The sequence below is a fragment of the Oryzias latipes genome, chromosome 12 (genome assembly GCF_002234675.1).
Source record: "Oryzias latipes chromosome 12, ASM223467v1".
Lineage (NCBI taxonomy): Eukaryota > Metazoa > Chordata > Actinopteri > Beloniformes > Adrianichthyidae > Oryzias > Oryzias latipes.
Window position 1 is genome coordinate 25,710,265 of NC_019870.2, and position 118,789 is coordinate 25,829,053.

General features: G+C 40.2%; 3 protein-coding genes across 5 annotated transcripts; 1 reads left to right on the plus strand and 2 right to left on the minus strand.

The window, feature by feature from the left end:
• The first annotated feature begins 6,587 nt into the window (after positions 1–6,587).
• Positions 6,588–17,197, plus strand: spag8 (sperm associated antigen 8). 3 transcript variants are annotated; one of them, XM_011482055.3, is made up of 7 exons: positions 6,588–6,853; positions 9,793–9,873; positions 11,000–11,162; positions 11,284–11,329; positions 14,708–14,822; positions 15,016–15,078; positions 16,694–17,197. In XM_011482055.3, the coding sequence occupies exons 2-7, from the start codon at positions 9,805–9,807 to the stop codon at positions 16,799–16,801; spliced, it is 564 nt and encodes a 187-aa protein (XP_011480357.1). In that variant the 5' UTR covers positions 6,588–6,853; positions 9,793–9,804; the 3' UTR covers positions 16,802–17,197. The 3 variants fall into 3 exon arrangements, with proteins under 3 accessions (XP_011480357.1, XP_020563518.1, XP_004075132.1); XM_020707859.2 differs by lacking the exon at positions 6,588–6,853 and having other exon boundaries at positions 9,697–9,873; positions 14,708–14,818; XM_004075084.4 differs by lacking the exon at positions 6,588–6,853 and having other exon boundaries at positions 9,697–9,873; positions 11,000–11,156.
• Positions 17,198–20,546: 3,349 nt separating this feature from the next.
• On the minus strand, positions 20,547–101,995 carry npr2 (natriuretic peptide receptor 2). The gene is given in 22 exon segments (NM_001104658.1): positions 20,547–21,103; positions 22,701–22,792; positions 23,095–23,193; positions 24,814–24,988; positions 25,065–25,133; positions 27,746–27,869; positions 28,341–28,487; positions 38,335–38,503; positions 42,339–42,494; positions 42,580–42,739; positions 43,260–43,331; positions 46,840–46,944; positions 49,387–49,464; positions 49,987–50,061; positions 51,222–51,342; positions 61,720–61,801; positions 66,882–67,017; positions 72,377–72,471; positions 73,138–73,273; positions 73,641–73,754; positions 83,547–83,728; positions 101,095–101,995. Coding segments are annotated over 22 exon segments (3,168 nt in total). The 5' UTR covers positions 101,813–101,995; the 3' UTR covers positions 20,547–21,040.
• Positions 101,996–105,120: 3,125 nt separating this feature from the next.
• alad (aminolevulinate dehydratase) lies at positions 105,121–112,326 on the minus strand. The gene is made up of 12 exons (XM_023960909.1): positions 112,241–112,326; positions 111,398–111,523; positions 111,203–111,253; positions 110,785–110,881; positions 109,539–109,674; positions 109,357–109,440; positions 108,012–108,100; positions 107,854–107,909; positions 107,687–107,774; positions 107,531–107,617; positions 107,329–107,458; positions 105,121–105,451 (listed from the first exon to the last, which is right to left on the minus strand). Exons 1-12 carry the CDS (start codon positions 112,324–112,326, stop codon positions 105,390–105,392), a joined length of 1,092 nt encoding a protein of 363 aa, XP_023816677.1. The 3' UTR covers positions 105,121–105,389.
• Between the last annotated feature and the right edge of the window lie 6,463 nt (positions 112,327–118,789).

The following is a 118,789-nucleotide window of genomic DNA, read 5'->3' on the forward strand; positions in this document are numbered from 1 at the left end:
GGTGATATCCAGTCATAGAGCCAGATTCCTGCTCTGATGAGGAAAACAAAGACGTACATGGATCTATTTGTCTGCAAGTGAATACATCAGAACTGGAGTGGAGCATAGAGACTTTGGTGTGCCAATGGCTGTTGCTGCATCACAAACCTGAGCTTTTTCCAACCACATGCTTTTATCTGCTCCTGATCATCAACATTTTAATAAAGAAATACTCAGAAACACAGGTTTTATCTTAAATTCTTTTGCATATGTCCTCCATCATGAGAAACAAGCTACAGGAACTTGTTAAAAAGTGAGTCTTAAAGGACGGGTCCCATGGTGTCGTGAATTGCTTGTTTTATACTTTTCTTTTGTTCTCCATTGTCTTGTCCTTCAGGTTTCTACAGTCTGGAGCTGCCTGCACTTTGCTGATTAGCCACACTGTATTTAAAGAACACTTTCTGCGTCTGTTGTTGACTTGACTTATATATGCTCAAGTTCGCTGTGCCTCAATGCTTTGTCAGTTTTCGTTTTATGGGCTTTTCCCCATAATGTATGGCAATTTTTTTAATTTTATAAATTCTCAAGACTGTTTCATCTTCGCTTCCCTACATCAGGGTTGTCACGTGTTTTCCTGACCATGACACATGGAGCTGAATTATTTGGATGTGCTGGAAAATAATGTAATAAACAAATAAATGGTCTTTCAAAAATATAAACTGGAACTTACTGTGTTTTTCGCACTAGGCATGCTTGAAAACCTCATTTTTTCCAAATTATCTATAGCGTGCCTTATACTCCAGATTGCCTTATATATGTATTAATTCTGGTTGTGTTTACTGATGTTGCAGCAATTTTGAGAGGTACACGTCACTCGATCAAAATGTTTGTTTGAGTGTCGTCGTGAACATGCTAGTGTGGCTAAAGTGTAGCAGGGTTTTTACATGATACTAGCGTAGTCGCAGTAACGTTTGTTGTAGCGACATCAGTCTGTTGCAAACAAAGTTGTGAGTTACAGGTATTGTGAATACACTAACACGGCTAACATGTAACGTGTCATGAATAAGTTCTAGAGTTACTCTGAATAAAGTCAGACTGACAAACTTCTCTTTTGCCTTGCTTAATGAAGTCTATAGTCTGGTGCACCTTATGGCAAAACATTTGGACACAGAGCAATGACTGTGCGCCTTATAATCCGTTGCAGCCTGCAGTGCAGAAAATACAGTAAGTAAACTCAAACCTCTATCCAACAACATTGGCTATAGAACAAAAATAACAGCAATCTAGGCCCTGAAAGCAAAATACATTTATTTATAATTTGTTTGCTCAAAAATACAAATTGTGGAGAGTAAACTGAATGCAGTCACACTTGCCCAGGTTGATGAGTTTTCCAAATCTGGAATTTTGAAGGTTCCAAAACTGTGGCACATTTAGTCAGGAACTGGTGCTGTAGGACATAAAATGCAGGAGACCAGGCAAAACAGTGCATCGATGCTCACCAGATTAGTAAATTTAGAGCACAATGCACTGTGTTTGAATGAGTTGTCATTTAAAAAAATGTATGTACAACACAGACTGCAGATGGTAACCGGACTGACCGACCCCCCCCTCATGTTTCAAACAGGAAGTAATCCCATAGACCTCTATTGTGAAAAAAAAACAGCTATTACTCAGTAATTCTATTGGTCAGAATAACCGTTCTTGCTCTGATACTTTAAACATGTTCTGAATAATACTCGACTCTTTTTTGTTGTTGCCAGTTTTTCAGTTATAAACCGACCAATCAGAGGCATCAAAAATGATGTGTAATGCCCACTGGTCCCGATGTCAAACGTTCAAAACGATTGATTGGCAGGTTTTGTGTGGCCCGCTTTCAGTGGTAGGGGGTGTGGACCTCCGACAAGCTCACTCCTGTTTGTCGAGAGTGGGTGCCAAGTAAACAATGACTTTGCCTTAAAATCCAGGGTTCTAAATGGTCCAAGACTAGTCTTTTAGGGGTTAGGGAGTATTGAGGGAATTTGGACACAACCTAAATTGCCTGTAAATATTTAAAGCTGAAAGAGCAGATCAAGAAGATTTCCTGATACATGAAATTCTGCTGTTGGTGAACTTGTAGCTTCAATAAAGTCGTTTGTCTTTTGAGGAACCAGGGACAGAACGCACCTTCCACCACCAGCCAAGGAGGCCCGACGTGCTGTATACATGGAAAACAAAACATTGTACAATCATACAACATGAAATAATCAAAAGTTTAAAACCCCATTTAAAACATTTTGTCCCTGTAAACAGGCAGAAAAATGCTTTTAAACCACTTTGCTCCCTGCATGTGCATAAAAAAAGCCAATCACATTCAAAACATTCCTGTAGAAGCCAAAGACGGGAACATTTTCCATGTTTTCCATGAAGGTGTGAAGGAGCAGCTGTGGGTTGTTAGCAGACAGTGTCAAACTTCAGGGAGACAAAGAAGAAAAACAGGGTTCAGAAGATGTGCCGAGATGACTGCCCTGCTGGGTGCCAGCCAGACCGCAGGGCCTCACCTCCGAGCTGAGATGGGGAGTAACACGAACCTTGGCGAGGAGGGGGGCAATGAGTCTCACAGAAAAGTCCTACTTCAGGGAGGTGCTGCTCCTCTGGGACTTTCTCGCTGCAGATAAACACAGGGCCCAGATGCACTGGGCAAAGGTGCAGATTAAGTGGTGCAGAGGGAACAACTGAGTCCAATCTTTCTGCAGCTCTGAGGTTTCATTAATCTGAGGTTCTGTTGGGCCAGAGAGAAGCACATTCACCAGCTACAGAGGAAACGGTTAGCTTCAAACATTAAGAAGATGAGGATCTGTTAGGTGTCCTGATGTCTGGCTGTTGATCAGATTTGTCTAGGTTTGAGAGGAGGCTCTGAAATGGATGACTCTCAGGAAAACAAGAATCTTTCAACAAACCTATTCCGATGTGTTTGGCCTCAAATGGAAGTGTGTCTTCCACATGAATGTGACTCTTCAGTAACACCACTGTAAGTAAATCTCACACCATCATTGATTTTGAGGCACAGACTGGAGATGCAGGAGTCAGTGGAGACGTGGAGAGTTGTTTTCTGCTGCGCCGCAGTGTTGGGGGGCAAAAGATTACTGCAGCTTTCACAACCTGATAGGTTTAATGTGAAGGTACTCTGAAAATAGTTCTGCTAACATGAGTATGAGGACAGCAGGAAAGCACATTCTTGAAGTGAAAAGGTTTTTTTTCTTTTTGACACAGAAATATCCCCACATTATAAAAGAACACACTGAACGCGTACCCACTCCACTTCATTGGAGACCCACTCCAATGAAAATTTGTTTTTGGTGTTTTTAACATGTTCTTTTTGAATTTGCTGATGATGGAGGACATAAATAAAGAAAATTTTGATTAAAATTGCACTTCTCAATATTACTTCAGTAAACTCATTGTGAATCAGGAGCAGACAAAAATGCAGTTGGAAAAATCTTGTAGTTGTTACTTACAAACTATAATCAGAGGGCCACAAGCTCTATCTATTCTGATGCATCCATTTGTAGACAAATAGATCCATGTATGTCTATGTTTTCCTTGTCTGAGCTGACATCTGGTTTAAAACTCTACAACTAGATACCTCCAATGTTTCTTGCCTTTTTTGTTGCACAGCTAATGTTATCTTGGGGTTGTGAGGGTCTGTAGTAAAGCTAGAGCAGAGTGTAAACAAAGGGATCATGGGAAATCAGTGTTCCTTGCCAACAGTCCCATCCACAAAACTATGGCATAGAACAGTGTTTTTCGACCGGTGTGCCGTGGCAGATGGTCAGGTGTGCCGCGGGAAATTACCCATTCACTGATCTATAAAAATGTTCCATCTCCAGAATATCAGCTCTGTGTTCATCCAAACAGGCCCTAATAAAACACTGAGTAGTTAGGAATATGAAAGATCATAAAATACTTTATCTTTGTTTTTATTTGATTCTATACTTCCTTGTTCCGATTTAGCTCATAAAGTCCCTCAGTTCCAACAAAAATACCAGCTAAAGCTCGTCTTTAGCGGTGTATCTTTCCACAGAATCTGGTATCAGACCATGGAACAAGTGAACAAAACCATGAAGCTCAGAGAAGCTAGTCTGTCTGCCCTCGACGGCAGACAGACTTTAACCCAATGCATCTCCCATGATGCATTGGGTTAAAGTGACAGCATCTCAGCGTACAATAAGTCATCTTGAAACCACTACGAACACACATCAAACAGTTTTCAAATCTTCTTGATGAAATCAGAGGTCAACAGTTTAGTTCTCCTTCAAGGTTTGTGTTTATTAACAGCGAAACATCCCAGTTTGGTCCAAGTCATCTTTCTACCTGAAATACTTTTCTAATAACGTCTGGATTATTTTATATATTAAATTTAAGAAGAAATAAGAACAACATTTAAAAACAGGATTAAGGTGAAGTGACCAAGAGACACAATTAAACTAAATTCAAACAATTTAATCATCTAAAAAGAAATAAAACATTTCTGTTAAAGTTTTCAAAGACTGCATCTTTGATTAAGATAATAGAAAAACTAAGAAAACTTCAACAAGTTCACTTTTTGTGTAGCTACAGAAAACATAAATATGTTAGTCTTTTTGTGTAAAATTTATCAAACATATTATGATCATATTACTGTTCAAGAAATTACAGTTGCCTTTGCACCAACATTGAAATAAATATAAAAAAGACAAATCACTATTTAGAAAGAATATGTTTGGTTTTTGGTGAGGTTACATAAAATTGCACGTTAATAAACTGGAGGAAAAAACAACTACCAGGGTAAAATTTAAAATAATTATAGTTAAAAATTATTACGGAAAACCAACCTAACTTTTGTTACATCTTTTAGAAAAAACAGCTGCAACTTCTAGCTTTTTCTGCCACAATTATCACAAAAATGAATGTGAGGAGATGGTCAGACTATGAGTTTTTCCTTTTTAAATTTCTGGATGCTGGTGTGCTGCAGGATTTTTGTCAAGGATAAAGTGTGCCTTGGCTCAAAAAAGGTTGAAAAACACTTGCCTAAAAAATGAAGCGTTTTTCCTAATTTTAGCTCAAAATAGCATAACTATAACAAAAAGACCACTGATAACGCAATGGATCGAAAAGTTATTGGAGTGGGACTTTAAGGGACAAAGGCTGGTTCACATCTGGTATATAGATATTTCTTTGATCTTGCAGCAAGAATAGGAATGTCCGGTCCTCACAGCGCAGGGCACGTCACGTGCACAGATCCTTTAAAGTACAAAGCAGCTAAAAATCAACAGCATGGCAGCACTTGCACAAACGGCCGGTCTATGGGTTGAACGAAGAAGAAGTCTGAGGTAAAGGAGGAAGAACACGTGCTCATTTTAGAAGATTGAATGATGTCACCACTTTGCTTTTTAGAAGAACAGCAGCTCGAAAGTACTTGACAAATCACATTAAAGTTTTCAGTCAACAGACAGAAACGGCTGGAGGAGATGACATCGGAACCATTGACTGTATATGAAAACTGGACTGGGTGACCCCCGGCTTGTAGATGTCCATCGTATTGTCTGCATCACAACTACAATGTTTTTAAAATGGCAATTTTTCATCTGCTTCTGAATCACTGTGACTTAAAGAAAGAAAGAAATACAATTTTAAACTTAAATGTCTCATTATATGTCATCCACCATAGAAAAAATGCCAGAAGAACATGTTAAAAACATCAAAAATTTCATCGGAGTAAGTTTTTAATGTAATAACATGTAAATTGTAAAATCCATTTTCAAAATGAATAATCAAACTGCATATTGAACTGACAGTTGCAAAGTACATTTTCCTTTTAATTGTTCTACAAAAAAAACATTGGGAAAGTAATAACCGTTTTTTTTAAGTAAAAAGATTTAAAATTGTGATGTTTTTCATATTCAGTTCCAAACAGCAATAGAAATTTTTAAATTGCATGATCAATTGCAAACTGAATTGTGATCAGAGATTAAAATATCACTTTGAAATATGGGTAAGAACAATTCCATGAGGCTTGTTTTTATTTTAGAAGAAAATAAAAAAAAGCTTTTGGAAAATGTAAATACACTTTTAACTAGAGATTTTAGAAAATACGTTTGATATCTGCTGTTCTTAATCTTTACATTTACAGATGTTCTGTAAATATAAAAAATTATTCATTTTTCCGTATAATTTAGGAAACATTCCCAATCAGGAAAGGTGAGTTTTGCTTGACCCTGAGAAAAAGACGCCATTAGGTGACAGCCTTTCCCTTCGTGGTGTTTCCCTGCAGACGTCCACAGGCAGCTGGTTTCATGATAAAGTGAACAAACTCTGCACGGGGTGTCTGACAAAACGATCCAAATTTCAATAAATGATTTGAGTTGGGGGAGTTGAGATGCAGATGAAACTCAAAGCTGATGTGTCGCCATGTCTCCCAATGATCTGGCTCAATAAAAAGTATGAAATTTCCACAGCCCAGGCTGTGTGCTCACTGCAGGAGAAAAACACATTCATGCCTCAGCAGTATGGCTGCAGGAAATGCTGGTAGCCATGGAGATGGTCAGTCAACAAGTAATCACAAAGTGGTACAAGAATAGCAACAGTGTGAAGCTGGGATTGAAAAGACTTCATCACAGCATGTTTCTCCATGGATGGATGATGGGCTAAGGGGATTAGGAGAATTTGATCCGGATGCTGCTTTTCTCACTGACCGAACATAAACCACTGTCTTAATGCAGAGCCTTAGAAAGTCTGGATTCCTGCCTGTTCTACTGAAAAACCAACATCAGTCATGGATTTAGCAGATCTTTGTCTCACTTTGAATACTCGATGAGAGGCTACGCACCTACAGGGACGGCTCAGACACTGTCTAAAGGTTTGTACTCTTTCCGCCAGAACAAATTCCACTCTTTCCGTGAGGTTTTCCATAAAACCCTGAATATTTGTGTTCCTGCTTTCTATCTACTGAACGAGAGGTGTTCAGTGGAGCCAGGATCTAATCCCGCTTCAGTGCTTCCATGAAACCCACAACCAGGATGTGTTGGAGTTGAGCCATAGAATAGCTGTAGAAGCAATGGACAAACCATGTGGTCACGTGACCCCCAAAGGGTCACGTGTTGGATTCCGTTAAAACCAGTTTTTCAGCTCTGTGGTCATTACAGTTTTGACAGGAAGTGATGCCATCAAACACCTTAATTTCCAGAACTTTGCAAATTTGCTGTGCTTTGTCAGCTGGTAGACACGCCCATTGCAGCTCACAGTTGGATGTTAACTTGTCAGCTATGCTGCCATTTTGTCACAGTTTAAAACCAGCCTCAGGGAGAAAGTGGGTGTGGCCTGATCCACTCCCAGAGGTTTGCTGAGCTCCCAAAATCTGTTTTCATGTCAGACCAGTGGCGGACTGTGGATTACACACCTGGCCTTCAGTAGTGCTACATCTGAATCACTCAACCCCCCCAATAACCATTTTACGATGCTGAAATGAGCTTTGCATTGCATTTGGAAAATTCCTGTAGCCACAATAAATGCCTCTAAATAAACTGAATAAACCAAACAGTAAACAAATTTCATTTTGCAAACACAGCCAGCAAAAAAACATTGAAAGTAACCACATAAATTTGGAATATTATTTATTATGATATTTATCCTTTCACCCCTTAAAAAATCGGATAATTTGAAGACGAAATTCATCCTCGTCTCTCTCTCTCCTCAAAAACAGTTAGATCACCGTGTCTTGTAGATTATGGCTCTTCAGTTCCATCCAGAAGTCCTTTCTATTCCATCCAGGCCAGTGCTGAGAGCCCAGTCTGTCCAGTTGTGTTTCTGCTGGGATTTGAATTCCCTCTAGGGCCGAAAATGTCCCCTGGACAGACGCAGTGGACACGGGATGGTCAACGCCAAACACTCAAATCTGTGCGGCTGCTTCCTGTTTCACTCAGTTTTTTCTGATGAAGGAAGTCAAGGAGATCAGTGGGAGATTTTCCCGCAAAATCCTCCATGGCGTACATTACAGACAGCTCTGTTTTTAACCGAGACAGATCAAAAAGGGCTCAGCGGTTATGTGTCAAACTGGACAAGGCTGCATGTGACTTCCTGAAACGTCTGTCCAATCAGAAGGTCTGAATACTGTGGCGGTGCCTTAAGGCCCGCACACACCGGGACGAATATTCGCCAGGCGTTATTTGCCAGCGTTTTTCGCCACGTTTTTTGTGTTCACACCCAGGCGATTTTCGCTGACGATGAGCCGAGTGAACATGCAATTTCATTCCCTGACATTAGATGGCGCTTAATGTGAAACAGAAATACTCCTGTACACAAGGTGGCGCTGCGCAACTTTACGCCTTTTAAAGTCGCTTTTCACTCAGAAGAAGAGAGCAAGTATTTACGCGCTTGTCAGAATCAAACAAAGAAAACATGAATATTTCAAGCACCAGTAGATCCAACTGGTGCTTGGTTCGGGGATATTTTAGAATGTCCGTCATTATTTCTTCGCGGCTGTGTAGATGCAACTCGGCGTCTATCTTCTTCGCTGGTATGTGTGCTCAGCAAGGCAGTTTTGTGTTTGAGCGCCCCCAAGTTGTGTTTTACTGTAACTTCAGAGGCTCCAGACACGTGTGCAAAAGCGCCGTTCTCATTGGTCGAATAGATTTCGACGCAACGCGTCAAAAAAAAAAACGAACCCGAGGCGTTTTTTTTTTGACGCTTTGATGCGTGGCGTTTTTTCGCGTCGGTGTGCACACTGTCATTGGTGCCCTTTGTTTAGTCACGAGGCGTTAAACGTCGGCGAAAATCGCCGGCGAAATTCGTCCCAGTGTGAACGGGCCTTAAGTCTGCTAGAAGGCCCTGCTCACACTAACTCAGAATCTGATTGGTTGAAGGAAATTAATGACAGACATTGGTTTTGCATTACGGGACCTTCAGAACTCATGGTATTTAACTCTGACACTGCCATGCAACAAAGGACAGCTGAAATGTGATTGGTTAAATGCTCCAATATAAAAATATGTCTGTCTGGAAGCAACATAACCATCATCAACACAATAAAAGGGGATGGACAGACCATTTGGACTGAATTAATGCGTATGCATTGACAAAATCTAATTAACACATGATTCAGATATTTTTTTGGCCTTCAGAGAAGATTCATGTTTTCTCTTTTTTTTGGTGTCGTCTTTGAAACATGGAAATATGAAGCATCAGAGTTTAGCTTTATTATTTATTATTTTTCTATTTTAAATTTATACAAATGTGGATTTGTATTTGGGTTACCAGAGTGAACACACACAAAACACAAACAAGCATATCAACAGACACACAAGAAAAACCTAAACACAATCACAGACACATGTGCAGATGATTAATTTTGATTGGTTTTAATGCAATGACATGACCAGATGATTAATTTTGATTGGTTTTAATGCAATGACATGACAATCAAAGATATAATATAATATAATATAATATAATATAATATAATATAATATAATATAATATAATATAATATATTATAATATAATATAATATAATATAATATAATATAATATAATATAATATAATATAATATAATATATTATATTATAATATAATATAATATAATATAATATAATATAATATAATATAATATAATATAATATAATATAGTGTCAAGTCTTAAGAAATGAAAATTTCAAATGTTTAGATTTTCTGCATGCGTGATCTTCAGGGGGAGGGGCTCTCGTTGTCATAGCGACACTTCCGTCAACTAAAGTCTGTTGCGTACTGTAGATTGCCACGGAGATGCAGTAGCCTTTGATTCCCTTCATTTTTGGCCGTCAGATCGTGGTCATTATGAACGCAGAGTCCTCCCCTCTGACAGGAAGACAAGTGGAAGACCCTCAGCGCGGCTGGACTGAACAGGTGAGCGAAGTCAGCCTCACAAATGAAGGCTGACGTCAGCGGTTTTTGAACGGCTGCACTGACACACATTCACTGGAAAACGTCTGAGGCTTTCCTCAAGGCTGATTCTTTGATCAAGTTTGAAGAAATCGCTAACAAGAATGACAGTTCATTTGGTTTTATTTTGGTCTCTAACAAGGAAGCGGCTTTAGGAAACATTCTTAAATATTTTAATTTAATCTAAAATAAATATTTAAAAACTCGAAAGGAATCCCAGTTTTGCTCCTTTTTTTGGTCTTAAGTAATAAATAAATGATCAAATAAATAAAACACACGTTTTTGGGAGTTAAAAATATTTGTGAAAACTTTTCCCTAATTTCTTTTTAAATTTAAAATAAAGTTTCAAAAAATATCCACGACTTTCACTTTAATTAAACTCAATTGTGTCGTCATATTTTCTGCTATAACGACTATGTGAGACAGATTCAGTTTATTTATCCGGGCAAACAGACGAGACAAAGCGTGTTTCCAAAGGCTGAAAAGCATATTATTCAGTGGCTCTGAAAGCTCGCGTGCTGCAGTAAATGTTTGACCCCTGAAGCTGCAACAGACAGTGAGCATCCTTCTTTTCAAGCACCTGTAAAGGTGGATGCTTTCAAGCTTCCATTAAGTGAGGAAGAAAAAACAAGATTTTAGAAAACCGAAAAATCTAAATGTTTTGTCAGTTTGCCTTGAACCTCTTGACACCTGATTTTTTTTTCCAGCTATGAAAAGAAATCCATTTTTGCTTTCAGGTAAATGCTAAATTAAGGTAATTTTGAAGTCAAAGTGATTTGATGCATATTTGCATCAATAGGTATGAAGGGGTTAAGAAACTTCAGCAGCAGCATCAACCTTTTTGTTCACAAAAGAACATTTGATAGCCAGTTTTTTTTTAAATTTCATTCATCTTTTGTCTGTTGTGTCTAATTTTAGGTAACATTTTTGAATAGAAAAAATGGAAACATAAAAATAGTATAAGAGAAATCTGAAATTGGCAGTAAATTCTCTTTATTAACTTAGAGAACGTTCTAAAACAAATCTTTGAATTGCTTTTTAGTTAACTCTTATTTATTTTATTTATTTATTTGGCCCTTTTTTCCTTCAGACAGCCGCTGCTCGCAGCACAAAGGACTCAAGGCAGCGCACAGAGAAAGACTCACACAAAGGCGTCTTCGCTGTAGACCCAGAGGCCAAAATGGAGACTACCACCACTTCCAAAGCTAACTATGTGGCTCCAGAGGGTCCTGGAGGGAGGCTGCGGGGTAAAGGTCACATCAGACAAAACAAAAAAAACTCTTTCATTCTTTTTTAAAAGAAACAAAATCACAGACCATGGAGTGAATGTGTACACAACACGAATCAGTTCATCCTCCACTGTCTATGTTTCAGGCACCAGAAGAGAGCTTTTGGAAAAACAAATCGTCCAGATGATAAGGTAATAACACGTCTTTAGTGAAGCCTGAACTCGTCCTGGTGAGGTCTTGAGAGGGACACTGACATACGGACATGTCCGGGTTGGTTTGGTTCAGTCCAGCAGCATCACCTTAACTTACTGAGGACCAGTCACAGGAGTGGGGGTTCATGTCCCCACAAATGTGGAAATCCCACACTCAAACGAAGACAAACCTACCGTTTGATGAAGCTTATATCTGTTTGGAGACATGCCTTTATAATAACCCCTCAATTCTGCCAAATTGACAGCAGCTCACACACGTCTACAATCCTCCCACTTTCTGAACTCATTCCAGTTCTGTTGAACACAAAAGTCTGTGTTTTAGCCAGATGTGGGACTGACAGAGAACAACCCTCCTTTTGCTGGTTATCTGGGCAGGCACTGTAGATGGTGCTTTCATATTTACTGAAAACCGTCTACAGACTTTATACATTAATTACCAAGCCTGTTCTGAAATCATGCAATATATCACCTAAACACTTGCTTATCCATACATGAACTTGTTTTACTAAAAAGTTGAACCTCAAAGGATTTACTGCATTCTCAGGTCGTGTTTTTCTTCATGGTTTCAATTTCTACCAACCTGAGACAATGTTTGCTCATCTGTTAGAATGTTGTTGGTTCAAGAACATTAGGTTCTGTAAGTTGAGTACATTTCACTCTGGTTTGATTTTATTTCATTTATTTATTTTATTTCGTTGTACAAAAATTTGAGTTGCTAGTGCCTCAGTCACATGCACCCATAGAGGAGCGGGTGCATGTGAGACACACCTGTGAGGCACAGGTGCGTCTCAAAGTTCCCTTGAGGCTTGTGCAGCCACTTTAAGTGACGTCCTAATAATGGAACGTACCATCGTTGAGTGTGTGGTTGTCAGGAGCTGGTGTTGCAGGACCCAAAATGCAGGAGACCTGGCTTGGTGACAGAAACTAAACATTTAATAAGCAAACTTAAACATGACAAACCCCAGGGATCAATAAAAGAGGGAACAAAGCAGAGCAGAACAGAGCCGATGAACTGACAGGGATGAAAACCAGACCCTTTTAGGCTGAAGGCAATTAACTGAAATGAAGACAGTTGTGGATCATGATTAACCTGAAACTGCAGTGATTGACAAAGGGCAACTAAGAACATGACCAAAACATAAAAAACTAAACCACAGAATCCTTAGACTGGTATCATGAAGTAATTGTGGAGATAATGCAAGTTAAACCCACTTATGACATATGGGTGATGCTGTCATATGGTTCCCTTATGCTACTCTCTAGTGCAGTGTTTTTCAACCAGTGTGCCGCGGCACACTAGTGTGCCGTGGGAGATGGCCAAGTGTGCCGTGGGAAATTGCCCTCATTAACTGATCTAAAAACATTTCCCATCTCCAGGATTTTAGCTCTCTGTTCATCCAAACAGGCCCTGATAAAACACTGAGGAGTTAGGAATATAAAAGATCGTAAAATACCTTTTCTTTGCGTTTATTTTATTTTATTAAAGACATTTTGATAAGAATGACGTACCGCGATTCAGCTGCACCTTCGGCTGTATTTTGGAAAAGTCCCGTGTTGGGGGGGTTAATCACATGTCATCGGTCTGACCAATCAGAAGTGCTTAAAGTCTTCACTTCATGTCCCGATTTAGCTCGTAAAGTCGCTCATTTCTAACAGAAATACCAGCTAAAGCTCGTCTTTATCGGTGTAGCTTTCCACAGAATCCGGTATCAGACCGTGGAACAAGTGAACAAAACAATGAAGCTCCGAAAACCGATCTTCGGCCGTTTTATGCACTACATTTCCCATGATGCATTGGGTTGTGAGAGTGACAGCGCAAAAGGAGATCTGTTGTTAAACGTCTTGAAACTAACGAACACACAAACTGTTTTTAAATCTTCTAACTTAACTTTTATTGCATCTTTTAGAAAAAAACAGCTGCAGTTTCCAGCTTTTTCTGCAACAATTATCTCAAAACTGCATGTGAGATTGTGGAGGGGCTGTAGATCAATACAGACTATGAGTTTCTCCTTTTTTTTTAATTTTTGGATGCTGGTGTGCCGCGGGATTTTTTTTAAGGTTAAAGTGTGCCGTGGCTCAGAAAAGGTTGAAAAACACTGCTCTAGTGGACCCTTTCTGAAGCCGTTAGACGTGATCGAACCCACAACCTGCTGCGATTAAAGGCAGTGTTCATAAATTCATTGTTTCTAGTTCAACATGCTGCAAAAAGGCAGATAGGAAGGGACCCAATGCCCATTTTTGGCTCCCTCTTACCAAAATGATCCATGGAGGACACAAAGATAGAGGAAGGCTCTTCCCCTTAAACCAAAGAAAATAAAATCAGGCATTTTTTTGGGTTTGGCCAGAATGAACGAACACAAACCTTCTTTGGACTACAAAATCCTTTGACTGTTGTCAGATCGTGGGACTGCACAATGTTCCGGTGTTGGTTGGCATTATCAACCTACAGCAAGAAGGCCCCCTCTCATTGGTTGATTACTGATTCTAAATGAGTGTTGTTTTTATTCGAATGGTCCTGTTAAGGCCTGGCAAGCTGTCCAGTGTGTACCCCACTTTCACCTTTTAGTACTGACATAGGCTCCAGCATCCACAGGACGAAGAAGAGATAGAAGATGTAAGGAAGGATGTGGTCAATATCTTGAATCAGTTTTTTGGCAGCTTTTTTTGTTTTACCATTCTACTAGAGAAGCATGTGGAAAATACACAAAGGTTCTCAAGCAACTAGTTTTATCATATTTTAGATTATGAAAGATTCACTCCAATGAAAATGTTCTTTTTGGTGTTTTTAACATCTTCTTGTGGCATTTTTCTGAAGATGAAGGGTATGTATGAAGAAAATTAAATTTCATGTAATCATGTAAAGAGCAGAAGCAGACGAGAAAAGCTTGTAGTTGTGACGTAGAACCTACAATGGCAAGCCACAAGTTTCCTGCCCCGCCTCATTCCGATGCATCCACTTGCTAACTAACAGATCCGTGTACGTCTTTGTTTTTTCTCATTTGAGCTGGACTTTGACTCTAAACTATACGGCAATATAGCTCCAATATTGCTCACCATTTTTATGCACTTGTAATGTTAGGTTGTAAGCTAGTGGGCGAGCATATAACAAACATGATAGGGGCAGGCCTAATCCATGCCACTGGCCTCGACCACAACTGTGAGGCAGAACTCCTGCAGAAACTATGTCTTAGAAAACAACATAGGTTTTTGATTTAGGCTAAAACCCGCAAAATCCTAATTAAAAGACCACTGGGAATGCTTTGAAAATAGATCAAAAGATGATTGGAGTGTGATTGAATATGAACCAGCACCTTTGGTCTTTTGGTCGATCAACACGCTAACATCCTGCTTTTACAGAGAGGAGATGCAAGCTGAGATGAACACACCAACACCAGAAACAGAATTCTGCTCCACAACCCACAGGGACTTCTGCATCCCTGGATATGAGCCCTCCAGACCAAAAGCAGCGCAAGTCTGTCTGCAAAACACACACGCCAAATGCCTACACCCACACGTCCACACACACTCATGCACACACAGTCCGTCAGCGTTCAAGACGTAAAGACACAAACCAACAAAAACACAAGAACCCTTTTAAAAACATGCACACCTTTGACGATAGCCTCTGTTATAATTTAAACACTGTAAATCTGTCTCTTTTACAGATACATGATTACAAAACTGAGCAAGCCATTACATTTTGGAGCGAAAACTACCAACAGGTTCAGGTATGTGAGGTTATATTTGAGTTTTTAAGCAAAATTATTAGGTATGCAATGATTCACTTTTCCCAAGAATCGGTTCAAACTTTGATTTTTGGGTCAGAGTTTAGTTTTGGTTCGATATTTGATTTCTGTATTACAAAACAACAACAGAAAAATTAAAACTTCAGAAAAAAACTTTTTTAAATTTGTTAAGAAGACAGCAACAACGAAGAAAACCATTTCATTTGGCTCATACTTAGCCTGATAAAACAATAAATGCCAAATCCTTCTTGCACATGCGTTTGACACTTTCATAGTAAACATACTGGTATGCAGTGGGGGTGCACACTTTTAGCAACCCAAGTAATTAGTGTTTTCCATGGAGAGGTTTTTTGTTTGTTACAAAACTTAATTTCTAAACTTAGTTTAGAAACGGGTCAACAAATGGAATGAGTGGGCCACCCAGGACATGCCCTAACCCTAACCCTGTTCTGATCTTGGAAGTTTGGGAAGTTGCAGTAGGTTCTGGTCAATCCTTGGATGGGAGACCAGCTAGGACTAAAGCTGCAATCACATCACCCTCGGAAGCGTGTGTTCAATCGACCACTTTCAATGAAAGATTTATGTAAACACATATGTGCATTTCGGGCTTCTGGATGTAACCCTTGTGCTGTCCTAGGCACTTTAACATTGGGAGTTGGGTCATCTGGACCCACTAGACAGTGCGCTGAACCTTTTTTCTTCAATGATTTGTGATCTTCACTGGTGTCCATGGATGACATGAATTCTTTCCACCTTTGTCCACCTTTGTCATGGAATAACACGTCAATGCAGGGGTGGGGTATCTAAGATAGCACAAGGGTTAAAACTCGTGTTCACATGTAGCTACCCAGGTTTCTATGACAGTTTTTGAGCTCTACGTACAAAATGCAAAGCCATTGAATGTGCTTTGAAAGTCAAACCAGATCGTACTTTGACCAATCATGGACTCAGATTTGGTGGTGACGTGTCCATGGGATCCCTTTCAATTCACGGTAGTGCCAACTGTTTGATCATGCAGGAAAAATCCATAATTGTGGTTCATGCTTGGCCGGAATTATACAACACCAAGTCTGTCATGTATCATAACAGATCTAAGAAGGAAAAAGCCTGGAGTGAGATTTACACCACGTCGACATTTCACACCAAGCTTCATCCAACTGTCGGTGGTGCACATGTGGTAGTAACTGGTAGTGACAGTCCAGAAGTCAGGAATAGTAATAATACATTTTATTTGTATAGTGCTTTAATTGGCACACAAAGAATCTTTACAACACATGAGTACAAAAACAGTAAATAAAAACAAGAGCTACTACAATAAATGTAAAAACATAAAAACGACAGATTAAAGATTCAAAGCAATTTGAAAAAGATTACATCTCTCTTTGAAAGTAATATACATCCATAAAAGAATGCCTTTATATTGTATAAGTGGGGAATGTGTTGTTAGGAGCAGTGATGATAGCTTGTTCAGAGCCACTGATCCATCATCTCCTGCTTATGTGAAATCATTTGCATGCTAAAGGAAGAATGTTTTGGTCCATGAAGTTTGTGCTGTGACGACCAAACCACAAACGTTTGAATCTGTGTTGTGTGACAGGGCGTGACCCCGGTGCAGAATCAAAAAGCCCCATTCAGGAGGTCAGCCCTGTTCAGCACCCCCCTCAGTGAACGACTGGATGAAATCGAACCCCCGCCTGAAGACTGAGCACTGTTCTTTTCAGACCACTTTTCCTGAAAACCTGTGACCCACCTGATCTGTGGGATGCAGGAATTGTAAAGGGCAGGAGAGGTTTGACACCGAAAAGTTTGTTGAACAGCAGAAATACATTTGAAGCTGTAAACTTAGAGCAATGAACTTCTTCACAACTTCATTTTTCAGGTTTCTGATAATAATGTGAATCTGGAGTATGTCACCTGTGTCATGTCATTGCCGTGTGCGGCTGTTGGCAGCACAGAATCAGCTTTGCTACCATTTTTATGCTGTATTGGATCTTTTTTTTTTTTTTTAGAAATAATTAATTGCTCATAAATTCTGTTATGAAAGCTTTTCCTTGAGTCTGATTTCAGCTCTTTCAAATAAAATCCAAATCATTTACAGTCACCACAAACTAGTTTTCATTTAATTGGCTGATGTCAGACACATTTTTTCAGAAAACTCCTCTTTGTGCTCATATTTACTGTCAGATTTGTGGGAAAATGATTTGCATTTTAAAGTATCTATGAGTTTGAGTGACAGCAGATATTAACCTGAGACGCCTAAGCTGGCAGTGTCAAATGCTCGGCCTGCAGTGTCCAGAACCGGCCCACAATGTCCAGAACTGGCTGGCTATGGGGTGAACACAACATGCAGATCTGCAGTTCTTATGTGGCTTGCTTAAGGTGTGCTTACTGACTCAGAGTAGACAAGATGACCCAATACTGCCACAGAAACAACAGCAATGTGGCATCTGGGTCTCTAAGTACCATGTTGTTTATTTGCCATTGGAGTTTTCCCTGCCATTAGTTTGACCCCGACACTTCCATCCACTAATTGTTCTCATCAAATTTAAGTTTCTATTTAGAAACAGCTGCTACTTAACCCTCTAGTCTACGGCAGGTTTTTTATTTGATGAGGAAAAAAAATATTTAACCCTAGTAGAGGTACTTGGGGGCTTCCCTATAGTACATCAATCAGCACAAATCCGCTTGTGAGGATAAAAAAGGGTTTTTTGCCAGAGGGCAACTCAGAGGTCAAAGGTTTTCTAGACCATATAACTGTGACTGAACACTGACTGCTGTAAATGCACGATGCACTCAAACAACTGTTAAACTGTGCGGTAGTTTTAAATTAACTCAATTTGCACAATTTTCTCAAGAATTCTAAAATGTTCCCTGCATTTTTAACAAAAGAGCAATTCATTAGATATAAAATTGTTGTAACATATTTGTCATCTTTGCACTAAAACAAAGAAAACATTTGAATTTGTCATTACCTTTACGTAATTATGCTGAGTTTACTGGTCTCGTCCCTTTAAAATCAGATAAGGCCGTATACGGCCCCCCAGACCAGAATCAGTTAAACATCCCAGTTTCAGCACTCTAACAATGACACGACCTCCAAGTTTTGTTTTATCTCCGTTGTCAGGAAAGTCAACCCGAAGGTTTTCCGCCTGACGTATGTTGCTGTAGTTTTGCATGTTCAGAGACACTCTGTGAACGAGGGAAAATGTCTTGCAGCTGCAGAAACGGTGACGTGCACCAGGCTGGAAACCGGACGATGATATCTGAAGCAAGTGTTTCTGCTGCTGCTTCTGTGCAGGAACACAGTGTGTTGGTCGGTGTTCACACAGCACCAGAGGAATCAGCCTCAGGTTCCTGACTCGAAGAAGGGCGTTGATTTGCTCAGTCCGAACAACTTAGTTTGGATCATACTGCAGCTGCACAAATTAGGCCTGTTGGAAAACAATTTAAACCTGGTTTGTTACTGCAAAACATTTTTACATTAGCTGAACTCGATTCCAAAGTTACAGCTTTGAAACTGCTCCAACTTGTTCTGCATGTTTCAAACTTCACTAAGTCAGGACAGGTATCTGACAAACACCTTTGATATGACTATATCTCCTGCGCTTCTTCTCCGTTAACTAGGATGCTGCCTCCGGGTGGCACTGCAAAGATAAAATCCTGATACTTCAATTAGTTTCTGGTGTTCCTCAACAGAAAGCTTTATAATTTGTTTTTCTGCAAGCTTTTTGTAGTTTTTAATTATAACTATCAGTCATCAACAAAAAAGATAAGGGAACAATACTTTATCCTTCTCAAAGAACTAACTAGAAAATTATCTAAAAAGTGTCTCTCCCATTTCCTCACAGGCGTGCACGTAGGAAAAGAGACTTTCTTGGGATCCCACCGCATGTGCTACAGGCTCATTTGTGTTCTGTCAATCACAGCACAATTCCAGATGTACTGATCCTTTCCGAGCCTTCAGCTGGGATTACTTGGCGGTAGCCATGGCAACAAATAATTTCAGCTTCTATTTATGCAGCAGATCCTCTCCAAACATTTCATTATCTCACAGGATGACACTGGAAAAGCAATTTGCTCATGAAATACAGGTCTCCGGAGCAAACTTCGGCATTCCTAATGAAACGAGGCTCAACAGTTTAAAGTTTAGTATTTCAGTTCAGCCGCTCTGTTTGTGTCTGCAGTGATGCTGCTGCAGGCCTCTGAATATTTGGAGGGGAGCAACGATAACTGAAAAGCTAGAAATGTGTAAAGAAGAACATCTAATGACTAAATGTGTTAAAAAATTTCAGGTATAGAACATTATGGAATTATACATAAAGAAGAGTAGTTACCAATACATTAAAGTGATATTGAAATATTTTAAAAACATTATTCTTAAATGTTTAACTGTAAAGACGTTTGATAATCTCATATTTTACACAGCAGAACATCATCAGAAGATTCAGAGAACTTATGGAAATATCTGTGTGGAACCAAATCTAACACAGAAGCTCCATGGTCGCCACTGTAGTAACCGTGGCAACCATCCTCTTGTCCAAAACTTGTAAGACCTGGAATTGCATCACCTTGTAAAGACTCCCTCCAATGAAGATGGTGTTGTTTTTAACACGTTTATGTGGCATTTCTGTGATGATGGAGGTCATTTACAGAGAACATAAAGGTCAAAATTGCATTTCTGAGTATTTATTCATTCAAATGTGAATCAGGAGCAGAATTAAAACTGGAAAAAAAGATTGTATATATGATGTATAAAGTACGCTGGGCTCCCTGTTTCGCTCCATTTCGATGCATCCATTCATACGCAAATAGATCCAGGTACGTCTTCATTTTTCTCGTCGAGCCTGGATTCTGGCTTAAAACTGTACAGCTGGTTAGCTCCAATGTAGCTTGTCATTTTATGTTGCACCACTAATTCTAGGTTGGGCGTGTGAGGGGCTTGTAACCCTTGTGCTATCTTAGGCACTTTAACATTGGGAGTTGGGTCATATAGACCCACTAGACAGTGCGCTGAACCTTTTTTCTTCAATGATTTGTGATCTTCACTGGTGTCCATGGATTACATGAAATCTTTCCACCTTTATCATGGTAGGGAGAACATGTCAATGTATGGGCAGGGTCATCTAAGATAACAGAAGGGTTAACCACGAAGTAAAACTGTACAGCTGTTCTGAAGTTTAATGGGAGCCTACAACAGGAACATGAATTAACAGGCTGCAGGTAAACTGGAATCTGGATTCCTCAAAGGTTGCAGAACCTGCTGCATCAATGCGAGGAACCTTCGCCTTCATTTCTGCAAGGATGGCTCATATTTGTAGATTTCTTTCAGTGCTAAAATGGCATGAAAACATCTGGGTGAGAGTCGTTGAGGCAAAATGGCCAGATCTGTTCCAAAGTCATGTGTTGTGCTTAAAGCTGAGAAAGGAAGTAGTTCAGAAAAAGAAGTCCATAAATGTAAAAGGAGTGTTTAACTCCGTTTATTCAACAAAATATTTTACAGTGGGATATACATATACATGTATATATAAATATATATTCGTGTGTGTGTGTGTATTGTATATATAGAGAGTGCTTTGCTCAAGTTACACAATGAACCGCTGCAGTGACAGTGATTTCATTTCTATGCCATCAATCTTTAACGGATCTTTCAAGGAAATACTACTAAATCATCAACTTTCAAACACATTATACAAATTTTAACGTAGAAAGCACAAAAATAGGATTTTCTCCATGAAAAACAGACACTTTTACCACATCAAAATCTTCATATAAAAGCACTCATCCTTAATAGTCATGTCTTTCAGTGACAGCCAGCAGGTAATAAATATACCTGGAGCTCCCTCAGCTTTTGTCGAAGGCTCCTATTGGCCTTTGCGGGGAAGTCACTGTTATGGACTTATTCTAGAACAAATAAAGTCACGGCTCGGCCGAAAGAGCGGGCGGCTCAGATAACGTACACATCGGTCTTCTCCCCAAGAAGCCAATATGTTCTCATTTTACCTTTGCCCTGCAAAACAGAAAAAGGAGATATCAATATCTTCATCAATGCACTGTGGGGTTTGAGTTGCAGGAGGACTGATATCCCTGGTTACAGCGCCCTTTGTTCACCAGCGAGCGATACGCTCCTACTAGAAGTGGCACTTGCTTCACTTTTCCCAATCTAAGGTTAGAGCTCTGAATCTTTGAAACTTTATGGTCTTTGAAGGAGAGGAACTGAGAAATATTCCACTGCTCTTCCACTTTTTTTAGCCTTCAGAAAGTGCCTATGGTTTTTTTTAGCCACTGACCCTAACGATTAAGACTGGAGTATTTCTTTGTAGCTTCTTATAAATAAGTTTGTAAGGAATATGTGATTTTTGGGGTTTTATTTACTTTCAAAAATTATGCCTAGTTTGCCCTTTTTCCAACTCAGTGGCCTTGTTGAAGAGAGCCGGCACTAAGAGTGGAAGATCGGACTAGTGCAACAACAGGCCGAGAAATATGTCAAATGTTCTTAAAATCTGAAAATGTTCTTTAAATAAGCAAAAATCTGCCAATGGGGTGAGAAAAATAGCCTTACCAAGAATTTTCATTTTAACAAAAAATTTTAATCACTTAAACACAAACTAAGATCATTTTTCCATTGAAAAACTTTCTTGATGAGATTATTTTCCAGCAAAACTGAAAATAAGACTATCTTTCTTGAAAAAAGGGTCTCTTTACCTCCTTATGATTCAGTTTTTGCCGTGTTTAAAAGCCTCCCTGCTTGACTTTCAGAATTAAGGGGTTGGATTGGGGGGTCAAACTACCAAATGGTGTCTTCAGCTCACGGCACCTCCATGGAATGGGTCAAATGCGGAGAACAAATTTCACAGACCTAGTAGTGTGACAACTAATGGGAATTTTTAAAGCATTACTGTAAATATTGTGTGGCATAACAAATGAACATTTTTTTTTTTAGCTAATTCTTAAAACAAACAAGTAGTTAAGCAGTTAATATCCAAATTTAGTTTCAACTTGATTTCTTCAGATATTTTCCAGTTAATTTAGCATCAAGTAGATGACTTAATAGGTTTATTATTTTAGCTTTTTCAGACACGTTTGCAGACACGTTCAGCATTTCATTTTCATTGTTTATTTTAGTAAGTTCTAAGAAATTTAATTGTGGTTTAATGAAAGTCTGTTAATTGATACATCTGTTGTGTTTGATGTTGTTTCCTGAGCTACACAGTGAGCCTCACAGTGGAAGGGCTCAGGCTTGAATCACCATTGAGTTTGTGTGTTCTCCTCATGCATGTGTGGGTTTTCTCTCGGGACTCCAGAGTCCTCCCACAGTCCACAAACATGCTTCACAGTTTAACTGGTATCTCTTAATTGTCCCTGAGGTGTGCATGTGAGTGGGCGTGGCCCTGTGTGGAACTAACAAAGTCCTCAGGGTGTGCACTGGGATAGGCTCCAGCAACCCCGTGACCTTGACCACGACAAAGCAGGCTTGGAATATAGATTAATTTTATTTTTCTACTCATGTTTCTATTTCTATATGTCTGATCATATAATTTGATTCCGTAAAGTTACTTTTCAAGAAACAATGACAACTTATCTGTAAGTGAGTTCAAGAGTCTCACCTTCATTTCTACGTCCCCTCGTAACTCAAGGTTAAAGTAACAAAACTCATCCAGCACTTCTTTGGTGGCTGAAGATACGTGGATCTTTAAGGCTGCAAAACAGACACAAATGTGAGCACAAAAACACAAGGCTGAATTCAAGCACAAACATTTATCCCTTTCTCACAGAGCCGTCCCCCACAGGCAGACATCAATACATCTGATCAGTGCCTGACTAAACATGTGGCGTGGTTTCATAGTGCTGATCATCTCTGTTCAGCACCAACGCAGCCAAACACCTCTGGACCCGACAGCCTTCACTGTCCTGAGCTTCAGAGGGGAGGGGTTCTGCATCACCAGTTCACAGTTGTGAATGAAAATGAGGAGGAAAATAAACCACACATCGTGTGCTCACCTTCTCCGTTTGACTCCATGCGGGAGGCGGTGTTGACAGTATCTCCGAACAGACAATATCTTGGCATTTTCAGACCAACCACACCGGCGCACACTGGACCTGCAAAACACACACATTTCCAGCACGGTCACCATAATTAGAGTAGAGCAGGTGCATGCTCCCTGGGTTTACTCAGCTTTATGATCCTTTTGAAGCCTTGCGCTGAAGCCAGAACATTCTTAGCTTTAGCTGTCAGTACTCAATGAGTAGAATATAAAAAAACGTATAACTGTTTTCATTTTTATTAAGTAATTGCCCTCAACTTTTTTTTATTGAAATTAGAATCACATAGACGCAATTAACATATACCAAATTTTTCTGACTACAAGTCAGAGCAGCCAAAAAATTCATCGTAAAGAAGAAAACCATGTAGCCGCACTGGAGTGTGAGTCGCACGTGTGGGATAGATGTATTCAACAATAAGAACTGACATTTCATCTCGAAAGGCAAATCATAGTAGTGGAATAGATGACAATTATAGAATGAGCATTTGCTTCACTAACATAACCGTAGCTTCATGAGACAGAGGAGGAATCCAGTGTATTAACGCAAAATATGAACAATTATTCAAATAACATAGCATAAAGAACATGCTAACAATCTGCTAAACTCTTTATACCACTTTAAATCACTAAGTTTGTTGAATTCTTTGATCATCTGTGAGACTTTGGCACAATTCTGCAAGGGTGGCACAAGACTGAGCAATGCTTCTTCTGAATTGCTGTTGGTAGCAAATACTGTTACAGGGACGTCTATTGCAATTTGTCGCACCTTAGCATAAGTCGCATCCCTGGACTAACTATGCAAAAAAAAAAAAAACATGACTTGTAATCTGAAAAACACGGTAAAAATATGGTTTAAAAATCTATTTCAATCAAGTCTTTAAGGTCAAAAGAAATCTGAACCCACGAAAATGCAAAAGAAAATGTTTCATACGTAAAACAGCTGAGTTACTTCCATGAAATCCTATTTGACACAGAGATCAGCTGATGGTTGCAGCAGGAAACTGAGAAACTGAACTCACTGCAATTAGCTTACTGTGTTTTCTAGAAAGGGATTCTGAAACTGAGCTGTCAGAGGGGGAAGATGTCCTGTGTGATGATGAGTGATGATCATTAAGAGTTTTTAGAAACATTCCAGCCATGAAAGGATGCGTTCTCATTAATGAACCACAGAGATGCTGCTCCACTCACAACATTCACAAAGAAAAAGACGAAGGAATTTTAGGAATAACATAGATTCTTAATGAATTACAGATGAAAAAAATGGTTTGATTTGGCATCGAGGGACAGAACGGAAGCGACTTAATATAAAAAATTAATAAACTCGCATTCATTGGTTGATTGGGCCATAAGCTCACAAGCTATGGACACTTAGGCTGCAGAACAGTTTCTATCTGACTGCCATCAAACTCTTAAGCTCATGCCATTTTCTTGTATTCTTGTGAATCTTGTATTTACTGTAAGTATGTACTGTAAGTACAGTATTTACTGTAAGTATTGTTTTTAATTTAATAAGCATCAACCAGTTCTTGACCTGCCAATGTGCTCCATCCATCACTATGATGTCTAAACACTGTTTTGTTGTGACCGGTCATTTCGTGCGATTCTGCATCTCTGATGTGGTACAGGATTCCCAAATAAGGATTCAGAATCTGTACGAGGCAGCCGGCAGACTCACCTGTGTGGATACCAATCCTGAGCCTCAGCTGGTCGTTGGGTCTGTGGCGGATCTTGAAGGTTTTGACCTGCTCCAACAAAGCCAGCGACATACTGGCGATCTCTCTAGCGTGAAGTTTGCCGTTTCGCACCGGCAGCCCTGACACAACCATGTAGGCATCGCCAATGGTCTCCACCTGAGAGAGAAACCAAAAGAGGACTGAAGAACTCTGACCATCAGCCACTGGTCTGACAGCGAAGTGTGTCACTCACCTTATAAACATCAAAATTATCGATGATGGCATCAAAGCACGTGTACAGATCGTTGAGCAGCGTAACGACCTGACGAGAGAAGGAGAAGAGTCAGAAACTCAGACTCTAACTAGCAAGGAGTAAAAAAAAATCATCATGAAGATGCAGAAAAACATTCAGACAGTGGCCATTATTCAATCACTTTACAATAAGAAACAAATGAAAAACATTAATGATAATGACAAATTTCAGGTGATAAAAGCAAGACAACCCCTGCATTAAGAAGAAACAAAATACACAAGTGCAGACTTCTTATTATTTATTTTACTTGTCCTTTCCAACAGCTGGGCTAACAGATGAGAGGTGAACCAACGCGGGACCCCGCCCCAGACGAGCACCTCATCACCACCCAGGAGTTCTTGGCATCCCCCCCGCCAACCCCAGGTATGAGCCAGGACCCAGGGAACACGGCCGCCGTTGCTAAGGGCCCAGTACCCCCTACCAGGGATGGGGTGGGGGAGAGATGGTCTGAGGTCCCACCTTCCTTGTGAAATGCATGTGTGTGTGTTTTTGAGGGTGTGTGTGTGCATGTATGACAAGTGCAGACTTCTTCTATTTAAAGACCCCCTCTGATTTGTGTTTTTGGTGTTTTAACATGTTCCTGTGGCATTTTTCTAATGATGGAGGACGCATATAAAGAATATTAAGCTTCAAACTGCATTTCTGAGTATTTCTTTATTCAAATCGTTTTGAATTGGGACCAGACAAGAAGATGCCGTTTGAAAAAGAGATTATTTGTGATGTAGAAAATACGCAGGATGGGACACAAGCTCCCTGCTCGGCTCCATTCTGACGACCAGATCCATATATGTCTCTGTTTTCATCATTTGAGCTGGAATCTGGCTCAAAACTGTAAGGCTGGATAGCTCCAATAATGCTTATTTAATGTAAGTTAGGAGTGTGAGGGGCTGTAAGCTAGCAGGAAGGAGAACATCTAAACACATACACTGTAGCTCAGTTATGGGTGACGGGTAGGGGTTGTCATGTTGCTTTGTGCTAACAGCCCTGCCTACAACTCAAAGGTGAATTTCTAATGCCGCTCTGCAGAAACTATGTCTTAGAAAAAGTGTATTTATTCATTTTTTTGGCTAGAAACGGCATAATCCTTATTAAAAGACCAGTGATAAGACTTTTACACTAAATCAAAAGATGATCGGAGTGGGGCTTTAAGGAATATATGTTGGCAGAGTGGCTGTTCAATAAAGTGCTGATCATCGTTTAAGTGGTTTTTTTTTTAAGTTTGCTGATAAAAATCACAGCAAAGCTTTACTTTTTAAAGAATTCTCCAGATTCATTCAAAATAACAGCATTGCTTAAAAAAAATCCAGAGTTTTCAACCAAAACTGAGCTGAAACGAAAAAGGAAAACTTGAGCAGCACAGGTTCTGTTTGTTGCTTTAGCTCATAAACCTGCTGCTGTGTTTTCACTGGAACGACGAGCTGGCCATTCCAAGAGCCAGATTAGTTGAAATTTCATGTAAGATTAGCTTCTGTGCTTCAGCTCCTTTCCCTGCAGCAGGTTTGACTCGTGTTCTAAAACAAACATCTGCTCCTTGATCCAACAAAATGCTTCTTCCAAACTAAACTGGAATCTCATTGAGCTGCTGACGCAGAAATGTAACAAAGATTCAGCCTGGAAGTGTTCCTCAAATTCACATAATTGTTGAGCAGCTGTTTCAGGGTCAGATTTTTGTTTTTGCATCGTTCAGTCAAACTGAAGTTTCTCTGTAATCTAGTTTTCCCGTGGATATTCCAGCCAAACTGTATCTTTGTCTTCTGAAGGGGAATCTCAGCCTGAACGGCGCTGGTGCTGCAGCTTTCCTCGCTTATGGACGTTTGCATGCTGGTGTCCTCACATCAGTGCAGGTCACATGCAGATCCTTGCAATACATTACAATGAAAGTTATTAATGAAATCCAATGTAAATTCAAGGTCAGAGGAGGAAAACAAAGACTTACAGTACAGACCAAAGGTTTCGACAAACCTTCTCGTTCAAATGAATGAGAAGGTGTGTCCAAACTTTTCGTCTGTACTGTATGTCAATTTATTTGTCTGCAAGTGGATGCATCAGAATGGAGTGGAGCAGGAAGCTTGTGGCCTGCTGCAGTAGCATCTACATCATATCTACAAGCTTTTTCCAACTGCATTTTGACAGTTGAATAAAAAAATTACTCAGAAATGCCATTTCAATCATCATTTTCTCCTCCATCATCATTAAAATGCAGCAAGAACATGTTAAAATGCTATTTTACTTGGAGTGAGTCTTGTAAGTCTGACATCCCAGGACGTGATTGTATACACCTTGGCTATTCAGCCCATCCTAAGAGGAAAGCCTGCGTTTGTTTTACTGATGGTTTAACCTCATCTGGAGCTGGGAGGCTAACCCCCACCCGTCAGACCTCATCTAAAGTTAGGAGACCTTGCTTGGATTTTTCGAGTGCCAAGGAGTTGACGTGACTCAACTCTGCGTCAACACGCTTTCATCTGCCAACGGTGCTATTCTGAGTTACCGCCGTGTGTGGGAGAAACGGGTCAAGTGAAGATCTGACACTGAGGCTGAAACGGGAAGCGCAGCTTTTCAGAAGATCCGCTCAGGTCTCGGTGAGGAAACCGGGAGAGGGGATGTCTGGTTTTGGAGCGTACCTGCAGTGGCGTGCTCTCTGCAGACATGGATGTGAAGCCCACAATGTCGCTGAAGTAAATGGTGACGCTGTCAAACGCCTCGGCCTGCACCGTCTCCCCTCTTTTCAGCTGCTCTGCTACGGAGCTGAGGAAGACAGAGAGGTCAAGCTGTTCATACCAAGAACAAGACGTTCAGAGCAAAGAAGCAGGATCAGGAAAAGGGATTCAAATAAAAGATGTCCTTAGAGTCAGCACATGTCATGGTGAGAAACAGAATGAGCTCTTCCTCTCAGGCCCGTCATTCTGTGATGAGGAGCAGCAGAGAAAGGCTGCATTCTCCACACTGTCTCTCTTAATGAGCCCTTATCATGTCAGCTCTGTCTGCTCCTTTTATCTGCAGACAGATCATCCCCCCCCCCCCGCAGAAGTGCTTCTGTTAACAAGGCACACTGTTGGGAGGAAGTTTCACTCTTTAATTAATATAGCGATTCGACTCGACAATTAAGCGTCACTGGGATTTGATGTTAATTTTCCCAATTTGCTCGGTTTAAGTTAATTGGACCTTCCAGCTTCCACTTGTCAGAACAAAGCAGGGATGGAGGGAGGGCTCTCTTACTGAGGCAGAATCTGATAGAGCAGGTTTTCTGCCTTCCGCTTCTCCTCCAGGTACGCCTGCGTGCGCTCCTCCACCAGGTTCTCCAGGTTGTTGGCATACTGCTCCATCCTGGACAGCAGGTTGTTGAGGATACTGGTGCTGCCCTCCCTGCAACACATGCAGATGTGTTCCGGATGTAACTTCAAGGTCAAATAACAGTCACGGCGAATTTATGAAAACATGATGTAAACATTAGAGATGAAAGAAACACAAACAAAGATCACATCTCCATATTCAGCCCAAGTTTGATGCCTCTTTGTTTTGATCAATTCAAAGGTTGAAATAAAATATCAGCTTCTTTCCTTAAACTAGAGGAACAAAGTGTTTGAGCCCTTCCACTCTGTCATCCTAATGGTATGTTCAGTGAGAGAGTGAGAGATAGAAAATCAAGAAATTCACTTTACAGAATGTATTTTCTTTTATTTGCATTTAATTGAGGAAAATAAGTATTAAAACCCTCTAGCCGGAAAAACGTAGTACTTTGTTGCCAAACCCTTATTAGCAGCACAGATGTCAGACATTTCTTGTAGTTGATTAGCAGGTTTCTGCACATTTCAGGAGGAATTTCTTTTTAAATGACTTCCAAATCATTCAGATTCGGTGGCTGTTGCTTAGCAACTCTGAACTTCAGCTCTCTCCATAGGTTTCTATAGGATTGAGGTCCGGAGACTAACTGGACCAATCCATGACCTTGTTATGCTTCTTCTTCTTCAGCATTTTGTTGTCTTGCCTGATTGTTTTGGGTCATGATCCTGTTGGAAGAACCATCCACCACCCATTTTAAGTCTCCTGGTGGAGGGAAGAAGGTTCTCACTTAAGGTTTGACGGTATCTGGTTCCGTCCATCCTCTCATCCACACGGTGAGGTAGTCCTGTGCAGAAAAACACCCCCAAGCCATAATACTTCCAACTCCATGCTCGACCGTTAGGATGGTGTTCTTGGGATCATCTGCAGCATTTCTCTCTCATTTTGTATTCTCTTGTATATTGGCACAATTGGACCAACAAGGGAGATTTCCAAAAAGCAGGTTATGTGAGTTACCACGGTAAGTTTGAGGCTAAGGAAGCGGATGACCTCAGCCATTCCAAAAATAGAGGTATGTTTCAGGATATGTCAAGTTGCCATGGCAACTCATGCTCTGAACATAACCTGGTCTGGATCAGGTTTAGTTGAAGGTTAGTTTGTTGTCAGAGAGGTGAAGCAGCATGGCGTGTCCATTTGAAGATGATTTAGTGGATGAAGAAGCTCAGATAAGACTTTTTCCACCATGAGAGGGTGATAAGACCACATATGGATGTTGGAAAGATAAACTTTTTTACTTTGATCTAACTTAATTATTTGCTTCAGTTAAGATAAATCAATTTTTTGAGTTCAGTCAACTTAAAAATAACACGTAGTTATCAGACATTTATTTTACATTCATTCAAATTAATTCAATTAAGTGGGTGTAACTTTGGTGCTGCTGTTAGATTGTCACTGCAAGGAATTGTGGGATACCATTCCCTTTGCCTGTCTGGATGGATTTGGGTTTAAGTTTGGGTTTTTGACCAAATGTGTTCAGTTGTTTAGCTGTTTTACTGTGTTGTGCCAAGTTATTTTGTCCTGTTATGTTTAATTCTTTCTGCACCATGAGTGAGAGGGACGGAGAGGATGATGAGGTTATTTAGCACCACTAGTGCCACATAAGGTCACAAGAACTTTAGTTAAGGTCAGAATCATAATAAATGAATAAATTTGTCATATAATAAATCCTTATTAAATAATTTATTTCAATGTTATAAAATGAGAATATAGACATTTGAGAGTTCAAGAAGTACAATAAATTAAGATGGAAAAACATTTAATTGAATTGGAGTAATATGACATTTAGTTAGATTAATATGTAAATTTGAGATGTATAAACAACTATTGAGTTGGATAGACATAAGAAATAAGGTTGAATGCATTTAACTCAATTACTTGTTACCAATTGAATCAGTTCATTTAAGTTGGATATGTTTTTCCTCCAGGCGTTTCCATGGTGACTCTGGAAATTAGACAACCATTGAGAATGTCTCTATGTACTTGACATACACGTGCATAAACCCAGGGTTACCAAGTGGAGCGTAATTACGCTAACTCATATCCGGTCTTTTGGAACCAATATACACAGAGTTAGCAAGTTCAGGCGGACTTCAGCCACAGTTCAGGGTTAAAGTCAGGGTAGTTTAAACTTGCTTCCTGGAATACCCCCCAGGTGTCACCTTAACCCTTGTGTTATCCTATGACCCCACCCTTACATTGACGTGTTCTCCCTACCATGACAAAGGTGGATAAAGGTGGAAAGATTTCATGTAATCCATGGACACCAGTGAAGATCACAAATCATTGAAGAAAAAAGGTTCAGAGCACTGTCTAGTGGGTCTAGATGACCCAACTCCCAATGTTAAAGTGCCTAGGATAGCACAAGGGTTAACCCCTAGCTTCTTCCTGGTGGTTTTGTTGTCCAGAACTCTTAATGGTTACTTGGGGATCAAATACCTTTTTCTCTCAATGACATGCAAATCAAAGTAAATAAATTCTTTAAAGTAAATTTCTTGGTTTCCGTTAGGCTTTTCTATCTCTCACTGTTCAAATGAATCTATCATTGGCATGACAGGCTGTCTGTTTTTTTTAAATCAGCAAAACTAAAAAAAACGTAAAGGATCAAATACTTATGTCCTCCACTCTATCTTCCTGGTCAAATTCTCTTTTTAGTAACACATTTCCTGGTGTCAAAGCAGAAGATGATTCACAGTGAGGAAGACTTTGTGGAAATTTTTGTGTTTTTCTGTAAAAATGCCATTAAAGAACTTTGAAAACTTTCTGCCTCTTTTGTTTCTCGCTCCGGGTAGATGTTAAAGTCCTGGGATGCTCAGCAGATTTTCTTGGGTCTAATGAAAGAGGCAGGCTGGCAGAGGAGGTGAGATAACATGAAGATATTTCCCCCAACAAAGCCTCAACTTCCATTTTATAATGGAGGGCCGATTTTTCTGTGACAAGAACATTTTGATCTGGAGACTTTAGCTGACGACAGACACCTGAGATCATCACTTTCACCGAGTTCTGACTCACAGCTGAAGGACAGACATCCAAATCTGTCAGTAGTGTTGCTAATAGGCTTTCCACAACTTCATAAAAAATCTCAGGACTGCAGAGTTCTACACATGCAGCCGAGCAAAAAGAAGAAACAGACGTGTGACTTTATTTTTGCTTCCCGGATCATTTTTGGAAACAGGTATCTTATTATAAAACAGATGTCTTCAAAAACAAACACGTCTCTGTCAGGTGAAAGCATCAGCATCAGTTTGTGATGGGTCACACATCCTGCAAACTATTTGATACTTTCAGGTTTTGAGTTGTTTTGACTTTTAACTTTATTCTATTTATTTTTCAAATTTTTTGTCCTTTTTAATTTACCCTGACATGAGAGATGCCAAAGAAAAATTCTGATGTACCGCATGTGCAAACGGCATTAAAACCTTGAATCTTGAATCTTTTTTTTCTCAAAAAAATCAGCAGAGCATCTAGAAATAATGAAATTGTTATTAAAATGAATCTAAATCTTTTTAGTTCAAACTCTTGACAATAGAAAATTTTGATTTAAGACTCAAAAACTCAAAGTAATTTCAAAGTTTAATGTTTACTAGCCAGACTGGAAATTTTTGTATTTTTCTTTAATAGCAAAAATTTAGTTTTATGTTCTAAGAATAAGTCGATTTTTTTAGGATTTATTAAGATGTGCCAACTTGTACTAATATCATATTCTTATTTTGTTCAGTTTTTGTCATAAAAAAAGTAATTTCCAAGTAATTTTTGTCACTGTAATCAAAATGAACAACAATTTGTGACATAAAAAATCCAAAATTAAAAACCATTTTCTTAGGACTAGCAAGAAATACTTATTGTGATGAAAAACATTCAATTCAAGTCATTCCATTTTAGAAATTACCTTTTTTTTTAATCATATTTCTCCCTTTTTGAATGCTTTTATAGAATACCTCGTTTCTACATTATGATTTACTGACTTGCTGCATGGAAAGATTTTTTTCCCACTTTTTCAGTGATTTTGCCGTTAATATTAGTGTTCATGTCCTATTTTTAGGTCACCTCTTTTTGCAGCGTTCATCCTCCCTCATGTTTGTGTTACAGACAAAGGTCACAGGGGGGGATCAAGACATCTGACTATCAGCCTTCGCTGAGCATCACAAACTTTTTTCTTCCAGGAATTTGACTGAATGAAAAACAGCTGAAAGGCTCAGAAAGACGTCGTCTATGTGAAACAGCTTTTTAACAAGCAGAGTTTCTCTTTCATCATTAAATGTGAGTTCAGGCTGGATTCACAGAACCTTTATTGAAAGGAAATCTTTGAAATGCCTGCAGTTTTCAGCATTTCTGGACATTTGATAGTTAAACATTCTACTTGAAATTGAAACGTTTTAGAGAAATTCAGAGATAAAAACACAAAAAATATACATATTTTGAAAACTATACGCCTTTTTTACATTTTTTTTTAAAATTGTGTTCTCTTCTTTCCAAACTGCCTTCTACAGGATCACAAGTGGGGCACACATTTTTGAACACAGAAGGAATTTTATGTTAACTGTAAAAGTTAGTAGATATTCCCCTAAATGTTTATGTATCCAAACGGATTGCCACAAAGTGGGACCTCCTGTTTTCGCCCAGGCGTGTTCGGACATGAGCCATCTGCTGTGAATGGAGCTGCCTCCCCAGATCCGACTCTCATACTTACTGTCCGCCCTGCTGTTGCTTTCTAAACAAATTTAGTGACACCTAGCTGCAAACCAAGACACTGCAGACAGAAACTACCTTCTGATACCAAGATAAAACTCCCTCAGTGGCTCAGATTTGTCATGACAAAGAGATATCCTGGATGATTGCAGGCATTATTGTTTAAGCGAGTGACAAACTCGCTTTCAGCCAAATCACACAAATATTGGCGGCTGGTGAGCCGACTGAGCACATCTCATTGCTTCCACTCATTTGCTCAAATAATTTTTGGAACATTTTGGTCAGACGGTCAGGTTGGGGGTTGACAAATCTAAACAAACACAAATCCCGCTTTGAAGGGGTGTGTTGTTCACAGAGAAGAAGTAGTTTGTGAGGTACCACGACTTCATGTGGGTGACAAATGTGAGAACGTCCTTCTTTATTTATTACACTTTTTCCTCCCTTATTTTGTCGATTGGCACAGAAGAAGTTGAGAGCTAAAACGAGATTTAAAAATGGGATATTTAGAGCAAGCGGTGGGGAGAAGCCGTGATGGTGAAGAGTGAGAGACACCCATTCATGGCAGTAAGGAGAGCCCCGCCCACTTACTGCTGAACGCCCTTCTTGTTGCAGCCCCCCTTCAGGCCCAAACCAGAGCTCCCACTGAAAATAACAGGCCATCCATCACGTCACGTCAACAACCTGCATTTACTGATGAAGAGGCGCAGTGCATTAACACGCATGTGAGGCGGGGCTTTGCTCCCAGCTGTCAGGAGCATCCTTGAGTGCTTCTCAGGTTATCGATCATATGGCGCTTTCTTCTGCAAGCCGTTTAGATTTCGACCCCCCTTCCTCGATTGCCCTGGTTGTGTTACAGAGCCAGCGGAGGAGAGGAAAAGGCACAGCAGGACTCTATTTTCAGCACATACGTGCTCACAGCTTTCAACAGATGCTAATTGCTATAGTCCAACCACATGTTCCTAGATGTTTCTGCAAAGAAACGACACGTTTCGGCAGATCAGGATTTAATGTCTCCCAGATATGGGTAACAGGCTGATCAGAGGGTTAACAAGGGTGTCAGAAGTCAATACCTGATTTAAAAAATAAGAAAAATGAATGATGCTTTAATAATAAACGTGCTCCATATTAATCTGTGCTGTCGATAGTCTATGATTTAAACATGTTTAAAAAAATGTGTTAAAAACAGCTTCTTATGGTCATGTACCAATATTTGTTTATGAATTCATGAAGCAAAAATGATTATATAGGGCCTATATCATGCTTGTCTTTAGCCTTTCAGAGTAAACTATATCCATGAACCATAACAGCCCTGCGTGTGTTTTTGGAGAACATGACACAATCAGAAGACAGTGTTAACCTCTTGAATGCTCTCACTTTCTTCTCAAAGATGATAGAAAACTACTCAAGGTTTCATTTTAAACATAAAACAGAGCAGAGCTGGAATGGCTGTGATGTTTTTCATTTCTGTTACTTTATCAGGATTAAACAGCTCACCAAGACATCTGCCTGCATGGTTGGCAAATGAACGACTTGTGCAAAGAAAGACTTGCAGACCTTTGTAGGAATCCTTCGCTCAAACATTCAGCTGTAGATCTGTTCTTTCTCAAAACCAAAGTCCAGTGCTGTGCAGAAAAACTCCAAGAATTCCTTCCTATGTTGTTTTTCCTTTAAGTTTCTAGTAATTTCAGAGGATAAAGGAGGAAACTTCTACTGGTCAGTTGTGGGCTTTTCTTTTGAGTCATTTCTTTCTGTTCAAAAATACTTTTGAAAGGTTTTGGAAGCTTGATGCTTTGTCGCTGCAGCCTGGTGCCGTAGGAAGGCCCCTAATCCAAATCTCACGCTGTCCTCACACATCTTCTCCCCATGCCTGTGAAGGTGTTTCTTTCCTAATGCTGAGCTTCCTCACCTGTTCTAAATTGTTTCTCCTGAATGTGTGGTTGCCTCTATTTTTTATTTGTTGCCTCCACACCCCAGTTGCACATAGCTGCAGGGTTTAGGGGAGTGGCCTAATTTGCCATGAGAAAGACTTGTTGAAGTCTGGTCACAGTAGACATGCACTGACAAATTGGTCAGGTGATGCCGTCCTGCATGCGGTACTCTCAGAGATGGAGGAAACACACGAGAATTCCATGAATTTAACCAAGCCCTCTTGACCATTAACTATTCCTCTTGAAGGACGCGCCACACAGCCATGACGAACTTTTGTGATAAATGCCTAATGTTGAAAAGTGTTTCACATTCATTGATGTGCGTTGAGGGTTTCGGCCGATGGGTCTTTACGTGAATTGGGCTTTGAGCTGTTCAGAGTTTTTGGTCGGTTGAGAATTATGCCCCTTGTATTTGATGTAGTCTATCAAGAAATTATCATGTAAATCCTATGCAATTGTTTGGATTTTTTGCAAGATGCATTCGCAAATTTGTGGCTTTCCACGACAGTTACACCATGTATAACCTTTATATTGTGTATACGGCGCGTATATCACAGTTAATTGATTAACAAATTACTAATGAATTGCATATGCAGCGCAATAATTACGCATGGTTCATGTTCTACGTTGATTTTTTGTTCATTGTGTGGTTTATTTGAACTTCTACCAGGGCTTTAATGTGATTCATTCATGAGAATTTAATGTATGAAGCACAACGTTTGTAACTATTCACGTATGACCAATTTTCATCCATGCAATATCCACAAAGTGTACGTTGTGGCTGTGTGACATGGCCTTGAGGAACACAATGGTTTATCTTGCAGCTCTGCTTATGAAACAAATGTCTGACTTTTTGCAATGTACGACCCAGACTTTAGGTCCAGGCAGAGCTTTGTGAGTCAAACATTAAATGACCCTGCAGATGCTTTCGTGCAGTTCTGGTAACACAAAACTGCAGCTCAGATTTAATTTCATTACATCTCCATCACAGCTGCTGTTTCATGCTGACCTGCCACTGTTCCAGACCCTACAGGGGTGAGCATGCTGACACTTAAGGTCTGCCATGAAGGTCAGGAAAACTAGAAGACAAACTTTCAAACTGGATCAGACTGGCTTTATGTCTACATGCTGCGCTGCAGAAAAAAACGTATTTTTATTCTCCGTGATGTCCCTGACCATGCAGCAGACACATGCACACATGCAGGGAAACAGAACACTTTCCTCTTAACGGTTTGAAATATTGATTTTCTAAAGGAATTTATGAGTTCTGTTAAAATCAACATTAAAGAAGATCTTCTGTTCAATGCCTGTTTTCCTTTGTAAAAAGCCCTCCATGCAGCAGAAGATCAAACATATGTAAGAAATATTTAAACATTAACATTAAAGATGGTGGCAGCATCATCTCTCTGCAGCATCACTCAGATATTACACCCGCTCCTTCTCTGGTTCTTCTCTCAAACTTCACCAGGGAGAAACATTTGCAGAACCGGACCTTTCGGGGAGCACAGAAGAGTTAAAAAGGTGCCTTAGAGGCAGAAAGAAAAAGCCTGTGGTTTCATCCCGCCACCTTTCACATGTTTGCAGGGGAAGCTGAAGTCACAACACTGCCGCATTTCAGCTATAACATACTGTAACAACTGTGGAAAATAATTATTATGATTTGAGAGGATAATACCAGGGCTTGCTGTCAGAGGGACAGCCTCTGACTCTTCTGACTTGTACAGAGAAATAAAAATGGAGTTAGATTTTGTTTTTCATCCAAAAGGTTTCCTGGTTGAGCCTTGAACTAAGTGACTCATTCAAGATGGTTTCAGTCAATCCGAAAACAATGCGAAGGTTCAAAAACGTTTCTGTCGCCTGTGAAAAAAACCTGACATGTTTAAGGAGCCATGCTACAGGTTAACATTTATGGGATGGATTGGCTGGTGTTTTAGATAGACAGACCTCTATTTATCACTGTCACAGGTAGAATAAAATAAAAAATTTCTTCCTGGTCAACGCAACACTCATACCTTAAAAATAACCCAGGGTGAAAACTCACTACTAAAAATAATAAATCATTCATAAAAAAGGTGCTTATCTGGTAACTAAAATGGGAAATTAAATCAATTTCTTGCGACATATGGACTACCATTAAATGTGTTTTGTGCTGCAGCTCTGCTGTGACTCAAAATGCTGCCTTTTAGCGTGACAAACTTGATGTCTACGCCTGACAGTCGGCAAGACTGAGTGCAGCTGGCAGGCAGAACCTGTAACAACACAGTTGACCCCCCCACCATTAGCTTTGATTCAGCACCTTAAACTGTTTGAGGAGTGACATGGTAAAAAAAAAAGAAAAGAGTTTTCAGGTGGACCAGTCTGCAGACGTCACTGGCCGAAACCAGAAGTCCTCCCATGTCACTTAACCGGTAACCCTAGTTTTTACGCTTTAATAAATGATGTTTTATTTTACAGTTCCTAACACTTTTGTTAGTGTCAATTATGCCCCCATTTTAAGCTTCTCTTGCTGCTGAAACTTTATGTTGTACTAGCAACCATAGCAGTCACCATAGCAATTTAAAGGTCAAATTTGAGAAGGCATATTTCTATTATACTTATGTTTTTGTCATGATTGATACTAATATATTTACTGTTTTAAGATTAAAAGACTTGTAATGCATTAAGAAATGATTTACTTCCGGTAATGTAATTTCTGCTTCTGGCCGATGATATCTGCAGCTAGCTCAGTCTCAGTTTATCTCCACATATTTATCTGACCAAAAAGAATTCTACCAAATGTGTTTATAAAGAGTTTATTTAGCAGATTTGGTGATTTCAGAAATAATTTTTCCTAATAAAAGATTGTGTGATATAAAAAAAAGAAAGTCTTTATGACCCCAACAACATCTCTGAAAGTTCATCTCACAGCAGAGCCCTGTGTTATGTTTCCCCCTGCAGACGCTTTAGTGTCATTTTGTTTCCACAGGAGACCTGAAAGAGCTGCTCTACTCAAGAAGAGACACAAGTGCCTGCATGCAGCCAGATCCATCCCATGCACATGAATGATTCAGCAGATCATCGGAAACAACGGGGAACTCAGACCCTGCAGGCCGACAGGAAGTAAAGAGTCCTTCTTGTCAAGTCCTGCTTGTGATGAATAATAAGCTGCTTTTAATCTTTAATCAATGTTCTGATCAGCCTCACAGTGGGATGCAACGTTCCACACATGCTGTGTTGAGCATTTCCGTTGTTGTTTTTTAGGGGTGTGAAGCTCTTACTTGTTGAGTTTGGCCATGTAGATCTTGATGTGGCCAAAGTCCGGCCTCTCTGCAGGGTCTTCAGCCCAGCAGCCCTCCATCAAAATGGTCAGCTCCTCCGAGTGAAACCTGCTGTCTGTGGTCGGGCGAAAGTACGGCCGCTGCCCGTTCCTCACTTTCTGCACGATCTCTGAGGGGGTCCAGTCAAAAAAAAAAAAAGTTTCATCATTTATCATTTCACTTCTTCAGCCTGATTCAGCAAGTTGATGTTTTGACACAAAAAAGTCTACTTTTGTGGACATTTAAGAGGAAGTTAAAGTAATTATTGTTGTCCTTCCATTCACGTAAAGCTTTGGATGCATTTTCCATAGGGGAGACCTCGCTTCCAGGCGCCCTGACTTGCTTACATTCATTATAGAAAGTACTGCATATAAAATGCTAGACTTGGTCTTTGCAAATTTACTTTTTTGCCCTTTTTACATTTAACACACATGTACTGTATTTGCTGTGACAATGCACGTTTTATTCTGAAAATGTAACCTTTCACCAAGTATGCAAAAAGCAGTCACTTTATCTGAGCAAGGTGGCTGCTCTAAACGGCAGAGCACATTTAGAAAACAGATTATTAAAAACACTGATTGAGCGTATTACTTATTTTAAGGCAACAGGAATAAAACAAACATTTTTTTAAATTGATTTTGACTTGGTTGTGTTTTTAAAGGGTTAAACAGGTATTAAACTTCCTTAAAACCACAGGTTGGTTATCAGCTGGTTCAGACTGGTCAAGCCCATTTAAACAGATACTAAGAAAGATTTTTTTTAAATCTGATTGTCAAAGGGTTACGGTTCAATATTATTATAATTACAGGATTATCAAAGATCACATGAATAAAAAAAGCAAAACAAATAAAAAAGTAATATTGAATTTTGGAAATCAAAACAAATTTCCAGAAACCAAATAATACTTAAAAAGACATTTTGGAAAACAGAAGTAATTATCAGAAATCGGAGTTAAATGTTAAAAAATGAAGCAAAGTAGGAAACTGGTAGGTTTTATGGGATATCCCTGATTGGATGATGATGTTCATTGTTTGCAGAAGGATGTTTCCTCTGATCTTTTGGGGAGGAGATTGATCAATCACTGAACGTCTGCAGTAGAGATATCTTCTGTCAGAAGATATCACCACGCCAAATAACTTTCTGTTGAAAAGGTGGACAGAAGTCATCGTCCAATCAGTGATGTTCCATAGTATCTACATTTTCTGGATTCTTATTTTATTCATTTTTAACATTAACATTCATTCATGTTGATTTCTGGCAATTCCTTTTTCCCCCCGAAATATTTCCTACTTATGTTGTTTCATTTCATTTTAATTCTGTTATTGTTTGGAATTCTGTTTTGATTTATAAAATGCATGTTTATAAATTATTATTTGGTTTGCTTTTTTTGCTTAGTCGTGATTTTTGTGTGTGTATGTGATTGATTGATGGTGATTTGAACTTCAGGGCATCGAATGCAACCATTTGTTTTTAATGTATATTCCCAATCCAAAACAGTTGGCAGGAATAAAGGGAAAACAATAGTAAAGCATCAGTGGTGGTCTCTCATAAACTAAACCAAGAAGAATAACATAAGTAGCAGCATAAAAAAACAACGTGTTTTTTAGCATGCCAGTGCTGACTTTTGAATATCTCTTCATCAAAAAATACAACAAAAGCTTCAGAGAATCTGAAGAAATCTCTGTATGTAGGGACCGTGATCGTCAATGTAGCCCCTGAATCAGCCTGCAAAGACTGGTGCTTTGTGAGCTCTTGTTCCTGCAACATCAGCTCCTGGTTGTGTGATTGTGCCTCAGTGTATTAACACTCTGATTTACGTATTTATTTTTTCTACAAAATAAAGTCTCAATTGTTATATTAATTTCTACAACTTGATTAATCTTGTAAAATCGTGCTTCTTGCTTTTCTGTTTTAGTTTCTATGTCCTAATCTTGCGTCTACTAGCTTTTGCTTGCTTTTTTTCTGTTTTAGTTAACTAGTTAAACAACTGTAACTAATGTTTAACCAATCGGTCACTCAGAAACAGAAGCAACTGTTGTCAAACTCTGCAAACGTTTTCCAAAGTGGCCTGAGAGGAGGAGTCTGGAGGTATAGACTGTTGCTGATGAAGAGGCCGGGCCTCAAGCCAGGAAGCAAAAGTTTCTGGACTTTCTTCAAATGTGTTGCTGCCATCAAATTCACAGTGAGCTGGTGTTTTTCTGAAAAAGGTCATATATTTTACTTTCAGTATTCCCTTAGTTTGTATGCCCTATTGGAAAATAGACACTGAAAAAAACAGACATTTTTTCTGGTGTTTCGATAGAATTTCTGAGTTTTTTTAAGCGTTGGCCTGTTGTTACTGCTCTACCCTGGTTTGGTTCTACTAGTGCGCAGCTTGGAGTGTCAGAGGTGTGATGTTGCTTTTTAATGCAGGAAAAGTATGCTGAGAAACAGCCAAAGGTTATTGTTTATGAAGATATTGCTGGATTTTGAGGAGGGTTAATACATTCAGCAGCACACGCTGCTGTTCGCTGTGCGCTGCTGAGTCTTGTGTTATTCAAATTACGTTGATGTTTCTAAAAACATGGTTCCTTCAATATTTTTCTCTTTTTTCCAACCAAAAATTAGCAACAAACAAAAGACCGTATGAGCGAAAACACTAAAAGACAATACTGGTCTGAAGCCCCCATAATAAAATAACTTTGTTGAACGCAGAAACGACAGAACGTCTGGTATTCTGAAAACATTTAGCTGTATTGTGCCACAACCATAAACATGTGTCCATAAAAAGGCAGCATCTTAAGAAGAGAGCAGGTGTGTCTTGTGGTTTGCTTGAGGCTCATACAGCCACTTTAAGGGTTGTCATAAAAATGGAACGTAAAATTGTTGTGCGTGTGGTAAATCTATTGTGAAGTATTTGTAAGGATCATGTAAGCTACACAAACCTATGACGTATGGGTGATACTCTCTAATGGTTTTCTGCCACACTCTAGTCCAGAGGTGGGCACTGAGGGCCGCATTCCTGTGAGTTTCCAACAGACCCTGCTTTGGCGTGTTTCATTGGCTTGACACACCTGAACCAGGTAATCAGCCATGAGTATGGCAAGGTTATCTGGAAATCATGCAGACACGCCAGCCCTTGAGGCCTGGAATTTCCCACCCCTGCTGGTCCTTGGTAATATGCCGGTTACCTTCTGACCCCCATGCAAATGCAACATGCACGGGATGTGCACGTGCTCGTAGGCCACTCACACTAACTACACACTGATTGTTCAATTTCCTCTTTTTCAACAGTCAGGCTGCGGAGGACCCACTTATCACAGCACTAACGGGACCCTTTCACAGTCTGCAAGAAATCCACACGATACACCTTCATCTCTCCTACTTGCCCCTTTTACCCTTACATGCCTGTGTGTAACAGCATTTACTCTACCACCGTGATATCTCGTGCGTGCCCCATCCAGGTTTGGCCATTTTAAGGCCAGTCATGACTACTGATTAACATGCTTGTTTTTGGGAAAAGTCTGACTATTAAAAGTGAGTCAATGGAAAATTGCACAAAAGGCAACCATCGGTCGTTCAGGAAAGTGCAACATCTGGTGCGTTCTGGCTACTTTAAACTCCGATTTGTAGGGTGTGTTCTTTATGTCTACCTTAAATAATTTTATAACAAGCAACTTGTTGTTCACAGTTGCCCCAACGATGTCATCCGACTCTATCATATGACTAGGTAGAGCTTTTTCCGAATGCCTTTTCTGCGTGTTCTGATCCGGTGCTGTGTGAGCACCCACTTATTTGACGTCTAAGTTATGAGCTGTGTTTTTGGGCCTCCACCTGCCTGACCTCTGACCTGCACGTGTGCCATGCCTGGAGAACTCCAAAATTCCTTTTAGCCCTGCTTTGAAGGCTTATCTGCAGGCCGGGGTATAGGGTGGGGGGTGGGGGTCAACCTGCTACCCCCAGGCCTGTACAGGAGTTTTGTTTACCTTTGGGGCTGAGATCCATGCTTTCCACATAGAACGGTCCATTTCTCAGAGCTATCTCCTGCAGGATGATGCCGAAACTGTACACATCGCCCTTCTGAGTGCCCTGGGGAGGATGGTGGTCATAAATGAGCAGCTCCGGAGCCGTCCACAGTTTCTCTAAAGGGAAAGGGAAACAGAGCAGATGTGCAGAGTTCGGCAGCAGCTGCTGAGGCTGGACACTGTTGGGGGAGGCGCTGCTTACTGGCGTAGAGCGCGTGGGAGTCATCGTTCTCGCAGGACGAGCGGAAGCTGGCCAAGCCGTAATCTGTGATCTTCAAAACGAAGCGACTGTCCACCACGCAGTTGGAGGACTTCAGGTTTCCATGGCAGCCAAAGTAGCTGTTGTGGAGAAAGTTCATGCCCTGCAGCACAGAGGTGTCAGGCATTGAACAGTGATTTCTCCGTCAGACACGATAACGCAGAAGAGACAGACAGGTCAGAGGCCAGTTTCACTAAAATAACTGTTGATCCCTCCTCAGAGGGAGCTGCGCTCGCTGGTTGCTGGAAAAAGTGAGTCAAACGTCCCTCAGCGGCTCACGCTGCCTCCGTCCCGTTGCTGAGAGCCGAGCCCAGAAACCAAGCGGACAAACAAAGGCCTCTTTTTTAGAAGAGGTTCCGATTTGACTAATCGTGAACAAATCTGAGGATTACATTATGAAATTGAAACATCAGCTACACTTTAACGCTGTGCCACAAATACATTTCAGTGTTTTCCTGCCACACTCTACACCTCTGTTCCTCTGAAACCATGGCAACCCAGACATTTCTGTGCATATCTGCAAGGTGCACAAAGACTCTTTTAGCAGTGCGGCGTCACCCTCTTCTCCAACATTCCTGAGTAAACAAAAGGACTTGGCCTTTCGTGGCCCGGCAGTCACGCACCTTCACGATGTCGTTGATCAGCGAGTAGCGGAACATCCAGTCCAGGTTGATGCTCTCGTTCTCCAGAATGTCCTGGGAAGCAGGAACATGGCAAAGCGCTGTTACACACACTGTCCCTCATTGTCTGCTGAGAGAGCCCACATGTTTGTGTTGGGATCAAACAGAGACACGTCTTCAGGGCAGATAAGTGGAAATGTTCAGCACCAAGGCCTGCAGGATATTAAAGAATAACTGAAGGGAGCCCCCCCTAACCCTAACCCTAACCCCCCCCCAGCTGGATGCAGCTTCATCACGTCCGTGCAGACGGTCGTTCCTTCAAACACGTCTTTATTCTGAAGTGTGAGCGATGAAGTCCAAAGCTGTCCAAGCTTTCTGGTTTCAGAAGGTCCAGCCTTGCTAGGAAAGCTGGCTGAGAGCACGTCTGCTAAAAGCCTCCTTCAAACCAGGAGACAAACTGGAGGAAAAGCTTGTTTGGCAAAGTGTAAAATAGTCCAGACTTCATAGATTTGCTTGTGACACTTTTTCCATTTCTAAAGGCTCTTCTCTCAATCTGCAGCTTGTTCCTCAGTGGGTTTGTTTGGTTTTTCACACGTTTTCCTTGTCAAAGTTGATCAAAAATCAACTTAAAGGGATTTATGCTTCCTGTTATCTGAGACAACAATCATTTACAGACTCGCCTGCGGTGCAGTTTTGAGTAATCTGGTTTAGACTTCAGCTTCTTGATCTCAGGAAGAATCTTACAAATGTCTGACGGGTTCAACCTGCGTTTCCTTTTCAAATCAAAGCCATTTGGTTCATTTTAACTCTGAGCCAGAAGCTGGACTCAATGAGATTAGAGGAATAATATTTTTCATTTGGATGCCATTTTCTTCACACATTTTCTATCTTTCCCTGGTTTGTATTTTTCTTGAAACAAAGCAAAGTATTAGAAATATTTTTGCTCAACAAATTAAAAATATATATGCTAAACACACGAATCCTTACAAGATTAACTCTTGGTTCTTTTCCACTGGAATCACATAAATAAGGAAGGAGAGTTTTTCTGTTTCAAAGCCATAATAAAATAACAATTCCACTACAATTTAACCCTGGAAAGTCAGAACTGACTGAAAATTCAAGTGTTTTGGAATTAAGACGTTTTTAAAACCTTTTTATGAAATCCACAAACAATTATTTTTGCAATATCATTTTTTATGAGACATAAATAGTATTGATTGTTATATGTCAGGTGTACGTTTTGTTTACAACAATGTTTAGGAATCAAACACATCAACATGACTGTACAGGAAAGAAGATTCTTATTTACCCACTGTCTCAAATTTAATCCACACATTTTTAACATGGTGGAACTGGATTATAAAGAATAAATTATCAATAAATTTTCCATTCTTTAACAATAGAGGATTAGAAGGACCACCATAAACAGATCTGAACAAAGTCGTTAACTTATGAGAAAGAAAATCACAAAATTATTAGAAAACGGCAATTTTACAAGAATAAAGTTATCAGTTAAAAAGTTGCACTTTTAAACACTTAATGCAGAATGTCAATGCAGAAAAAGTTGTAATTTCATGACAATAAAGTTGTACATTTACAAAAAAGTAAAGATTTTTGAAAAGTAATTATTTATCCAATTCCTCTGAATTTTCAGCAACATATGGTAAATAAACAGGTAGTGATTGATTGTCTTTGTTGAAACTTGATATAGTCTAATTGTAACTTTTTTTTTGAAAAAACATAACTTATTTCTGTTAAAATGTCCATTTAAAGCACAAATGAACAATTTTATTATTGAAAACTTTGACTTAATTCTTTTAGTTTTACAACTTCTGATTGTACATACTTATTTTTTTTTTTGGAGAGTTCCCGGAAGCGGCCATTTTGAAATGAGCAGGAAAAGCTGTTTTACTGCCCCTAGTGGAATGATTATGAACCACAGGGCAGGAAATATGAACTAATGTTTTTTTTAGGAAAGTTCGGATCACACCAACTCCGAAATGTGTGCTTTAATGGCATGTATTCCAGCATCGGAGAGACGCATTCTGATGTCAAACCTTAACATAATTGTGGCATTTCAAAGCTTAAATCGTCAATTTTCTTTTTTGTTTTGTTATTTTTAGGGGATATTTCAAAGGAAAATCTCCCCCGGTCTCTCATGTGGGTTAGTAATATTTTCTTAGGACTCAGATCCTGTGCTGCCCATACTAGGTTTAAGCCTAACTTTAACCCTATACATTTCATATTTGAAACACACATTTTTGAGATCCCTATCTGACTAACATGATCCAAACTCTCCCTAAAATCCCATTCTATATGTTGGTGCATATTTTCTGTAGTTCATCGTCCCTCCACTAGAGGCAGTAGAAGATCTTTTCCTGCTTATTTCAAAATCTCGTGAAATCTCTTTTGCTAATTTCCAAAATTTCAATAACTCATCTGTTGCTATTCAAAAACTAAACTAATAGGTTGACATCACCTAAATTAGGCCCATCAGGTAAAATGGGCCACGTAAGGTTAAAGTATCTGAGCTCTTAAAAAGTTAAAACTGAATGAATGCTGCTAAATGTAAACGGTTGCCACAACAGTACTTGATGTGTAACAATTGATTTGATTGGTCTATGGCTACTGTGGTGGGCTGGGCAAAGCCTCATAGTAAGACTGCATCAGAAATCTTAATGGTGAGTGCTCTGACATATATAATTGTAAATGTCATTGATTAGATTGATAAGTCAATACAAAATAATCATGATGTAAAAAACTTTTGCTGATGGGTTCCATCAGATTTAATGTTATTATTTTACTAAACACAATATTTTTTTAAAGGAAAAGCTTTTTTTGTAGGAGGCCCACTTTACAACTTTGTTACTATTGGAATACAATTTATCTTAGAACAAACATGACTTCTAGTAATCTAGTAAAATTATAAATTTTTAAATCATATATTTGGAATTTTATTTTCATTAATTTTTCATAATATTTTACTTTTTTTTCATAATTTCCTTCTCTTTTAAGGTGAGCCTAATAATAATCAGTGTTGAAAGAATTCAAAATTTGTTGATAATGAATTATTTGTGCTACAGACTTAAAAAAACTGTGGATCACATTTGATACAGTGGGTATAAACTGTTTTTTTCCTTAACAATCATGTCACCATTTTTGCATTTTAAAGAGCATTGTTGTGAGCAAAAATGTACCATGTATCATAAAAAATGATAATGAAGATTATTTTTTGTGGATTTTATCAAAGGGTTTAGAAAAAATCATCTTAATTCCCCTAATTGGATATTTTTATTCAATTTTTTGTTGTAGTGGGCTTTACAGGGTTAAACCCTTCTTCCATTAATAACATGATCGAATGTTTTATATGTCTTATGTCTATTGAATTGGTTCTTCAGCATCTCATGATTCTTTTTTATATATTTCTATGATCAATAACATTCAAGTTAAATGGAAACTGTTTTTTTTATTATTATTTGTTTTTTGTTTTTATTTTGCTGTGCTGTCACTTGTCAGATTGAAGCCGTTCCAGAGCTAAACTTAGACTGAACGCTTACAGGTGAGTGAGGGAGAGCTGTGTTACCTGCAGGCTGCCTCTGGGACAGTACTCTGTCACGATGCAAATGTTGGGGGGGTCGATGCAGGCCCCGATGAACCTGGTTAGATGGTTGAACTGAACGTCCCTCATCTGAAAATAACCACACAGCCGTGAGCGTCACTTTTTCCAAACACTCCCAAACCCTGTGGAAAGCCAGGAGGGGTGGGAGGGGGGTCATTTATGCAACACGTTTGGAGAAAAACTGCCAACAGTTCATCAGAAACGTCTGCAGCTGAAACCCTGCAGGCTATGAATGAGCCAGTGTGCCAGGGAGGAGGAGAGAACCTGGAGGTGGAGCTGAAGTGGAGCTGGACAGACCAGACGTGAAAGACGGAGGTGTGAGCGATGGGAGGGGGGCACGTTCTCCTGCTCCTCACAGACTGAAGCTTCAGGCCGGCCGTGTGACCGACGGCAGCCCTGACACCAAACTGGAGAGGCAGTGCCCCCTCTTTTGCAGCTTGCAAGATGCTTGCCTACCCTTTGGCCTACATAACCTCCCCTGCCACACTCTAGAGTTTGGGAGGGGGGGCACATAGAAGAGGAGGGGAGATTAGGAAAAGTGGTTCAGTTTCCACTGGCAGGCCTGCCTCTCCTCCCATCTGGTTGGTTTTTGCAGAAGCTTTGAGGTTTGACAGCCCATCAGGCCTCTGGGATGTCCAGGAGGGGGGGGGGGGGGGGGGGGGGGTTGCCAGCATCAGCAGCGGCTGTTCTCCCCCTCGAGGCGTCTGCCTGAGAGGCCGTCCTCTGCTCCTCTCCAACAACAGCTGCAGCCAAGTGGATGCCACTTCAAAGTTATGTCTGTCTCTGCACCGCACCATGTTTCCATCCCCATTAACCCCACCCCCACCCACCCCCTACCCCAGGGGGCTTCCTTATCGGTCTCTTGTAAAAGATTCCCAGCCAGCCAGCGGCGTTGATCAGCAGCTGCTGGGGCTCATGTTCAGGACAGAGGTGATGGATGGCGGGTCCTTCCTGTGATTAACAACCAACATCCTGTGTGTAGCTCTAACAAAGACTGTTCTCTGTGTCCAAAACCAGAAAAACTTTACAATAAAAAAAAAAGAAAGTTATTTTTTCTGAAGAGGTCCACCTTTTCACATAATCTGGAACACAAAGGTTATTGTGCCAGCAGGAGAAAACACTGGGACAGCTAGCAATGACTCAGCGTTCAAGCTCTACAGTCTGCATCCTCATGTCAAAGAGCTGATGGTAAAAAAAAGGAAGATTACTCTGCAAATTTATATATATATATAAATCAACTTTACAGTAAAATTAACCTTTTGCATTTGAAAAAAGACTCAACAGGCTCTGGTTTGGTGAAAAAGAAAGATTAGAATTTATAATTGAAAGAATTATTATTTCTAGTGAGAGAACCTTTTTGCTTCCAAGAAAATCTTTCGTAGTTAAGACCCTTTAAAGAACATTTTATTTTTGCTGTTCTTAACATGTTCTTGTAGCATTTTTCTGATACTGGAGGTCATACATGAAGAAAATGTATCTAAAAATTGCATTTCTGAATAATTTTTCATTCAAATAGTTGTAAATCTGGAGCAGATGAAAAATACAGTTTGATAAAGATTGCAGGTGTGACGTAGAAAATACAACAACAAGCCACAAGCTCCCTGCCCTCTATTCTGATGCGTCCGCTTGTAGACAAATACATCCGTGTATTTCTTTGTTTTCCTCATCTGAGCTGGTATCTGGCTCAGATTAGTACATTCGGATAGCTCCAATATTCCTCTGCTAATATTAGGTTGGGGTTACGAGGAGCTGTAAACCAGTGGGAGCAAGTGTAAACAGACGGATGATGGGAAATTGAGGCAGGCTTACTCCACACCAGCCTTCCTGCCCTCAACTAAGAGGTGAAAACAACACAGTTTTTTTTAGATTTTTGGCCAAACAATGTTTCCTGAAATGTTTCTGACCTTTTGCAGGTCAGAGTTAGTGAGTAAAGCTGCTCCGGGTTCTTTTTAGAACATTTTTAAAAAGTTGCAGAAGTTAGAATGGTGTGCATTGTGTGGCTGAATGGTAAATTAGCCGAAAAGAAGTGAACACAGGTTAAAAGGTTGAGGATAATCTAAAGCTGATGTTGACTACAGCTGCATAGTACAATGACAGAGGCTAAATTAGCAAGACTGAGTCCAAAATTGTAGGAAAATAACAAATAGGACAGAAAAAAATACTTAAAATTGACTGGTTAGATGGTTGTTTACATAATGGATTTAAAATGTCAAAGAAAATGCAATTGGCCACAGGAGAACGATGTACATAATGTATAATTATGGTTAATGATGAATTATGGTACATGATAAAGTTGCAGAGGTAAACAAAAAACAGGGTTTCAAAGTGCTATAATAATAGTGCTAATGTATTTGTGGTCAACTGTTAATCACTTGACCCCTAAATTATAATAATCATAATATTAATATGCGAATGTAAAGAATTTAAATCAATGCAAAGGATCTTGAAGGTCGAGATCTGAAGGTTTTTATCAACGGTTGAAGCCCATTTGGTGGTGAAGCAGAAACTCACATGCTTCAGCTCCATCAGGACCTGTCTCGTCAGCTCTATCCTCTTCTTGTTGACGTGCTTGATGGCCACCAGGTTTCCCTGCGAGTGACATGAGAGGGGAAGCAGACAAAAGCCACACGTCTTTGAAAAACAACAAAGGAGAGCTGTAGTGGAGGACATGTCACTGTTTTTATGTATTTCTTTTTTTTATTTCTGCAAAGTAAGACTGCTGTCTTTTGTGTCTTCCTCCTTGCAGTTTGGGTGTGATTCCCCCCCCCCCCCCCCATTGCTTATGATGCATTCATGAACTGCATCAGCATGGAAGGCATTGATGGCTGTCAAATCAGCTCTGATTCTTGAAACAAAACCCATCGTGTGTCATGGATCCGCCTCTCACGCACATGGAGATGAGCAGCAACAATCTAAAGATGGTTCTGTCCACGCTGTATGGGGGGGGGGGGGGGGGGGAGAAAACTAATGCTTTCTGCAGCAGCTCACATTAACTGCCTAAAGTCGCCCACACTTGCTGTCTCTCGCCTCACCAGCTTTCTCTGTGTGCACATGTGTGGGTGGGAGTGGAGTGTGCAGGAGTTGAAAATGTCAGAACTCACTAAGCCTTACCTTAAAATAGCCGGTTTTTGCAAACAGTTGATATTTTCCCTGGGCAGTTATCAAGGAGCCGTAGCTGGAGCCTCTCTGAGAAGGTAGAAGGCAGAAGAAAAGGTGTCTTAGTGTGAGGAGGGGAAAAAAAGGGTTCATTTGAAAAAGTGGTTCCACTTTACGGCAACAGATACTGCAGAAAGGAAAAGGGAAAAACAAAAAAGACGTGTTCTGTCTTTAGTGTGGAACCATTAGCTAATGTACAGACACACAGTCAGACAGACAGACAGACAGACAGACAGATGGTTGGACAAACTGACAAAAAGACGGGGATGAAAAGGCACAAAGGAAGAAAGAGAGACTGCCAGAAATAAAGAAATGTAGAGAAAGACAGACAGAAAGAGACAGAGAGACATAAACAAAGACAGACAGACAGGCAGAGATAAAGAAAGACAGACAGGGAGAAAGTGAGACAGAAAGAGACAGACAGGCAGAAAAAAAAGGCAGGCAGACAGTGAGAAAGACAGATAAACTGGAACAAACAAACATACGGAGAGCAAGACAGACAGAAAGAAAAAGACAGACAGGCAAAAAGAAAGACAGGGAGACATGAACAGAGACAGGTATACAGGCATTTTGACAGAAAAAAACAGATAAAGATAGATAGACAGATGAATACACACACAGACAGGCAGACACACTCACACACACACACCCACAGACACCTCCACGTGTGTATAAAAACACCAGGAACACATGGCACTCTGGAAAATGGAACATTTTGGAAAAACGTCTGAGCTTCCAGTCTCTCAGCAGCAGTGAAAGCCGTCTGTGCACATGCTTTTCATGAACACGTGCACGTGCCAGCTGAAATCCAGAAGAGAGGCATTAGCACCCAGACGACAGAACCCCACACCTGAGGAACCTGAGGGGTTTTTATAATGCTGGGGGGGGGGGCTATTTGACAGTTATTTATTATGCATCTGCATGTCTGGAACAGAAAAGTTTAAGAGAATGTGTCAACGCACAAAGAGCTGGACTGTTTTCACAGAGAAAAAGCCCATTTTCATCCACGGCACAGAGCTCAGGATGGGCTTCTGTGCCATCGCGGACACTTTACAGCACAGGTGATAGGAAGGATAAATGAGGAGCCCGCTTCAGCCTCCAGCATCAAACAGCAGAGGAGATAAAGACTTGTGGCAGCCATTTTTTGGAGGGGGGAGACCAGAAAAACACAACGTCTTTAGGGCATCTACCTGTGAGAGAGTCAGGCGGCTGCCTGCTCGTTTGTGGTATTTGTTGGGGCTCTCGAACTGAAGGTCTTCCCACTGAACTCTCCACAGCATTCCAGCCAGCTCCTTCTCCAGCTTCAGTTTCCTGTGGAGGGAGAGGCCAGATGGTCAAACCAGCGAGGACACAGAGAATGGAAGGAGGATCTCACACAAAGCTGCTTTGGGTCCTGAAAGTTTGCTGCTCTGATGTTTTTACCATGAAGCTGCAACCGCCTCACTTTATTTCAAATGGCAACAACTTCAAGCTTTAAAGAACCACTCCGATCAACTTTTGATCTGATTCATTATGATTATGACGTTTTAGTCAGAATAAAGAAAGGATATAGTTTCTACAGAGTAACAAATTGGCACAGAGCAACCCTGCCTCCCCTTCCCCTCTCAATAATGCAGATTTATTCTTAATTTTCTTTATATTTGTCCGTCATCATCAGAAAAATGATGCACGAACAGGTTAAAAACACCAAAAACACCATTTTCATCACAGTGGGTCTTTGAGCTGCATTGTAGCCTGCAAACGGCTGTGCAGCTTTCAAGTGAGTGTAAACAGACAGACGGTTCAAAACCCTATGCAAGACAGCTGCCACCCTTCAGCGGACACCTCGGCAGTCACATCACTGTCTGCTATGGGTTGGGGGGGTCTTCAAGTCCACATCTGAATAAACCACAAGACTTTTGCATCAAAGTCCTCTGAACAGCCACGTTTATAGTGAAGTCCTGATTCAAATGTCCTGCCAAAAAAAACAGGCCCTCTAGAAATGAGTCAAAAATTCTTAAAATATGAAACATTTTCTTTAAATAAGCAGAAACATTTCTTCCAACAGAGAAAGGAAAATGGTAATTTTATCTGAAGAAAAAACATTCTAGTCACTAAGACACGTTTTCTCAAATTACTAAAAAATTATTTTGCTTTTTAAAATCTTTCGTGATTGCTTTTCTTGCACTACATTTTTTTTAAACGTTCTTAAGATTCAGTTTTTGCAGCAACTTTCTGCACACAAAGGGTGGGGGGGGGGGGCGGGAGAGCAGGCTTCTTTCTAAATGAAGTGAGTGGCTGAGAGTGTCAATCAGAAAATAATCTATTGATGTTTTTGCAGAAGAAGGTGCTGTGAGGTTTTTCCGACTCGTCTGTCTATTGTTCCTGTCAGCATTTATGTCGCCTCAGACGAATTCCCTCATTATAAAAATATGCAGAAAGAAAACATCCAGGATACTTACATACATCCATGCTGCTCTGTGTCTGTGACTTTTACTGGCAGAAATACGCAAAAAGAAGAATATGATTGGGGTTTTTGAAGTAAAAAAAAAACAATTCTTTCTGCTAAATGTGACTTTTTTTCTTCATTCTGAAACTTAATGTTCATTTAAAACTTCAAAATGATTCTTACATCTGTTTACACACTGAACGTTTCTGTTCAAATTTACGGCTAAGAGTAAAAGCTGTCAGCTTCTTTCAGCGGGAAGAAGAACGAGGGGAAAAATCCCAAAGCAGCTCTGGATCAGGTTTTGGATCCAACAGAAAGTCGGGATGAGAAAAGGGGATTTGGACAAAGAGCGTCTGTGTGGGGTTTGTTCAAATGTTTGGGTTCTTCCAGCACAAGCCAGCTCTCCAGGACAGAACAAGTCAGATGGCTGAAATGAAGCTCAAGTTTGACATTTTTTTCCCTTTTTGGGTCACTGTTTGTTTGTTTGTTTTGGGTCAAGACTAGTGAGTTGTGTCCATCACCCACCCCTATTATAGCCGGCCTCAGGAGATTATACAGTTATTTTCATGGTATCTAAATTTCCTTTGGGTGTTCCCCAATCATGATCGTCTCTGATCATCAGTAAGTGAAAAACAGCAGATCAGAAAAGATCAGAAGAAGCGGAGAAATGGGTCTCCTCCGGTTTCTGACACGATTTCAGTGTTATTTCTGAGTGCCGCTCGGGCTGGAAGAACCCCAGAGAAGACGAGCATTCCAGCACATGTGGGGCAGATCCAACGGGAGCTGCACTTTGATAATTTACGGCAAGAGCAAATCTCAAAAATGAAACTCCGCTGAATTCCTTGTTTGTACTTGCTTGCTCGTTTAAACTTCTTTTTGTCTGAGTAAAGGGGTGGGGGATTAATTCAGGTCTGAAACACTTAGAAATGAAAAATAAGCAGAGGGTAGGCATTCCAGGGAAATCTAAAAGGTGTAAAACACTTCCAGATGGCTGCAGGGAATACTTGCAGCGTTTGCACATCCCCATATTTCTGCCTTTTCCTGCTCTAGCCGCTCTGGCCCCAAACTCCGCTCCTCATTTTATTGGCTTTTGGCTGCTCCGAAAACAAAAATGAGAGTTTTGTTGCAGAAAGGATTCTTAATATTTGCTAGAATTTGAGATTATTAAACAGGCCCATTCACCACGTCAACCCCCCAAAAATGTACCTTTCTGTGTGTAGGGGTGGGGTGGGGGCAACACTGGTCCCTTTGTTTCAACAGCTTGTGAAAAGCAGTCGAGCCGCTGAAACAACAGCTGCTGTTGCTGTTCTGGTTGACGTCCTCTGCAGACACTGCTGCAGCCGACCTCACACCTCAGCGGCGTCCAAACAAAAGTTTGGACTGCATTAAAAAAAAGCCCCTCTGACTTCAGGGGACACCCGGACCAACCTGCTAAAGCTGGTGAAGCAAGCAGCACAGAGAAGGAGGTTCACAACACAAGGCCCTTTTTTTTATTTCAGGTCATTTTACTGTAGGGGACATTTCACACCATCAGCAGCAGTTGAGGTTCAGAATCCTAAAACTTTCAAACAAAAAAATCAAGCTCAGGGCATCTTCACGCATCCATGTAGGATAACATTCCTCCACAAATCAATTTACACAAAAAAAAGAATACACATATATTTTGAGATTACATATTAAGGAATACCAGAAATATATTGTATTTAAATACAATTGAAACGGTTAGTTCAAAAGGGGCCCAAGTCCACAATTTTTCAAAATGGAGATATTATATGTTTTATGGTCTTCAAGGGAAAAGCTATCTGATTATGTCCAAAAAAAGTCCCAAGTCCGTTGTAATGTATTGACTATGCTTGACATTTAAAATGCATTTAGTGCAGAATTCCTGGACTTGGGCCTCTCTTGCATGGGTTTAGCTTTATCCCATAGATGGCAGCACTAGTTATCCAATATGGCAGCGCCCCTGTTTAAATCAAGAAGGGCCCAAGTCCAGAGACTTTAGTTTGCTAGTCCTCTGAAATGATAAAAGTGAGGTGCTTCATATTATAGTATTTGTAAGCTATGAACTGAATCTGGGTAAAGTATTAATCATTTGGTGATCCTCCCTTTAAGCTATGCAATTAAAATCATTTCCTGGAAAAACAAACCTCTTGGACTTGGGCCCCTTTTGAACTAACTGATTCAATTACATGTTATCAAAAATATGAAAAGTTAAATCAAAGATGAGTATTTCACGTTTGGAGCCTGATGAAGCTTTATAAAGGGGTTTAGTGGTGGTTTTGGGGAATCTGGATCTTCATTTCTATGTCCATCTGCAAAGCCTTCCTGATGCCTGGATCACAAAAAACAACAAAAACAGGAAGTCACTGGTGAGTGTTTGGTTCACTGCAAAGTGGACATTGAAACAGCGAATATGAATCCAGAAGTGAGAAGGTGATGTCTAACTGTCAGTCAATGTATTTGCCAGTCAATCTAAATACTGCTGTGAAAAAGTGCTGCAGACTCCAAACCCTTTCCTGTTAAAGTTTCAAACTACGAACACACCAGGCATGCATTTAGTCCATGATGTTCTTCTTTTCTTTTCCTACTGTTTCCTAGAGCATAACACCACCAACAGTTGAAGGAAATTCACAGAAACGGTTTGTTTCAATGCTAGCGTCCTTGCAATGGCGGATATGGGTTACCATCATGTAAGATCTTTATTTGAAAAACAAACGCAGACGTCCCCAGGCTCGTCACCGTGTCTGGGTTCACCAAACAGACCCGCTACGCTCTGAGTTTGGTGAATTTCAGAGTCCCTGATTGGTCAAAGTTTGATCTGGTTTAGCTGGCATTCCATGGCCGAAAACAGTTGCAGAAAATTGCGTAGCTACGCATGAATGCGAGTTTTGAACGTGGAAGCCTGAAACATGCGTTTAACCGTGTTTACATTGACTTTTCATTGGAAATGCTGGCTTGAAACTTGTGCTGCTGAGGGCGGTGTGAACATAGCTTATTACATTCCCAGATTCAAGATGTAAAAATACAAGTTTAAAAAACAACTTTGGTCAGAAACTTACCGAAGGGGCATTCAGGAAGGATAGCTATCTTGCTGGGAAACCATGTAGTGTTTGTTGAACCGTAAGCTACAGGAAAAAAAACGAGTAGAGCATGTGTGAGCTCACATGATGAGAATAAACTCAAGTTTCATTGTTTTTATTAGATTATTGAATTATTTTTCATGATCAACTCAGATTTAGGGTTAGTGGATTTACCTCAGGCGGATAGGTGCTCCTCCATCTTTGCTCCACCTCTCCTCTGATCAAAATCCACTGTGATTGGCTGGTGATTAACGCTTGTTAGTGCTAATGATCAGTATTGAAAAATCCGTCAAATCATGGTTGTGATTTTTAGCAGTTCAGTGGCGTCAAATCAGCTCATTTAAGACACCCATGCATTAGGAAGTTAAGCGTTATGTTAGCCGCTTACTTTTAATTAAATGCGTCAAGAAAAAAAACGTTCAAATTTTCATTTCAATACTTGCAGAATTTTCCATGACATCAAGCAGCGTTCAGAGCTCCTTCCAGGAGCTTCATTACTTCAGGCATGCATGATTTACTTCTTGGGTAATTAAAGAAGGCTTAATGCTTCACCGTAAACATGCAGACCGAAGGCACTGCAACAGTTTTCATTTGTTTTCTCAGCTGAATGCTGAGCACAACCCTCAAGACATTTGAGCAGCAGAAATAACACCTGAAATGAACTCCAGTTACAAGCAGACTGTTTGCATGAACCACTTAAAGTGAAACCTCACTCATGTTCTCATTAAAACTCCTGGCAAAACAGCTAATCTGTTAGAACCTGCCACTTTCATTTAGATCTTGAGATGCTCAGGGAATATTCGGATCTTAAGCAATAAGCTTAATATCACATATGGGTTTCTTTAAAGTTGCTTTGTGCGAAACCCCTCAATTCAGCTCATTAAAAAAAAAAACATAAATCTGCAAACAAAATAGTCTCAAGGATTGACAGTAGGGTTGTGTCGGATTCACTCACTGCCCACTATAGTGCACTATATAGGGAGTATGATGTTTTGTCCAAGTGACCGAATGTACAATTCCAAAATGCAGTGTTCTGGAACTTTTTCCAGAAGTGTGCAAAAAAGCCGGTGTGCATCCATGCTCACTTTACTGGCAAATATAGACCACAATGCATTGCATTTGAACTATTTGTCATTTGAAAGGTTGTAGATTATTCATAATAGCAAATTGGTCGTGGCATATTAAGCATTTCAAAGAAAAGTAGTACCCATGTATCTGAGTTGCATTTAAATCATTGACTGTATATGAAAACTGGACTGAGTGACCCCTGAACCCTCATGTCCCATACAGGAAATGTCTGCTGCCTCAAAAAACCACAAACCCACAGACTTCCATAGAGAAATAAACAGCCATTATTCAGTGATTCTGTTTATAATCATTCTTCCTCTGCTACCTTAAACGTATGATTGACAGATTCTCCTGAGCCAGCTTTCAGTGATAGGGGTGTGGCCTTCCAGAGAGCTCACTCCTGATTGCCATCGAAACATTGACTCAGACCGATCGCTGCTTACTGACGTCATTTGGCTCTAACATGGCGGCGTCCGTACCGAAGACGACTGGCTTGACCTCACAATTAAGCCATTTTCCATGGGTGACATCACACATATTCAGTCCAGTTCTCACAGTCAGTGGTTAAAATCCAGTTCTCCACTCTGGCCTACAGTCTTTTAGGAGTTAGAGAATAGTGAGTGAATTTGAACACAGCTAAGAATTCAAGTAAGTTATCAAACCACATCAACAGTTTCAAGCATTTGGGCGGGTTCTAATTTTGACTTGAGGTTTTGTCTTACCTGCAGCTGACAGCGGTCAGAACACCCTCTCTTTGAAGAGTCAGAGGATTTAGGGATGGGGAGGGGGGGTTGGAGTGTCACACTAATAGCTACTCACAGTTCTCCTAACTGAATCACAGTTAGGAGAAAATACAACTCCCTCTTCAACTTGTTAAAACCTTGAAATTGAAAAAACAGTGTGGGAACTTCTTTCCTACAAATATATTTCCTTCACTGCGTACTGAGCTCTTCCTCCAGGGGTTCCTCCAAACAACCAAGCTATTTTTTTAAATGTTTTTTAACACATAAATGATTCAGATCACTAAAGTAATCTAAATACTAAGCAATACTGTTTGATAAAAGCAAAGGGAATGTTTGAACCTGGCTTTTCCAGCGAGGAAAAGTAATTTTAGGAGCAAAAACTGTTTCTTGTTGAACACTAAAGTTGTTCAAGTTCCAACATCAGACAGGAACATCTGGAACATTCCTCAGATTGAAAAAATACATGAAAATGCTGTCCCCTAAAACTAACTAAAATAAAATAGACCCCCCCCCCCCTCCACACACACACACACACACACACATAGAGTTCATGCTATGGCTTTTAGGCATAAACACCAGGTCAGGACACCAGAATGGTCTGACTCCTTTGTGTGCAACCCCAGTTCTCAGGGATGTTTTTGGCTGATAACATAGTTGACATGCACCTGAGTATTGTGGGTTTAGGATAATGTAAGTTACACACACCTATAACGTAGGAGTGAAGCAGTCGTATGGTGTTCTTGCGCCACACTTTACTAAGGTGCGAATACTGGCCCCTTCCTGACCACGTAAAAATGCAGAACGCACGCGGTGTGCAGGCGATAAGTGATCCCCTGTAAGAAACCCACACAAGCTACACTCTGATAGTTTAATTTCCTAAATTCTAAAAGTCAGGCTAGGGGTAAGGAGCCTGCAAGGGGCAAGCAGTTCAGCAGCACTTAGGCGTCTTCTGCAGTGTGCAGGGTTTGGGGGGTAAAACAAATAATAATGATATGCCTGCGTCTCACCTACTTCCCCTTTACTCACCCTTGTGGGTTGTTTGTTGTATTATTTGAGAGAAGATTGCGGGCAGCAGAGAGGAATACAGCCACTTTATTGGTGCTTTCTTTTGTCACAACAATCTTCAGTCAATCATCGAGTTTCAACAGTAGCTCCGCCCTAACCACTCCGTTCCATAAAACCAACAAGGACCCAAAAATGTTGTGGTTCGGTCCAGCTTAATCTGTCCATTTTATGATGGAAACACTCAAAATACCGGAATGTGAAAATGAGGAATAAGTAGTCCACGACTTTGATGTTTTGTGAGTGGCCTGTACAGGTTTGACCATTTTTCGCCCACAGACAGCCCGTATCCATCCGTGAGGACAGTTGTGACTGAAACTGGAGTTTTGGTGTCTATGGAACCCTGTACGGTTTGAGCATGATCAAATACACAGAAAGTTCCACTGGTCTGTCGCTACATCAAGGTTCACCTTTGGCGGCCTCCCTGTTTTGCAGATATTTGTGAGCAATTTTGCATGTATTTTAATGATATTATCTAGTAATATTTTTGCAGTGCAATAAGTTCTGCCGCCTATTAGACCATTGTCAATCAACCTCCTCCATGCTGTGCCTTCTGTGCAGAATACATTCAGCTTTCTAAGTAAATCTTCATTTGAGATCAGATCTTTGTTTTCGATTTATAATCCTGCACTCATTTTTCTGTGAAGGTTTGAACTTGGATTTAACAAGAAAGAGCAGTGTGAAAATGTTCATGGCTGTCTGAGAAAAGTGTATAAAGTGCATATAAAGTGATAGGGTTCTACAGCCTTAAATCATCTATAAATACTGTAAATATATATATAGATGACTAATTTGTAGATTTCACCTCTCATGCTTTATTTTTGAAACATCAATCCTGAGACAAATAAGGGAGGGCAGTATATCAAAACTTTACACGTGCATTTAATCATTTTTAGTGGAAATTAGCTGCTTTAGGCTTGTTTACACTAAGAGTTTATACTGGTACATATTCATGTGCATTAGGCTGTATTATCTTCTTCAAATAAACTCAAAGAAATAAATGACCTGAGTGACATTTGGTTAAGGTTATACAGCGGTCCCTGGTTCATCAAAAGAGAAACCGACATGCAAACGTTTTATCTTCATCAGTGTTTGCAAATGTTTCCACATTAAAGTGCAACTGCAAGCAAAGCTTCCAATCTAATTAATAGGCAGATTTTTAAATGTTTTTTCCTAATATTATGGGGTGTTTTACATTCATATATCCAAAGTGGCTGTTTGACAAAACTGGGTTTACATAAACAGCTCAGAACCAGCAGTTTTTAATAAACACAGGATTGGCAGAGGTGGACGTCAGTAAAGCCAAACAGATGTCCCGCTGCCGTGTAGCTCTCAGCTGAAGTGTGAGGAACACTTTGTGCAGATGGAGCGTAAACCCGGGAACAGAAGTCCAACGTGGGATTAACATGTAAGCAGGTGGCCAAACAAATCTGATCCTAAAAATCATGAAGCAGAAGTAGGTTTCCATGAACAAAGGACTAAATACAATGAACTGAAAAATGCATAGAATGTTATTTTTACAAGACTGTAAAAATGGGACATTTTGTAAATAATTTTGTCTGGTGGCCATTGACTGTAAAAGCAATAAAAAGCTCAACCCCTCCCTTCTTGCGTTCCGAAATAGGAAGTAGCATTGCTTCCTGATAAAGGAATGCCATTGATGAAACCAGTCGACAGCGATTGGTCCAAGTCGCTCTGAGTCATCATATCTGTGGCAACTTGTGTCGCCATTACCATAGATACGATGACTCGGACCAATCACTGTCAACTGGTTTCAACATGGCGGCCCCCGTAACAGGAAGCAATGGTGAGGGATTTTGCCTCATTTCGTGAGAGCCGCAGGTAAAGCAATTTCTATGGGTGACGTCACACTTTAATTTATCCATTGTTTTTCACAGTCTGTGCTGGTGACTCATGAAGATCCTCAAACCTTCTGCAGGATCCTTCAGACAGAGCAGCTGTCAGAAGTACTTCACATACCGTATTTTCCCAAGTATAAGTCGCGTTTTTTTCATAAATTGACCAGGGGTGCGACTCATACTCAGAAGTGACTTCTTTGTGATTTTTAAAAGCAGAAATAGGCTTGCATATTTGTTATTTTACCACTGACAACCGGTTGCCCTCTAGTGGTTGTTTCCCACCAACAACTGCTAAAGGGCGCTGTGGGTGTCAGTATTTGCTGCTGACAGCAGCGCAGAAGAAGAAGCGCCGTCCAAAGCAAACACAGAGGAGAATCGGATTGTTCTCCTCCTGAATATTATGACGTTTTTCTTTTTTTTCCTCCTCTCATTGGTGGGACAGCAAGTCATCAAACTGGGTCACAGAAAGACGGAAGAACAACTAAATACGCCATCATTCAGATGCAGCCCCTCCAGTATGGAGCTAAGGATCACCATATGGGAAAAAAAAGACGTGAAACGTGATTATCAATGCTTTTGTAGAGCTCTTCAAAATGAATAAACTTCAACCTCATCCGTATCTTTGGTGCATTATTTGGGGGATATACAGTCAAAGCCTCCATGTAGTGATTAAGCTAAAAATCTCAGACAGTAGCTTCTCCACACAATGGGAGCGTCTAATTTATGAACACATTTTTGGACAAGCCTTAAATTTGACAGTGTCAAAAGAAGCATCAGATGTAATTTTGATGCATGAATTGCAGCATTACGCCAGGATTGGCAAATGCGACTTTTTCTCCACAAAATACAGTAACTTAAACCATTTAAGGTTCATTCACTTCTGCAGTCTTTTCTAGACAAAACCCTGAGGAAAAGTGTAAGCGTCTCACCAGGTCAACCTTTGGTTTGTAACGTGATTTTCCCCATCAGCTTGAGAAAAAGGTTTGACTGTGTAAGGAGGAAGTCTTCTGTCTGCGTCTCCCATCAGGATCTCAGAGGTTTTAAACTCTAAAAGACTTTTTCCAGTTCACAAATAAGCATATAATCCTCAGAGAGGAAAACAAGCGTAGACTAAAACGTGCTAAGCCTGGCATCAGCCGCGGATCAAACACGAAGCATTCAGCATTAATCCAGCAAAAAAACACACTAATGATCATTAGGTGAGAGATGGCAGTGACCCTCATTTGGGGCTGCTATATGGGCTCACTTGGCAGCTTAAACACACTTCACAACTGCTTTCATCTCGTCTCCCGCTGAGCTGTTGCTGTAGCAACAGCTGGATAAATACAGCACCAGCATAGCTGCACAACGCTGCAATCTTGTTTGAATCACATCTGCATCTCTCTATTTGTCAAGATCAGCTGTTTCCGTTAAAGTAGGAATTATCTGCAGGAGGTGATCAAGCTCACCTGTAGATAAGGAAGCTGGAGATTCCAAAAATGATGAGCGCCAGCCCAGAACCCACTGCAACAATTCCCAGAACTGGGAGACCTGGAAATGTGAAAAAGAGGAGGTTAAGGTTCTCATTTGTTCATCATATGTTCTCATATGTTCAAACGGTATCAGGAAATTCACAGCTGTGACTTTCTGCAGCACACATGGAAAACAGGCAGTCAAGGCAGCAAAGACTGGCATTGGTTCTTCCTGGTTAGAACCCGACCGGAGCCACATTTTATCACCTGCTATAAACGATGGAAATGACAGAAGAAAACAATTTAAGGATTTTGTTTCACTGCAACCATTACTGTAATTGTTTTGAATGGACTAAACTATCAGGAATTTACGTGTGGATGATTGTGAAATAATCTGACATTTGGATTCTGAAAGTGACAGTGTTTTCTCTGGGATGGGCATCTATAGTCACACACATGACGACTGGAACCCTGCAAAGCTGTAATCAGCCCAAGATCCCACCATCCAGTTTGCTATGAGCAAGGCATGTTGTCCTTACGGAGGGAATCATTTCTCATTGACCTCCGTTTTTGTGTGTTTCCTGCTTTGTCTTTTTATTCATGACAACAGTTTGGGGGGAGTTTTTTTAAATCAGTCATTTTGAATTTATATATTTTTAGATATATTTTAGATCTCAATGCTGTGCATTTTAAGTGTGTGTTTTGATGGGCAGGTGGGTAGACCCAGATGATCTTCAAGTTTCACTTTGTCCCACCCCATTTGCCATTGAGGTGAAAGCCTTAACTGTATATGAGAACTGGACTGAGTGACCCCCTCCCCTCTGGCGTTTCAAATAGGAAGTACCTGTTGGTTCCAAACAGCCAAAACCCCATTGACTTCTACTGAAAAATAAACAGTTATTACTTAGTCATTCTGTTTGTCAGAATATCCATTTGTGATCTGCTACCTTTTTTAACATGTTCTTGATATTTCATCATATTTTTTCCTTTATTGCAAGTTATTCAAGCTACAAACTGACCAATCAGATGTCCCAATAAAAGAATGTGGTCTCATATTGAATGTTCAAGACGTTTGATAGACAGATTCTCCTGAGCCCGCTTTCCAGTGGAAGGGGTGTGGACTTCAGACTGACTCGGACCAATCAGTGCTTACTGAAGTCGTCTGGCACGAACACGTCGGCACCCAAAAATATGGCGACTTAATTCACTTCTTTTAGTTGGAGCTGAAAGTAAGCAGTTTTTTCTTTGTTCTCATATACAGCCAATAGGTAAAGGTGTAAAAGTTGATCCTGCAGAGAGAAACACCTAACAGGTGAAGTTATGCAAACTCAAAACAGGTCGGTGTCATGATTTAGGACAGCATGTAAAATACTGTTCAAATGTCTTTCTTTTTTAATTTACTTTGAAATCCCTGCAACAGTTTGGAAACCTCTTCAGGGTGATCCACCCCACAGTAGCTGTGATGGGCTCCAGCAACCCAATGACCAAAATAAATCATCTGTTTCTGAGTGTTAACTTGGTTTTCTTGTAGTTTGCAGTTATGCTCCTTGTTTGTCGCTAACTAAGGTCATCATCATCCTGGTTTCAGTTTGGTTAAACATAGTTGTTCATGTTTCTGATTCATGCCTGAGCGTTTTTTGTTGTTTTACTGCCAATCCTCAGATTGTCCATGTTTCTTTCAGTTTATTCAGAGTTTTTTTCTTCGCTCTGATAAGTATGGTTTCAGTTTGTTCTTACATTCAGTTTGAGTTTTTGTTTCTCTAACAATCATGACAATTTTTCCAAACAGAAAAAAACATCTGGTTTTCTCATATGTGATCGTCACTGGTGTCCATGGATAACATGAAATCCTCTTCACCTTTATCCACCTGTGTCATGCTAGGGATAACACGTCAATGTAAGGATCGGGTCATCTGGACCCCATAGGATAGCACAAGGGTTAAAACATATTTTCTTCAAACCCATTAAATGTATGCATTCTCTGTTTAATATAAAAAGTCACAGAATAGTGCCACGAAAAAAAAAGTTTTTTTTTTTAACTTCCAAACAAACTAAGAGTCACAACTTATCTGATCAGAAAGTTGGACTTTGGAAAAACAGATGTTTCACTTGTTTGTAGTCAAACACAGAAGACTTATGCAAATATTTTAGAGACAATTTTCTCACACACAAATGTAATATATATCAAAGTGACACTGCTTTGTTTGATCTTGTGAAAACTGTGCAGATCACGCTCCACATGGTTTGCAGAACGTCCTGTCTTGGTGTTGTGTTAGAGAGCAGTGGTGTGGGGTGAAAGGTGTGAAGTGGGTTGTTGCTGGTCCAGGAGTCCATCTGTTTGCCAGCTGAAACTCTGCTGTTTGTGCTGAAGGACATCGACCCCAAGCAAATCAGCAATCACACAATCAATTGGCTGAAAGTCAGTTTTTGCAGTGACCTGTTCAAAGTCCAGGGCTGCTGAAACACTGCGACTGTAAGAATCAAACAGTGACCCCTTTTAACCCCCACCACTACCACCATAAATTTTGATAAATTATGCTTAATTTTTATTAACAATATCATTGTGTTTAATCAAACAATCCGTCGAATAATCGCCAAAATCGATAAATATTTTGATTCAAGCGGTCGGTTTAAACACCTTGGGTCTTGTCTGGTGTGATAGGTCTGAGTCTCAATCGCTCTGGTGCTCATGGCTTGTTCCTGAGCTGCCAGGATGAGTGCTTCAGTGCTGTCCTGTAGGCCAGCCCTTTCTAGCCATTGGTAGGACTTCTTGATATCAGCCACTTCAGTTATGGTCCGGTGGTACATCCCATGAAGGGGTTTGTCCTCCCACAAGCCCAGAGTACCAGTGCAATAGAGGCTCAGATCTACCACACCAGACAAGACCCAAAGTGTAAGCTGTGCAAAGAGGCGCCTGAAAGAATCCAGAACATAACTGCAGGGTGTAAGATGCTGGCAGGTAAAGCATACATGGAAAGTGAAGGTGACAGTGGTGCATGTGGTAATTGGAGCACTCGGGGCAGTAAGCCCCAAGCTGGAGGAGTGGCTACAACAGATACCTGGAAAGACCTCAGACCTCTCAGTCCAGAAAAGCGCAGTGCTAGGAACAGCTAAGATACTGCAGGATCCTCAAGCTCCCAGGCCTCTGGTAGAGGACCCGAGCTTGGAGGAGAAACCATATAGAAATCTATATCTATATCTATATCTATATATAGATATATGCATATATATATATATATATATATATATATATATATATATATATATATATATATATATATATATATATATATATATATATATATATATATATATATATATATATATATATATATGCATTTTCATTTCAATCTATTTTTATTTATTGTAATTATTTCCCCAAAACACACAAAATCTGAAAATAGGCTGTTTACGATGGAATTCAGGTCATTTTTCATCTATATCTTTTTGTTTGAACTATATATTGAATTATGATTAATTTGACATCTAATTTTATTACAATTTTCCTGCTTAGCTGTTGAAATAGCCTAAATAAACCAAGCTGTTTGTAATTTTGTTTCCCTGAAATATATTTCCCAGATTTCAGGGGTTGGATTTGTGAGTTGAGGGTTTCTTGTTGCACAGTCAGAGTTGAGCCAAAGTGAATTAGCTTCCCAAAGAAGGACCATATAGTGTGCCTCCCCGAGATGCCCATTGGACCCATCTGGCCCCCTCCCCTGTGGAAGCTTTCTGTAGGCGCCACTTAAACTTAAACTTAACAGCTTCTGTTCAGTAAATACCTGAGGTTGTTCATAAGCTGGAGAGGACCTGATGATTTCCTGGCTCATAACCCCCCGATTTTCTTTGGTTTTTTTGAAGATATACGTCTGCTTTTCCTCTCACAAACTGTCTCTTCAAGATGGCGCCTGTGTTTTATGAAAACATTGTGACAGCTTGCTTATACAATCAGTAGCTGACTTTTACTGTGGACCCATTATGTTGTTTTCATTGCAGCGGCGCTGCTGGTCCCACTTCTAGGCACAGCTCTCCTCTGGAAACTGGCATGGGCAGAATCTCAGGCTGAACATAAAACTGCTGGTTCAGAGCGGCGCTTACGGCAGACTTGGACAGGGCCGCTGTGCTGTGTTATAGCCTGAGACTTGTTATTCTCACATGAGGCATAAATGAGTTTAACGAGGGTCCAATCATCATTAAAGCAGCACGTAAAACCTTTAACCACTATTACACAACAAACTGATGCAAATCAGGAGGGTCATTCTCTGGTTTTCGCAATCTCTAAACTCTTGCTGGACGAGCAACTTTTTGCGCTCGAGTAGACGTGACATCATTTCTTAAAAATTCTGTGCATTTATGGCCGGTTTTCTGATTGTCCTGCATTATTGGTGCATATGAGTGTTAGAATTTTCAGCTTCAATCATCAGAGACCTAACCATTAACTGGACCAAGTGTGATGTCTCCCATGGAAAATGGTTTAAGTCAATTCAGTTGCCATTTTTTCACAGTATGTCGCCATGTTGTTATCAGAAATTTTCAGTAAGTAGTGTTTGGTTCGAGTCAGTCTGAGTCACCATTTCTATGGCAACCACTTTCACCAATTAGGAGTGAGATTGTTGAAAGTCCACACGCCTACTAATTGAAAGTGGACTCAACAATCAAATGTTTTGACCATTTGACATGAGACCACATGAGGCATCTGATTGGTCTGTTTATAACTTGAATAACTTGCAATAAAGAGAAATATATCATGAAAATGTCAAGGAAATGTTAGAAAAAGGTATCAGAGAAAGAATGGTTATTCTAACCAATAGAATGGCTGAGTAATGGCTGTTTATTTCTCTATAGAAGTCTGTGGGATTTTGGCCTCTTGGAAACTTCTTGTTTGGAATGCCAGGGGAGAGAGGGTCACTCAGTCCAGTTTTCTTATACAGTCAGTGGTTTAGGCTCAACATTGAGTGCTTATACAGTCAATGGACCAAACCTTCTAAGCTCTCAAGGTTCTGTAGTCCAAATACAATTGTGTGCATGTGAGTGGTCAAACAAAAGACCAAGAGCTGAGAATCATTTTTCAGCTCCATGTACTACAGATCTTGCATTTCAATTAAGTTGCTCAATCAGTTGTAGAAAATTTTAGTATCATATGTTGGATTGTTGTTTTATACCATCGTTACAGGAGGGGTCATCCGTGGAGAAGACACAAGGAGGGTTATCCAGTGGCGGTCCACAACTGGGCCAGTGGATCTTCTCTGTCTGGGACCAAACGATCTCTTTGGTGCTGCCATTGTAGTATGAAACAACCTGCACCAACAGAGAAACAACAGAACACAGTCAATTCACGACAGACTTTTACTTTTGTTTTTTTACTTTTCTTAGTGACTTTGGAACAGTCCTTCGCCGATTTTTGTTAAGTAAACTCACACTCAAACTCAAACTTTATTTATTTATATAGCGCCTTTCATTTCAGTTAAAAACACATAGCGCTTCACATAAAAGCAGATAAAACAGTCATAAAAACCGAAGATTGTTAAAAACAGCAAACAAAGGACAATCACACAAAGATGGGACCCCTCCCCCCCCAACCCACCCACCCACACCCCACCTACCCAGTTCCCCCCGTAGAACCCTGAACAAAACCAAAGAACTGCAGCTTAAAGTAAACACATTCAGTGGTGGAGGGGCTCGACCATGAAGGACCTTACAGATCAGATTTAAATCTTAAATAACTCAGTACTTACTGATCAAGAATGTGGGAACAAGCTCAGCAGATGTGAAAGCTCACTTGAACTCTTGTTTGGACTAAACATTAGTCCTCTGGCCCTCTTGAAAATGAGGGTCTCTGCTCACTTGTGGCTGAATTCTGGCACAGTTCACTTCGGTGTGAATGTGTGTGAATCAGTGTGAATAGATTTTTCATAAACCAAAGACAAAGAGAACCAAGGAGCGCAGATGACATAAACGTTAAAAAATGTTTCTGTCCAGGTCACAGTCTGTTTTTGACAACAGTACCACCCAATGAGAAGCTGTTGGAGCCGCTTGATTTCTGTAGGTGGTTTGGTCCGCATTAGTCTTTTGGACTTAGTTCTCTCATGACAATGTCACAAAGCAAACTAAATCAGATGAAAGAACATTTATAATGCCCAACCAGGTCTGCATTATCAGAAATGAATGTACAACTTTTGTAAATTAACTTCCAATATTTTCTGAGATACACCCCGCTTGTACCATAATAACCTATAAATAAATAAATATGAAATCAATTATTAATACTTTAATCTTGTTATTTTTTATGTTTAAACCAATTTTTAACAAAAACTGGACCATTTGATGCCCAGTGTGACGCACGGTCATGGTTATCGAGCCTGGACCTACCTTGCTGATGCAGCTGTGAGAACTAACCAGGGGAGGAAAGTGGTATATTTGATTAACACTAAGTGATACAAGGCATCATTTCAAAGGGAGGTTCACCTCTAAGTACTTGTTTCTGTCTAGATGTTGCGAAAACCAAAGTGCATAGGTAGTTTATTTCATAGTTGTTGTTTTTTTTAAAAATATCCAACAACTCTAATTATTAAATGTGAATCAATAAACGATTTCTTTCATTAGTTAATAACAATTATTTCTCAATAGGTTTTTACTCTGTATTAAGCATTAAGGTCAGAAAGACGGTCAAAAAAGTGTCTAAAATTAAAGTCAGCATTGCTGTTGATGGTACATTTTTGTAGAGATGCTGTCATGTCCATTATAGAGCCATTTGAAGGACAGAGAACTTTTCTACTGTCTTGCTGTTGTGATAAACTGTGGAATCTCGAATGTCCAACTATGTTCCACATTTCTACTGTTCTGTTGAGGTGTTAAGGCTAGCGCAATAATTTGAAACACTAAGGCTATTTGACCAGAACTTCTTTTTTAGGTGTCCATTATTACTTTTTAATGGACACCCTGGAGCCAACCATTACTGAGTACTTACCTGGACTGTGGTAATAAATACTACAACTTTGTGTAATACCTCTTTGAATACTGTTTGATTCTGAATTCAAACGTTCTGCTAGTAAGCCTTGTGATTCCTGTTCATCCATATAACAATTGTAAAGATCTAGGAAAATCTTTATGATAAATCAGTGTAAATATGAGAAAAAATTACTCCTCTCCCTTAAGTTAAAGTTATTAAAAAGAGAACAACTGTGAGGATAAAATTAGAAATGTTCTAGTCGACATTATGATAATATATTTATGTCTGATTAAGAGGTTTGTTCAAGCATCTTTGGATTTTTAATTTTTAACAGTTAGTTCTGTAAAGTGAGTTTTGTTTTGTGGGAGGTTGGTTCAGCATCTGCTGTCCTGCTGTGAAACATGACTCCCCATGTTTTCTTTGAGGTTTCTTCCTGCTACACGTTTTGCCCTAAAACCTTCAGGCACTGAGGCCCACGAGAACAACACAGGATATGATGGACAACTATTTCATTCTGACATTGTTAAAAAGGTTAAAAAACACTAGAAGAGCTTGAACACAGTCACCACCTGTGTGAGTGGAGTTTGAAATGCAGCAGAAGAACAAACATATTTGTATAAAAAGAGGTCTGAACTTTGGCAACTGTGAAAGTCTGAAGGTTTAACTGTGTGATCTTGTCATCCAGACTTTCCAGGTCAACTAAGGAACCAATTACACCAAAAGGATAAATGAGTTCTGGAAATCTTGCTGAGTGCTTTGAAGATGGCTCTGACCGGAGTCAAAGGTGGCTAACCCATTTCTCCATCCACCACCACCAGAGAAATAAAGACACACACAGACACACAAACAGACACACACACACACACACAGCAGCAGCATTTGCCTCAACAAACGCCAGCATTTTCACCAAAGGTTGAGGGTAATCTGAAGAGAGATCTCACTGATTTGATTGGATCAGCAATCAAACCCAAGCAAATGCACCTAAGAGTAACGAGGCCGGAAACAATTTGGAGAGAAATTACTGTAATTAGAGGGGCATTTATTGTTTGAATTTTTTTTTCATGCTGACTTATAAAGAAACATAAAAAATCTCCTTGAACTAAGAAAAAAAAAATTGTGCAGCACTCAAAAGTATATGATTAGAGCCTGAAAACAGCAACATTGCCAGCAAATGTGCAGCCGACATTGAGAAAAACATTGGCTCAGCCGTACAACATCAGAAAAACACGTGATTTAGAATATTAAAAATATCATGTACTCCTTATAGACATCTTTAAACTAAATGTCTTGCTGTATCTGAAGACAGAACATGTGAACTACATTTCTATATTTCTTAAAATAGAATAGAATAGAATAGAATAGAATAGAATAGAATAGAATAGAATAGAATAGAATAGAATAGAATAGAACTTTATTGATCCCACAATGGTGAAATAAATTTCCCTTTGTTTTTATCAATGATACAGCATAACTGCACATTTAACCTTAATCAAAAGTTCTCCTTAACCTTTGGGCAATAAAGATTTTGCTTAGAAAATACATATTTTTTTTAATTAAAAATCAAAAGGTCTAACTAAAGTGCTCAAAAAACATATTATTTGGTAGTCATCATCTCACGACAACATATACTCTTTTGTAAATACCAACCTATTGCTGTTTCCATAACAGAGTTATATCAGTGTGTCTGTAAGTTAAACTGACTGCAGTTTAAGGCTAAAACATCCAGATTGGTGACGGTATAAACCAACATGTACAGTTGAATTTAAGAGTAATGATGTTTTTTTTCCTCTTTACAGAAAAACTATAATCACATCAACAAAAAATCTGATCTCATTCTAATCTGCTCATTGAAATGTTCTATAACACAGGAGTTTCTTATTATGTTAGTCATTCTTGTACTGACATCTGAGCATGTCACAGTCGGTTATTTTTGCATGTGGTTCTCACACTTTGATTACTTTTTTAAAAATCTGGACGCCCACTAGTGACACAACTCTTAAACCGATAGAATCTTTGTACAAAATGGCATCGAAAATATTTGCCAAAAAAACAATTTCATATGGCAACAGTTTTATCTTGGAAACTTACAAATCTTTTGAATTTTGCTTTATATTTGCATGTACAAATCCTTCATGGACTTTCACCGGCTCCATTAAGGGAATATTTGAAATCAAAATCTAGTGCTGGTGGATCCCCTCGGTCTGTAGCCAGGGGTGACCGGGTGGTGCCCTACAGGCGTACCAATTCTAGTCAATATGTTTTCTCAGTTGACGGCTGTAACATCTGGAACAGTGCACCCTTCACCCTAATAGTGTTCAACTTTATAATACATTTAGAAATCAACTTAAAGTTTGGCTTGAATCAAAACAACAATGCACACACTCTTAAAGAGGCAATGTCCTGCTTCCTACACTGCATGAAGCTGCACATGTACATATTTTTAGTCAGTGTTGGATGCATACCACATTTTGACTGCTTAAATACGGAGCCCGTGGCCTGACATGGGTAGAAAAAAAACTTGTTCCCACGAATCAGGTTTTCCTTCCCACAAATAAAGTATTTGTTCCCACAAGTTAACAATTCTTTCCCACGATATGGTAATATTCACATTTCTGCCGGTGTATATTTAATTACAATGCATGGGAGACACGGAGGATGTTAAGAGATCAGATTTATTTATTTGAAAAAGCTCTTCAAAAGCATCGGTTACCAGGTCTTCATGTCTGGGTTCATGAGATCAGTTAGAGACTCTGCCGGTACGGCGAGGTTCACTCCATCCTGCCTGTGACCCACATTTGTTCAAGAGGGGAAAATAAAAACAAGAATCAAACTAGGGGATTTATTTATTATTGTCTCGATGAGATAATATAAGAAAAACATCACAAGATTTAGGAGGCCCGAGCTGGCTGCTTCCCCATCTTGCAGCGGCTCTCTGTCTGCCGTCCAGCCAGCCGCCCAGCATAGCGATCACCTCGCTATAGTCAACAGAAACATCAATGATGGATCGACAAAATATATTTTTTAAATATTGCTTTAGACCAGTTATCCTACTAACTATTAAAATGTAACCGGAAGAAATTAAGATTATTTCTGGTTGCAGATATGGGATGTGTAAAAGGTCACAATTATTTTGTGGGAAAGAATACGCTTTTTTTCCCAATGTCAGGTCACGGGCTCCGTATTTAAATGGTTTCATTGTTGTAGATAATTTATCAATTTACATGAAAGTTTTTGATACACTATGTAGAGACAATTGAACTTTCAAACTCTTACTGATTTTTTGTATTACTTGCTTTTTTTACTGTTAATTTGATGTGTTTTGGGGGCTTGTTGTTGACAAATCTGCATGTTGCCCGGAGACTACAGTTGAAAATTAGCTTTGCAGCTAACACTGGCACATTTACAGAAATGTTCAATAAAGTGCACTGTTCCTGTTCAAATAAATAACTGAATTAAAAAAAAACAATCAGAGCTGTGTAAAAGCAAGCAATTCCAAAGGGAAATTCTCCTTTTGTTCATTTATTTGGTAAATGACCCGCAGAGAATGATGGGTACTGATGCTGTGCAGTCCTTTAAAAAAAAAATGTAAAAATTATTTTAAAAGACAGAAAAAAGAAATCTAGGTTAGAAAAAAATACATTTTTTTTCTCCAAAGTTATTATCCGCTTCAATTGAATGGACTTCCATCTAAAATAAATGAAGTCTCACCCCGTACTCTCCTGTCTCCTGGTTGGTCATGGCCCACAGGTCGACATCTATATTTCTGGCATTCCTTTTATCAATGGAAACAAGTCCTGTCACTCCTGAAACACACAAATAAAAAGACTTTTGAGAGAAGTAAGAAATTATCCTTGATCAGAAAGCGGTGTTTTTGGAACATCAAAAATGTTGTTCGGTTAAATAAAGAAAGGTCAAATAGACGATGTAACACACCGGGAATGATGGCGAAACTTTCTATTGTTTCCCTGTGAGTTGCCCCCCTCCCTCCATGTTCCTTTTTTATTTTTCATGCCAAACAAAACAGTCCTGATGAAGCCCTTTCAAGCCGAAACAACAGAACCCCATTGTTTCACTTGTTTCGGTGCGAAATGAGCCCAGATCTGGCAACCAGAGGCAAGAAAGAAGTGAGTGCGAACCCACACCAAGAATGTAATGTACCGTTAAATGGAGAGTTGTGTGACTAATGTTCAATCACACTGTAATTATTGTGGTGAAAGAGTGCGTTTGAAAGCAGTTTGGGTCTGGTGGTGCTCTGTCCTCCACAGAGGTTTGCTCCTGTTATCTGAAATGTTTCCACTGATTTGCAGTGAAACAACATCGGAGAACATCTCTGCTTTTCAGGACCACAGTTTGTGTGAGGTCGCACTGATCTGTACAAGAAAGGCGCGTCGTTTTCTGCAGCGGTCAGCCTTTCACGGCAGGGCTGCTGTCAGGCTGTTTTTTGGTGCTTTTGACTGACGTTTGCTCACCCCAGAAGCTGCGGTTCTGTGTCCTCCTTGTTATGTTGATGCCGTTGTTCTGGGCTCCGCCTTCTGCAAGAGTCTCATCCAAAGCCATTGCATACAGCACAAAGCCATCATAAAAGCTGCCAGCGATGTAGTCCATCTGCAAGAGGAAGCGTTATTTGGAGCAGCAGCCACAGGCCTGTTTACGCAACATCGGCTTTGGATTAGGGGCTCGGATAGAGGAAGGAGGGTTGCTTGTTCTTTAACAAGGAGGTGTCTATTCTTCTGCCAGCAAGTGGAATGAAATTAATTGATGCAATTTTGTTATGACAATGGTGCGTTTGTTCAACTCACATGTGGAATGTCTGGGATACAGTCAATGCAACCCTAATATTTGCCAACAATAATGCAAATGTCACTCATAATTCCAAGCCGGCAATCACGCCTCTCAGTGGGAAGTTTTTTCTGTCTTTGACATCTTGTTAATGATTAAGACGGTTGGGATGTTTTCCAGTACGGTAACTTACCAGCGATGGCTCCAAATTAACTCCGAAATCCCTCTGAGCTCTGGCATGGAGCTTCCTTTGGAAGTCCTTGTATTCCGGATTATCCGGAGGATGGTACGTTATGACGAAAACAGACTAGAGGAAGCACACAGAGGGACAAAAGAATCATACAGGATGAGTTTACATCCATAGAGTGGACACGTATTGTAGCAACAAACCTTATTTGTCTTAATTTATTGAAAATCTTTTTTTAATTTTGCCAATAAAATTGTAAACTGGAACATTAGGCAGTTTTCTTTCTTCACCAATACATTTGCTTGCCCTGTTTATTGCATCAACATTCATCTCCTGCCAAACCAACAGCACCAACATTGTCTGTGACATGTTTCTGCGTTTCTCTGTGAAAACTGTGCACCAATCGTCAGCCAAGTGTTTGTTTGTCTCTAAATAGGGTGTAGAAAAAGCAGGACTTGATTCTAACTGCAGCTTTGCTGCAGTTTGCAGTCAATACAAGAGGAGCAGGCATGCACGGTAAACTAAACCATTTTCTTGAAGCAGAAGTGGTGTATAGATTTTATTATTATACAGGGGAAAAGCACCTTTTTTTGTCCTAAGCAGGTTTGTAATTTGAAACTTCTGGTTTAAAAAACAAAAACAACCTGTGAAAAACCAAGTGGTCAATATATGGGTGCACATTCCAAAGGAAAAAATAGATCGAATAGGAAATGAATGATTTTCATTCACTATAGTAAATGGTGTCTACTCAAAATGCACTTTACTATCCTTCTTGAAGGCCAAAAAGTGCTTAGGCTAGGTACGTGGGTGACATCCCTTCAAGAACGCGCTAAACGAGCATTCTTGAACGTGCACCTAAGTCCATGCTGCTCACACTGAAAGAGCAGGGAGGGGCTTCATTTTTTTCTGTTTTCTACTGTTTACCAGCCCATGTTCGCCACCTACTGTTGGAAGAGGCTTTGTGCAAAATGTCAAAGTGATGCAAATCTGGAGAATCAGCTCTTCTGTGAATTTCTAGGGATTCCATTCATACGTCACTGTCAAGTCCAAATCCCTGTCCCACAAAGTTACCTGGTTTAACTTTCAACGTGTCGCAGCACATTTTATAAGGAGACCCCAAAAACTTGCATAGTGATGCTTGAACATGAGAATTTTAAACACAGAAGCCAGAAACATGTTCACATAGACTTTTTATTGGAAGAGGCTGCTTGATTATGTGTTGCAGAGGCCGATGTGAATGTAGCTTCACAGTCTCATTCACCCGTGCACACACACATTCGCCCATGCACACAACATTCAGCCATGCACACAATATTCACTCATGCACACACACACATTAGCCCATGCACACAACATTCACCCATGCACACAATATTCACTCATGCACACACACACACATTCACCTGTGCACACAACATTCAGATGAAGTCTCATAGCAGTTTTTGTTGAATGTTTGCTTTTCTTTTAGTTTCTAACAAGTTGTAGATGTTTTATGTTTTAGGACACATGTTTCAAACTCAAAAACTCAAAATGACATGGCCTGCCATGTCATTTTATGTGGCCCGCAAGAGCATAAAAGTTTTTAATTTCTTAAAATAATTTTTTTTTTAGTTTATTACATATCATTTATGTGTAGCTGCTGTTGTAATTATTTAATGTTTGCAGGTCTTATTTGTGTATGCAGACAAATTGTCATCAAACCATCAGTTGGATGCAAGGCTGTGTGCAGCCTTTTTTTGTAAAATGTTACATGTGTAATACATGTTCTTTCTAGCTCAGTTTTTGTTACTTTTCTTTATTCCCTCTGAGAGTTTGAGCCTTCATTAATGGAGTTATATGGATTTTAATAAACAGACAAAATTTAAAAGGATTTATGCTAGAGTTACAAGCAAACATGTGTTTTTTATGCTATGTAATTGACTCATCCTCGAAGGAGAGGTTGTTTCGCTGTGGCGACCCCTGATGGGAAAAGCCGAAAGAGAAAGAAGAATTGTCACTTTAAAAAGTTATAATAAATAAATAATGAGTTATTTAACATTAAGGAGTAGTTACATTTATTTTTCATTACATTTAGTTGTATAAGTTATTACTGGCCCTTTGAGGACAACCATTATGCTGATGTGGCCCTCTGCGAAAATGAGTTTGACATGCCTGTTTTAGTATGTCAGGGTTGTTCAAATGGATGTCAGTCAGCTCAGTGTCAATAAAGATTCTAATAGTTTGGAAAACACACATCAGGCTGTTAATGTTGATATTAAACATGCAATCATACTCTTAGAAAATGCTTCTAATGGTAGATCTGCACACAAAGACTGCTCAGTCCCTCAATCAGAGTCCCTCAATCAGTACAGTGATGCACTTTTTTTAACCATCGTAAGTTATTATGTTATCTATTCTGAAAGCATTTCTGTAGCATAATTTAAAAAAAGTCAAAACCAGAAATGCTTTTTCATTTTCAAAACGAAGCAGCATTTTTGACTCAAAATTAAAATGAAAAGCAATCCACCAGAATGCTTTTTCCTTTTCTTCTTCAACACCAGTTATTCTGTCACTTAATTAAAATGATAATGAAAATGGTATTTGACATTTCATTTTCAAATAGTTCTCTGGTAAATGTGTAGCAAAATTCATTTAGAAATGTCTAATTTGACAATTAAAAAGGATTAACAGAAATGCTTTTTAATTTTCTAAATGTAACTGCATCAAATGACTCAAAATTAAAATGAAAAATCAATACTTCAAAATACTTTTTCATTTTCTACTTAAAAACCGCTTATTCTGTGTCAAAATTAAAACGAAAATGCAAAGAGGGGATTGCATTTTCATTTTCACATCCACCCTGCGAATAGTCTCGCACAATTCAATTTAGAATTTCCAGAAGGGAGGCGGGACGATGACGTCAGTGCTATCTCCGTGTGTCCGGCTGCTAAGAGACGCAGACATGCTAGGAGCAGTGCGGCCAGGCTTGTAGCCTTGTGTTGCTTTTTCATTTTAATTTTCAGTCAACAAATGCAGCTTCATTTTGAAAATGTTAAGGACTTTTGGTTTTGACTTTTATTTTTAATTTTGCCACACAAATGCTTCCATAATCTATTTGCTAGAAAACGGTTGCAAAAGTCAGGCAGCTCTGTTTAGTGTGTGTGTGTGGGGGGGGGGGGGGTTAAACCAGTTTGGTGAGTACAGGAATTTTATATATCAATTAAAATAATATCAATTAAAAATAAAATAAAATTTAATAATGACATGGATCAAAATTGATCAATAATTAACCAGAATTTTCTTTGCATTCACACGTTTGTTCGTTACAATCAAACCACCCACTAAAGCAAATCTTTCCTCATTATGTTCTTAGGTTGTCCTGTCTTGGGACCAAAAATGTATTTTTTGAATTATTGTTATAACCCAGAATATTGACCTTTATCACCGTCTGAAAAGATTTTGTCAATGTGAAACGTCCCTATCAAATGAACAAACAAGGAAACATATTGTGTCTTATACGGACGACCAGAATGGCCATGTATGATAACAAGTTTTTATTTTAGTTTTTTTCAAGTATAGTAAAATAACTTCTTCTTATTACAGGCCAACTGATGTTTTCTTGAGAATAACAGAATAAAATAATAATTGGTTTGTCTGATAAAATGAGTAACTAAGGTATGATCGCAGGAAAGGTTTCTTGTTTCTTGAGAAAACAAAATACGTTTTTCCTTTTTTGGAGATCAGTCAAAAAACAAAACAACTTGTTGTGAGCCATAGCATCATCACTAAATGATCAATTTATGATTAATTACTATAATTTTAAGATCATGTGGTGCAGCGGATTGTAAAGCACAATTTCATTGAACAGGGAATGAATTATCCATTTTTTATACATAACGCTGCATCAAGTAATCTAAACTGTCATAAAACATGACGTGAATACACTTCCCAGAATATCTAGAGGGGCCAGGGGCCAGCTGGTGATTGATCAGAGGGGTTGATGGGAAGTTTTCTAATGAATTGGGTTGTTTTTTGTCTGCAATAATCTGTAGAGATAGCAATGCACAAATAGTCAAACTGTTTTAATAAGACAGATTGTGTATCTGTAACACCAAAAAACAAAACAAGACTCGATTTTTCAGTTCATTATGTACAGTACTTATCATTCTACCCGACTACAGTACCCATAATACTCCAATAATCCATTAAGCAATGCAGCTTCATAAGATTTTTGAGCACCGTGTTCCACAGAAAATCCTTTTAAGGTTAATAAACACAACCGAATTTCACACAAAAGGCACGGCAAATGAACTTTTAAAGTAAAATAATGAATTTTTGTGTGCGCATTGTGGTCCCTTTAGTCTAACTCGGGTGGAATTTTTTTTTTTTTTGTCATTAAAAGAATAAATACAAATTTGAATCTCAGCCGTGATCGTTATTATGGAAGAATATTAGCCCCGCTTCAGCCACACGGATAACTGAAGCTCTACCAACCCATTATCTTAAGAAAACCAAGTCCATTTCTGAGATAATGACTGTATTCCTAATTTTCTCAAGAAAAAAGTTTTATTTTATTCTGTTGTCTCAAGAAAACAGTTGTTACCTCGTGATAATAAGTTATTAAGTTGTTATCTTGAGTAAAGAAGGTGAAAGAATATTAGCAGACATGACTGCTCTTGTCTTCAGTAGTTTTAGTAATTAACCAGGGGGGAAAAAATTCACAGTCTTAATGGTATTACCTGTCCAAAAATCAAAAATTATCCTGGACACTGCAAATTTAAAAACAATCCAGTCAGACTGAAGCTTTATGATGAGGACATTAAATCATTAAATGTTGAATAAACGAATAAAACCACATAGAGATACAAAGCCAGGATTTAGTCCTGCTTTGTTTTTGTGAGGATCTAGAAATAAACCCAGGACCACAAGAAATGTATAAACCACAAGAGCAACAACAAAATAAATCCAGCAGATCTCTGTGAATTACTCAGACACATTTTTGCAAAAGAGAGACAAATTCTTCTCAGACACTCAACTAGAGCATATTATTCCTCAATAAACAGGCTGTTAGCAGTTGCTTTGCTGACAAGCTGAATGCAGGCGGCAGCCGGTTTAAAACCCAGACAGTCAGGAAGCAGCGCAGTCACTACCAGACTTCATTCTGGCTGCATTTCAGGAACCACAGAGACAAAGCAGGAAGAGAGCGCCATAAAACAGTACGTTCATGCGGCATCTTGTGCACAGGAAAAACAATAAGCTACACAAATACTTCAAAATAGCAAGAAAGGGGGATTGTTGTGTGTGTGTGTCCACTATCTAAAGCACCAATTTTTAGTGTCTATTTTATCATTTTTCCATTTATTTTCCTTATTACACCATTTTTATGTATTTATTTTTAATAAAGGTTTGGGCTTTTCTCAACTGGGTTACATGTATGTGTATGTGTGTGTGTGTGTGTGGGGGGGGGGGGGGGGGGTATGCGTTAGAATGGGTCTGCAGTGCCAACAGATTAAAATGCCGGAAAATTGATCAGAATGTGTTGGAGTTAAAATAACCCTGTCTCTATAAATGTCTTTTATTGTAATCTCACTGTTTATGCCGCCCACTGCCAAAAATCCTGGGTGCATAGAAGAAATGTTAACCATGAATGAATACTGATGGAGGACTGAGATCTTAACTGACTAGATAAGGCAAGAAAAGAAAAGAAAAACACTTACTCAAGTGATAAATGTCCCAAAAAGAATAACTCATTCAGCCCAAGCTATAGATCTAATATTTACAGAAACGTCTGATTGTGTAATTAAAACCCATCATTCAAATAATGGTATGTCAGCTCATAATTTTACTGTAGTCGTGAGGAATTGTCCAAAACACAAAATAGAAAAGTATGGAGAACTTCAAAACAAAACAAAAACTATGGTTTTACATTAAACTCAAGGTAAAAGTACACAGAGAAAAGAGTGAGAAGCCTTTGCAAAATCTGATGACAACAATCATTAATCATAACTTAGACAAAAACAACATAAATGAGACAACTGGAGAAAAAAAATATACAATATACTGCAGACAACTCCTAAAACTAGAAAATCATCCTATTAACAGAAATGATCAATAAATGAACACATTATCACTCTGGGCAGCTAAAGCTTTTTTATCCTTGAAATGATAAAGTAGGCAAAAGAAAAAAGAAAATACAATAGATATAATATCATACAGCTATATAAAAATGGAGAAAAATGACAAAGTTAGTCTGGCTTATTATGGCCAGAGCACACACAAAGTATGTGAAGGACTCTACTGTCATTACAACAAAGAAAAAAGGCAATGTAAACCTACAAAAGTGTTAAAAGCAAATAGTATAGTCCAAATATACACGAACTGTAACAAAAAGACACAAAAGTGTGGCTTGAAAAACATCTAGTGTGATCATAAAAACTATTTGTATTCTTTCTCTCTCCAAATTTTGTCCTAAATTTCATGACCTAAGCATGTTCATCAACTCACCAAATTTTCCATACACATCCAGTTTGGTAAAAATTATTTTGTTTTAAAGTCCCCCTCCGATGAAAATCATGTTTTTTGACTTTCTGACTTGTCCTTGTGGCATTCTTCTTATAAAAGTCAACATTCAAAAAAGGCCATCACATCTTTTTCAGATTTGACCTATGTAAACATGCAAAGCATATCTAAACAAAAGTTAAAGATAACTGTGGCAATGACCTTTGACCTGATCTGACAGTCTGACATCCCTATTTCATTTTGTCAAACCCCAAACAGTACAGAGTTTTGTCATTTTGGCCAAAAAATAAAAAAAACTTTCTTAGAGACTTTGTCATTTTATGCAATGAATTGTTCTATTTTCTGTTCTTTAAAAATACATATTTTTTTGTCTTTTTTTTACCATGGTTTGGATTAGTTCTATTATTTTATGAATTGTATCTGTTCTAAAGTGTTTTCAGTAAAAGGGACTGCAAATGGAAATGATCACAAAGAAGGTACGTTTGTTTTAAAGCGCCTTTCGAACTCATCCAAGGACACTGTCCACGAGAAATAAAAACACCATTAAAATAAGCACTTCAATTTAGAAAAACAGAATAGATACAGTCACAAATTACCGTCAGAATTGCATTTTCTACAAGAAGCTGTTCTGAACAGATGTGTGTGTTTGGGATAGGACTTGAAGACAGGAAATGAATCGATGCTTTAATCTGGTACAAAACATGTTTCCTCTTTGATTAATGCTGATGTACGTGCTCCCTGATCAATAAACGTTATCAACAGCAACACAGACACATCCATACATGCACAAATGCCTCCTAGAACACACACTAATGCATGCATGCACACACAGGCTCGTGGACACACTAGTGACTAAAAGCCATCCAAATGAATTCCATCCTGTTGTCAGTCCGCTGTGTAGTCTTTTAGTCCCTGACTGTCAACACGAGGAAAGAAAACCTCTGAATGCTTAATTGGCTTTGTGGCAAAACCTCGTAGTTAAGACAAAATGATGCTGTTTTGGGAAAAAAAAGCAATTAAAAGGATGTGTGGCTGCCTCCTCCCACTTCTACTATGGTTTCAACTGTGCTGGTCTTAAACATTCACTCTGATGAAAATAGTGTTTTGAACTTGTCCCCTTTTTCTGATGATGGAGGACATGACATTGCAATCCTTAATATTTTTTGTTAAAATCTTTTTGAAACATGAGCAAACAAGAAGTATCACTTGAAAAAAGATCTTTTTTTGTGATGCAGGAAAATACGCTGGCTGGGGCACAAACTCCTTGTTCTGAGCTCTCAGCTACGGGGAGGGGAAGTGGGGGCGGGGTTGCTCCGTGCCCTTGACTGTATAAGAAAACTGGACCAAGCAAGTGCGACGTCACCCATGAGGACGCCACCATTTGCAGCCAGACAACGTCAGAAAGCAGTTGGTCTGGGTCCACATTTCTTTAGCAACCAGTCTCGCAAATCAGAAGTGAGCTTGTTGGAAGACCACACCCTGTCCCCTACCGCTGAGAGCGGGCTCCGGACGATATGTCAATCAAACGTTTGTTAGATCATAGGTGGGAGCCAGCGGGAACCCCATGCTGTTATTGAGGCATCAGTTTATAACTTGAATAACTTGCAATTAAGAACATTTTTTTTTTATGAAAAACAGTTAGGATTAGCAAGAACGTGTTAAAGAAAGGAATCAGAGCAAGTATGTTTGGTCTGACAAACAGAATGACTGAGTAACAGCTGTTTATTTCTATATAGAATTCCTTTGGGATTTTGGCTTCTTGGAACCAGCAGGTACTTCCTGTTTGGAACACGGTGGGGTAGGAGTCATTCAGTCCAGTTCCCCGTGCCAACAGTCCCGTCCACAACTGACATGTGAATTTCCAATCAACTCCCCTGCAGAAACTATGTTCTAGAAAACATTATTCAGACTAAAATGGCATCATCATAATGAAAAGACCACTGAAAACACTTTTATAATAGATCAAAAAATGATTGGAGCGGGACTATCAACTGCACAAAAGGCCAGTGAGGTTTAATCATGTTCTGCAAACTAAAATCAATGGCGCAACAAATGTTTAGCTAAACTGACCTTTGACTCTGTGACCAAAACAAGCTTCTTGCATGAAGTCTATCAGCTCCAGAACAGAGCAGATTCTGATCATTTCTCATGTTTCTACAGCAAGAAGAGCTCCTCCACAAACTCGCACAAGCAATTACCGTCCACAGGAAGCATGCTGCCATAATGAGTCCTGTTATGGCCTACTGACAAATTAACAGCCTGCTTCATCAGCATAATTGGAGCCAAAATCTGGTTCTGGAGCCAAGTTGAGAAAGAGTTCAAATTCTAGGAAGCTGAGAATGAGTTAACTGTGTTTAATCACAGAGATGTTCTTCATCAGTTTATGATTTTAAAAAAGGAAAGATCTGGGATTTACTTTATTTTGGAATACGTTTAGCTTTGCAAACTGTTGCTCAATTGCAGCTGGGGCCTAGCAGAAGGATGATCACACCACCATTTCACACTGATAGTAGAGAATTTGGTTTACATTCACGTGTTCAAGATGATTTAACTAACACAAAATGATAATCAGGCAGGCACAAGTGTGAAATGCAAGAAAATAATCTGTAGTTTTTTAAAGTCCCAATATCATGCAAAATCTTTTTTTTTCTTTGCTTTGAAGTGTGTTATAATTTTTTAAAGTGCCTTTAAAGATTGTGAAGTTTGCTGCTTTCCTGTCAGTCTGGAAAGCTTAAACCTTTTAACCCCAAACAGAGATGTGTGCACTTGACCTTTTAAGAGCATTTTTATTCTAAGTAAATACATTGTATAAATAATAATTAGAGATGAAAAAACGTATTTGCTCTTCTTTATCTCTCTTAGTCTGTCAATCCATTCATCTACCTACCCTAATGCTATGATGCTATGATGTGGTCTGTAGAATCCACATCAGGGGTATTGATGCCGTGTGTCATTACTCTTGTCTTTAAACTTGAAATGCAGGACGGAAAGGGGAAGCACTCACTTATCCAAACTTCAATCTTTATGTTTGGGAAGAGAACACATCTCTGCTAACTGACTCATTTTTTCATAGCACTAATATTCAAAGTTAAAAACATCCGCAGATTCATTAAGGTCGTGCAAGAGCTGGACTCCTGGAGTGGTCATAGACGTGGAGGTGGGTGTGTTTATGTCTTCAGGTTCAAACAGTCACATATTGACAGAATCTAAGTGCATAAGTCTGCATTCGCCACACTTTTGACGAATGTCAGCTGTCACTGAAACAGGGTTAATGCACTCAACTAGACTTTCCAGCTGCTGGTTTTGTGCTATTTGCAGCTACAGAGCAGATCTCACACACCCACACACACACACACACAGTGAAAATCTAATGAATACATATTGCTTGTGAAGTGTGTCTTGTGTTTATTGTACCTTGAAGACCTGGATGGGATTGGTCCAGTCAAATTTAGCGTTCTGCCAGGGCTTACGGTGAGTCAAGCTCTCCGCAAACACATCCAGATAGAAGATGGCGTAGCTCTCTGGGTCCTGGATCTCACTTTGGAACAGCTTCATGATGCTCAGGAACGTTTCCAGAGGCCCACAGATGTATATGACTGCAGACAGAACAAAGGTTTCAGCTCTCTCACTAGTTTCTTTAACAAATGGCTTTCCCTCACATTTCAGAAGTGTGAGATTAAAAAGACAGTTTCCACATGATAACATTGTCATAGGCTGTTAGCGGAATGGTCCAAACCAGTCCTGGCTTGCAGCCTTTTTTTCATGAGCTGTGAAATGTCAATGGAAAGAAGGTGGCAGGCCAAAGCGGCTGTTCTGTGTCTCCACTTCAGAGTGCCTTTAACTAAGCCATGTTTGGGAATAATGAACCCTCATTCCCTCTATTAGTCAATGTCAAAGCACCGTCACAGCAGTTCCAATTTAAGAGACAGAACGAAAAAAGATTTTTAAACAATGATATTCCACTTTCCTTTTCAGGAGAGGCGCTACACGGGATACACAGGATAAAAAGAACAAACTATCATGAGACGGCAATGGGAAGATGGTTTTATTTAGACAAGTCAAACCTTCATCTGTAGATAAACATTACATTTAGATAACTGAAAAAAAGTCTACTGAATCCACATGAACATAAGGAAGCTTCACTTAACCTTTTGCAATGAGGCAATCCTAATTATCTAAAGACAACAATAAACTTGTGTTGATGGAATAATGTAACAACATTGTTCACATGCTGAGCCACCCCACACTCCAACGGGACAGGGCCAAAAACAGTTGCCAGTAGAGAGATAGACTGCCTGAAACGGTGGGATGGGCTACCTGTAAATCCAACCTCCAACTCAAATGACCTTCTTTCCCTGCGTCCTTCCTCCAAGTCCACAAAAAACAACTTCACGTCAATGTTTCCAGATCTATCTGAATTTTATTCTGATCACAAAAAAGATGGAGGAAGTCCGATGGAGATAGTGAGCTGAGAATAAGAAACACTCATAAGTAGACATCTGCATTTTCCTTTAAAGTCCCACTCCAACAGTATTTTCATCTATCGTATGAGCATTCTCCGTGGTCTTTTAATTATGATTGGGCAGTTTTTAGCCAAAATAAATAAATAAATAAAACCAACATTTTCTAGGACATACAGTAGTTTAGCAGGAGGTCATCAGAAATTTGGCCCTGAGTTGTGGGTGGAACCAGTAATATCCCATCATCCCTTTGTTTACACTCTCCCACTAGTTTACATCCCCTCACACCCCCAAGCTAACATTAGGGGTGCAACAAAAATAGTGAGCAATTTTAGAGCTATCTAGACCTACAGTTTCGAGCCAGATTCCAGCTCAGACGAGGAAAACAAAAACGTCCATGGATCTGTGTGTCTGTAAGTGGATGGATCACAGCGAAGCGGAGCAGGGAGCTTGTGGCCCGGCCAGCGTATTTTCCACGTCACAAATATGATCATTTCCAAAGATTATTTTTAATTCTGTCCCTGATTCATCCCAATTGGAAATAAAGAAATACTGAGGAACACAGTTTTCTTTATATTTGTCCTCCATCATTACAAAATGCTACAAGAACGTGTTAAAAACTCACAAAAAAACAAATTTTCCTTGGAGTGGGTCTTTAATATCTTCTTTAATGTGAATAGCACCAGGTCCTGCTTGACAGTCAGATCAGCTCATTTCATGCAGCTGGGGCTCTGACTCTTTAATTAGGTTTCTTTATGTTTCCTCACAATCTCACTGATCTGCACAGAAGCTCGCTGTCGTTAAAACAAGTGCAACAATGCTGTGCTCTCACATATCTGAGTGATGCACCAACAGCAAATACTACATAATATACCCTACCTGGTTTTTTATTTTGCTGTGTCTGATTCTAATAAAAGCTTAACTTTAACAACCCTTTGCAGATGAAAAGTAAATGAAAACATGTCAGAGGCGAACCAGAACAGAGCAAAGGCAGAAGTAAATATTGTTTTAGAGGGGATCTGTCCTCTCCTCCGGAGGTAAATACTATTTTTGAGAGCCCCTGACTTCAGACGAGGCAGAAGAAGGATTGCATGTTTAAATATGTGCTGATCTTTAAACTCTCCTAAATCTTTTACCTGATTCTCCTGCGATGCTTACATGCAGCAGGAGGTCATTCTTAAGTTTTAATAAAATAACATTTTCAGAAATATTTTATTTCTTACAAGCTGTGTTTGCCAACAGCAGAAAGACACTTATTCACGACACAATGGGACATAAACATATTCCTCTTATTCTGTGAAGCCGGTGTAGGTACCATGACCGTTCGGCCTGGAACTTCCGTTCAGGGTCCTTTCGACTGACGGTAACGTCACACTACGGTAACCCCACTTGGACAAACTACGTAGCGTCCAGATCTGCTCGGGCTCTACAAATTTTTGTATCTCGTTCCCTTTTGTAACCTAAAGTTATTTTCCCTCATAAATTGTGTCTGACAATATTCTTTGTAAGTTTTACAAAGACATGTCGCCACAATCCGTTTCTTATTCCAGTTTAAGTTCAGCCGTGGCTGAATATGTTGTCAGCACAGCTAAATGTTGTTCTGCCGTGACCGTTCTGCAAATAATAAAGCACTGGGTGCACGGATTAAAAAAACTATAAGCAAACATGCATTCAATAACAATCATAACGTTTAGCACGTTTAGAAGACAATTTCACTTTATGTTGGAGCTGTGTTTGTTTGCAACAGACTTCATAATATTTTCTTCTATGGTAGTATCGTAATTTGTCCAGACCAATCACTATCTGACATGTCATCGGACCAACGTACAGCCAATCATATAATGTGACGTCAGCATTAGTCTCAGGAACCCGAACGGAAGTACCAGGCCCAACGGTTATGGTACCTACACCGGCACGTGCACACACAGGGCCCGACGGGGCACCAACCCTTTTTTGCCTCATTAAAAAGTGCCCTAATGCCCACTTTTTTTAAAGTTCTAATTCATAATTGCAGTCATTAATTCCTGCAAGAGATACGAGACAAAAACGTCAGTTCAAGAACCCCAGAATATTCTATCAAACACATTTTCTAACCCAATACGGCGGTTCTGATCTGCCGCTTGTGCAGTAACAGCTCCACTCGGACTCAAAGAGAGAGAGTGAGTGACAACGAGAGAAACTTCTGTCCCATAGAGAACTGAAGGTTTGAACGAGCTTAAACATGGGTAATATTACAGAAAAACCCTCTCAGCTTCTGCTATTGCCAGACATCAGAGCAGATGGTGCAGGAACAGGAAACTGGGGTCTTGGTACAAAATAAAGCACCGTTGGAATTTTCAAAATAAATTAACTGTATTTAGGGCGAGTTCATAGCTTCCTCACGACGGGTCTGGTACTAAATGTATCTGTTTAATATAAAACTGTCTGCTTAGATTTGCCTTCTTTGATTTCTGTATCGTTCAGAAGTTTCTTAATATTTTGTATTAAAATCTTGCCAAATACAACAAAAGCCTTTTTTTAGAGGATTCGATGCAAAAGAAAGTTTAGCTGTGAATCCCAGTAAAGAATAAGAGTCACATTGGGTGCAGCTGTCAGGAACTGGTCAAAACGTTTAATGAATGAACTTAAACAGCTCAAAAACAGAGGAAGGGATAAAACAGATGACTTGACAATATAAAGCTGAAAACCAGACACTTCTATATACTGAGAACAATTAACAGAAATGAACAGGAACCTGCCATGACTGACAGGGGACAGAACATGACCAAAATCCCCACTGAAAACCAAACTAAACTGCAGAATCCTCAAGAGTTTGATAATAACATGAAGTATTATTAATAATCTCAGTATTCTGGTGATGAAGGATTTTTAAATCTGAGTTTTAAATATTACCATTTGTATTAAAGTTGATTCATGTTTATTATGCCTGAAGCACAACCCTTAACTAAATAGCCTGCAGGGTTTTATTGCTTTGATGTCTTCCAAGTTTGTGATAAAGTGAAAAAACTCATGTTGACAGTACAAAATGACAATTGTATTACTTTCGCCTACACCTGTCTCAAAGCTGAGTATTCATCTATTAGTCCTTTATTTGAAAATTTTACTTATTTACTTCCATGTTGTTTAAAGGACAAAAACTTTTTGGTTTGTTTTTGATGCCATTTTCTGACTTTGAGCCCCTGCCCCTCTAAAATCAAGTGCACATCCCTGCTGTGAAGTTTCCTAGCAACAAACTGACAGGTGAATGTGCCGTAGGACATCAGAGAAGCTGATTCAGTTAAAGAAAATCCAACTCAACGAAAAACCAAGTTCAGGATTTGCTTTGACAGTGTCCGCCCGAAGAATACCATATATACCAAAAATGTCTGCCTGACATCACCCAGGAGGGGCCATGCGTTTGTGTGCACTGACGGAGACATGTGGACCCTCTAATACATATGTGGACTAAAGGATGTGTAAAACATAATGCTAGTATAGTTTCCGCAAAGTGGCAGGAGTTAGTTAGACTTCACCCCTGAGTTGTGGGCAGGACTGTTGGCGGTAAGCCTTTACACCATCCCTTTGTCTACACTCTCTCCCACTAGCTTAGACCCTCTCACAACCCCACGCAAACATTGGCAGTGCAACAAAATGGTGATTGGTGAGCAATATTGGGCCTATCCAGCTGTTCAGTTCTGATGGGGAACAAAGACGTATATGGATTTAGTGTATATAAGTGGATGCATCAGAATGGAGCGGAGCAGGGAGCTTGTGGCCTGCCAGTTGTAGTTTGTATGTAACTCCAAGTTATTTCAAACTGCATTTTTTAATCTTCTCCTGCTTCACTACAATTTCAATAAAGAAACACAGTTTTAATCTTAATTTTCTTTATATGTGTCCTCCATCATCAGAAAATGCTACAAGAGCATGTTAAAAACACCACTTTCATGGAAGAGGGTCTTTAAATAAATCTTCTATTGGTTTCAACCTTTTTTAGATTTCCTATACTGGAACTTTAAGACCATAAGGCCCTCCTAAAATCCTTTAATTTTTTTCAAACATTGACAGTGTGGCCAATAATCCTGTGCACACATACAAAATCTGGTTGTTCTTACTGATCTGGAACCGATTTTCTGTGGAACACGACCCTTAAAAATGTAGAAGTACCACCTTAGTAAACTACGAAGCAGCACTGCTCTGGTGCTAGAGCGCTAAAGGTCATTTTTTCTTTTTTCTTTTGGTGTTTTAGAGAATGGCTTTGTGACTGCTGCTTTTCAAAGGCTGGAAAATATGTATTTTTTTTTTTGTTATTTTTTTTTTAGATTTACTTCAGGCAGCAGTGGATGCAGTTTGTTTTCTTGGAGAGAAACCCAGCTGGGGAGGTTTTGGGTGTTTGCACTACTTCATGAAGAAGTACATTTTACAAAAACTGAGTGTATTGATGGATTTGGCACAAAGCAATGTCAGGAATCTTAGGCCTCATTTACACTGCATGGTTCAAGTGACTCAATTCCGATTTTTTTCCTCTCATGTGACAGATCGGATATGACCGGTGAACGTGTAAGCAGGAAAAAACCTCATGGATTCCGTTTTTTTCTCAGATCCGATTCAGGCCTCATTCATATGTGGTAATAAATCGTATACGAATCGGATACGTGCATTTGCGTGTGCCATGTAAGCAGACAAATCGGATATTCCCCAGTGAATGCGAGTCGTACGTCAGTGACGTCAACTCAGGACACCACCAAGTGAGATCACATGACTTATTAAGGTGCTTTTGTGCGCTGATTTTGCTGTTCGAGGACAGCTGGAGCCCCATCAGCGTGTTACCTTTCAGCCACAGGCTTCAGACCATAGTCGGAAACCGCTGAGTGCACAACCGTCACAAAGCCCTCTCCTCTGCCTCTAACACAGGGCTACAAGCCTGGCCACACTGCTCCTAGCATGTCAGAGTCAGAATGTCTACATTTGGTAGTTTCAGCATTGTATAGTCTAAATGCAAAAATCGGATACGGGTCACTGTTAAAAGATTATGTAAGCGGGTCGGCAAAAAAGTCGGATACAGTCAGAAAATCGGTTTAGGCATCAAGACCTGCAGTGTAAATGCAGCCTTAGACTCCACTGAAAGAAAGCGGTGAGTGTGCATCTGTCTAGATCTGTGTGTGCGTTGAAGGTACAGAGTGGCACAGCAAAGCTTCAGTTTACACTTCTACAATGTTTTTTGAGTGAAGATAAACATTTACAGTGATTTGCAAAGGCAGCTGCTGTGATATTCTTCGGTTTCACTTAACGTTACAGATCAACTTACAGCCGTAGTCGTGTTTACAAATCTTCTCAAGCCCATCTGTATTGCTGTGCATGGAGAAGATTGCTCCTCTTTCTACACGGAAAACCACTTGACATCACTAAAACTGATCTAGTAAGCAGATGGTAAAGGAGCAAAAACGATCTGTTTGTGGGCTTTCTGAACTATGCAAACATGAATGTCAGCGTTCTGACAGACATAACTGTTCATCCGCACCCTTAAAGTCCCACTCCAACCGTCTTTTGATCTATTATAAAAGTGTTCTCTGTGGTCTTTTAACCATAATTGTGCCATTTTTAGCCAAAATCAAAAAAACGAAGAACATAGCTTCTGCAGAGCAGCAGAAGGTAGAAATTCACCTCTGAGTTGTAGGCGGGACCGCCTATATGGCCCCCCCTTCCCTCCCCGTTGCAGAGAGGTAGGTCACTGTTTACATGCGGCCCCAGTAGTTTAAACCCCCTTCAACCACTCAATGTATTGTTTACGGAACAAATACAACATTTTCCAAACTACTTTTTTTTTTGACTGCTACAGATTTATGCCGTTTTGAATAAAGACATACGCAGACATTAATTCTAATCTTTTTTTTTTTATATATGCCAAACCATGTTAAAAACACCAAAAGCTGGATTTTCATCAGAAATGGTGTTTGAGTTATCGCAATTTTTCATTAATTGTATAGTGATTTGTATTATTTGTCGTTATATTAATTAATACAAAAACTTGATAAGAGTATATTTTGTTATATTGCAAAAAAATAGCGAACGAGTTCACCTTTCAGGCAGCCAAAACTCAGCAGTCTCTTCCCCCCCTAGGGCTGTAGCTAATTAACTCACCTGTTCAGCGTTCTATTTAAGTCCAGGTGTGCAGCCGTTCATTCTCTTTCTTACCGCAGCGCTGCATTCTTCGCCCCACCCTCCTCCCCGGCTTCCACCTGTGGGTCCGTTCGGGGTTTCTTACCCTAAAGTTTATGGAAATTATCTCATGGAATTGTACGGAGCCTTATGCCAATCAAAGTTTGTTAATGCCAACTAAGATGTAAATTAAGTATGTGAAAATAAATGTATTCTACTGCAAGAGTTTTGTCTGACTGAAATACCGTTTTTTTTATTCAATACAAAATGCATCTATTTTTAAAACATAGGACATAATTATTTAGAAGAATTTTTAACTTGTCAAACCTTTGTAATGGTTTCTGAAGGTTACTATCTGAGAGACCTTACAGATCAGCCACAGGTTGTTTTCATCCAATGAGAAGAGCCGCTTGACGCTTACATAAGAATTATGTAACTTCCACAGAAAGAAGCTCCAGTGTCTGCTTTAACACGGGAAAGAGCTCAACAACCATTGTCCAATTAAGGTGTTAGTGGATTATTGTCATCATCATCTTTGGAATTTCACCTTTTAGAGTTGGCAAAATGTTCTCTCCATCTAATGGAAATAGAAGCAAAGGATTTTGAGGGGAAATAAAGTATAAATCTGCGAGAGCGGTGCATTTCCAGCACACTTTCATGCAGCTGAATGTCAACAAAAAGCAAAAAAGCAAATCCTCATGAGTGCCGGGGCTGACCTGCTAAAGGACGCCCTTTCTCGTTTGTGTTTACCTCTGCAAGACTCAAAGCAGAGACCCTCTCTTCAGACTGACAGCGTCTTTGCCCGCAGCCTTCACCCTGCCACCTACGCCCTCCTACCGCCGAGTCTCCATGAAAAACCAAGCATTGTTTCCATGCAGAGCGCGGTCAGCAAGGCTGCTGCCAACGCTGGGGAAGGCTCCCAGTTAGCAGACATTTCCTTGCATTATTAGGTGAAGTCAGCTCCGACCTCAGCTCTAATCTCTTCTAACATGGCTGGCAGTGCCAGGCAGTCCTGGACTCCTCCCAAAATAAATGCACGGCACAGCTGGATAAAACATCCCCCAGTGTTGTGGCAGCAGTCTAACTGGATTGGAAGGATCTTTTTTCTCAGCTAATACTTGTGTCTGAACTTTGCTGGTCACCCAAGGAGTTCTATTTTTAAATATTTAAGATTTGAGGGAAACCCACACACTCTGGTCAAATGTTAGCATTTTTCCTATTAAGCTGTGAATTACTAGGATTTTAGGGCCTTAACCACATTTTCTTATTCCATGCTTTACTGTGTGCAGTGAAAATGTAAACCGGGTCAGATAACAGACACAGTATGAGATCAACAACACTCTAGCAACCTTTTATAGAACGATGTTCTTGTTAAAGACAAAATCACAAAAGATCATAGTTTAATGGTTAGGTTAAAAACATAAATCCTTGCTTTACATAAGCTTACCAAATGAGCAACAATGTTAATTAAACTGTTGTTTATCATTTTTAATTTTTGGTTTTTAGTTTCTTCACTTTCAGTTCTCAATTTTTAGTTTTAATTAGGAGTTTTATGTTCCCCCCCCCCCCCAGAGTTGAGCCTAGTTTTAGGCTTGAATCCATTGACTAACGAGGATATGATTGATATCAGGTGACATCATTTCGTCTCAAGAAGCGTCTGTTGTTAGCGCAGACTGTACCATCCCTCTCCATGACGCGTCCAGTGGAGTGAGAATGCTCTCTCATAGGACGCTCTTCTCATTTTTTTCAATTTTTTTACATTTCCTTCAAGTTTACAATATGTACTTTCGAGTCTAAAACAGTTTTCAATTTGTTTTATTTTATTACGATATCTACTTTTCAAATTTACAATCTGTTTTAGCTGATCCTGCTTTAACCCCATATCCTATTGTTCCTCCTAGAAGGCTCCGCCCACTCACCTGTGTTTGCCATGGAGTGCTGCACTGCTGTCTGCATTTAACTGATCATTATTGAGTAGTATTTTAGTCTCACAGTATGAGACTTCAGAGTCTGTGGGTTCTGGTCAATGCAGAGAGCGTTAGTCTGTCTCTTACACCGCTCTGAGGACGGTGTAAGACGGTGAAATTGTTTTTCAACTGAAATGCTTGGGCAAATTTTTCTCTTAGCCTTTATAACACATAAAATTAATTTGGGTTTTCCTAAAAACAACTTTTATACTTTTTAAATCATATCCTTTAAAAAACCTTGATAGTGTAAGTTTGCTTTTGCAAAATTTACCTTGAATTTCAAACAGACCATTATTTTTTTAATATTATAAATGACTGATTATTTAATACATTTTACTTCCATCTTCTCCCTCTTAGCCGGGTTGCAGTCTAAGCAGAGAGGCTCAGACTTCCCCTCTCCACAGAAAACTCCAGTTCTGCAAGAGAAATGCCCCAAGATGCTAGCTGAGAAACATCCCCTCCAGCCCGTCCTGTGTCTTACCTGGGGCTTTTGGGGGCATGCTGGGAATACCTGAGAAAGAGGCATTCAGGAGGCATCTAAAAGGGATGACCAAGCCGCGATCTCAACTGGCCTGTCTCGATATGGAGGAAAGCCTTCAGAGACTTGAGCTCCTGAGTCCTCCTCAGCCTTTGCTGCCTCCTATTCTTTCCATCTGTTGACCTCGGTCGTTTATGTACGGACATTTTTAGGATGATCCTGAGTTTTCTGCTTCTAAAAACTGTTTGAATGTTTTCATTTTTACAGAAATTCAGGTGTTTGGTTAAATTAATGTTAGAGCAATACAAGCACTTTTATTATGTACACTTGAATGTTTCATATGACCATTAAAAAATAGTTTTTTTTTTGGCACAAAACCATTTTAAATGTCATGAAACTTGATACCATTTGAACAGAACTCCATGATATGGATAGTTAATTAAAATATTTGGAGAACAATTCCATTGTTGTTTCATTACATAGATTTGTTGTTTTTTTAATTTTAATAAAATAGAATTGTTGAGAAAATATGTCAGATTTTAATGTTTTAAGAACCAGAAGATTTTCGTGCAGCAGAATGACTTTTGATTCTGTTTTGGAAAGGTCTAAAAGAGGATGGGGAAAATCACCACTAAAGAAGAAGTGTGTAAGAATGCAGTTTGAGGGTCCGAAAAATGTCCTTCATGATCATTTATTCATTGAAGAATTGTGTATAGGGAGGGGGCAAAGCTTGTCCAAAGAAACACTCCAAGTATTGCCCCTGCTTATGGGTGTGTCTAGTGCTGTGTTTTCACAGAGTCCATATCTACCTGTCCTGTTTTTGTAGAATATGGAGTGTAATTTGAACCTGCTTTTAACAGGCCGCATTATTGTTTCACTCTTTGAGGAACATTGTCCTAAAGTTCTACTTCTGGTCTTTTTTTTTCTCCTTAAAGTATAGCTTACATATTGATTTTTATGATCTAAACTAATCAAATATGACGGTTAGTGCTCCATTTGTGCCTTCTGTGCTTTCACTTTAGAAAAATAAATGTTATACGTGATTATATATTAAACCGTATGACAGTATACCACAATGTTTGCTGTTTTTTTTTTTTTTAGAAAAAACATTCCTATTTTTCTTTTCTTTTTCTTTCTTTTTTTATTTTCTATTCCCTTTTATCAATTAAATGTTAAAGAATCACACACAAGAATCAACCACAGATTATCTTTGGATATATTGTAAAGCCATTCCCAGTGGTCTTTTAATTATGAATATGCCATTTTCAGCCAAATTTCTAAACACCTGTTATTTCTATAGGGAAGTCTCTGCATCTTTGCTTAGACTGCTGCCCCTGCAACCCCATCCCAGATGAGCAGAAGAAGATGGATGGATGGATGTTATTTCTGGGACATAGTTTCTGCAGAGGGGCAGGAGTTCATCAGAAATTCATCTCTGAGTCATGGTTGGGACCGTCGGGAAGGAGAGTTTTTGGAGCTCTCAGAACATTTTCTGTTTTTTATACTGGGTCATGAGGAAAACCCAGTGCTCCTCAGAGAAGATTATCAGTCATTTTTCCCACATAGGGACTAATTATCTTTCCATTTTTATAAGTTAAAAGCTTGTTGCGGGGTTTGTTAGTTCTCAAATTTGACCCTTTTCTTTTATAAATGGTGTTTTATGAATCAGTCCCAAAGAAGAAAACAGATTAATGTGAAGTTCACAAAGTGTTCTCAGTGTGAAGCTGAATGTTTAACTATTCTCATGCTCGTCTTTCTCTGTCTCTTTGTTTGCTAGAAGCAGCCCCAGGCTCTTTTCCACTCTGTGGTTACACCAGTGATGTGTGGCTCTGCGCTTTTTCTATCGACCAAAAGAGAACATGTAAAAGCAGCGTGCTCCTCATCTGATCTCATCTTATTGAATCTGCTTTACAATAATGGAGCTTCATCAGATGGACAAAATAATGAAAAAAGGAGCCGCAGCCTGATGAAGGGCATGCATGGAGAGGGGGGGACACATTTTACCGGCAGACACGTTCCCTATCTGTTGCATTAACAGACAGAAGAGCATGGACCTGAAGCGCTGCATGTCTGTGCGCTGAGAGAAGACGCCGTTTTCATCCAAAAATGCATGCAGATCATTTTGTCTTTTAAACTGAATCTCACTGCTTTGGTTCTGGATTTTCTTTATCCTCTCATGGACTTTCACTTGAGTTCCAAAATTGTTTTGGATTATTTCTTCTAAAAGCTGCTGACTGAATTTGCTTTCCTTTCTGTTTTTCCTCCATTGCTGGTTTTCATGCAGTGAGTCCTATGAGTGCAGTGGAATGCCGCTCGGGTCAAAGCTGAGGAGGTCCAAACACGGGAACATTTCACTTCATCCAAGAAAACCTCAGGAGCTTTGTCACGGTAGAATCAAACAGCATTTTGTTGAATTACACGCACTATTGAGTGCTGCCACAAACGCTATGTGGAGAATGGACTTTCTTGCAGTTAGAACTTAAAAGTGGTCACAGTTCTCAAATCCATTCTGCAGCATTGAGCATTCAAGACACTTTTTGGGTTGTTTTTAACACTGAATAACTCTCCATAGTGCTGTTTTTTCTCTGTTTCCTTCATCTGAGTCCCTCACATCGCAGGCTGAAACGACCCAATTCCGATCTTTTCAAATGCGACCGCCGTTTGACCGGCCAGGCCACATGAATCTGACTCGTACGTCATCAAAACGCTACAAACGTCTTAATTCTGCGTTGAAGTAGGCGGGAACTACAACATAAACAACAACCATGGCGGACGATGCTGCTGAGACCAGTCAGTGGAAGGGAAGCGAGGTCACCGAATGGATTCATATTTGGGGTGACAGCTCTATTCAGGCGGTTTTTGAAAATATTTCCAGAGAAATGGCCGTGCGTGGTGTTGAACCTTTCCCGCGATGACTTTTTTTCCTTTCCGACCGTGGTCAGAAGCGCGGGGGAGACCTTCTCCAGGGCCGAAGGCGGATCCTCCTTTGGAGTTCACTTCCCCGTTCAGACCCTCAGATTCTCCAGAGTGGGTTAATAAAGAGTCAATCGCATTTATTCTGGGGGAAACCTTCTTTTATTACCGCTCTCCTTCCTCCCACACACAACATGAATGCGCGCCTCCACTTCCCCCCCTCATTCCCTACTGCGCTGCACGAGCTCTCTCCTCTCTCTTACACACACGCGTGCGGTCCCAGCACATACACATCCCCATTCCACAACAGTAGGTACAGACGATCCCGGTCCCAATGCCTTCTTAAAATGAGAAGATTGTAATTGTGCTGGCTCCTTTGTGAAAATAAATGTATTAATGCAAAAAGAGCTCCGCTGTTGACAACACTGTTGTTGACATCCATTGTTACCGTTAGCTACTTCCGCAAACAACGAGTGATGTTGTTCACCGTTGAGTACTCTTCTGCGCATGCGGGTCACTTCAAGGTCATTTCACGGTCACACAGGAGATCAAAAGTTCGGATTTAATTGGAAATGTGAACGGCCTGCCAAAAAAATCAGATTTTTTCAAAAAATCGGAGTTGAGCATTAAGCCCTGCAGTGTGAATGAGCCTATGTTATGCTGGGGGTTAGGGAAGTACCCAGGCGCAGAGAGGAGCAGGCGGCAAGGAAACCAAAAGCGTGACACCCTGCCCTTAGCCTCCAGTCACAGCTACTTAGGAGGCATTTAGGAATTATCAACTGTGAGGGTCCCAGCGGTTTCCCATCACCCACTGCTTTACGCTTCATGATGAAGGCAATGCAAATTAAAAAAAACGCCTTTGAGACCCTTTCCGATGAAAAAATGCCTTTCTGAGTGTTTCTTTATTCAAATCATTTGTGAATCAGGAGCAGACCAAAACTGCAGTTTGAAAAAGATTTAAGATGCAGAAAATACGCTGGGTAGTAGGGTTGTGCCGATGGACGATATCATCGTCCATCGTGATGGGTGACTGACATCCCGATAGAGAGACCACCATCGTGATGCCACGCCCCCGCCACGTTGCGCGTCGACACCATAAGCCGCGGTTACATCTACAAAATATCTTGATGGGATCAATGGTCGGATTAGAATCCAACCGTGTACATGGGCCCAGAAAAATGTTTTCAGAATATAAAAACGTTCACTAAGGTCACACTTTCCGTCGGAATAAATCATTCGCACATGCGCAGTAGGGTTTGAAAACCGGAAGACTATAAATTCCGCCAAGCGGCTTTTTTTTTTCAAACTTTATTGAATGTAACAATTCAATACAAAACAATGTTAAACAGCGCCGAGCGGCTATATACATTGACATGTCAGCTCGGTAAAATACGAGATGATCTTCTAAACGTGCTTTTAATAATGTTACGGTTATTATGAAACACTGTTCGCTCATCATTTGAATTTTAATCTGTGTGGTCAGTGCTTTTTCTGAACGAAGCCAGGATTAGCAGTATGCTAACACGGGCTAACAACATTAGCTTTGGGTGGTGCTGCTTGCTGGCTGCACGTAAACATGTAAGAATAACATCAGCCTTTATTTAGTCGGGACACGACTGGAAACACAAATCCGCGTGATTGTTTGAATGTTTTCTAAGGACTGAGCGACATTTCTGCTTTGAAGCTCAAACCGCTGTGTGTGCTGACGATCCGAGCTGTGCTCAGACACACACTTTTAGACCCGGTTCTGAGTTCGGTTGCTCGTTCCCCTAGAGCTGCGGGACGGATCGCAGTCTTAAATCTCCCACACATACCGCTCATGTAACAAAGCACCCCCCCCCCTTCCCCTCAAACACAAAGCTGTAAGTCCGCGCTCCGCCGGTCCACTTCACTAGTGAAGTGCGGGAGCGGACTACTTCTTTTCTATTTTGTTTTTTACTTTTTTTGTTAAAGTCACTTCCCTCAGTTTATACTGGATCATCGCGGATTAGTCATTAGTTGGGAAATAAAATGAAAAAAGCAAAAAAACGAATAGCAGTTATATAAGAATGAAAAATGTAAAAATACCCCCCCCCCCCCCCCCCCGACGATGTCATCGTCCATCCCGATGGTTGACAGCAAACATCGTCAACGGCCAATTTAAGGGACATCGCCCAACCCTACTGGGTAGGCAACAGTCTCCCTGCTCTGCTCCCTTCTGATGCATCCACGTGCAGACAAATAGATCCATGTACGACTTTGTTTTCCTCGTCTGAGCTGGAATCTGGATCACAACTGTACGACTGGATATCTATACAATATTGATCACTATTATTGTTGCACGAGTAATGTTAGGTTGGATGTGTAAGGATCTGCAAGCTAACAGGAGAGAGAGTAAACAGATGGGTGATGGGAAGTGGGTAATGCCCCACGCCGACAGTCCTGACCACAACTCAGAGGTGAATCTCTAATGAACTCCTCCCACTCTGCAGAAACTATGTCCTAGAAAACAACACGTTTTTTTTTTTTTTGGCTTAAAACGTCATAGTCATAATTGAAGACCACTTAGAATGCTTTGAAAATCGATCAAAAGATGACCAGAGTGGGACTTTAACATACAGATGAGACCCAGCCTCCACAGATTGACATTTGCATCATGAGGATCTGCTCACAAACAGCTGAAGCTGCAGAAATGTGTGCAGGAGCCATTTGGCTTCTGAATGCGCCTGTGTTCGTGCAGCTTGAATAAATCTTTGTTTGTCGTACAAACACAGCAGAGTGATTTCCTGTTTGTTTTGGGGAAAACTAAACAGCTTCAGACTTGTTTAGTTCAGACTGAATGCAGGCGGTTCTGCTGAAACTCATTATATTTGCCTGTTTGCCTCTAACTTTCTAAGAAGAGTTTTAATCAAAATCTACTGTCCCACTTTTTAAATTTACTTTTTTTATCACTTTGAATTCGAAATGCTGAATACCACATCAGTTTTTTACTAAACTGTAGTTTTTGATTTTTTAATACAGAGGGAAAGATATTTCCTCCATTCAGCCATAATTGAAAGGAAAGAAAAAACACGTTAAGTATTATTATTATTGTTATTATTGTTTGTATTTACATTTTCTTTCAGCATTTTTTTCTGTGGGTTTGGAGTTCAAAGCTGAAGCAGAAACAGAACCTCTTCCTCATGTTGAAGCTCAGATTCTGCTGCTGGTTGTAGAAACGTTTCCTCCTTTGTGGGCACTGATAGAGACTCTTCATTAAGTACATCCTCAGAATTTACACTTTTCTGCTCTGTAAAACAGAGATTTTATGTCTGTCAAACACGAAACAAACTGATGAGTGTTTTAGCTGCAGCTGTCAGTCTACTTTATTGATCTCCACCACAGTTTCCATGGTGTTCTGTGCTTCTGTCACTCTGAAAAGAGACTTGGTTGTTTTTACAGCTGAGGAATATTGTAGATTATTGTGTTTTTGGGGAGAAACGTTTGCTCTGAAAAGCAGAAAAAAGCCTGGTGAAACAGGAAAGGTCAACTGCTCTTCAGAATGTGACAAACATGTTTGTCTTTTTGTTCTTCAAAGAGTGAAAGTTCAGGACAGTGGAGACAAACCAGAGCTAGACAAGCTGTCATGGAAAATCGTGGAAGTGTTTCCATGTGCAGACTCAACACAGTTAAGGGGTTTTCACGCACAAGCAAGCAACTGAACCCTCAGATTCCATGACCCCCAGTTCACTGCAGTAGACCCCTAATTCAGTAGTAGGGGGGCGGGGGCCGCAGGCTGCCCTTCCTAATGCTGAGCTTCCCCTTCATTCCCTTCACAGCAACAACAGATTTAAATATTTAGAAACCGTTTGTCTCACCCGAAACCACAACTCGAAATGATCCACTGAGTGAAAGCAGATTTTCAGTAAGTATCAATCGCAGATTTGAGCTGCTTCCAAAATAAATTCTTCCCAGTTCTTGGTAGAAAAAAGGCTGCCTGGCTGTGCATGATGTCAAAGCTCAGCAGCAGCTCTGCGCTTTGAGACATTCACACCTGTGAAACACCAGAAAGGTGAAGCTTTAGAGGGAAACCTCCAGGAGGAGGAAATGACTCCAAAACATTTTTTTTTTTAAAAGGTTCAGACTCAATCTTTTTTCAGTTGAAAGTAGATTGAAATTAATATTTCATTTTGAACTTGTTTGGGCAAACGTTCTTCATCTTAACCTTCCAGCACAGAAACATTGAGCAGCTTTGATCCTGAATATGATTCCGATTCAGTTTACATACAAATAGGCCTCTTGCACTTTTAACACAGCTGACACAATTCTAAAATTGTGTTTAGATGTATTTGATAACGATTCAGTTCTAAAAGATACGAGTCCAGGAGAAAATAATTCCTGGATTTTCAAGGAAACCTTAAAATAGAATTTTAAAAACTCGTGGTTTGTTGATTTTCAGCTTCTCAAGTGTGCAAAAAATGCATCAAAAACTCTCTGAGTTTTTAAAACCCAACAAATGCATCCAGCCAGTTTTGGAGGCACGTGCCACTCTTGAATTTGCGTGCGTAAAAAAAGCGCAGGTGGAGGTCCGCGCGCAATGATGAAGCTGCTGCTGGCAGCAGCGAGGAGGACGCACAGCAAACACAAAAGAGGGCTGTGTCAGGACCCCCGGAATACTCACGCGGACTAAAAACCCACCACCCACAATGTCTGTAGAAAAACCTGACGGTGACTCCAAGAATGAAACAATCAGTCCTGCGAAACATCATCTACGCATTGTGTTTTCATTTTTGGTTATCTGAACTGTCAAGCTGTTCCGAACGAACGCGGCGCGCTGGAGAGTTTCCCGCAGACCGGATCCTCCATCCATTAACGCAATCTAGTTTCCAGCTGCTTTAGCTCCAGATAATCTCACGCGCTTCCGACAGTAGTTGTAAAGAACCACTGAAGCAGAAATCTGCAGAAACTTTATTATAATCAGTATTATTATTATTAAGGTGTGGTTGTTTCACTCACTCAGGCTGTGTCATATTGGTGCGTAAACTTACTTCTTCCGTTCTCCTTAATGAAAGAAACCAGCTCCTTGTAGTCCTGTTCGTTCGTGTACGGCCGCGCCGACACGGTCATGTTCATTTCGTCCTTCAGGTTCATGAAAATTCCCTCAGAGAGAAAGTAGTGCGGCCGGTCGTCCTGTTTCAGGTCGTAGAAGATGACTACGGCCCGGGACGTCCAGTTGAACTGCGTGTGCAGCACGTTGACGAAGGCCCCCAGCTTAGTGGTGGACGGCCCGATGCGCACTATTGTCTTGTACTCATCCAGCTTCTCGAAGCCGTAAGCGGGTCCTCCGGCTGTGATCAGCGGGAGCTTCCAGTGAGACACGAAGCGCCCCACGGAGGCCAGCGGGTACACGCACCCGGGTCCGAAGAAAACATCTGGGCGGCTGTAAAGTTTGGCGTCCACGACCACCACCTGCGCTCGGCTCTCTGCGCACGAGCCTGGCGCGGCGGGGTTCTCCGTGCTGTAGTTGAGAATGGTGATGGTGTGCCCGAGCAGCAGCTTGTGTTTGGTGTGCAGATCCTCCTGCGCCATGAGCAGGGCCGGGAACACGCGCGGCAGAGCCCACGGGTACTTGTGATAGTTGTCCGGAAGCATGACCGCCGCGGTGATGTTACTTCTGCAGCCGGGCAGGAGGCAAAAGCACAGCGCCACGAACAGACAGCATCCCAACGCGCCTCTGCATCCCATTCTCTGTCCAGGGAGCGGCATGGAGAGGACACTCGACCGTCTTGAAGCTCTGCGGCTGACTGGACGGTTTTCTGCTTCAAAAGTCGCACAAATGCGTCATGCTGTCACGCCAAGGCGCGCGTGAGTCTCCGCTGTGTAAGTCCACGCGAATGAAGTTCCGAAGCGCAGCGTGGTTTCCGCAGAGGTGGCCCCTCGGAGAGTGATAACAGCCGTCCAAACGAGAGTAACTTCACTGTGCGCCGCGCCGCTCGGCCCCCACACGTCATGCGCTGCACAGTGTCCCTCAACAGTAAATCCCACCCCGGGAAGGATTTCAGTTCCTCTGAAATTTTACAGCTTTGAAGTGTAACACAGACATTTCTGAGTGTTTTCATTTGTTGGACTTTTGTGGCAGATTTGAGACAAATTGAGACTTTATTTTCCAAAACCAGACCTACATCTTTGTTTCTCCGAATAGACGCTGCTAACTTTGCATTTGGACATAAAACCAACTGCCCATGGGTTTTAAAAAACAGAAACAACAAAAGAAAAACTTTAAAGTATCATCACCTTCACTATTTTCTTACAGCGTCAGAGCGGGGAGACCAAATCTTTCGAATGAAAACTGAGGTGAGGCGCCCCCTGCCGGAGATGCACGCAGGTGAAGAGCCAACCTGCGTGCATCTCCTGTAAAGTTTGGATTAATCTAAAACATCTGTCAGATTAAGAACCAATAAAGATAAACGTACACATTTGCTTTGAAATATTTGTTTGGAATCAGGTTTTGTGGAATGATGTCACTCCTTATACCACTTTAATGTAATTACAGTCAGATTGCAAAATTATATGACACTTCAGGGGAATTTATTGATACTAAGTCATCTTGGATGACTTTGTTTGGCTATAATTTAGGAAATGTAGTTCAAGATTCATCTGCACTTTCAGCTGAGAGGGAAGGGTCAAAGAGCTTCGTATCTGGTGAGAAGAAAAAGTGTGAAAAATACACATTTGCTCCAAGACGTCTGCAATAAAACAGAGTATAAACATAGAACCCACATGGGCTTAAATGACTAGATCCTAATATTTCATTTATATTTCCTTCAGTAAATGATAAACTTCCCATCATAACTTTTGTATAATCATTTGCTCAAACTTCTGCAGGCAGAGGAAAAAGTAGATCCAATATGCTGGAAAATGAGTGAATTCAAGAACATTTTCAGAAGCAGGAAGACCTTGTGATTTTAATTTCACCTGTCTAAGTTCTGCACATTTCTCTCAATCAAGACTGACAATACAAAATCCTTGTTTATTTAAGTCCTAAGAGAAAAGAAGCACAAAGGTCAACAACAACAAAAAAAGACTGAAGGGTGTTGGTGAAAGTTCTTGTTTATCCAGGCGATGTCTTCAAGTTGAGTCATGGTATCTGGATTTAAAATCTTTCTTGAAACGCTTCATTCACATGGCTTGATGAAGCCACTTAAACTGCAACTTCTAGATATAAATACAGAAAGTTGGTTGTTCAGTAGCGGATTAGTCACGATAAAAATAGATGCAGGTTGGACTTGGTCTGAAATGCTAATTTACAGGAAGCTTCTTCTTTTTTTTTAATTGCAGGTTAAGTCATGATGCTGAGCAGATGCAGCAGGTTGATGAGCCTGTCAAAATCTGCCCAGACCAGGAAGACCGGAGTAATGGAGGAAGATGGACAAACTTTTATCCAACAGAAATAACTTTATATTTAAAAAAAAAAGTGCTTTACTTTTACAGATTTCCACTGGAAGCAAATCACAAATGAACTTTTTTTTAGTTCCTCTGAAGATATAGTGGTGAATAGACTGAGGCCTCACAATCACCTGGATGAAGGGAAACCTGACAGACACAGTCTGAGCAAGTGATCAGCAGAACATGGCGCTGTTCTCTCACCCTGCCTTTTCACCACTTTCAGAATTATACTCCTAATCAGAGTCCTACTTAGAGCAATACTCAGATTACTTCACACTTGATGTTTGCCAGAGATAAAAGAGAAACCAAGAAAGAACGAGAACTGGAGGAGGCCTACCCCTCCAAGAACAAGTTGTCTATTAGATAACTAACAAACATATGTTGTAGATGTCTACTGCACATCTCAGACAACTCTATTGTGTTACTCTATTAGAGCTTTTCCAACAGTGTTCTGCATGTAGAGGTCTTCTACGCGTCTACATGGAGCCATTTAATCTTTGGATATTTTTACATGTCTGTCAGAAAGTCTTTAAAAAACATTTAATTGATAAATAAAATAAACACTGCAGTTTCTAAATTGTTTGTGTGTGTGTTATTTTTTTCACAGAAAATAATAATCACAAAATTCTACATTCAGAGAACATTTCTACTCGTATTTGCCTGGAGTTAAACAGTCTCAGAAACTGGCATCAAAACAACAACATGTAGCTTCGTGTGTTGAACAGCATTTTCATTCAAAAGAATCAAGGAAATGGCAGATATATGAACACAGATGTAATATTTTGAGCCTAAAACACCTTTTACTAGTGAAAGAAGTGAATGGTGACATTATTTCCATTCCATTGACAATGTCTATCCGTCTTCTAAACCTGCTTTATGCCTTTCGGGCTCACTGGGTTGCTGGAGCCTAACCTAGTCACCGTCAGGCAGAGACGGGGTACAGCCCGTCCAAGTCCCCAAACGATGACATGCACCCCTAGGGGCAATTCAGTGACAACACACCTATGATGCATGTTTTTGGACTGTGAGAGGAAACTGAAGAAAACCCACACATGCACGACAAGAACATGCAAACTCCACACAGAGAGAATGTGGTCAGGATTTGAACTCGCTGTGAAGCAAGAGTGCTGACCACTACACCACTGTTTAGTGTTAGTGTATAGGTGTAGTGCCTATTGAAAATGCTCAATACTTCTTCCACATACTTCTACTGAAAGTATTAAAGCGAAATGCATAAATCTTAATTTAAACCATTGCAGTGTCCGATAAAAGTCATGCATGGTTTTTATCTCAGCTGAAACAGCAGGAAAAAAAAAACTTTTGCTCCATTTTCTAAGTTTAAACAGCTTTAAGACACTTCATTAAACGTATTGTAACTGTGAAAAAACACTAAATGAATTCATTTGAAAATTTGCTTCTCATATTTATCGTCTATAAATCAAGTCTTGAAGAGGAAAATTCATATTTATGCTCAAACAAAATGCAAATAAATGCAAGTGATGATTCAAAATGCAGAAAATAGTTTATATTTTAACCATATTTTGCTCTTACTGGCCGTACCACAGATGGATGAGTGGGGGTTAAATCACCATGAAAGATATTTCAGAATCCATACACTCACAAGCATGTCAGCTTAAAGAAATGATCCATTTTATTTCTATTCAGTTTTTCCAGGCAGCTCTTCAGCATAAATGCATTTGATCTGGTCGGAAACTGACTACTTAATGTACAGGAATCACATCTTCTGCAGGGAAAACCTGACAGGGACTTTAAAGAAAACGCTGATTATAGAATGTCTAACACAGAAGTCGTTTTTAGAAGCGACTCGGTCAACAGCTGGTGGTCTGCGGTGGTCGGCCCCGCCCATCCATCTGTCCATCCATCCGTCAGTATGTCTTCAGGACTCATTTAACCAGGAGAGCAGCTCAGGTGTGAAGTAGGTGATGATGATGTCGGCTCCTGCAGCACACATTAGGAAAGCTTTGTAAACCTGAGATGGAGACTTCCAAGACCGTCTGATGACACAAATGAACATTCTTTCAACCAAAAACTGTAACATTTTAAAGCTGAATCACTGGAAGCATCTGAAAAAGACCCAAAACATCACAGATGGAGGAAACAGAGAGATGGGAAAGGTGGCGCTCTGCATTTGAGAACATTTCCTTCAGCTCTCCAAGGTCTGGAACAGAGCAGGTTTGACGGATTACAGCTGTAACGAGTATCCGAATACTCGGATACTCACGAGCTGTTCCAGAAAAAACGAGCACAAATATTTGAGAGGTCCGAAATCGATGATTTTAGAGCTTTAAATTATACCATGGTCTGGGAAAAGACTTGATTCTGATTGGCTGCTGGGTGTGAATTAAGTAAAGGTTAATGGCTGACGAAGTGTGCGTTATTACTTTTTAATACAGTAATAACGGTTCGGACGGTTCAGGAACACCTTTTTTTACCGTGCGGTTATCAGGTTTTAATGCACACCCAGCAGCCAATCAGAATCGAGTATTCATCCATGGTATAAATAGTGATAATGCACAGTGATAACCGTACGCCTGAAAAAAGTAGTTCCGGTCACAGAGCTTCAATGTTTTGTATCACTGCTCTGGATTCTTTTAATCAAACTTTAGCTTCATCATCTGGACAAAAACAAGCGGTAAGACGTGAACTTTCTCTCTGAACCGATGCTTTATTTATCACATCGTGACCATCAGCTTTGCTTTGCCGCTGGAGTTGAGGTCGGTAACGTGACTACGCGCCGCACCGCGTAACAAATAGTCCGCTTTTTGTGATAAAAGTGATCCAAACCCAGCGGACCGGCTTCTCCAAACCCGTTGATGATGGTGGATTTTACCCTTTCTGCTTGAGCGCCCCTAGCGGCCGTTAGAAAAAAGGCATAGAAAAAACTGATGAAAAAAGTGCATAAATTAGCCGCATCATTGAATAACCCGCAGGATTGAAAGCGTATGACAAAAGTAGCGGCTTATAATCCGGAATTTATGGTAAACAGTAAGACTTGAGATTTCATCTATGAATGGATGTATGGTTGTCAGCCAATGGCTGATCCCGTCAACATTCGACTAAATCCCTCTGATCCGTCTGCTGCAGAGAGAAGGTTGTGGAGTCGACAGTGTGGGGGATGGAATCGTTTTCATGAAGGATCTGAGGTCCACAGGTCAACAGATGCACATTAGATTCAGACACAGCTGCAGTTCTCGGAATAAACAGAAGTGAAGAGGATGGCCCTGGACCGCTCCGCTACACGTGTGAGCCTCGACGGATCGAAGTGGCTGTGTCACTCTGGCACTGGAAGGGAAAACAGAGCCAAGAGCAAAACCTCTCCAAAAGTGTCAGGAGAAATGAGAGGAAATAGAAGTGGGAAAACTTGGAAACTCTTTTGGAAGCTGAAGGACTGTTTTTCCTGAAGCTTCAGCATCGGACACTGGAGTGAATTTGTACCGAGAAGATTTTTAGCTGTTTTCTTACCTTCATCTGTGATTTTATTCATTTATTTTTTACTACAACAGATGTTTGCATAGAGAAACAGAAAGAATATGAATTTCTGATACTGAACAGATCTTTGTTCTTCCACATAAACTAAGATTATCTAGAATTATGGGTCACAAAAAGTCCTGTCTTTGTGTTGTATTTGAAGCCAACAGGTCTGTCATATTTTGTTTCTTGGACTAAACTTTTACAAACAAAACAGCTCATTTGTCTCGTTCGTTTGCTTGTGTGCTCTCTTGGTATGGTTTCCTGAAATATGATGTGTAACCTTTACATTTCCTGCATAACTAGAGGTGGAGCAGAGAAAATGAGGAGGCTGGAGTTCCTCTCACCTGCCCGCCGGAAGGCGGTCATGGCTTCCATCACAGCAGCTCGGAGGTCGAAGGCGCCAGCCTTCGCTCCGTGCCACATCATGGCGAACTCTCCAGACACGTTATACACAGCGAGGGGGTGGGTGGGGAACTGCGGGGGGGGGCGACCAGAGCAGAACATTTAACACGTATGTGACGGCAGAGAATAACCTGCAAAACTCACCTTGTCTTTGACTTCCCTCAGGATGTCCAGGTACGGGAGGCCAGGCTTCACCATCAGCATGTCGGCCCCCTCCCTCACATCCCGTTCCTGCAGGATAGAGCGGCAGCATGACGACAGGAGCTGAAAACACCTGAACTTACCCCCAAACCCACCTACCACAGCTCGGAGGGCCAGCCCCCGGGCTCCAGGGGGCAGCTGATAGCAGCGCCTGTCCCCAAAGGCAGGCTTGGACTGTGCAGCGTCCCTGCGTGCAAACACAGTGGGGGCTGAGTTACTTTAAGGCCACACAGCCCCCAACATGTGCTAAAGTACCGCTCACCTACCGGAAAGGGCCGTAATAACATGAAGCAAACTTTGCGCTGTAGCTCAGCACTGACACCTGCAGGAGAAGCCAAAGGTCAGCAGACATGTGGGACGCCTTCGTCCTCCGAGCTCACAGGTTTGTCTCGCCGCAGAGACGTCCGGCGTCTCATTCATGTACCTTGTTTCCCAAACCGTTGGAGAGCAGAGCCTGCTTGATGGCTCCGACCCTTCCATCCATCATGTCAGAGGGAGCGATGATGTGGCAACCTGCAGAATAGCACACCATCAGACAAAAAGACAAAAGGCTACAGAAACCCCCCACCAGCAAACAAAGACACCAAAAAGAAAAAGATCAAAGACACAGGGATTCCTAAAGACAGTCCATGTGTGTGTGTGTGTGTGTGTGTGTGTGTGTGTGTGTGTGTGTGTGGGGGGGGGGGGGGGGGTCTATAACCTGCCAACTGACTGGAAAATATAAAACACAAGGATTTCCTTTTAATTTGAACACCCTTGATGCCAACCCTCATGAATTCCTCCTTTCCCAAACACTTTGGCTGGAATTCATATGGGACAGGGGTGTCAGACTCCAGGCATCGGGGGGGGGGGGGGGGGGGGGGCCCAACGTCCTGCTGATCGGTTCAAAACCTGCTCGCTGCTTATAACCTGGACCAGGTGTGTCCAGTAAGACATTTTAATGGCAGGTTATTTCGAAAACATGTAGGACACTGAGAGCTGGATTTGATCTGCACTTTTAGGACTATAATTTAAAAACTATAACCCATTGACTGCATACGGGACCTGGAGTGAGCGTGACGTCGCCCATAGAAAATGATTTGTTTCAGCTAAATGAAGTCAAGTCAGTCGCATTGTTTTGTGATCCATGTTGGAGCCAGCTGACGTCCAGTGAGCAGTCATTGGTCCGAGTCGTTGTGAGTCATCGTTTTAATAACAACCACTTACCAATCAGACGTGGGTGTGTTAAAAGGCCACACCCTGCCCACTAGAAAGTGGGCTCTGGAGAATCTATCAATCAAAAGTTCAGACGTTCGCTTTGAGTCGACAAATTTTAATCAAGGCTTCTGATTGGTCACTTTAAAACTTGAATAACTTTTAAAAAATGAGGATTATCAAGAACACGTTAAAAAAAAGGCATCAGAGCAAGAAGTGTTATTCTGACCAATAGAACGACTCAGTAATAGCTGTTTATTTCTTTATAGAAGTCTGTGGGATTTTGGCTTCTTAGGGACCAGCAGGTACTTCCTGTTTGGAACAAGAGGGGGGTGGGGTCACTCAGTCCGGTTCTCATATACAGTCAATTGTATAAGCAGCGTTAAACGTAAATATAAAAATTCAAACATCTTTCCTTCAGAGGACAGCTCAGTTCCCTTCATGACAGTAAATACACAAGAACTTTTTTTCTTAAGTACACAACTCAAAGTTCCCAAGATGCTTTGCAAAGTAGTCTTTGCCTTTTCCCCAAACCAGCATGTGTGTTTGTAAGACAGTGGTACGGTGAAGCTTACCAGCCCTGGCGTAGGCCAGCGCGACCTCTGCCAGCCTGAGACAGCTGGCGTCGTTGTTCAGAGTGCCGTCATCGTTCAGAATGCCTGGAGACCAGATGAGAAAAACAAGCAAAGCCCGAGCGTCATCATCCCGCGGTTCATGAAGGAGCTGGAGCAGGGCGACGTCGTGAGGAGACACTGACCACAGTGTCCATGTGACGTGTACGGACACAAGCAAACGTCACAGGAAACCAGCAGCTCCGGAAACAGGGAGCGGATTTTTTTAACCGCCAGAACAGCCGGTGTGTCGTCCGTGTCGGCCCCGGAGCCCCGGTCATCCTTATGAAGACAGGGAAGGTCAAAGCCAGGAGACACGCCCGAACATTCATCTCTTCTTCCATCCTTCCATTCATTCTTTTTTACTTCTCTCCATCCGTCATTCCATCACTCTTTCCATCTACGGATTCTTACTTCCATCCATTCATTTATCCTTCAGTCTATCTATCATTGCATCACCCGTTTATCCATCTCATCTATAGTCTATTCATCCATCCATTCATCTTTCCATCAATCTGTCTTCCCAACCATCTATTTATTTTTTTCTTTAAATCTATCGTTGCATGCAATTCATTTATCCATTCTTCCACCCAATAATTCATCCAACCAACTGTCCATCCATCTATCCATCCATGTCTCCATTCACTTGTAAACTTATCAATCACATCTCCTTTCCATCTAGCCAATCCTTATCCCACCCATCCATTTTTTACATTCCTCCATTTACCCAGCCACCTACCTATCCATTTGTCTGCCCATCCATCCATCCATCCATCCATCCATCCATCCATCCATCCATCGACCAATCCATCAATGCATCCCTCCATTCATCCTTCAACAGATCCATTCATCTAATAATCCACACATCTGTCTATTCATTCATCTCTGCATCCACCCATGAAACTATCCACCCTGCAATCCACTCATCCATCTGCACATCTATCCATCCTTCAGTCCATCCATCCACCACCTCATCCATCTATTCATCCACCAGTTTATACATCCATCTATCCAATATCTCACACTGGAATATCAGTTTCATTTTTTTTAAATATGATTGTCAATTTTAGGGTCAATAACTTATTATAACAAAACAAAAAAATCCATCACAAACAAACCGCAGGCTTGTTGTCTGTCAAACTCCTCCCCCTGACCACACGTTTGAACTAGACACTCAAATAAAAGATAGTACGCACAGAATAAAGTAGCAAAACCCAGAGCCTTTCATTATTGATTTAAACAACAAATCTGAAGATTGTCGATTCTACAGGACTATCTTTTTCCCATCTATTGTCAAAATGTGTCGTTTTTCCAGTCATTCATTCTTTTTCTTTAAGATGCCAAGTCAGCAGCTCTTCTTTTTTTCTCCTTCCTTCTTTTGGTTCAACAGACCTTAGCGATTTTTGCCGGGACCCCAAAGATCAGCACACATTTCAAGCCTTTGGCCACAAGAGGCTTCAGCATTTCCTCCAGTTTGTTCACCCCGTATCTGCAAAGGACAAAACATGACTGAGCTGCAGCAGGGAGCCAGAAAGCCCCGCGCTCTTTTCAAGACACAGCAGCTCATCAGCGTTATGTTAGAGGCGCCATGTTACTAAAGGTGGATCAGCTGATTATAATGGGCTAACGGATCCCCGTCTTATCTTAGTCCACTGTGTGACTCTGACTCCACCCTTCTCTTATCTGAGGTCACTCCCCTGGTGGTGCACGCCGTCACACATTCGTATATCCATTCGGGACGGCGCTTCATCAATCCTCAAACAATAATGAGCTCATCTGGTTTGTGTCAGGCGTTCTTTCCGGTTCTCACCTGGCCTGGCCCGGCAGACTGTTGATGGGCTCCACTGCATCAGCGGCATCTCTGCAACAGAGAGCGACAAAAGAAAAATCAAGCATGAAACAAGCCGCACAGCTCAGAGATCTACTTTACGCGCCTGAATCTATGATTTCAGGAGAATCGGTCGGAACGTCTGCACTGCAGAAACGTCTGACAGACTTCACTCACGTGACAAAGATGGGGTAAATGAGATTCTCGGGTCTGAGATTGGTCGCACACGTCTGCCAGAATCGAAGCGTCTGGTGGAAGTATCCGCTGTGGAGGACCGACTGTGCTGGAGTCTGCATCTCTGACCTTCAGCAGAGAGACAAAGCCGGGCAGCCGTGAGGGGAACTCTACCCTCAGGCCCTGCTGCTTTTGTGCCGTCCCCATGAAAACATGGCAGCTCAGCCTCACTGCAGAGTCAACAAGGCTCCGGTCTGCAGCTGCAGCCTTTGATCAGACTATTGACATTGTGCCCTGGAGACAGATGCCCCAAATGCCCCAAATACCCCCGTCTGCAAAAACATCCCCAACTCAGTTTGGATAAAAGTATCAGCTAAATGGGGATTTATATAAAAAAAATGTGAGTTTTTATTCAATATAAATGTGCACAGCATCAGGCCACTTTCCATACTAGATATGTTTAATGGCGGAAGCTCATTCAAAACTTTGATAATTTAGAGGAGGAGCTTTTTTGTCATCAAAACGTGTATTCTTTAACAAATTTTCTTAATCTGTTTATTTCACATTGTTAAATATTACGTCTCTTATGTAAGAACTTAAAAAAACTACCAAAGAGCTGCGAGGTGACAGCTTTCATTTTAGTGAAAGCTGTAAGTTTAGTTACAGGAATTGGAAACATCTCAAACTTTTTCGAGAATGACGCCGTTTATCTCCTCAAATAAAGGGTCATCTCTAACCAAAACAAGGCTCTTTAAGTAGCAATCTCTGCTGTTAACGACCAAGATTACAGCTATAAAAAAATCACGACCACATTTTACCAATATTTACTAAAATCTAGTGGCTCACCTTCGGAGGAGGAAGCTGTCCACTTCTGCACACTTGGAAGTCTTTCTTCTTCTGTGGTTTGTTTGCTGCAGTGCCACTTCCGCCATCTGGTGGCGGGAAATGTTAACAACATGTGATTATCAACACTAATAACTGTTTTTATTTATAAAATCTGTTTTGATAATAAAGAACAAATTCAAGTTAGAAGCAGATTTGATTACTTTTACTCAAAAACACAATTAAAGTGGGATTGAACCAATGGGGCATGAGCTATATAGTCCACATTTCTGGAACAAAAACAGTAGAAATGCAAAAAACAGTCACAAGCATCAGACAGCAGAGTGTCTGTTGGTTCAAAGGTCTGTGAACCTGCAGGGTTCAGTGCAGTTCATCTATTTGTTATGAGGAAATCGGTATGAATCAAATGTAGCTCTCCTCATTTTCACTCGGGGCACCGTCTGCACCCTTCAGACAACAGAGGGTGTGAAAACCCTGCAGGTCTTTGGGCCTGATTTATGGTTAACTTATTGTTTAAGAAAAAACTTATTGCTTAGTCATTCATCATTTGTTTTTTACACAATTCTCGGTTTAAAACCTATCACACCAATGAACCAAATCATAGAGAAAGTGAACTGTTACATCCCCATTGCATACCAGTACGTTTAACTGTCAAACGTGTATTTTGCATTATTACATTACACCAGGCTTACTATGAGCCAACAGAAAGCCTTTTCTTCATTTTGCTCATCAGCAAAAACAAAAAAAACATTTTCGAACCGAATTGAAGGGAAACTGAATTGTTGCATCCCTATTTACTTATATGTTTATTTGAATTTTTAAAGGCCCATTGATCCACCACACCACTGATAACAGTGAAGTCCATAGGTAGTTCAATTGATTTATTGTTGATCTGTTGTTTTGACAGTCACTGATCCTCCTCTTTTCAGTTATTTACATTTTAACATTTCCCATTCCTCCTGCTATGCCTTTTCTTTACAGTATTCTTTAACTGCTGCTTTTTCTTCGTGTTCTTATACAACTGTTCTTAGACACTGCATCTCAGAGCTTATTCAAGCTTCTCTGATGAGAAAAACGTATTCACCCCCTTGGATGTTTGTCCCTTTTGCTGCTTTCATAAATCCCATGTGGTCAATAAAGTTTGTCTTTCCTCACACAAGAATTTACTAGAAAAAAAAACCTTCAATGTAAATGTGAAAACAGATTTTTACAAAGTAACGTCAATGAAACAAAAATATAAAATGAAATATAATTGTATGCATAATTATTCTCCCCCCTTTAAAATTTATTGTCAAATTCAATAAAAGTCCATCCAATCAGTGCCAATAGTCCATAGTCATATAAATTAGTGAAATAAAGATCACCTGAGTGGTGTGGGTGTGTCCCAAGAGACTGAGTAGTAAAACACCAGGGTCCAGATACTGGTGGAGTGGAATTCCTGGCTACCAATTCACCAAGAAGACAGAGGAACACTCCAACTAGGGATGGGAGTAGAAGCCCCATGAAGCCTCATTGGGGTTCATGTAATTGTGTTGGAAAAATGAACCAACCATTCAGGGCTTTGAAACCACACAGAACAGCGGCATCTGGTGGCGGACTGGACATGTGTCATATGCTTCAACCAAGCTCCTTGTAACACTTCAATGTGTAAATGGAAAAAAAACAACACAATGAGATACGTTTGCTGTGAGAAGTGCTTGACAAAGCAAAACACACATCACATGAAGAAAATAAAAGCAAAGCAAATTACAACAAAAAAAAGTAAAGCACTATCTTTGAACTCAGGATTCCAGAATTCAAACACTGATTATTCCACTGATCTATCAGTACAATGATTTTTTGCCATCATATATTGGTACAAGTATTTTTCTTGTAAATAATGTTCATAGTGAATTGTCTTATTAGGAGAAACTGAATTGAAATGATCCTGAGCCACAGTACTTTTTTTTTTTTTTTTTACCAGGAGCCATGGTAAAGTGCAATGAACTGACGCTGATTCCAATACAGGGGAAACAAAAGAACTTGTCGGGGAAACATTCGGGATTTATTTGTATTTACAGAGAATAGCCTGCCCAACTGTTGAAACACAAGTGACATATGAACCGTGGTTCGACCAAACGAGCATTTGGCGCTTCATACGTCAACCATGCTAGTTGACACACGCCCCGAAACATTGTGCCGAACCACTCTGCTTCATGAAGGTGAAACACGCGCCGGAGCGTCTGTGTCAAACGGGCCGTCCCCAACTCCAAGCAATTCAGAGAAAGGGTTGTTGAAAGGTACAAGTCAGGGGCGGGATACTAGTGATGGGTATATGAGGCCTCGTGAAGCGTTTCGGCACATTGCCCAAACTGCATTGATACTGTGTCACTTAATACCAACTCCTGCTTGACCAAAAACATCATTGCAGGCAACCAAGAGAAAAAAACTCTGCTGATATACTAATTCAATTTAATCTAAACACAATATTTTTCATTGTATAGTTTCTCATTCCCATGTCTCGCTCTATGATGCCCCAGCATTGAGGAGGTGCTTTTATGTTTGACAGTTCTGCAGAACAAATGCCACATTTAACCTCCAAAACATAAAATGATTCATTTCAAAAACTAAAAATAGAATTTTATTCTGCTAGATCAAGCAAAACCGAGAGGAACAGGGGACAAAACGCCAAAAAAACACTATTAAATCGTTCCACAAACTTCATTAAAACACCACATTCAACACCAGTGAACATTCAGTAAAATTCAATTCAATTTTATTTGTATAGCCCAAATTCACAACAACAGTCTCAACAATGGTCTCTGTACCAGTCATTGTCAATGGAAGACTCCATGATCAAGTGGAAGAAGATCCTTTGGTCCGATGAGACCAAAATTGAGCTTTTTGGCCATCAGACAAGACAGCATATCATAAAAAAACACACCATTCCCACTGTGATGCATGGTGGTGGCAGCATCATGCTGTGGGGATGTTTCTCAGCAGCAGGTCCTGGAAGGCTAGTAAAGATAGAGGGCAAAATGAATGCTGCAAAATACACAGGCCAATTTTTTTTGGTCTGCAGGAGAACTACGGCTTGGGAGGAGATTCATTTTCCAGCAAGACAACGATCCAAAGCAAACTGCAAAACTACACAGGAATGGTTCAAAAAGAACCAGGTAAATGTTCTGGAGGGGCCGAGTCAAAGCCCAGAATTAAATCCAAAGGAGAATTTGTGGCTGAACTTGAAAAGGGCTGTTTGTGCCCAGTATCCACGCAACCTGACAGAACTTGTGCAGTTTTGCAAAGACGAATGAAGCAAAATTCCTGTCTGCAGATGTAAAAGACAAGACTGATAGAGACTTAGCTTCATCTTCTGCGATGATTGCGATGAAAATTTTTAAAATTTAACTTTATTTAGAACACGTATAGGACAATGAACAACAAACGTCTGTCGAAAGAGTCATTGTTGAGTCTGCTTGCTGATGCATGTGCAGATAAAGTTTTCAGAATCAAAAGTACTTTATTGATCCCACACATGGGAAATTTGTAATCATAAAATAAATTAAATACAATAATATAAAAACAAAATAATTGTAAAAAAACAACTCAAACTAAATAAATACATGGAGCAACTGTGCCTTTTATGAATAAAGTGAGGGCATTTCATGACATTACATAAATGAAAGAACAAATAAATAAAGGGTCATAAGGTTGTTTGGATTAAACAAAAACAACAGCAACAAAATAAAAAAAAACTTTAACTTACCAAAGGAAGTGCTGCCTTCACAGATGAAGATCCTCCACAGCTGGGGTTAAAAAACTGAGACTAAACACTAACTAAGTAACATTTTTACAGTAATACATACTAGGAAATAATTGTTAAAAAATGCCCCATTATCCCTTGTGCTATCCTAGGCACTTTACCATTGGGAGTTGGGTCATCTAGACCCACTAGACAGTGCTCTGAACCTTTTTTCTTCAATGATTTGTGATCTTCACTGGTGTCCATGGATTACATGAAATCTTTCCACCTTTATCCACCTTTGTCATGGTAGGAAGAACACGTCAATGTAAGGGTGGGGTCATCTAGACCCACTAGACAGTGCTCTGAACCTTTTTTCTTCAATGATATGTGATCTTCACTGGAGTCCATGGATTACATGAAATCTTTCCACCTTTGTCATGGTAGGGAGAACACGTCAATGTAAGGGTGGGGTCATCTAAGATAGCACAAGGGTTAAGCTCCAGAGAAAGACGACAAAAACCTGCATTGCATTATTGGTTTCATCCAGTACCTTTCAGCCAATATCCAACGTTGTTGTTCACATTTCGGTCAAATCAGTTAGGGGTCATCATGGGTGGCATAGGTGGTGTGCCTCTCCCTGACACAACCCTGAGTTTTCAGCAGGAAGAAGGGTCTTGCTCAAGGACCCACACTGGGTCCTTTTAGCTTGGACTTCAAATCCAGGGTTTCTAGCATGACAGTCCTATACCCAGCCACTAACTGGTACCCTTCAGCCAACAGGAGGAGGACACCTTTGCTGTTGCTCTTCACTCATGAAAAGGGGACAAAAACTATGTCGATTTCGTGACAAAAACAACACAAGTTGGCATTTAAATGGTAAATACTTGTATAGCGCTTTTCTACTTTCCTTGAGGCCCAAAGCACTTAACAGTCACATTCACTCATTCACTGATGGTGGCTCCACTGAACACTGGCGCCAACCTTCCACCTTCCACCAGAGGCAAGGTAGGGGCTCAGTGTCTCGCCCAAGGACACTTTGACCTATGGGCAGGCATGCGGGAATCAAGCCTGGAATATTCCTATCAAAGCCTGACCGCCCTACCACTGCACACAAGGGTCAAGGCCCTTATCTAATTAACAGTTTTAAGAAAAAAAACTTCCCTGCAACCACCTTTTTAAAGGGGAAAAACATGACAGACATGCTAAAGAACAGAAAGTGTTTCTTGGTTTGCCACCACACCAACATGTTACATGGCTGGTCCTCCTAAAGCACTTTCTACTTCTTATCTTCATCATAATGTCTGTGTAGATGATCATTTTATTTTGAACATTTAAAACAAAGACAATAGTACGGAACCCCTAACTGAGCTTATTGAGTTTTACTTTGTTTTTTGACAAAGAGATTGCAGCTGTGCTTGCTTACCGTCACAATTACATCATCTCTGAACGTCATCTTAAATGAGTCTTAAAGTCATGTGGTTTGTTTCAAAAAAGCGTCCATATTATATTTGGCATTTGGATTCTTACAATAAACTAAAGCCATTCGTTATTTGTATTAATGGCATTAGTAACTGGTAATATATATTTTTTGTAGATGAAATAGTAGTAGTAGTTATAAAAAAAAAAAACGCCCCTCTCACCCTCCGCGGGTGGTTTCTCCTCCAAGCTCGGGTCCTCTACCAGAGGCCTGGGAGCTTGAGGGTCCTGCAGTATCTTAGCTGTTCCTAGCACTGCGCTTTTCTGGACTGAGAGGTCTGAGGTCTTTCCAGGTATCTGTTGTAGCCACTCCTCCAGCTTGGGGGTTACTGCCCCGAGTGCTCCAATTACCACAGGCACCACTGTCACCTTCACTTTCCAGGCTTTCTCCAGTTCTTCTCTGAGTCCCTGATATTTCTCCAGTTTCTCATGTTCCTTCTTCCTGATGTTCCCATCGCTTGGCACTGCCACATCCACCACAACGGCTTTCCTCTGTTCTTTATCCACCACTACAATGTCTGGTTGGTTCGCCATTACCATCCTATCAGTCTGGATCTGGAAGTCCCACAGGATCTTTGCCCTCTCATTCTCTACCACCTTCGGAGGTGTTTCCCATTTTGACCTTGGGGTTTCCAGTCCATATTCTGCACACATGTTCCTGTATATTATTCCAGCCACTTGATTGTGGCGCTCCATATATGCTTTACCTGCCAGCATCTTACACCCTGCAGTTATGTGCTGGATTGTTTCAAGCACCTCTTTGCACAGCCTACACCTTGGGTCTTGTCTGGTGTGGTAGATCTGAGCCTCTATGGCTCTGGTGCTCAGGGCTTGTTCCTGGGCTGCCAGGATGAGTTCTTCAGTGCTGTCCTGTAGGCCAGCCCTTTCTAGCCATTGGTAGGACTTCTTGATATCAGCCACTTCAGTTATGGTCCGGTGGTACATCCCATGAAGGGGTTTGTCCTCCCACAAACCCAGAGTACCAGAGCAATAGAGGCTCAGACATCCCATGCAGGGGTTTGTCCTCCCATGAGGATCTGTCCTCCAGCACTGTATCCTCTGCTCTCCATTGCCTGAGACATTCACTGAGCTATATATATGTTTTTTAAGCCATTAAATATATATATATATATATATATATATATATATATATATATATATATATATATATATATATATATATATATATATATTTATATATTTTTATATATATTTATATATATATGTATATATATATATATAAATATATATATATATATATATATATATATATATATATATATATATATATATATATATATATTTATATATTTTTATATATATTTATATATATATGTATATATATATATATA

Bases quoted from the DNA above. Each gene is read 5' to 3' on its own strand.
- spag8 (XM_011482055.3), top strand. From the start codon at position 9,805: ATGAACGCAGAGTCCTCCCCTCTGACAGGAAGACAAGTGGAAGACCCT. The intron at 9,874-10,999 runs GTGAGCGAAGTC...TTTTTCCTTCAG, and splicing joins AGCGCGGCTGGACTGAACAG to ACAGCCGCTGCTCGCAGCAC. The intron at 11,163-11,283 runs GTCACATCAGAC...TCTATGTTTCAG, and splicing joins AGGGAGGCTGCGGGGTAAAG to GCACCAGAAGAGAGCTTTTG.
- alad (XM_023960909.1), bottom strand. From the start codon at position 112,326: ATGGCGGAAGTGGCACTGCAGCAAACAAACCACAGAAGAAGAAAGACT. The intron at 111,524-112,240 runs GTGAGCCACTAG...TCTCTGCTGAAG, and splicing joins GACAGCTTCCTCCTCCGAAG to GTCAGAGATGCAGACTCCAG. The intron at 109,441-109,538 runs GTCAGTGTCTCC...TCTGGTCTCCAG, and splicing joins CACGTCACATGGACACTGTG to GCATTCTGAACGATGACGGC.